Source organism: Xiphophorus maculatus, chromosome 11, assembly GCF_002775205.1.
Source record: "Xiphophorus maculatus strain JP 163 A chromosome 11, X_maculatus-5.0-male, whole genome shotgun sequence".
In the NCBI taxonomy this organism is placed as follows: Eukaryota; Metazoa; Chordata; class Actinopteri; order Cyprinodontiformes; family Poeciliidae; genus Xiphophorus; species Xiphophorus maculatus.
This window is the reverse complement of record NC_036453.1, coordinates 19,405,714-19,530,226: the sequence shown is the minus strand read 5'-3', so window position 1 is coordinate 19,530,226 and position 124,513 is coordinate 19,405,714. Positions and strand designations below refer to the sequence as shown.

At 38.7% G+C, this 124,513-nt stretch overlaps 4 protein-coding genes and 1 long non-coding RNA gene across 6 annotated transcripts; 3 read left to right on the top strand and 2 right to left on the bottom strand.

The window, feature by feature from the left end:
• The first annotated feature begins 12,458 nt into the window (after window positions 1–12,458).
• Window positions 12,459–42,336, top strand: dcx (doublecortin). Its single transcript, XM_005802909.2, has 7 exons — window positions 12,459–12,656; window positions 18,334–18,745; window positions 22,761–23,101; window positions 33,230–33,332; window positions 36,604–36,693; window positions 38,831–38,928; window positions 39,169–42,336. Exons 2-7 carry the CDS (start codon window positions 18,382–18,384, stop codon window positions 39,223–39,225), a joined length of 1,053 nt encoding a protein of 350 aa, XP_005802966.1. The 5' UTR covers window positions 12,459–12,656; window positions 18,334–18,381; the 3' UTR covers window positions 39,226–42,336.
• Window positions 42,337–45,447: 3,111 nt separating this feature from the next.
• Window positions 45,448–47,987, bottom strand: LOC111610124. The gene is made up of 3 exons (XR_002753500.1): window positions 47,932–47,987; window positions 47,245–47,831; window positions 45,448–46,942 (listed from the first exon to the last, which is right to left on the bottom strand). It is a non-coding gene; the product is annotated as an uncharacterized LOC111610124 (long non-coding RNA).
• Window positions 47,988–48,093: 106 nt separating this feature from the next.
• On the top strand, window positions 48,094–58,082 carry LOC102219396 (calpain-5-like). Its single transcript, XM_023342013.1, has 13 exons — window positions 48,094–48,181; window positions 50,009–50,185; window positions 50,640–50,771; window positions 51,076–51,272; window positions 52,133–52,325; window positions 52,424–52,614; window positions 53,582–53,659; window positions 53,741–53,936; window positions 54,047–54,169; window positions 55,824–56,026; window positions 56,440–56,561; window positions 56,635–56,771; window positions 57,345–58,082. The coding sequence occupies exons 2-13, from the start codon at window positions 50,033–50,035 to the stop codon at window positions 57,525–57,527; spliced, it is 1,908 nt and encodes a 635-aa protein (XP_023197781.1). The 5' UTR covers window positions 48,094–48,181; window positions 50,009–50,032; the 3' UTR covers window positions 57,528–58,082.
• Window positions 58,083–67,204: 9,122 nt separating this feature from the next.
• On the top strand, window positions 67,205–76,050 carry LOC102219648 (calpain-5-like). The gene is made up of 13 exons (XM_023342012.1): window positions 67,205–67,368; window positions 68,056–68,238; window positions 69,616–69,747; window positions 70,298–70,494; window positions 71,391–71,583; window positions 71,680–71,870; window positions 72,384–72,461; window positions 72,543–72,738; window positions 72,835–72,957; window positions 73,583–73,785; window positions 74,110–74,231; window positions 74,305–74,441; window positions 75,044–76,050. Exons 2-13 carry the CDS (start codon window positions 68,080–68,082, stop codon window positions 75,224–75,226), a joined length of 1,914 nt encoding a protein of 637 aa, XP_023197780.1. The 5' UTR covers window positions 67,205–67,368; window positions 68,056–68,079; the 3' UTR covers window positions 75,227–76,050.
• A 184-nt stretch (window positions 76,051–76,234) lies between these two features.
• On the bottom strand, window positions 76,235–113,531 carry LOC102230909 (serine/threonine-protein kinase PAK 3). 2 transcript variants are annotated; one of them, XM_014470193.2, is made up of 16 exons: window positions 113,345–113,531; window positions 95,162–95,355; window positions 94,942–95,042; window positions 92,660–92,813; window positions 92,524–92,561; window positions 90,355–90,417; window positions 87,741–87,893; window positions 87,490–87,664; window positions 85,489–85,552; window positions 83,612–83,660; window positions 83,420–83,532; window positions 82,682–82,799; window positions 82,463–82,562; window positions 82,158–82,354; window positions 81,287–81,424; window positions 76,235–80,434 (listed from the first exon to the last, which is right to left on the bottom strand). In XM_014470193.2, exons 2-16 carry the CDS (start codon window positions 95,331–95,333, stop codon window positions 80,345–80,347), a joined length of 1,725 nt encoding a protein of 574 aa, XP_014325679.1. In that variant the 5' UTR covers window positions 95,334–95,355; window positions 113,345–113,531; the 3' UTR covers window positions 76,235–80,344. The 2 variants fall into 2 exon arrangements, with proteins under 2 accessions (XP_014325679.1, XP_023197779.1); XM_023342011.1 differs by lacking the exon at window positions 90,355–90,417.
• Between the last annotated feature and the right edge of the window lie 10,982 nt (window positions 113,532–124,513).

The window sequence follows — 124,513 nt, the reverse complement described above, 5'->3', positions numbered from 1 at the left end:
TGAAGAAGGCGTGTCGGAAAGAGAAAACGTTTCATTATAGGCACAATTTCAAGGCATCAAATTAAGAAGTTAAATTTATTTAATTTTTCTATGTGGTATATAAATATATTTCAACTCTATATGTAAAAGTGCATCACTTTTAACAAATGAAAGTAACAAATAGTTACTTAACTGTGCTGTAAAACTGGACTATATGCCTGGAAAATGCATAACACCCATTTAAGGAACTTCCAAGCAGTTTATCACTCAATAATTTCATTTTTATACAACTCACTAAATCAGAAACACATAGCCAAATTAACCTCTACCATTTATTGCTAAAGGACAAAAACACGAGCACCGTCTGTCTGTGGACAAATTAAAATTAAAAGACTATTGGCTTTTTAAAATAAATAATAATAATAAAAACATCCAGTATGAATCCATCGTCCTTGTTTGACTGAACTCCCTGTCAATGCAGCTGCTCTGCACCGCTGACAGCATCCAGCAGAGGGCAGACCTGTAACATTCTTCCACCCCTTTTCTTTTAGCAAATAGTCGGATATTTAAGTTTAATTTACTAAAGACCTGTTCTCATAGTCAGTGGTTGCTGAAAAATGTCAAGAAATTTCAGCAGGACATATACACTACTGCAAAAACAGAAAATAAGTCTTTAAATTTAATGATTAAAAAAAAAAAGATTTATGGTGGAAATCGACCCATATTTAGGCAGAGGAGAGAGGGAGCCTAAATTTGACATTTTATTTGAAAAACCTATAGAGAAAGAAGATCATGATGTTGAGTCAGAATTTTTATGAAATTAATGTTTTTTATATATATTTGCTGCACCGTAGTAGATTTGGATGCAGACTGGACCATAAAAATGCATAAAAACTTTCTTCCTTTAACTGTCTTGGTGTTTTTGGTAAATATGCACAGAAGCAAGTGTAAAACAGTATGAAGGTCTCTGATGATCAAAAGAGTGTGCATGGTTTTTACCTGATAGAAGCTCTGAAATGTACTCAGGATTTTAAAACTAAAGCATTTCTCTTGATAGTTCAGTAATTGTTGATAATTATGGAGTTGAACAAAAACAAAAGTCTAAAATGTGACCTAATATACTAGTACTAGAGTTTATATGACACCATATTTGTACGATTGTCGTTCTAAATCCTGTTTTGGGGATTCAAGTCCTTTTCATAACTGAAAAAGAAACGTGGACACAGATGAAAAACTGCAGAAGTACAAAGAGATGCAGAGACCAGGACAGCTGTGATGCTTTCTTGAGTTTTACTTCTGTTCTTGTTCTTGTTGTGCCCTCATGATATCCCCAGTGTAAAAGCTTCTCATTCTGTTTTCTATTCTTAGTCAAGGCAAGTCAATACCTCCCAGTATATCCACTCTGCTTGTTTCCTCAGTGTACTGGTAGGACCTCTGTTTGCTTGTCTTGCTACCTTTTGTACTCATTATTCTTGATTCAGTTGCTTTCACCTCGACAATAAAACACAGCAGGATACATTACACTCGACATGTAGGAGTTTTGTTGACCTGAAAGATTTAAACAACTGTCTACATTTCAAGCATCAGTTGAGCAACGCTCACATAAAATACCTGTAACATAAAGGTACTGTCTGCTGAGATTTCTATGAGATTTTTTTTTCTGTACTAAGCAACTAAACTTTTAGGGACTAATATTTACTTTCAGTCTTACTTGAATCACGAACACTCGTCTTCTTTTCATTTTTGTTTGCAGGTTTCAACAAATCTCTCCTGCTGTTTCCTGTTTTTCTGCTGCTACATAAAGAGGCCAGAAGCTCCAGACTTTGTGCCCCACACTGTACAAACAAAGAGACTCTGAGTCCTGCAGCCTTGTTGCCGAGTTTTTCTTTCTTTCTTTTTTTAATTCCTCCCCTATCATTTGGAGCCTGGATTACAGGTTTTCAGCGTATCTGACATAATGAGAGTTTCAGACTAATACCACCCTTCTCCATCCTAATACTGCTGCCAAGCTGCCAGCAGGGCATCTGAGTAGGGGGGGGATCTGGCATTAAGTGTATCCATGAACAGCGCGTCGCCGGTTTATTTTGAAAGCCCCTCCTCCCTGACAGAACGGACAGAGTGCCCTGTCATCCTCCTCCAAAAGCCCCTCATTAGAAAATCTGCAGAGCAGACAAAGCTGCTTGAGACAGCAAAATGGTAGCTGCCCACATGGAGATTTAAACGAGCCATACAGAGAACGCAGGTCTTGCATTATATTTTTGGATTGTCTTCTGGGCCACCCTCGTACAAAACCCCTGCCAGTCTGAGCCACACTTGAAACATGAAGATAAATTTGTCCAGACTCCCACATGCTGCCACATGTATCACTAACATAACTGTATAAATAAACAAATGTATAAAAGACAAAGAAGAGTAAAGGATAGGAAGGAAGAGGAGAACTGGAATGTGAGATTCAACATGTTTTATGGTGACATTGTGTCTCTGATAAGGACCAGGCTTCATTATGAACGACTCATCACCTGATGTCATCCCTTGTTACTCATCATGGATTTGGTGAAGTGGCTGATTAAATGACAATAAGCCTCTCAAGCCTTTTTTTTTCTGCCTGTGAATGAGCTTCCATGGTAACCGGTAAGGCCTTGTTTAATGATGGCGGCACATTTTAACACATCGCCGTCCTACTCGTCTCTTAACAGTGAATCATGAGGATCCATGCTGCTGTCCGGCTTCACAAAAGCACGTCCTTAAAAAAACAAAAAAGGTATTTCAAACTGCCTGTAACTCAGGATGATTTGCTGCCCTGATTTATTACTTGTCTTGCAATTAACCATCATTTTTATAAATGTTAGACATAATTATAACCACTTACAGGAAAAAGTGCATACATTTTCCTCTACTGTAAATTTTCTGTCTGGTACTTCATTTATTTTTGGCATAAATGCAAACTAAACTAAATTAACTTTGCTCGGAAGATTTTACTGTTTATCAACAATATCTCTACAAAAAATCCACTGCCTCTTGGTTTAGGCGGAGATCATATCACAATTCTTACCGTATCATAAATCAGACATTATTTTTTAAGCAGTTTACTGTTTTTATATCAAATTGGTGTTAATGAACTCTGCATACATCTAAAATAGTTGTTTGTCTTGTGCTAATACAATCTAAACATAAGTTTGTTTTTGTTGTGCTTGTTTTTGCTAATTGTTTTAGTTATTAAAAATTGAAGTCTACACTCACTTCAAAAACTTGATTTTTTTAATTTGTTGTTGCTAAACAAAATGAAATGGTTTCATTTTACCTTTTATTTAATCAATTACTACTAATCATCATTTATCAAGAATCTTTGAATTTCTACATTTTTATTCATTGATCTTACGGTTGGTTGGGTGTGTCTCTCTAATGGACTGGCGTCCTGTCCTGGATGTCCTACAAGGACAAGAATGTGTTTCAATTAATACGTCTATTTAGATAAATAAAAATATGCTTTAACAGACATGCAATATTTCATAGCCTCTCACCAGGATATGCCACCCTGGGCAGTGAGCCATATCTCCCAAGTCAAGAACCATAAGTTCATTGTAGTCCACTTTCAATGTTTTATTTATTTTTATTTTCAGAGCTGTAATGAAGAGATCTTCATTACCGGGACTATTTTTACTTAAATCACTGTATAGCACTTTAAAAAGTATTTTTGGGGACGACGGAGTCCCTGCTCGAAATTTCATGAAAGAGGTGTATGGAGCCTTGTGCCAGAAGCCCATTAAAATGCTACATCTACATCGTTTTAAACTGTGTGATTGTGAGTGGGAATAAAAATAGCAGCAGGTGTTTTGTTCCATATAACACAGTAGGAGTGTAACAGGTAAACCTTCTATGGATTCAAACTCGACTAAAAACCCACCTGGTTAGGATTGTATTTGAAACGTAATCAGTTACAAATTTATTGATGAAACTTGATTTAATGTCGTGTTTTGATTGTTGATTCTATGTTGCATTGTGTTTCTGTGTTTGATATGATATAAAGCACTTTGAAATGCCTTGCTGCTGAAATGTGCTATACAAATAAAATTTGATTTGATTTTGCACTTTACCAACAGTGCAAAAATACTGCACTGTTAAGCATAGATTTGCACATCAATAACAATTTGCACACAAGAAGTTTTAATTGTATTTATTGAGCATTTTTAGAGATTAGCATGTAGCCTTTTGTTCTGGGCTCTGCACAGCTGCTCCTCATTGAGAGGTGAGGCGGTTGCCTGTGAAGGGAGGATAATTGTTACTCTGAGCAATGAGCTACTGGTGGGTAAAACTGAGCAAATGTTTGTGCATAATCTGTTAGGTGTGGAGTGCTAATGTAGAGTGACTCACCTGTCTTTTCTGTGTCCACTCCAGGGTGTTTGGACTAATACTTCCCTAGGGGTCCAGACACCATATATAGTTTCCGGGAGAGGCCCATTGAAAAGTGTGGGGGGGGGGGATTGTTTAGGGGTTTTGTGGCGTTTCATTATGGTGTAAGGGTAAAACATAAAATATTTATAAAAAGTAAATGGAAATGTTTGTATTTAGTAAAAGGTATTTTAATTAGATAGGTGGAGATTGATGAATTGAGATTCCCCTGTGAATTAAAGGTGGTTTGGTCCGTCACAGCTGGGACTATTTAAGACTGCAGTTTCACCTGTGAAGTGTTGTTGATTTTGCTGCTGTTTTCCACCTGATTCTGCCTCAAAGCTTCATCCTCACTGTAAAATCCAACCCCAAAAGGCTGCCTTGTTACAAGAGCACAACAATTTATATATCTTATACTCTAAATTTATTATTTGTTTCCATCACATATGGATAGTGAGTTTTTTCCCCCCCATTTATCCATAACATCTCACAGCAGCTGGGTTTGAAGTGCCTTGCTCAGGGTCATGTTGACATTTTTTGCAGACGGACGGCGACTTTGTGTCTCCTTGTCTTCCAGGACTCAGAAATAGCAGCTTAAAGGGGATTAAATTTGGTCTTGTGAAAGTTTTAAATCCTAACTTGTGACTTTGCTCAAGACGCTGAAGTTATGTCCCAAGAGCAACGGTGTAACTTTAATCAGAGCTGCTGGGATGAAGGAGTTTCTCATAGCATCCTGTCTGAGAAGAGAGAGTCATGTTGAGATTTTGACTGGCAATTTATTTGAAGTGAGAGTAAATGTCGCCATGATAAGAAATAGATTTATGTTCAGATTAAACTGCACGTATGTGGACTCGATTTATTGATTTTGAAGGAAAATAAGAGGCACTGGATTTCAGAGTCAATGCGAGAAAAATATTAAAACTTGCTGCATTTTTCAGATTTGTGTCTGCTTCCACTTCACATATGGACTATTTTGTGTTTGTCTATCCCAGTAAAATACTGAGGTCTGTGGTTCATAAAGTGTAAAAAAATATCAAGTGGTAATAAAACCTTTATTTTTCTTTCTTCACTACAAAAAACATGACTATACTTACTTAAAATGCTCCTTTACAGTGAACAAAAGTATCTGCATTGGCGGTGAGGATGGGGTTCTAATTTCATCTACGCCAAAACAAAAATTTAAATCTTGTTTATGTTATGTGCTCCAAATGAAACAGCAACAGATTTGTTCATGAGAAACTCGACTGTTGCTGTTGTAGACGGGCATCCATGTTGGCTTCGCCGTCGCTCTGCAGTCCCACTGTGTTTCTGGACGTCCACCTGTCTCTCAGTGGCAAGGCCACTTTGGGCCTGTCTGCCAGCTTGTGGACATCTGTTTACTTCCTCCTCCATCAGTCGCCATGGCTGCAACTCCCCCCCACCCCTCAGTTCATCCACCACAGCCCCTCCCCGTGCCGTCCGGCCCTCCCCACCCTTCTCTCGTGTTTCCCCAGACACCAGCTGTGAACCACTTATGCTTATCCCGCCTGCAGCCCACCTTATGCAGCTTGGCCCCAAAGAGGCGAGCATGGACACGGACCACAAACGTTTTATTCAAATATGCACTCTGAGATCTGCTTCCTGTAGAAGTAAAAGATAACTCAGGTTTAAATTACTGTTTCAGTTGGTCATTCTGCTGCTACGATAGAACGACCTTTAGTTTTGACCTTTTGCTTATCACCAACAGGATTATATTCTCTATCGAAATGCTTCTGTCAAGCAGCCCTTCCATAGCGTTACATGGATGTCTGCTGCAATACTTTTAATTCCTGTGTTCATTAAATGATATCGGTAGGGTCAAACTCTCTGAGTAAAAATGTCGGCTGTATGCTGTCTTAGTGTCAGACAACTGGGTTCACGGTTGACCTGGATTGCTAATTTTAACGGATTAAATGTTATTATTGTTCATTGTTTCTATTCTTCCTCAGTGGACAAAAGCAATTGATGCGATTTAAAAAAAAATCCTTTTCCCCCATTGATTCAGGAAACATTTGTTTGAGCATCTGTTTTACTTATTTATTGATTCATTGATTGGTTTCGAGTGGCTTTCCTTTGTTTACAGCCTCACCTTCATTTGTTGTGGGTTTAGGTATTAAAAACTGTTTTGTTTCAGTTGTGAATGAAATAAAGCTGAAGCAGCGGTGACTTCTGTACCTTTTAAGATTTTCTTAGTTACATAAAGAACTTGCACCTTAGCGTTTCTGTGTCTTCTTCTTGTTTTTTGAGTCTTTTATTTGCAGCAGGCAATCACCGCTCACACCAGGCTCGGTTCTACTGGAAGTTTCCTCCTGTTAAAAGGGATTCCTCTCTACATGCCTGCTCAAATTGAGGGCTTTATGCAACCAAATGTGTTTTCTTTGATAACTTCTTACCAACTACATATAAACTGAACTTGCTTAATTTGTAAAGATCTTGAGATAAATGGATTCATATAATTAAAGTACAAATATTGTCCATTATCAGCATCAACTTTATAAGTGATTCCTCGTTGTCATTTTACCGTGGGGAAAGCGTGAAGGCATGCATGGAAAAAATGAGCGGGCTAAGTATTAATCCTTGGGGCATCCCATAAAAGATGAGAGAATCAGTTGATACATGATATGTTCAACAAGATAAACCTGTGGAAAACTTTTTTGGGGGGAGTTGGTCTGAGTCAGCAGCTCAATGTTACTCAGCGGTGATGATTCTGCTGTGAAGCCAGAAGGACTTACTCACCAGGCTCTTCATTTACATAAAAATGATGGTCTGTTTCCTCCTAGCAAATTTTGATGAGCAACAAGGAAACATGGGATCAGATTCTGGAAATTTCTGGAGGTTTTTCCCTTCCAGGAGTCTCCAGGAAACGCAGCACCCAGCTGAGAGCCAAAATAACAAAATCTGCTTTCTTCCCGCTTGATGCCTCCAACCCCATAAGCTTCACCCAACTTGTGTCGGGGTTCAGCTCGCAGAGGGAGGCGTGTAGCAGCCCGTGATCAGAGTGAATTAGAGCTATGTGTGACATGCAAAGGAGAGGCTCCAGAATGTGACAACAGCTGAGTTATAAAGTGAAGCTTTCCCGCCTGAGGGGAGAGCAGACGATGACAAAGAGGCCCCAGCCTGCTGTGAACAGAGTCAGCTTCTTTTGTGGACTCTTTAAAACTCAGACCTGCATGTGGGCTGTAAGTTAAAGCCATGGGACTCAGGCATGTTAAAGCAGAAAGGTTAATTAATGACGAATGAGGATTGCCATCCTACAAATCAGATTGGCTCTCAACAAAACGACAAAAATCCTCACCTCTCCAGTGGAGGAAATCTCAGAGGTAATGTGTAAAACATTCAATTAGCAACCGCTATCAATTTTCATGAAAAAATTTGGATTTTGATTTTAGAGTGGGGGAGTCGAAAGACCCACTTACAGTACAGTTGTTTTTGTTTTGTTTTTTTTTTGTTTTAGGTCCACCCGTCAAGATGACATGAAATGATTTCAGAAAAAGCAACATTTGACCAATTTTAGCAAATAAGCATAGCTTGTTATTGAAAATTGAGAAATTTTGTGTCACAAACAATAGTGAAAACTCAGAAAACACCACATACCTTATGTACGTTAATTTGAGTTTCAAAAAATTTTACTTTACTTTTCGTTCACTCAAATATCTTTGTCAGAATAAAATCACTTTTTTAATTTCAGGATCTTCAAGTTTTCACATTGTGCTGTTTCGGCCCCACAAATCATTTTTAGGCAATAACTTTCCTGACACAAGAGTTCATTTGTTTTGCTTTGTTTGGCTCACTGTTACTCACTTCTTGCCACATTTCAGCCCATATTAGGTAAGAGCTGTAAAGCGAACATCTCACCTTTCTTCCCCTGTGTGACTGCCTGTGGAGCACAAACACAGAGCTGAGGTGAAACAGCTCTCATATTTCTTTCTTTCTTTCTCTCTTCCTTTCTGTCTCTGTTTTTACACAACTAAGAGGGATTCCAGCATAATATCTTGCGGTACTCCTGAAGGGGCAAAACACGCAAAACAAATCAAACTTTCATAAAGATATCAAAGAAACCTAGATTCAGAATTTACAGGACAAAACAGAAAACACTTAAATTTTAGAAAACAAGACAATAAATGACGTTTTGTCAATATTATTTATCTTGACTCAATTTGTTTTGCTTTTGTTTAAGTCTTTTCATAAACTATAGTTGGGTATGTTTTTATTTAACATGCTTCTAGATCAGGGGTGGGCACTCCTGGTCCTCGAGGGCCGGTGTCCTGCAACTCTTAGATGTCTCCCTGGTCCAACACACCTGAATCCAACAGCTGAATCTCCTCCTAAGTGCAGTCAAGTTCTCCAGAGTCCTGTTAACGACCTCATTATTTGACTCAGGTGTGTTGAAGTAGAGATGCATCTAAAAGTTGCAGGACACCGGCCCTCGAGGACCAGGAGTGCCCACCCCTGTTCTAGATAAAGTTCTGTTTTCCACTGACTCAGTTTTGGTTTTTATTTATTTCTCTCACATGTATTTTCATGTCTACAATCCGTACAATTTTGTTGTTTTACCTGACATGTTATTTCTGGCCAATGTCAGAGTCTGTTAACCCAACAAGTTGTTTCCTCATGGTGTTGCAGGCAACCCTTGGTAAAAGGTGAACAAACCTAAAAATAAATTTTACTTACATGATCTCACATTGAACATAAAGTACATTTATTCACAGGTGATAAATCTCTTTTCCTGTCAACCTTTGGTACGCTGGCTTTTTGCTGTTTTTGCACAGCACTTTGTCTTGTCTTATCACATTTCACATGTTTGGAGCTCACAGACAGATTGGACTTTTTACACATTTTGTTCTGGACTCTTGCTTATTCTCTCTTCCCATCGGCTCACTCCACCAGTTTTTAAGTAACATTTAGATCTGGTGACTGAAATGGCTTTTAAAGAATGCTGATTATGAATCTAGCCTTCATACACAATTCTTGATTCTCATCTCCCTTCTGTGCTTTGTCTGGAATTTATCCCATTGAGCTCGATTTCTCAGGATGGATTTCCATCTTGACCAATCAACGATCAGCGTTTCTGCGTCGCTTTTGAATAGACAAAGTGGATGACGGCATTCAGTCCGTGTTTTCCACTATTCCAGATATTGAGCGATTAAAGTCAGAGCAGGATTCTTCATGTAGATATGATTTAGCTAAGAAGAGTTTGCCTGACTTATAAACATCAACACAACTATACCTTAGTAGAATAACATATTCTTTTGTCTTTCCAGGAAATTATTTCTTAATAACCTGAAATTAAAGGTTGACTTTTAATTTCAGTGTCTGATTATGTTATAGCTTCATACACATCTTTATCAGAGATGCCAATAATTGCTGAGGGTTATGCATAATACTCTTTATGTGGTTACCTTTGTGGGGATATTTTATAACCTCATCTATACATGATATCACTTTGATGAGTCTTTTGTATTAACTCTTTCATATAGCCATGCAAAAACATTCAATCAGCCCTTCGATTGGGGAACTGGTTGTCTTTTCCCATCATTCAAATTTCATTATACCTGTTGTTTCTGCAAGCAAACATAAACTCACCAAAGGCAGAACACAATAAGGTCCAGCTGAAGCCATGGGAAACATTATCAGACTACAGAGCCCATGTTTTTGTGAAAAGCAACAAAAAGAAAGTGGGCAGACTGTGTACCAGGAACAACTTTGAGGTCCTTCACAAGCTTTTACCGGTAGAGGACACAAGTCATACGGACCAGTGAGAATGAAACGGCTCTTTAGTGCAACAAGAAAAGGGATGGGCACAAGTGATGAGGTAATCCGGCTTTCATGTGCTCCCAACAAAGAGCTCCGACAATGCTGTATCTATGTGTGGTTTTATTTAAAGGGACGCACAGCTTCTCATCAGTCTGGTGAGATAGTTTGAAATCAGTATCTGAAATCCAAGAGGAAGTGATGATTTAAGTAACTGGTCTCTGCAGTGGACAGCTACGTAAAGGCTATTTATGTGTGTGTGGGTGTTGATAGGTGCATAAAAATAGGTCTGTCACACTAACAAATTTTTGCTGGATGACAAATTGTCCCAGAAGATATTGCAATTAACAGTAATTTTTACATTTTGTTTTAGACTGTTTCCAAGTAATATAATGGTAATGGTCTAATAATGCAAGAGCACATTCTCAAAGATCAATAAATTTGATCACGTTTAACATTAGAATTTAAATGTCCAAATTTTAAATATCCAAAATAAATAAACAAAACCACCAATAAAATGAATCATGAAGTCTCTGTAAACAAAATTGGCCTTCAAAATAAGAGCTGGTCGAGCCCAAAACACTTTTGTTGAGTCTTTTGTCATCCAGTCTTTGAGAGAGACAATAGAAAAATGGTAAACTACGCAAATGAGAATTAAGCTTGTTTTAATTTATCATGTAATTGATTGATTAATTGATTTATTGCTTATTGTGATAGGCCTACATATTAGTCACTTGATTTGACTTTAGTGTGTCACTTGATCCATGTGATCATTAAAGTGGACATCATGCATCACTGATTACATTTTAACTTTTCTTAAATAACAAAACTGCATACCATGAATCTGCATTATGATTCTTGAAAGTATTTCAAAAGTAACTTTTTCAGGTGTAGCAAATGTATTTTTGCTTAGGATATGACTCTCAGTTTTCGAGTAGTTCAGTTGAGTGAGTTGCAGAATATTTTAATGTTTTTTAAGGCTGGTTGATGGAGCTTTTATTTAACAAAAGATGTTTTAAGATATTCTGTATAGAAATATCTTTTTCTCACTGTCTGACTTAAAATAAGACAGAATCTGTCCTTATTAGGTCAGATGCGATTACCAAGATTATTTCTATTTGTTCAATGTTGGAATGCGAGACAAATGTTTCGATGTAAAATGTGCATATTCACTTCAAAACAAGAGCAAGAGCCCTTAAAGATCCGGCTGATTGAGGCTGGTGAAAATGTGCCACAACCCAAAGTGAAACCAGTTCTGTACCAACATGAACAATGAAGAAGCTTTACTCCAAGACCAAAATTAAAAACCACATTAGGGATTGAAAATGCACTCAGAAACGCCTTCGTTTTTGGTGGACATGTTCTGGGAGTTGGAGAAACTAAATACAAGTTTTTGGCCCTAATGATCATTTTTATGTTTGGAGATAAAAGGGAACTCCTGCAAATCTTCCTAACTAGGAAATATGGAAGTGGCAGGATCATGTAGAAAGAACATGTTTAAGTGTATGAGCCTTATTTTTCATTTTTCTAGTTGTACTGACAGCTCTTTATTTATCTATTGAGAAAAACAACGTTTTTGTTGATTCTGTAGAAATGTTGTTAAAGATCAGAGAGACTTTTTTTTATTACTCTGAACATTAGAAAATGGTAAAACATGTGAACCACAATTATCATTTTATAACTTTGTACACTTATGGTCCAAATTATTCATACTCCTAGCAGGGATGTGTTTAAAGTAATCAGACACATAATTTTCTGAGTGGGAGAAGGACATGAATAATTAATGAGCTGGCATTTTAGAATAAAATTTAGATTTGAAAAAAGCGCTAAAACCTGCTCCCATTTACACTCCTTTAGTTTATTTTGAAAGCTAATATCTCATTTACTATGAGAAACAAACTTATTGGTCTAAATAACAATAAAAAACATAATGTCAAATCTAAATCTGCCAGTTGCAGGAATAATTTGGGGCTGCAAATATTTTTTTTTTATCCACCATGTGAGTGGGAAACAATTTGAAAATTATTTTTTACAAACTAATAATTATTTTTCCTGCAACTACAAATTAAAAAAAACCAAGAAAGAAAAAAAATCCTGCGAAAAGTTACTCAAGCTTAACACAGATTGTGCATAAAAGCCACTTTTATCTCCCAACCAGAACTGTACAAAACCTCTAATCCATGCAGGTCTTTCCTGGTCAGACTGGCTACACCTTGAGTGACCCCTAATCTCAGCTCCACCCACTCCAGCCCACGCTCAGTCGCACCTTTATTTCCACGGTGGGCGGCTCCGCAGCTCTTTAGGACCCAGTGGCTGCTCCGTAGAGGCGGGCAGCGGGGCTCGGCTCTCAGACTGAAGCAGACAAAGGCAAGCGGAGAGACGGCGTGCCGCTATCCTGCGCATCGACTCGCAACACCCTCACATCCAGCTCCCCTCCCTCTCACATACACTCACGCACACACACTCACGCACCCTTCCTTCTTTCCTTCCTTCCTTCCTTCACTCCAGCTGCGACGCAGGTGAGTCCGCCACCGGCTGCTGGGGATTATGATGCTCTGATTTACTGAATGAGAAAATGTTAAATGGGGATGTTTTTTTTTTTTACTTTGACTGGGACAAGTTGAGGTGTCATTGCAGTGGAGTGTGTTTGGAGTAGGTGACTTTCGGCTTCGCCTCGGAGCAGGTGGATTTGAGTAGGTGTGCGCACACCCAGCCCCCTCTTCATCCAGCCGGGGAAAAACTCTCATTTTCAAAACTGCGGTTCTCTGCCATGTGGCCGGGCTCATTCATCATACATGAGACCAGAAACTTTTCTCTTTATTCCCGCTTTGCGTTTAAAAATAATCTCAGTGGTAGATTAGTTTTGGAAATGAGCTTCTTTGGAGAAAAGCCAGTGGATTATTTGGGTAAACGCGCGCGCGTGTGTGTGTGTGTGCGTGTGTGTGTGTGTGTGTGTGTGTGTGTGGTCATTGGGTGTTGTGTGGGTGGTTCAGCCAGGAACACAGAACCAGCCAAAAATATCAATGACACCCTGCAGTGTTACTGCAGTGCTGCTGCTGATGATGATGATGGCGAGTCTGGCTTTCATTTTGGTAAAAGGGGGAAAAAAAACCCCACAGAGATTTATTTTACTTTAAACTGTGTAATTGAATAATTTGTCTTTTAATGGTGATGTAGTTTAAGATGAAGAAAATCAGATTTTTCTTTCCTCTGAGAGAGGAGGATGCACTGAGTGAACCTGAGCCGGCTGCAGCAGCAGTGATGGTGATGTCACTCTGAAGCCAGGCTCCCTCCTTCAGACAATGGCCTGTCCTGGTTGAGTCTCCACTGGGGAAGGGTCACTGTTGGCCCTGCCTATTAGTGCAGCAGATGGCCCCGAAACCTGGCCTTTGTCAGCTGAGGAGCATCCCCTTCCCCAGAGGTCCCACCCCTGTCACCGCGGTCCTGTCATAAAAGACGCTAGTCAGCAAGTCAGCCATGTGGTTAGCATGACTGGTGCGGCCCTGCCACATGGTGACTGCATTTGTTCATCTGAAAGTCCGAGTAGTGCTGAGGTGTTAAACGGAGATGGATTACAGTCAGAGCCGGCAAAAGATTATTTAGGACCCTGAGCAGAATTTGACATGGAGCCCCTGTTGCACCTCATGTGGTTTTTGGGAATAGCTTTTCTAACATCTAACATTTGGGTTGGTATTGTTCAGAATTTAAACCAAAAAATTATTTCTATATTTTTTTGTGGCGCAGTTGGTAGAGCTGTTGCGTTGCAGCAAGAAGGTCCTGGATTCGATTCCCGGCCCGGGGTCTTTCTGCATGGAGTTTGCATGTTCTCCCTGTGCATGCGTGGGTTCTCTCCGGGTTCTCCGGCTTCCTCCCACAGTCCAAAAACATGACTGTTAGGTTAATTGGTCTCTCTAAATTAGGTGTGAGTGTGTGTGTGCATGGTTGTGTGTCCTATCTGTCTCTGTGTTTCCATGCGACAGACTGGCGACCTGTCCAGGGTGACCCCGCCTCTCGCCCGGAATGATAGATGGAGATAGACACCAGCACCTCCAGACCCCTCTAAGGGACAAGGGTGTAAGAAAATGGATGGATCGATGGAGATATATATATATAATTTTTTTTTTTCCAAATTTTGTTATTCATTTAGTGGCAAATGTTTTAGTCTTTTATATCTTTAGTCATGTCAATCATCTCTTTTATTTAGTGCTTTCTAGTACGGTGCACTTTTATAAGTTACACTGTTCAAGTTGAACTTTACAAAGTGTGAAATCAATGACAATAGCTACAATATTTTTAAAGTAGACAGATTGAAAAATTAAAAAATTTAAAATTCTGTTTTTTTTTTGTTGTTTTCAAAAATAAATCTTCCATCAGTCTTAAAATTGTTCTTTGTAAAATGATCTTTCTGAGGTAGAGATGATCAGCAAATGACTGTAACAAATTTGAAAATGTTTCAAAATTATAAGCATGATAAAAGCCCATTTAAAAGGATTATACGTGTCTAGCATTGGGTTTTGTCTTGAAAAATATGATTACAAAATTGAAGTTTTACAGTTTATGTATTCTGTGGATGAAGTCATAGGCTCACAGGGCCCCCTGCTGGCCTGGAGGCCCCAAGCAGCAGCAGCAGCAGCATTTCTTGAACTTTTTGTCTGCTTTGGTTATGGCTAATGCATCTCTTTGCTTTAGCATTTGTCAACAAAAAATTAAGATTTAGAAAAGAACAAATTAGTAAATTTTTAATTTTTTTTTAAAAAGTGTGATCATTTTTAGAATAGCAAAGACACGTCTGCGTTTAATTTTATGTGAAAAACTGCAGAAGGAACATGGACTAAAGCTCTACAATGTTTCATGTTTAGTTTTGACTTGCTCATCTGGTAAAACTCAGCTCTGAAACAAACAGGTACCTAATAAGGGAAAAAAAACACATTTTAAATCTTTCATCTTTATTCAAAATACTGATCCACTCGCATGCAAAACTGAGTGTTTGGTGTTTTGGATCAGCGAAGACAACATATTAAAGTTAATGAAAGCCAGTTTTTTTTTTTTTACTTCATATTGCTTCCTGTCAGGTTCTATTGGGCCATAATGACCTGTAAGAGATACATGAGAGATTACGTTTCTAAAGTTAATCCCGGCTTAAAGGTTTTAAAAAGAAAGTTAACAGATGCAGATGAAATCGGTGAAGCGCTTCGTTCATCTTTGCACAGCTAACTTCCTCCTTTATGTGGTGGTAAGAGGGGGGCTGTGGGTGTTTAATGGGTGTGTACCATTGTTTGATCATTTAAGCATGTGAATTCGAATAAGAAGTTACTGTTTTTGTTTGGATTTTCCTCCAGTAATCAGGTAGGAGTTTCACATTGAGAGACTTCATTTTAGAAAGGCTTCCCCTGGCTGCTGCGGACCGCACAGGGGGATTATGGTTTTACTGCTTTAACAGGTGTTACAGGTTCTTAAGAGAGTTAGCTCTGGCTTTTTATGACTCAGCTCATGTAGCATAGTGGTGCAAAGAAAAATCTCTTAATGCCACAGTTTGTTCTCTTAAATATTTAATACTGCTTGAAGATTCCAGGTGTGTGTGTGTGTGGGGGGGTGCGCGCGTGTGTGTGTGCGTGTGCTGAGCCGTAACTGATATGCAACATCCATCTAAGTGGGTATCTTAAAAGGAGGCAAACACTGAATTGGTGCTCATATTTTGTTAAAATCACATTTTAGCAGTTTAGAACCCCTCAAAAGAAGTACTTTCTGGATTTTGTTCCCCTAAACATTCCTTTTTTGTTTTTATTTATTATAAGTCTGATGGTTGTAATTTCTGTTGAAATTTTTAGCAGATTTGAGCAGTGAGAGGCGGATTGGGATGTCCTGGTCATTGACGATCGGTTTCAGGTGATTCCCTGCGTGTCCACGCTTGATTTAAAGGGTTCTGCAGAAATGTGTGCCCACAGTGGAGCCAATCTAAGCATCAGACAGGACGGGCTCTCAACACTTCAACTGACGCTTGTTCTACCAGTCAGAACGAAGCATGATCACTCTGATCAATGACTGATGTGTACAGGGTTTGTTTAGCAGTAGGATTGGATGCCCAGATTTATAGGATCATAGTTTCAAATAAAAATAATGTTGTAAATAATGAAGGTCTGTGACTCTGCAGAGTATACTTTGCATCTTGCTGTTTATATTTTGATGTTTCTCATTGTCAGTTTTTGGCATGATGAACTTGAATTGCTGTCATTGAAGGAGAGAAAATATTTCAGTTATTTACTGCATATCAGGAAGATGCATCTAAAACATACAAAACAAAAACCCTTAAGATATGTAATACTATCATCTGGGGGTGAAAAATGACACAGCCTACCATAACATTGCCATCCTCACAGAATCTATCCAATACTGAATATTTTCTGGTCTTTGTGGAAAAAACTGACATGGCAAACCTAAAAGTAAGATGCAATTTTAAGCTACATGTCTAAAATTTGCTTTATGCTCATTTTGCTTGGTTCAACCACAAAATCCTTCATTTTAATGCTTGTATGCCCAGTTAGAAAAGTTATATAAAACACAGGTGTAGTTGGCAAAAAATGCCAAAAGCTCCACAGACAGGAGGCTTCGATAAAACAGACAACCTGTTATGATCTGTAAATGTTTTCATTAATTATAGTTTTTTTTTTATCATCTTTATCATAGGATCTTTCCTTGAGTGAGACATTTATTTGGATAAAGATGTTTGTCATTCAATATGAAACATAATATGAAATTATGTTTCATATTTATTGTTCTGGCATCAAACACTTTAATATAAATCAGTGGAACTCAGCCTGTGTTAAATTTAAATAAATGTACTCGGAGTGTGATGCATCACATTTTACTGTCTTCTGTAAAAATGTCAGCTCATTTGAAAATTAATGACAGCAATGAATCTGCAGGGGGAGCTGAAGGTCATAAAAGGTTCTTTAACATTAAGTGTCAGGGGGGAAAAAAAACAACTACTGGTTGTTTTTACATTTTATGATTTGGCAAATGTTTTCAGTTGATGAAAAGAATATGCTGGCCTGTTTTAACACAAAGAGTTTTTCACCACAAAGTTAATTTTGCAGATAAGACTTTGTTGAAATGTGTGAGGCCTAAAGGTGATCCAAAAGCTCACAAAGCTGAAAATGCACCAGTCAGGATTTTGGGGCCCAATTCAGGACCAGAGTGTTTGTATTTTTTTAATGCATTTGTTTTTGTCTTCAGTTTAAGAGGTACAAGAAGATGTGAGCGAGACACAAGTGTGTTTTTCTATCCTTGCTGTTTATAGTTATCAATGATGTTGTGTTGGGGGGTCTATTTTTTCAAAAACAATTGCAAAAGGTTTAGAATTGACATTTAAAATGGTGTTTTTTAGCATTTTACTTTGGCAGCTAGGTCAGCTCAGCTAATGGCTGAATAGTTGGTGTCGGTGTGTTTTCCCTACTATGAAACATTTCTAAATCCACGATGTTTCATGGCAGAGTTTGGAAATCAAAAGGTTAAAATAAATCAACTTTGCTGTTCTCTGTTCAGCCTTCCTGTTATCAGATGGAATATGTCTCTCTTAATGGACTGCAGACATGAATTGATGTAAGAGAAAATGGTTTCCTTTAAATGATTTGTCTTTTTGTTTAATTTTAAACACTGAAATATCAAATAGTCTTCATCTCTCAGTATGAATGTTGACAGCATTGTTCCCATTTGTAATCTGATTTATTCCCTCAGATTAATCTTTTTATTTTGTTAGTTTGGTGTAAGTAAAAAAACGTACTCTTCCACTGTGCCACAGTTTTTCTTAAGATGACATTCTTGTCTTTCTTGAAGACTTTGTCATAGAAGAATCTTTATACTAGGAGTCATTTCAGAAATTCATGTCCATCCTCGTAGCTTTTTATTGACTTTTTGCTGCCATCAAATGTAAGACGAAGCCACAAGAACCATTTAAAGTTAATCATGCGAACAGGAAACAATCCAACCACATGATCTTTTTGAAGTGGTTTGGTTGAGTTACTGGCAGGACTTTCGTTCTCTGCTTTTTGTACATGAAACCTATTTGCTCCTGGTTCAAGATTAATGATCTAGACCAGCCCTTTATAAATGCCCGCAGTGATTAAGAAACCAACAATATTCTATTGCAACAGGGTGAATGGATCTCATTGAGATAATTTGTTGTCTTCGGGTCTCCAGGACTGATTTTCCCTCAACATCACATCATCCACGACCACCGCCGCCATCATGGAGCTGGACTTCGGGCATTTTGACGAGAGGGACAAGACGTCCCGCAACCCGCGGAGTGGAAGGATGAACGGACTGCCCAGCCCCACGCACAGCGCCCACTGCAGCTTCTACCGCACACGCACCCTGCAGGCTCTCACCAACGAGAAGAAGGCCAAGAAAGTGCGCTTCTACCGCAACGGGGACAGATACTTCAAGGGCATTGTGTACGCCGTGGCCAACGACCGGTTTCGCACCTTCGATTCTCTTCTGGCCGACCTTACACGCTCCCTCTCTGACCACATCAATTTGCCGCAGGGGGTTCGTTTCATCTTCACCATTGACGGATCACGCAAGATCGCGTCTCTGGATGAGCTGGAGGAAGGTACGTTTATTCTTCTCTTAATCATGCAATAAGAAATTTATATCACTTTGTCTGTTTTGGTTGTAGCTTGGTACCCAGCAGCATGTTGTGTTGTACCAGCAAATTAAAATCCAATTTCAGAGGGGAGATTTTATGATTTTTAGCTGATTTAATTGCGTAATGCACTGTAGTGTATGGTCTCCTTTTACTTTTTTTGAATTTCACAAAGAAGGGTATGACCATAGAAAAAGGATGTGGGACAGGAAAGCTGGTGAGAGTTGACTGGAGCAAGGATGGAGCTACATACAGGGCAGAACTGAAAGAAAACCTGTCAAGAGCATGAAAGACATGAGAGAGGGCCCACAACAGCTTTGTGTGTTAGAATGGACTAGTCAAAGCAAAGTCCAGAAGAAAATCAAATTGGTGTGACCTGCTGTTCAGATATTATTTGAGTTTGAGCTATTTTGGAAAGAAAAGGGGGAAAAAATCACCCAGATGTTTACTTTTTAAAAACTTAGAAAAAAATAATGCATCCATTTCTGCTTCACAAATATTAAGTTTGTTTTTTATATGACTTTCTAATACATCGAAACAACTTTAAATACATTTCCAGCCAAATGCTTCTGCAAGGTGAGATGCCAAGAAATGTGTAGTGACGAATATTAGACGTCTTTTCCGTCCGTTCTGGACTTTAAATCTAAAGGCTTGCATTCTTGTGGTCTCTGACATCAGTTCGAATGTAGCCGTGTTGGTGACTCGCAGATTCTTTAACAATGAAACTGCTGACTGGAGTCTGACTGCTTTGCAGATGAGCATAAACAAATATAACTCCAGCAGCATCGGCTGCCAGACACAGATTTGTCTCTGCTCCTTTTAACATTTCTCTGCCTGGTCATGCAGAGCATTTGGTCTTGCCTGGTGGCATGCGATGGTGGTCAACACTGTTACCACTTTTTCATCGGTTGATTTTATTTCTAATATGTTTTATATTTTACATTGTGTGACTTTTCTAAAAGTAGGAGCGTAGGACTGAATTTGATGTGCGCGTTTAATTTATTCAAATCGAGATGGTTGTGTTGTGAGCAGCTTATAGTTTGCTGCATGCGTGGCTCGTCTGCAGCGTGTCGGCTGGAGGGGCCATTTCATTGTGCTTCCTCTTTGTAGGATATAATTAATTACTCAGCCTCCTCTGCACAGAGTAATCTAGTTTTCTGCCCTTTGTCTTAGCTTGAGTTTCCCCACATATAAGCTAATTGCTTCCTTATGGTTTCTCTTTTTTTCCTGTGTCATTGTCCTACTGATTTTTTTTTTTTTTTGCGTAAAGATACCAGACAGGACAGTAAGAAAAAAAAAAAAAGTTCCATCTGATCATTAAGTGCTGCTTGCTTGAAATTTGTGTGATTAAACCAAGTGATTTGTGTGCACTGCTGGATTTCTGTGGTGATGTTGTGATAAGGAATTTGTGGGTGTGTGTTTTTTTACTTTGACCAGTTAATCTTGGCTTTTCGTCTTTAGAGCTTTAATAAAACATAAGAACAGCATTCAAATATTTTTTATTATTTACATTAGCAGCACAGTTATTGCCACACAGTGTGAGAGATTATTTGGAGAGGCAACATTATCATGGAGGGGACATTTTAGACTTACTTTACTAGTTTATACTGGCATTGTATGCACTGGTAGCATTACTAAAACTGCATCCTGAGTTCACTGATCCTCAGTTTAACTCTGAGAATTCAGTCAGGCTGCTAATAAATCCAAATCCAAGATATTACAAGACAAATTGAGAGCTCATAAAGGTAAAATAGAGCAACTTCGCTGCAATGCCTTTAGCCTTTCTGTTTTCTGCTGAAAGTCTTGCTCTCTTTAGAGAACCACTGACATAATTTGACATGAAAAATAGTTTCCTTTCTGAATGGTTTTTAATATGTTCCCACTGATTATGAAGTGGCAAAGCATTCATTCAGTGATGGCATTTTTAGTGAGCCTGAATATTTTTGTGTTGCACTTTCACTGTTGGGTTGAGCGGTGAATCTGCTGAGTGTTTGCATGAGACGACCTTTATAACTCTGCTTGTTTTCTACGATGTATTTTTGCAATACTGACTTGCTTTGTTTTTTCTAGTGACGGATGAATGATCAAAAAGCATGTCTATAACAGTCAGCAGCTGGTAGTTTAGGTTATTTGATATAATCAAGACTCCAAAAAGTTCTCATTTATGCCAGATCTCACATTTTCAACCTCACTGCACTGAACAGGATCAAATTCAACAATGAGATAATTCCAGTTTTGAAAGTGTGAATGCAGAAAGCAGATTTTTATTTACATCCCGACCAGTTACTAGCTGTATAATCTGACCTGTAGTCTATATTTGGCTCCAAAAGTATTTCACATGCACAGCGAGGGCCGATGGCTCCAAAAAGGAGATTTTGCCAACTAAAACAAGTTTTTAGTAGTTGCTGTGAATTGCAGGTGCAATTGAAGTCTCAAACAAATCCTTTCTTAAGTTGTTAAAAACATCAAAACTTGAAACCTAAGAAGTTATTTCAGAAATGATGAATATCGACTTCCAAAGTTTCTGTAAATGAAGTCCAAGCAGGAAGCAGGAAATCGTTTGTCGTGTTGCTACAAATCTGAATTTAGGTGAGCCAAATATGCATATGGAAAATTTATTATATTTCAAGCTGCTGAGGTATCAGGTACTGCACATTTGTTTAGATTTGGGTGGAGTCTCTTCCTATGAGGAGAGATGAAATAAAAGTGGTACAGAGCAGAGTGTTCAAAGCGTAACAAAAATGGAAACCAGTAGTACAGTAAAGCTGTGGGAGAGTTTCACATTTGTTCACCTACAAAGAGGAATGCATATAAAGAAAGCTAGTGTAGGAAACTGAAGCCTTCATCTGATAAAAAAAATGCCAATATATCAGAATAATCAAATTGTATTAAATATAAACCTTTCCTTTAAAAAAACATTTACGGAAATCAGGAATTAAATTGTTTTGAGTATAAAACTTCCTGCTTTAAAATATAATTCATGAACACACAGTCTCTGTGGTATTTATTTGTAAATCCCTTAAAATAAATCCACACTTGGCAGCAACAACTGAGAATATTAGAAATATATTTAATCTTTTAACTCGACTACAGCTATCCAGTGGTGGAATAAAAATCTAAAAGATTTGTTTTAATGAAGTAGTCAGGGAATGTTTAATGCTTCTCCAGTAAGTATTCAAAAATACTTACTGAAGTAAGTAAATGCATATTGGTGTAAGTAAATACTTACTGGAGTACGTACCCATAAGTACATCCCCTGTAGTTAGGGCGATGTACTTTTTACCTTTCTCCATTAGAGTGTCTACAGTAATGGCCATCTGTCTCATCATGTCACATTGATGCACTAAATAGGATTAATATTGAAAAGTTCCTAGAAAAAGAAAGTATAAATTTAAAAAAGTGACTAAAGTTAAGAGTAAAGATCTTGTTTTTAAAACGTGTGCTTGGAGCTTACAGATTAAATTTATGAAGGACAACGATTTTGTATTTTCTTTTTTTTTCTGTGCAAGATTATGCTACTGGAAAAGATTTTTTAAAGGCTTTTTACTGATTTTTCATTTGGGTGTTCATATACAACATTCTTACTGTGCAAAACTGCCTTTTGTTTTTATCTCAAGGATTTGGCTTTGAGGACGACTAAGAAATTAGGACTATTGCCTTAAAAGTTGATGTGCCAGACCTCACAACTTTTAAGGCATGATTAGTTTTGTGATGACTAATCATGAAACTCCTATTGGTGCCTCGTCATTACTATGGAATCAGAATAGAAATCAACACAGTTAAGGACTGAAAAAGGAAACCCTCATCTACAACAAAAAAATGGTTTCTTTAAAATGAAGTAGACGCAGATTTATTAAATGATGTAATTCCTCCTGCTGGTCTGGGTCTCTCCTGGATGGCGTATTGGCTCTCTGCGATTCTCGGGTGTCAAATAGCTGAGCAAGCCTCAATACACTAACCCAATTCTCCTTTCCGTCCCCAGGGGAAAGCTATGTTTGTGCATCCGAGAACTTCTACAAGAAAGTCGATTACACAAAGAACGTCAATCCCAACTGGTCTGTGAACGTCAAGGCCTCAGCCAGCCAGAAGAACATGCAGTCCCTGGCCGCCAAGGCCGCCGGAGATCCCAGAGAGGGCAAAGACTTTGTCCGGCCGAAGCTGGTCACGGTGATGCGCAGCGGCGTGAAGCCCCGCAAAGCCGTCCGCGTCCTCCTCAACAAGAAGACCGCGCACTCCTTCGAGCAGGTGCTGACCGACATCACGGAGGCCATCAAGCTCGAAAGCGGAGTGGTCAAGAGGATCTACACGCTCGATGGCAAGCAGGTGCGTCACACCTGCAGCAGGGGCGGCTTGCTTATTCAGAAAAATAGTTTGCGTCGTGCCCTTTTCCCTGAAAATCTTAGCTGACTGGAAAGTGAAATTAAAGTGGGGGGCAAAACTGCCGCCTCCTAAAATTCAAATGTGAGAATCTGCAGAGGCGTTCGTCAGAATGCATTTGTTTAGATTTCCTACGGAACGATGAGGAACAGAGCTGCTGTGGTGCGGTATGTAAACAAAGGGCAATGTGTGGTCAGAACTGGGGACAGTTTACCTTTCATTCACCTGCATTCAGCCATGCGCAGACAGGTGTAGAGATTAAAGGGCTTCATAGGACGGGCAGACTGTTTGCTCATAACCTCGGTCAATATTGACGCGGTGACTACGTGAGAATGCAGAGTGGCGATGAGAGCAACCTTTGTGTGCTTTACATCCCATTGTCTGCAGCCTTTGTTCTGACTTTTGGTTTCTAGCAGGTTCCTCTCCTGTCTTGTGGTTCAGGACATCAACAGGTCTTTTGTTATAGTTGCATTTTAGGCCATCTGTCATTGAAAGTCCTGGGGTGTTCTGTCATCTTCCCACAGCAGCAGCATACAAAAGATCAAGCCTTTCATTGTTGTTTTAGCATATTGTCCCCACTGTCCCTTTCTATATATACATATGTGTGCATGGAAATGTAAATGCTTACTGAAAGGAAGTAAGGAGAGAGGGTCCGGGCTAACCTTTTGTAGTTAAAGGGTCTTGCATAAAGTGCTCCTGTACTGTGAACTTTTTAACATTTTGTCACATTACAGCCACAAGCTTCACTGTTTTAATGGGAGTTTAAGTAATAGCTCAGCATTTACTTAAGTATTTCATACCTCTGTTTGTGTTCAAAAGCCGCTCAACTGGAAACAATATTTCACTGGTGTGTAGTTTAATAAAACCAACCTTGGAGAACAAGCGGCATCATGAGGACTGAGGAACACAGCGAAAAGGTCGGGGGCAGATCTGAGAAGCTTTGAATATCCCACAGCTTAATGAATGATCACTAAATTGACAAAGCTGGTGAGAGTTGATGGGGAAAGCAACTAAAATGAAACGCAGGACAACACTGAGGCTGCAGAAAACTTCAGGCATTCAAAGATGGAAAATGATGGTTTATATTTTCAGGTTAAGCTAAAAGTTCAAATGTGTCGTTTGATAAATCAGAAGCATCAGAATAATGGTTACATTAATCAAAAAAAAACTAATGCTGTTCTGGTTTTTACTAAAATATGAAAAATATTGGCAAGTGCACAGTTTCTGAATGTATTTATGTGTTTTGTTGTGATTGCGAGACTGAGATGGCAACTACACCCTTATTGAATAATAATGCTGCAGTTTCTTGTGTGGTGTTTAATCTGCTGAATGTTTATGTGCTTGAAGTTGCCAGAAACAAAATGCGGATCAGATTTTCCCAACAGTTTTAACCAGATCCGGCAGAAGGTTGTGGAAAGTCCTTCGAGATGTTGCACTCATCAAGTAAAGTGGATGTGAGGGAAATTGTAAGGTTAGGTAATTTTATTTATGTTGCCCATTTTCAGCAACAAGGCAATTTAAAGTGCTTTAGAAGGAAATAAAACAAAATAACAAACCAAAGGAAGGAGCAAAAGAAGAAAACAATAATAATAACAAAAGTATTACCCCATGTTTAAGAATAAGTAGTCTGTAATTTATAAACCAGTAGGGGTTTCTCTGGATTCTTGTTCTGATAATGTTGCTCTAAAGTCATGAGCAGTTTTTCTAGATAAGCTAATAGGAGTCTCTTTGGATTCTAAATTTGTCTAATTCCTGAATATAAAAACTAGATGCTCCTGTTATAAGTATAATTACTCCGTAATTTAGAAGCCAGAAATAGTCAAAAAGTTGGTCTTACTGTTTCTATGTGAACTAGGGAACAGTAGCAGAATGTCTAATAAATGTATTTATTTCCCAGTTTTACATTAAATCTTTGTTGTAGGATTAACTAGATGAATCACATGTTCTCCAGACTGCTGTGAATTTCTACAAATGAGCTGAGACAGAGATGAGGTGGATGTGAACATCTGCTGCTCTGTTGCAGCTACACGATCTTCTGCAGCTTTACTTTAGGTTAGGTTACGATTTGGTTGTTGCGCTGCTGTCCTTTTTCCTCCTTCCTTTTGAACTAAAGCCAGAAACACGTGTTCGGGAGGAGGGCAGGCGTTGGGAAATGATAGATGGGAGGGATTTGATTTTAATGCTTTCTCCCAGGGGTGCAGTCTGGCTGCATGAGGCCTTGCAGTGGCTTTCTAGGAGATTCTAATTACTTCCTGTCATTTGATGGTAATTCTTGGTCATGCATTTTTGATAATGTGATGCCACATTGAATTAAGCGTATTGATTATGATGTCACGTTATCGACTCCCAGTTGATGTTTCGCTTGACTTCAGGATTCGTCTTCGGCAGGTACAGAAATGAAGGAATGTTTTGCGTCTTTTGTCTGCAGAGCCACACTGCAGCTGCTGTGTGGTGAAGGTGATATGGTGGAGAGCTCACCCCTCCCTAACTCTGCGCCGATCCTCCTCTTTTTTTTTTTTTTTTTTCCTCCCCTTCGTTTGGTTGCTAGGAGACCACATCCCAGGCACAAAGAGAGCCCAGCTGGTGTGGACCGGTCTGTCGGATCCCACATCCTGCAGCGGGTGGGAGAGCTTCGCCATCAATGCGAGTCTTTGGTGTTTTAAAGGAAGAAGAAGGAAAAACGCGCATCATGTTTACCTGCATACATTCCATCGGTTGAGGCTTGAATTTGCGATATGAGCATTGATGAAGATTTTTTTATTTATTTTTGAAGTGTCCAAGAATGCACTTACTTGCATTCCTACGATGGCTACCCATCATGAATGGCGTTCCTCTTTTTCCTCAGTGTTGTGTGGACTCCGCTGACTGCCAGCCCTCCTTTCTCTGCCAGAGTTGAGGACAAAATCATTGCCATTTTCCTCTCAAATGTCGGCACTTCTTTGCTCAATCAACACAATAGATGGAAGGGTGGGGCTCCTAGATTCAGGGAGCAATTTGGGATCATTTTATTTTCACTGATGGGGCATAATTACTCAGGCTCTTTCAAAAAAAAGAAAAGAAAAGTGCAAAAATCTGTTCTTCCTGCTGCTAAAGGCCACCTATTAAATTGCTGGGAGCCATTTTGTATTCATTCCTCGTCAATGAATGTGTCTGGAGTGATACGAATATGTGAACAATGTGAAAGAAAGCAGGAAACAAAATGCTCCAATAGATGTAAACTCTAATAATTTTAAAACCAGGTTTAGAAGTTGAGCTTTTTCCTAAGAAAAACAGAATTTGAGAAGCGTCATTGAAGCACAAACTCTGTCAGACAATAAAGGATTTACAAAATTTCAATGTTTATTAGATTGGTGCAAATTTTTGTAGTAGCTGCAGATTCTGTCAAGGCTTTTAGTGTTTTAAATGCATCCATTAACAGACGAGGAAAGTCAGCTTTGCCCTGTTATCAGGACTTGCAGTCTGCCTGCTTCTCACTGTGCTGTGGAAGCAGTTGTCATGGCAATAAGCTTCCCCGTGATGGATTCAGCTTGTGACAATGGCTGTGATACGCTGAGTGGGCTCTTTATATAGTCTTACCTGCCCTGCCCCCCTTAATCTGTCAGAAGCCTGCCACCTCCACATCTCACTCACTCGCCCACCTATGAACGAACACAGGCGACGTGGAACGAGTGGGATGTGGTTCCCCCCCCACTGGAGTCGTGAAGCTTCCCCACTCAGGCCCGTCCAGCAGCTCTTATTTCCTCCATGAACATCAACAAGTGAGCATGACCTGGAGTGAGGAGGAGGAGGAGGAAGAAGCTCGATTTAATAAAGCTGAGGCCACATCAGTCAGACAAATGGCTGCTTCCATGGAGCCGGGGTGGGGTGGCCTGTAACCAGCACCGGGCACCAGCTGTGCACCATGACTGTGCAGATACCCCCCCTCCCACCATCGCCACCACCCACCTCCCTGTAAGTGGCTCATCTGTGCTCCAAATGCATCTGGAACGAACCTACTGAAATACTGTGCCGCTGCTCAGGGGTCGAGCAGAGGTCAGAGATCAGGTCCAGATGAATTTTTTCAGTGGTTTCCATCAAAAGATGCTAATCAGAATGGGTTCAGATGTCCCCTACTTTGACTTTCATAAACTGGATTGACAAAAGAGCCGGTACAGTCTGTAAAGTCTTGAAAATGACAAGATGTTTGGAGGAATATTCAACTCTGCGTGTTTTGTTGTTTTTTGCCCTGGCCCAGGGATTACAAATGAGGTCTGTCTCCTTAACGCTTCTTTTGTCGCCTCTTCAAACATAGGTTAGTCATGCCAAGACAGCATGACTAACTTACTTCTCACAATTATTTGTGAGAAATAATTATTTCTCACTTTTCTGCTTCACCTTGGATTTTCATTAAATTATCAGACTAATGATCCAAAAGAAGCATCTGTATAAAATGCTACCTGAGCATCATAATTAGTCATTCGCTGCTTGATCTGGGTTTTATGGAGGCATGACAGGAAGGAAGCAACTCTTCAAAGTCCCCAGGAGGAAGTTGCTCTTGTTGAGACCAAAATGGAGTATAGTACACTAAACCCTGAACCGTATGGTGAAACATGGTGATGCGAATGCCTTTTCTTCTAACAAAGATACTGGGGTTTGAAGGTACTTGGTCCAGCCTGGCAGCAACCCGACACATCCAGTCAGAACTACAGTGGAACGGTGCAGACCAGGGTTACTCAAATCCGATGTCTTCTAGGTGTGCCACTGGTCCAAAACACCTGGATCAAATGGCTGAATTACTTCCTCACTTTAGGCAGGTTCTCCAGATTCCTGATAATTGTCTGATTATTGGAGTCGAGCATGTTGAAGCAGAGGTGCATCTAAAAGTTGCAGGACACCGGCCTTCGACTGTTGGAGTTGCTTTGGTATAGATCAGAGCATTGTTGTGTTGGAACGGCCCAGTCAAAGTTCAAGCCTAAATCTAACCAACTTGTCATAAGGCTTGAAAATGTTTTTTTTGATACTCCATTTAACCTGACAGAATATACACAAAATATTATTTTCTAGGCATGCAAAACTGTTAGAAACTTGCCCCCAAAAGGCTGCAATTAAAGTAAAATGTTGTTTCATGGGGAATTAAAGCCTCCATTTTGTTTAGTTTTTTTAAGTAAAAAAAAAAAAAACAAACATTTTTTTCCCCAATTAAAAATTATGATCTACTTTGTCAGTGAATCAAATGTGACGTGACATTTGAAGAACTCTAAGGAGCAGAGTCTTTGTAATTTATTTGATTTGTAGTCAATCCTGTGTGGTTTGAAACCAGACCAGTGTAAAATCAATTAGATAAACTCAGCTGGTTAACAATTGGCTGACTCATCGGGACATTAGAGGGAAGTCCATCACTCAGATGCTAAATGGCTGCACTTCTGCACAGAGATCAATTGCTAGAGATGAGATGTAATCATCTCAGTATTTTGTTTTTGGTGTGCGTCCTAATAGGATGACCTGAAGTATTAATCAGCTCTTAGAAACAAAAGTGCCATTAAAGTTACTAGTTTCCACATTAGATGTCTTATTGATGCCATTTATTCAAGTTTAACAAAGAAAAATGCATTTATTCTTCCATTTCATGTCGTTTCGAAATGGCAACAAATCAGTCTTTAATTTGCTCAGGATGAGTTTCATCATCTTTACAACCTTTAGTTGAATAAAGTTGAATAATTCAGTAATGGTAGGCGGATCGCTGCGCGTCTGATGGAGGGGCTGCTGGTTTTCGTTGGGTCATGTGGTTCTGACAGCTGGTGAGGCTCAGATTAAGGATGGGCTCGGTGAGACGGAGGGTGGAGGGCACCCAGAGTCTGGAGAGAGCCAGAAAAAAAAATTAAATCCCAAACCCCCTGCCTTAGATAAACACACTGGTGGCGTTAACGGGTATGTCAACAGTAATGTGTGCATTGTCTGTGTAATCTATTGGTGGATATGGTTGACGATATTCAGTTTAAGAGAGGATGCTTCTTAAATTAGACAAACATTTTCCAACTAGTATTTCCTTTCATGTGTCGGGTTATAGCAATTTCTCCCAATCATGTTCAAAACAGGTTTGCTCAATGCGTCATTTAAATATATTTGTAAATTATAGTTAAAAAAACTGCATTTTTTCAATGTTTTATGGACTAGAGCAGGGGTCTCAAACTCCAGTCCTCGAGGGCCGCAGTCCTGCAACTTTTAGATGCGACTCTGCTGCACCACACCTGAATAGAATAATTAGGTCATTAAGGCTCTGGAGAACTGATCTACACAAAGAGGAGGTAATTAAGCCCTTTCATTCCAGTGTTTTGTACCTGTGGTACATCTAAAAACTGTAGGTCTGCGGCCCTCGAGGCCTGGAGTTTGAGACCCCTGGACTAGAGTAATGTCTTCTGCTAATGTGATTTACGGCAACACTTTATTTGAAGGGGTGTGCACAAGACTGACATGACTGTCATAAACATGACACAACGCCTGTCATGAACATGAAGGAGTCTTTATGACTGTCATGAAGTGTCATTTAGTAAATAGTGACGCTAGTAATGCAAAGTTGCATTAAAAGTCAATTAAAAGTGTCACCTTTTCATTAAAAATATAATTTACAGAATGACGCTTCATGAAAACAGTCAGAAACATTCATAAAGACTCCTTCATGTTCATGACGGTCTCATGTCAGTCTTATGCAACCCTTCAAATAAAGTGTTGTCTAATTTACTCGCAATTAACTTAAAAAAAATTATTTTTCTGCTATGATTTAATGTGGGGCAGTTTACTGAAGTGATGCACCTTGTTGTAAAATGTCTTAATCGTATTACAAGAAGACAAAACTTATATAAAACAAACTCTAAAGGTTGGAAACTGCAGCAGCCAACACAGTCTCTCTTTGCCGTGAAATTTATTGGAATAGTGAAGGGGGAAAATGTTTCTTTGGAAAATTCATAACTAAAGCCAAAAATCAAACCTCTTTAACATACGAGTTCATCTATGGTCTGACCTACAGTCACGATATTTTAACCTCAACTGGAAGTACGAGACCATCTGAAACTATAGATTTGATATTTGATTAGCAGAAAACGATCACTGGTTGAATGACTACATGGTTTCTTGTTACCTTTAAATTATGTATTTGGCTAAAACGTTGCGATATGAAAGGCTCTGCGAATGTAATCTGTTTAGTTTTTGGCCATGTTGGAGCGGTGTTTGTTTCAGGACAAAGCAGGTAATGTGTAAACCTGTTGATATCAGAGGTTCCTTTCTGCAATGTTTCAAACATTGAACTCAAACTCATTTTGAAGCCGCAATTCCAGTTTGGAAAGTTGGTTTCTGAGAAACCCTGATTTAAAAAAATAAAGTGCTGGTGTTGCAATGAAAATTATTTGTACAATTGGTTTCTACAAACTTTATTTCTTTCAAATTTCCTGCTAAAGCATCTGAATGTCAGTTCCTGGGTTTTGGTTCCAAAGTATGAACCAAATTCAAGGCGGGATGTTTATGCTGAAGATTAAACGTATTGGTGAACAACTTAAACTCTTTATGTTGGTCTGTTCCAGAATCCTGAGTTTGAGTGGAGATTAAGTTAATGAAGACAGTGCATGTTTGGATTAGATCTTGATCCTTTTAATCAGCTCTATTGTTAAAGCTATTAAAACGAACTGCTGTCTGCCCTCCGGCCTGTTTTCTTCTCCTGAAGAAGAGAGGGGGGGAGCTCTTCTTCATGCCTCCATTTTAGGACGACCAGGTGTTTCTGTTGCCACATGATGCTAACCCCATTGCTGGTAGCCTGTATCTAATCTCCTTACACTGAAATTACTGGATAACACTGTTGCCTGTGATTTGGGATTGGCAGAAAACCCAATTAGCGTTTGATCCCTAGAGTCAAAGCAGCGTCTCGGTCTCCCAGCGTGGATCTGTATCCGGGGAGTTTTGTGAGGGTGTGGAGTTTTTGTACAGCTGTTAAATGCCACGCCAACAAGTCACCACCGCCACCACACACTTTTAGCTCGTCTAGCAGGACTGAGATTCAAGATGGCAGCTGGTGGGGTGGAGTGCTCTCAAATTATCTGTAGCTCATAGTTTAGATCCGCGTCACAAAGGGAAACCGCGACGCATCTCAATTGGGCCTGGCATCCACTCAAACATGTAGCCGTTTCTCTCCAAGTGTCCAGCAGAGTGATTCAGTTACATTATCGCTGCTCTATATGTCTTTATCTCATAAGTCAGTATTTCAACAGGTATTGAATATCGACAGAGATGCTCCACTAAGAATAAAGCAGCTTCCTGATCGAACGGCTCTAACATGCATGTCAGGCTGCATAATGGAGAGTGGAGGAGAAGGTGTGGCCCACAGACATCTGTCCACTAAGGAGGCCATATTGTTTCAGCAGCTGCTGATTGAATAGACGCAGGGGAAGGAAGCAGAGGCATTTAAACATTATAGAAAAGGTGTAGCCTTATCAGCTTTGTTTGCTTTTTTTGTGTGTGTGTGTTTTGTGTGTGTTCATGTTTTGTTACATGTACCGAGTGTGGCTAACGGCATGTTATCTAGCTGAGTGAAATACAACGCAGACTTGCTGAGAACTGAAGCTTTTGCTCGCAGGTTTTTTACTTGAATATTTTCACATGGATGGACACTTTTTGTGTTTTTACAATTTAAATTTATTGCAACATAATTGAACCCCACAATAGTAAAATATATATTTTTCATAAAAACAAGATTTGTGATTAAATGTTCTGAGATAAATGTAAACAACTGTTTGGGATCAATTGTTTCAAATTTTATGACTGCTAATTTATTGTACATGCTAATGATGGACATATACTGCTGTTAAGGTTCTACTGATCAGGTTTTCAGCATCATCCAAGGAATAAGACAAGTTCTCAATCTCTGTTATCATCAGCAATCATCTCAAAATGTCAATTCCAATTCATTTTAACGGAGGAATGGCTCAAATTGCATGTTTTGACCAAACATAATTTGGCTTTATGAAGTTAATTGTTTTCTGTCAAAATCTTTTCCAAACTTTATTTCCAGAAAGGAATTTTTCCAAGTGTTTTATAACGCCCCTTCCCCCCCCCCTCATGGTAAAGTTTCACAGTTCACATTTATGAACCTCGAGTTTAGCAAAATATCCTGTTTGAAAATGCTTGCAAATTTAAGTATGATCCTGTATATTTAACTTTTAACAGTGAACACACACTGTCAACAGTTGCTGAAGGAATGTCTTTAACTCTATTAAACAATTATACAGTAAATATGAATATTTGATTTGACTCGAAGCAGTTCTCAGCGTCTGGAGCTCATTTAGTCAGATGGATACAGTCATCTGCTGTACTTTGTGATTATTACTAATTGTGTCAAAAGGCAGTATGGATGTTGACTTAAAATATATCCAATAAAAAGTCAGATTTTTGGGATTATTATTATGGTATTGTGAGAAATTAATATGTATTGTGGTGTACCTTTAGGTTTGTCATTGTGTTAATTTTTGTTTTTTTTGACAGTTTCCAAGATGCCCATCTAATGTCTTTTCATCTTGTTCCTAAAATCAAGCAGCTTGAGCTATCCAAAGCCTTTACAAGCCACGTTTCTATCAGCAATTTTTTTTACGTGAATTTTGTAGTGTTGCAAAAAAAAAAAAAAAAGTGAAAGGTTGACGGAAATGGCAAAATTCGAAATAACCTACAAAAAAGGCAAAAAAAGAGAAGGTTTTTAACACTCAGTACGTTTTGGCTTTTCTGAAGGAGTTAATGCAGTAAAGGGGAGATGGAAACACATTTGTAGGGAACGCTTTCATCCATTGACGGTTCTGTTCTAGAGGCCCAAAACTTGGACAAATTTATAAGTCTAAACCTTTCAACCCAGAGGGGATGACTCTCCATTTTTCTGAGATGTGTGATCTGTACTAGTTGCAACCTTTACATCTTGTTTATCAAAGCCATTTGTAGCATTAACATCTTATGAAATCACTCCATCTCCATCTACTTGTTTCTCACCAGTAGATGGAAATGCACCTAATTTGCATTTATTTTCTTAATTTCTTGTTTCTCAACTGTCATTTCCTCCCTTCAAAGGTTACCTGCCTTCAAGACTTCTTTGGTGATGATGATGTCTTCATTGCATGTGGACCAGAGAAATTTCGCTACGCACAGGACGACTTCTCACTGGATGAGAACGGTGAGCCTTAGTCCACCAGGGATGTATTTTATGATATAAAGTTCTTTATTGCCAAAGTTATTCGCTTGTCTGCCATCATTCATCACCTAATCCATAAAGTTTAATATGAACTCGCTCTTTGAGGCTGAAAAAATCTCCAACTCTTCTAGAAATGTTTCTCGCAAGGTTTGAGTATGCTAACGAAAATCTTTTATTATTCTTGATAACATGCCCCATAAATTATATTGTTGTTTTAAGATTTCTTAAGTAATAATAATGGTAACGGCATAATAAAGCAAGAACATATTCTCAAACATCAATAAAATTTGAATTCAAATGAACATTTAACCCTGGACCTGAAAGACATTTTAAATATCCCAAATAAATAAAGAAAACAGCAGAAATACCAAAATGAATTATGAGGTCTCTGTGAACAAAATTATCCTGCAAAAAAACGGGCTAGTTGAGACCAAAGCACCAGACTTTTGTGGTCCAGTTTTTGGTAGATAGAGAAAACAATAAATCATGCAAATGGAAATGGAGTTTTTAAATTTTTGATGCAAATAATTGATCGCTTATTGTAACAGGCCTAAACGTATCACATCACCAGGCATGAATTTGATGAACTCCTATTAACAAACCATTTTCTGCCCGTCTACGGCTTGGATGTATTATCTGAAAATCTGAATTCAATCATTTCGGTGATTGATTGAATACTTTTGGCAGTATAGTCCAGGCTCAGAGAGTTGCATGAATCTTTTTCTCTCCCAGTGGAAATAAATTTGGCGTTGGTATGAACTAAACGACAATCGTTGCAGTAAATTGAGTTGGGGAAGATGTCAAACGTGCTCAGAAGTATATTGGTCAGCTCAGTGGGGTTTATAAGCTGATGCTAATATTCAAAGCTAAATGAGCGAAAAATGAGGGATACTGACAAAGAGGCAGTGAAAGATGGAGCTGAAGCAGAGCTTTATCAGCAGCAAGCAGCTCGGAGGGAAGCGGGCAGAAGTCAGAGAGCCATTAATCTGTCCAGTGACGGGTTTAGGCCAGCTGATCTGTTGGTGCTGATACTGCTGTGAAGTCGAGGAGAGGAAAAGGTAAAGCCAATCGTCTTGCTGAGTGTGTGTCCTCCCTGCAGACCTGAAAGACCTATTTTTAAAGTCCCTGTTCTACATAAACTCCTCTCCTGGAAACGGTGCGGTCTCTTCATCCGAACACAGCAGTGCTGCAGAGCCGACTTCTCATTACGTTTTCCTCCATTCCTTCTCTTTGCCATGGAGAATCCAGTAATGATCTGTGTCCTTAATGTTCTACAAACTCCCCCGTGGACCCGAGCTAAATTGTTTCGTTTAGTCTCTAACCTTAGGCCAATGCTGCAGAAAATGAATGAGGGTCTGGAGCGTGCCGACATCACCGAGTCGGCCTCAGAGGAGCCGAGCGGGCGGGGGGGGGGGTTTGCCTGCTGTGTATCATCTGGACATTAAGTCTGCAGACAACATAAATCTTCCACACGAAGACAAATGAAAATGCTTACATTCTCTGTATTAAAGGAGTCTGGGTTTTTGTCTGAGGAAAACCTGGAATGATAGAGGTTTGATTTTTTATTTATTTATTTATTTTTTGTTTTCTGACTTTGTAATGTCAAAAATAAACCCACACTTCACATTTAGTGGGGTAGAGCAGAAAGTATTTGCACCCCATTCACTTTTTCATTTTTGTACATCACAAACTAATTGAATGTAGATTCTTACAAAAAGAAAATCCATGCATTGCTGAAGCTCAAATGAAAACATGTTTGCATTTTTTTGTTGTTGATAAATCAAAAATGCAACAATAATTGGCAGATATATGTCCACTTTTTTGGTCAGAATTAAGATGATCATCCTTTAGCTGTTTTTATATCTTGATCAGAGTTTACCTGTGCAACATTCAGTTGATTGCATGTAATTTAGAATGAAACAAAATATTCTGTATTGGCGCAGAAACCAGTGAAATTAAGTGAATTGTCTCTAGTCTGCACAAATATTGAAGGATACAAAACAAATATGTCAGAATTAAATGTTCCAAAATGCACTGCAGTCTCCAATATTGGGGAAGGGAGGAAGTTTAACGTCCGGAAACCTGACAACAACCTGAGTAAAAGACCTTAAATGTTCTGAGCTCAAAAAACAAAAATTCTCTGCTTTGAAAAAGATCACGCAGTTTTCTTCACTATTTATACACAACACATTCCAAACATACAAACGTATTGTGTAAAAAAAACATTAAAATGCAAATATAATTTCAAATTTAATTTGCTTCAAATCTAACCTTCATGATCAGTGATCAGGTTATCTGCACCTTAGTCTTTGTTCAAAAGCTGCTTTTAACAGAAATGTTTAGAACCATCAGTTTTTGCACATTTCAGATTTCCATGGAGTTTTTCGGTGAGTTGTTGAGCAGAAACTGAATCCTACCTCCACTTGTTCAGTTCTGAGAGGTCAAGGTTCAAACTTAATCAACTCAAATATATTTTGGTACAAGACCGTTTATTGGACCAATATCAGAAAGTTAAATTCAAAATAGTTTTCAAACAAACCTTTCATAATGTAGTGAACAATAAAACCAAAATATAACTTTGTGACCTTAACACCATCACTACTGGTGAAGCACAGTGGTGGCAGTGCCATGCTGTGGGGATGTTTTTCTACGACGAGATTTTACATCTATTTGAGTAATTTTGTAACACCAAGTGTAAAAAGTGAGGCGGTGTGAATAATTTCTGGTGGAACTGTTTATGCAGCTGCAGCATTCACAGAACCAGGAATGTGATCCGACTCTGGGCTATTTTGGGAGACAGACTGCCAGACTGAAGTACTGTCAAAGGAGCGCTGGTGACACACTTGCCAGACAATAGCGCACCAGTTTCTACGTCTGTATCCAGCAGCGTGTGAAGGTGAAGAGAAAGAAGACGGATGTGGTGCGATCCCAGGAGATGGAGGGAGGGCAGAAAGTATAATTGGCATCAAAGGAGGGAAGGAGCGCAGAAGAGGGGGAGGGAAAGAGAAGAGAGAGACTGACAGTATAAACAGAATGGAAGATGCTCTGAGGGAGGAGCAGTGATGTCTGCAGCCTGTCTGCTCTGATTATTACACTGACCCAGAATACCAAAATGTAAAAAAAATAATAATCTTGGAATGTTTTCTGTTTTTACATATCTGAGGGATGACGCTACAATCCGACACCCGGATCAATCTTCAAGCATTCGGTTTGGATTAAACGGTTTTAATTTTCCTCTTCATCTGTCCCACAGAATGCCGGCTGATGAAGGGAGCCAAGGCCCAGCACGGTTCGGTAAAGAGTCCCGGTCCGATCAAGCGCTGCAAATCTCCTGCTGACTCCAGTGAGTAATCGCCACGCGACGACGACGGCGCCTTTTCTGACCGCGCCCCGTAATGAGCGCAATCGAAGATCGGCAGAAAAACAATAAGGCAGCCTGCGGTGTTGTAAATGAACTAACATAACAACATGCGACAGCAGAGGGATTTAACTGACCTTTGACCTTATTCCAAGAGTCTTGGTGAGCATATCAGATCAATAATGCATGAGGAAAAGGTGGCTTGCATCCAATGAGCAAATATCTGAGTTGACTGGGTTTTAATTCATTTGTTGTGCTTGAAGATAAGTCTTCCTTTATCTGCAGGAAGGGAATCAGGCTTGACTGATGGATTAAACTACAGGATAAAAAAAATTTGATTCTTTATCTTAGATCGCAGGACTGGATTTAAAAAAAGAAGCCCAGTTTAAATCTAGCCTTTGCTTATAAGTAACAATCTAGGATTTAGCATAATTGTGTTTAACATGCTCCTATTGAATAAGAGGGAAACAAGCATGAATAAATCAAGAAAAGTAAACAAAGACAACATGAACAGCTGTTTGTTAGACAGACAGGTTAATATTTTATAGTGTCCACTGAAACCCTGGGTGACTAGCTTATTAATTGTTTATAAGCATTTATTGTGGAAAAGGTTCTTGATAAAACAGGATTGTGCATCTGTCTGAAGACATCAACATCTCTGTTGGGTTAAGTAAATTAAAAGTATAGCAGTGGTCAGAATTGAACGTACGCTTCATATTTATGTTGGAACAGTGATTAAAAATGTACCTTATTTATATATACATTTTTTCCCAACTAACAATTTGGCACAGATTTTTTTTTTGGGGGGGGAATGCCTTTAAGAAAGTTGGAATATTTTTGCTAAATGATCAGAAACTATCTTGAAAACTGGAGGAGCTCATTTTAATTGTTTTTGTTCGTTTGTTTTTGGCTCAGACATGGATGGACTCCTTTAACCATTCTTAAACCAGTTTGATGTTTAGCTTTACAGTCCTGTTGGAAGACCAATCCCGGTCATAGAGCCAACAACATTTGGTTCAAAGTTACGGATTTGAAGGTTGTCGTCCTTTATCATCCCACCCGTTTTATGGAATATATTGACAGCAAAATCAAAACCTCAATGTTTGACCACTCCAAAGATTCTCCTCGTCCTTCTCTGTTTTTAATGACTGTAAAACCTTCACACATGTATAATTCGTGTAGGTTTGGACATCTTAAAATCTCAGCTGATTATGAAGGTGGATCAGCTTTAGCCTTAATGATTCCTTGGTTGTTCTTGAACCGCTTCCTGCCTTCTGAGGGTAAAAATTTAGATCAGAAACAACAGAAAAACGATCCCAAACACACATCAAACTGGTTTTGTAACGCATTGTAAGTCTAACATTAGTGATTTGTCATATAATTTCTGACCTCAGCGAATTAAAATGATTGCGCATTTAGAAATGTATGGCTGTGAAATCTCTCTACTTAAAAGTTCTGTGAGCCTTACAAATATTAAAATGTAAAGTCAAACTTTATTTGCCTTTTGTGGAGAAAACATTACTGTGTCTCCTCTGCAGGCGACTGTCTGGTCTCTCTCTCTCTCTCTCTGCTTTTTGTCTCGTCGCTGTGGGAGAGCTGCCCATCTCTCGCAAACTAATTTTTAGGTTTTACAAGGTAGTGGGGCTTTTGGAGCGAGTTTAACTTTTTACTTACTTACTCTCCATGTAGCCGAGCATTTAAATGAAGCCAACAGGGGCGAGAAAAGAGGAGCTTTATGCACTGCTTTTCAACTCCGTGGCTCAGACTCAAGCTGGCCATCTGCTTTGGTCTTTTCATCTCTTTATAGACAAAACTCTTTTAAGGCACTTACAACACACAGCTACATCACCTCACACCACTCTCGGATCTAAACAGAGGTTCCTAGCAACGATTCAGGACACAGACTGCGAGAATAAAATGTCTCCAAACTAAAGCGGAGGACTCATCAGGCTCCCGGCGGGCCTTTAGATGAGAGCCAGGGGAGCCTATCGTTCAGCGCTGACTTTCACGGAGAGCAAGAAAAGAAGCGGTTTGGGTTGGTCTTGCACGCTATCTAATCCACACTACTCTCTTCTTTCCCCTCCCTGTCTTTTCTTTCTGTCTGCTCCGTCGGATCCCTCAGCCAACGGGACCGGCTCCAGCAGCCAAATCTCCACCCCGATATCCAAGCATTCCCCCACCTCCACCCCCACCAGTCCGGGCCTGAACAACAAGCAGAAGGTAACAAAACCTTTCCAGTATTCACATTTTATTCAGGGTTCATATGAAGGACCAACACAAAGTAGTGCATTTATGTGAAGAGGTAGAGAAATTGCACATTTTTAATGATGAAATGACATTTAAGTTTGTGATTTCTGACAAGATGTGAGACTTTTTCCTTTTTAAAGAAGCTCCATCTTTTTATTTACCGACGTCTCGTCGCCGAGCTCACAGGTTTACCACGCTGCGCTCTGCTTCCAGGATCTCTACCTGCCCCTATCTATGGAAGATGAGGACTCTCTGGGCGAATCGATGTAACTTCCTTCCTGCAGCCAGCCTTCGTTTTGGCCTGAAACACAGAAGTTTTATACGTCTGCTGCTTTCCACCTTCACTCACAGTGCCACCAGTCGAAGAGAACCGCTCTTTGTCTCTCTCTTTCTCTCTCTTTAGGGCCTTTGACACCATTTGCTGCTTGAGAATAACAAACGGTTGTTAAACTCAGTCTCGTCAGCTCACTAATGTTCAGACACGATAACCACTCGTTCGCCGTTTATGGATTTTCATCAAAATAAGTTATTTTAAACATGTCGCCCAGGGGGTATAATTTCCACTCAAGCAGCAAATGGGGGAATTCTCAGCCACACGTTGAACAACTTTTTTATTTTTAATCCACTTTACATTTTTGTGACTGTCCTCCTGTCCAACCGTTGAAGGTGTGAATGTTACTGGTTCCTTGTCTGAGGAGACGGGTCTGTTAATGAGGGTCTTTCTAAACCTGCTGTAAATACCGTGTACAGCCATCTGTCCACCATAACCTCTCTGCTCAGTGTCTGTTGCTGTGCTTCCATTTTGTCACCACGACGTTCAACCTTCACTCCACATGTCACGGGGTCAAAGTAGGCGAAAGAAATCAAGTGGTGATGGTTTGGGTTGTTGGGATGCAGCCGCTAGTTTAAAGGGATTAAACCAGCGGCTACCAGTTTAATTGTGTAATGTTGAGTCTGAATATTTGATTTTCAGAAATGCTTTAAAGTAAATAAAGTATAATTTCAGAAAACCGTAAGCACTGAGGCTTCATACAGTGTGCACTACAAATTATTGGCATTAATTTTACCCAGTCAGACCGAACGGGAAGATGTAAAGGCATCGTCTCCTACATCTCTTAATGTTCATGTTTCATCTACTTTGACCTTTAGACAGTAGGCTAGAAGAGGTTCGTACCCTCCGTGTTTTTTCACAAGATGCAGTGCATGATATTGTATGAAACTTTTAAGTTACAAAGCTGATTTCTTTGTATTTTTGAAGGACCTAATGGTACATAAAAACAACCAAAGCAAAATCAAGTAGGCCCACAATACAGCTTTTATACCCTGAGCTGATTAATTCCCCTTTAATCCACTTTATCACCTTGTTTTTGCTTCGACTGCAACTTGTGGTGATCGTTAACAATAAATGGTGTCCGGCAAAAATATCAACAACACTTAGACTTTTCCACTTTTTGTCATGTTGCAGCCACAAACTTGAATAATACGTCTTTTGGAACCAATGACAGGTTTTAGGCACTCCATTAAGTCTGTCCATCCCCACACCCTGACGCTGCCACTACCATGTTTGATGGTGGTAACAGATTAAATTACTCACGGTTTACTAATTGGATCACTCTTGGGAGCAACCGGTTGAACTGTTTTAGTAGCATCACTGTTTTATGTTATTTTAATTTGTAAAAAATGTTAAATGTCAGTTTGAAACTTGCGGTTTATAGTTTCTTAACAGTTTTTTGCTTCACAAATATGCGCTGCCACTTTGTCTTGGCCCAACAGAAACAAAGGTTCAGTTTTGTGGTTGCTGCGTGTCAGAATGCGGGAAGGTTTAAGCATCAGAACCGCTTTTGACCGGCACCAAAACCGGTGGGGTGGAGGGGAAAATCTCAAAGCCAAAGTGTTGTTTTGACCAAGAATAAACAAAACGGGAGGAAGTGTGAAGTTTTGATAGCAGTGAAATACTCTGGAGCGAGCACACATGGAGCTGATGCATGTCGCATTGAAATAACAAAATCATCTTCATCCAAGGCAGGTAGTTGCATTACGGCGCTAAAGCAGTAGTGGGATTTCTCTTTTTGCATGGCTCAGCATAGTTCAGGGATCATGGGGAGGGTGATGAAAATATGTTTGTCTAAATTTCATGTGTGGGTTTAAAAGTTTTATAAAGCTTATTAATTTATATTAAAGGTACCTGTGTAGGATTCATCGTTTCCTTAGTTTAAACTTGCTCTGAACAAGTTTTCCCCCATGCTTCTGTGTGCAATTTTATATTTCCATTTCTGTCGTTGCGACTTCTTACGGCGCGCCCACTAAAAGGTGGAGATGTGAGTTTTACTTGGCAGGGAATCGAGCCTGAGACGTCACTGAATCCAATGACTGAAGCACAAAAGCAGGGAGCAACTAATTCATTTACGACGACAGATTTTTACCGGCCAGCCTCTCAAAACGCTTAACCACCGATTCTCAATAGTCATAAAATGCTGCACATGTAGCATCTTTTCGATTAAGTACTATGCATTTGGATTCAACAGTTGCTGACGTTATTCTCTTTGGTAGAAATTGCCTTTTTATTAAAATAAGAAGTGTGATTAGAAAGGAGCCTAAAGTGAGCTTTTTTTTATTTTTAATTTTTATTTTTTTCCCCATTGTGATGAATCGTCTGTCTGGAAGTCCTGTCTTTAGATGTGACGCTGCGTCCGCCTGCTTGATGATCTTTGGTCAATGTTTTTCTCGTCAGCCTCAACAAGCCATTACAATCTGGTGCTGTGAACTCCACCTTTCTCCAGCAGGGAGCGCTGTTACGCCAGCACAACAACTAAAATCAGCAGCAGGGAACGCGTCCCTTTGACTCCTATTTTATACCAATAAAAGGAAGAAAAAAAAAAGAATAAAAATAATTTACTGTTGCTTCTGTTAAACCTCACACGCTACTGTTCTAGTTTCCTTACAACTTTTTACATCTCAACATATTTAAGCGGAAAATGTTTGTCTTGAATGAAGCGGCTGCCACCATTGAAGATGACTGGTGTGATTTATCACCATCAGTGGTGCCTTTTTTTTTCTAGATGTCTTTTGATAACAACAATAAATGGAACGTAAAAAGGCTTGTTCTTTAGCAGATATTTGTAATATTTCTTTTTTTAAATGTCTTAAACGAAGAGGCCTCCTATCACACTTTGTTTTGTAGAGATTCAGGACACTTTGCCATGGTGTAAATACACTTCCTTCCTCTTCTTTCATAATGTATGCCTTTTGGATCAAATTACTTTCTTTCTCTAAAATTGACACTGTTTTTAGTGGTATTTTGCAATGTTACTGTGGCTTGTTTCAGTGCTTCATTCAATGTATTAACTGGTATCCTTTTGCAAATAAAACATTGGTATTTCAGTTCGTGTTTTCTGTTGTTTACCCTGTAAACATCTCTTAATTCCATTTTATTAATTAAAATGCTTCAAGGGAATCTGAAGTGGGCAATGAATGGATGATTACACTCAGTCTTGGTGTCTAATTGTGTAAGTGTTGAGTCTGAATATTTGATTTTAAAGTAAATGCTGGTAAGAAATGGGGCTCAAATGTTAAGTACTGCATCTAAAAGGAAAAAATATTTAAAGGTTTCCTTTTAAAATTGTTTAGTGGTTAAATGTGATGGGGAAAAATATTGGAATCTAAAATGCAAACATTTAAAAACAAAATAATATATGCTAGTGGTCAAATCATGGTGCAAAGGTTTTATATGGGTAACTAAAGTTTTTTTTTCCTCCTCACAAACTTTCAGTGTCTCTCTATTACATGTCTAGCTTTAAATATGAAGCTTCATCATTTTGTCAGATGTTGCAGCAGTGTGAGTCGCCCCCTGCTGGCTCTTTCATAAAAGTCCGGTTTAGGCGCAACAGCTTGAAAAGATTGAGCAGTCTGTCCTATGACAACATGATCTGAATGTTTTGTTGTGTTCAGTTTAAAGCACTGCGTTACAAAATTCGCTTCCAAAGCTTATCAATAAAAAATTAAAAGATACAAATTTGCAGAAGACCTGGGGAGGCCAATTGAAAGCAAAGCGTTGGCTTGGTCGCTCTGTATTTAGCTCCATTGTGTTAATGAAGATGACAAACAGCACCAAATACATTTTTTTCTTCACCGTGTGACTTTATTTAATGTTTTTTCATTCATGTAATCTGAGTTTAACCTGTCCGTCCTGGCAGAATTCAGCCATTTATGCTCCATTAGCCCCCTCTTGTGGCCAACTGCTGAAGTGGCATCTATTCAGGAGAGGGTGGAGCTCACCTTCACTTGGAAAAACATATCGCGGTTGCATTGTGGACTAGTAAATTACAAATCCAGTTGTTTCAGCACTTCCACGAACTTATTGTGGCGCTCCGTGATTTGGACAATACAATGTCGTTTGTTGCCAACAACGCCACCCGGGGTTTTCACCAGTGTTGTATAAAGTACTGAAATCTCAGAGTCAAGTAAAAGTACAAGTACCTCTCCAAAATATGACTTTGGTAAAAGTCGAAGTCACTGACTGAAATGTTACTTGAGTAAAAGTCTTAAAGTATCTGAAACTTCTTGTACTTAAGTATGGAAAGTACTGTAAAAATGGATGTACTCAAGTAATGTAATGAAAAGTACAAGTAAAAAGTAAAACAAAGCAAATGCAGGTTGAATGACATTTTTTATATTTTGGTAAACTTGTCAAATACACTTAAAATAATGTACCCAACCATGTGCAGGCAAAATTAAACCTGCTAATAGATATACCTGCAGGCATCATTTAGTTAAGAAAATTAGGTGCTTTACCTATAGCACAAGGTTAACTTAACCTGCTTTACAACTGAACCAGCTTCTTAGTAAACCCTCCAGGACAGAAAATACAAAGTTTTTGTAAGCCTTAAGTTTTCCCTTCAAGTAAGGTCAGTCTGAAAATGAGAAAAATAAATAGTACAGAAAATGGGGCCAACATGAAGAGAAAGAGCTGTTACGATTACTTTACTTCACAAATCAGTGAATCAGTCAATAGGTGGTGCACACAACTGGTCATTATGCAAAAAAAAAAAAAAACCCAGAAAACTTTGGAGCGGTGGGGGGGGGGGAGATGCTGCCCACTGACGCGGCTCAGGGATTACGTGACACGCAGCGCCGTGCGCAGTGCCCTACAATGCACTGTAAGCTATGTAATGTGTTTTGAGGCAACTGACCAAAATCCCGGACAATTTTTAAATTCCCCCCGGACATCTTTTTAGGTCTGAAAAGTAGGACATGTCCGGGGAAAAGAGGACGTCTGGTCACCCTATCACCAGCTGGTGGTTCCCCTGGAGCCGTGTCCGACGTAGTGGCAGTCGTTGTGGTCTCCGTCTCCTCCTCCATGTGGCTGTTGCTGATTGCGAGACTTGCTTTGTGTTTAATGGGAGAAGCGAAACAGGTGTATGCTATTGGTGGTGATGAACAAGCCCAGGCTAGCAGGCTACCGACTTTGTTCGGTAGCCTGCTTGCTACTTGCTAATCAGTAGGTGGGATCAAAACACTTGCGTTTCTCTCTCTCGCTTTTTTGTAACGAGTAACTAAACCACACATTGAAAATGTATCGGAGTAAAAGTACGCAATTAAGTTCGGAAATATAGTGAAGTAAAAGTCATCAAAAATTTTCATACTCCAGGAAAGTATGAAGTACTCCAAAATATACTTAAGTAAAGTAGTGAAGTATTTTTACTTCGTTACTATACAACACTGGTTTTCACCCAGGAATTATTAAAGGGACACAGGTCCGGTTTTGCAAAAAAGCGAGACAGGCCTCAAGACAATAATAATTTATTATGACAGAGTAAAAAAATACCTGTATCTGAACAAAAGGAAAATTCACAAAACAAATCCGAATAGGCTTACCGGTGGATACAGCCAGGTCCTGGATGGTAGGCTCCAAAGCAAAGAAATCAAAACAAACACCCGTGAAGTCACTCACTCCTTGTAATTCCCTCCACCTATTGGTATTGATCACTACAGTCACACCAAAAAGGGACGCCGCATCCAGGGCCCGAGCGCACCACCGGTAGTCTAGAAAATAAAAATAAGAAAAGACAATTTGTTGAAACTACAGGCAAGAAAAGAAATAAAAATGTCAAGATAAACCCATAAAATCCCTATGCTCGACGGCACAGCAAAATGAGCAACCCAGTCCAATCCAATCCGAAATGAATGCGATCAGCCGCTCCTTGTTTCGATTTCGGAAGAGGGGGTGGGGGGCGTGTCCCAGGCAGCGGGTCTCCCTCTCGCAACCGCTAAGTAAGCAGTGACTTGGTGCAGGCAAAGCAGCAGCGTTGTGTGACAGTCGAGATTCCAATTAGTAAGCTCTCCACACTTGCACCCAAATGGGAACGCTCAAATGTTGGCACTGTTTTTGCAGGAACCACCTCACCCACAATCAATGTGGAGGTAAATACGCCCGTCCGTTCCTGTACTCAGCGCACAGACAGCTCAACACAGAAGCGTGGTGTGTCAACAGCAAACAACGTCAGACTGGAGCTCACCTCTTATACTGAGCGCCCTCTGGCGCTATTGGCCCGCTTGCAATCACCCTGCCAGCAGGTGCAGCCTCCACCTCTTCCTGCCACATTATTAAATATATAAAATGATAATTATTTTTGGGAGCAGCACCAATGAAAAGTGGGAGTCAGATCTAGTGACACAAAATCTGCCAATTTTGACAAAAATGTGGAAGAAGGGCTGAGGAGTTTGGCAAGATGGTGTCTATTTGCTTATCAGTTTCTGAACCATTTATAACATTGACGAAGTCAGACTAGTTCGTAAAAGAAATTAACAGGATTTAATTTTATGATAAATTAATTTTTGCAGAGTCCAGCAGTATTTGATTTGTGATATCAAAAAATACAAAAGAGAGAAAGGAGCATAAACTGCAACATCGAAACGCTATAAAAATATAAGTTAACCTCTTCAAGAAATATGTGGTTAACAAAAGTCAGATAGATGTAAAAATACATTTGTAATTTAAAAAGCTAATATTTTCTTGTGAAGTCTACCAAACGAAAAGATCATTGTTTTCGACAGATATTTATTATTATAAATTTCAAAATCCCTCTAAGGTCATAGAACCAAGCGTGGCTCCAACTACTGTTGTTAGCACTTTGGGTTAAACATCAACAAATGGGAACTTTTAATCATAACAAACATCTCAAGCTCAGTCAAGTAAAATGGAGATAATTTGCAGGCACCAATTTCAAAGTCTTGCCACAGATGTTTAGTGGTGGACTTTGACTAGACCATGCTATTTGCTTTGACGCTAACTGTTCCATTGAATGTTTGCCCCAATCTTAGATTTTTTGTGCATCTGACAGCTTTTCCTCCAAGGCGGTTCTATATTTACCTCCATATATCTTGCCACATGCAAAATCTTTGGAATTTAGGTCAGAAGTTCAGTCTTGTTCTCATCTGATCAGATTTAAAGCTTATTAACTTTTTTTTAAAATTTCTTTCTTCTGTCCTATTGAATGAGTCTCAAACCTGAGCTGTGAACCCATGCAGCTCCTCCAGTTATTCTTTTCTTTCTACTCCGAAGCAGAAAACACCAGTAAACTACGTGGTAGCTTTTGATTTCAGGGGTATGGATACTTCCTGCTCCACTGTAAGACATGTGGACCAGAGTGGGATTTCTCTGGTTGCTTCATTGTTGCTGAGTGTGGCTAGCAGCCTGTTGAGCTGGAAAACGGTTTCCTTCTTGAGAACCACCTCATTTTCCCTGAAATGCACCCTCAGAGTACACTGCCGCCTTTGTTCAGGTCATCTGGTAAATTGTTTTCTCCTGAGGGGAAATCAGCGCTTCCAGCATTCTATCACAGGAAATACAGTCGTCACATCATGCATCGCGAATGCTTTCTTCCTGTCTCAACACACGATGTCCTCTCTAAATTCTGCTCGTGGCAAAACTCTCCACTCGTATCTTCAACAGTTTATCTCCTGAATAATCCCCTCATCATCGTTGGCCCTTTAAAAAAGAAAAAGAAGAGCAGATGTGATGAGGGTGAGGGCGTCACAGAGCCTCTGTGTTCCCTAACAGAGAAGCACAGATCACTGGGCGCCTGCCAGTTTGTTTCATTCCCACAGCTCACAGCTTATTAGCTCTGTTTATTCAACGGTGCAGACCACTGGTGCAAAGAAAAATCAGAAAAACTGATTTAACAATGACAGGCCAGCACATAAAACCCCTTGGTGAGGCTGATGTTATTACCAGAGGTTTGAGTTTTGTGTGTTTTTAGACATGCTGAACAGGTTTCTGCTGGTTTTTACCTTCAAGGGACGTGGGGGTGCTTAGTTTCGGTCGCCCCTTCCTTAAATACTTTCAGAGATCCAATCAGCCGTTTTCCAAAAGTCACACACTCTCCTATGCAGCGATATAGCCGTCAGGCCAGTTTTCTGACCCTGCTTTTGGGAACTCCTCACAGCAGCAGAGTAGGAAATCTCATTTCATTCAGAGGAAGATGTGGTAGACAGCTGTTTTGTGTTGTGGCTCCTGAAGCTGAAGCGTGGACTGACTTGTAAACACCTGACCTGGAGTTTGAGGGAAGAGTGAAAGAATCTAAGTTTATCTTCACAAGAATAAGACTTTCCGGTTGGTAAGTGTTGCTTTTAAAATGTTTCTGTTCTTCATTTGTAACTTTTAAGAACATGTTACATAACTTTGGCTTAAAAAACTGATTAAAGAGCAGCGTTTGCTGTTTACTGAATCTCAGTTTGATCTTTACTTTAAGTACGTTTTACTTTCTGTTTCTCTGGTTGAAATAAACATGAACATGTCTTTAAACAAATAGTTATCCCTGATCTTCATGTTGGTTCACGTACGTCCCGGAAACACTGGGAAGTGTAGGTGGCGTCACCTGCAACAACCAGACGAAAAACAAACGTCATTTCCTGAAACTTATTTTCAATATTTTCTGCATTAATATTCCAATAAAGAGAAGAAAATTAAAATCTTACCATTAAAAAAAGTGAGAAGAAACTCTCAGTCAATACTGACTAATCACTCATTAAGCCGTCTCACCGTTCAGGTCAGAGGTAAGTGCATAAAAGTTGAACATACAATAGAAAACAGAAATGGGGTGGGGCACTGAGAAATGTGGAAACAGGTCAGTGGTGTGTGAGAGGGTGAGTCAGAGACAGGTAAGTACTCGACAGGGAAACTTCCTTATTCTGGAGAATGAAAGTCTGAGCTGCGGATTTCACAAAGGTACTGTCACTGGATATCCTCTCGTTTATACCCTTGTATTTATTTACAGAAATGTTCAACCTTATAGTTTGTTTCGTAATTCCTAATGGTCTTTTTCAAACGTTCTTTATCCATTTTGTACTTCACCGGCTTTTCTACATATTTGGTGTTTATTACTTCCTGTTGAAATTGTGCTGTTGTGAGACTCTTGGACCATGACTGAAATATCAAGATTCTTATCTAAATAATTGCCCCGGCCAGTACTGTGTAAACGGAGCACCGAGGGGTCAGTGTAGAGGGAAAACAAGCTTAAGAGTTCCTCCCTAAAGAATCAAGCGACGTCTCTCATCACGACTCCCGTCATAACTTCAGTTTTTCTCTTCAACAAGATTTGAAAAGGTGCTTTTCTGCTAGAGCCTCAACCAAACCACTGATCCATGACCTGTGAGAAGTTTACATAACTCTCATGTTCATTTTAAAGATGCATTTTAAATGTCATCACCAGGCTGGATTGATGATGCAACATAGGACATAAAAACCTTGAATTCATCGCATCTCCACTCCCTCCTCAAATACTGTAACTATTATGCAAACAGGCTCAAATGTAAACATGCAGGCCACAAATATTTGATTCACGTGAAGCTCTTGCTTTTTATGAGCCACCAAGAAGCTTCTGGAATCATTTTCATTGGATATTCAATCACTCATATTATCATAAATACTGGAATACATTTAAAATTGTTTGGGTTCCTTCCAGGCATCTTGATCACAGAAGCTAATTTTAAATAACTTGAGATCAGGCTTCATTAAATCTTAATATTAGTTAATTTCTGACAGGCATTTAGAACCATTATCCTGCTGCTTCATCCATCCAGCTATTAATTTCGAGGCACTGCTTTTGCTTTCTTATTCTCTCCACGTTGTGCATCCATTAGCAACAAGGTTAGCGCCACCATCTTTGTTGTGTTCTTAGATCTAAAAGCCTTTCTTTTACTGCTCCAGTAGTAAGTTTTTGAAACAGAGGTAAAATGACTCACATGAACACTGAAATGTTTTTAACATGAAGTAAAACCCACTGAGTCTAATTTGATCCTTTTAAAGTGCATTTCTAATTTTTCAGATTCCAGAAATTGTAAAATGCTACTTAGTTGAAAAAGATCTTTGATGTAGTCCTCTGTCCTGACATGTGGCAACAAACTACCCAAAATGTAGACTTTTAAATCCCAGTGAGTATAAAGGTTCCTATTTTGGTTTAGCAACTTTAATCTCTCAAACAACAGTGAGAGCTCATGTCACATGGGACAGTCTGGGTTTCAAGAGTTTGCAAATTCATGCCAAAACATTTTCTTACTAGATTATGGTTACATTTTAAGTCTTAAAATATTTGTACTTCAAACATAAGCTGAATAAATTTTGCTTTGAGTAAATATAAATAGCCCTGAAGTATCAAAACACGTAGATTTAGTTTTGTTTCTGTATTATCTATGTCACTCTGACTTAGCTATGCTAGATGCTGTTTTTTTTTTTTTTTTGGTGCAACTTTCATTTTTTGATCATATTTCTTCTATGCAACATATTTGGTTTCTTCCATTGCACTTGGAAAGTCCCAATTCAAAAACATCTATCGGAAGATATTTATATTCTAGATCCAGCAAAGGAGAAGGTGTCAAATCTTTTCCAATATAATAAACAACATTTTTCATCTGTCCAGACAAACTCAATGAGTCCACTGAGACTCACTCAGGGTCATGGGTCAGTCTGAAGCAGCACAACAGTCCCACCAAGACTAAATAATTTTTGTTTCCAGCCATATAAAGACCAGAATCCTTTGCTGTCTCTCATCTGCAGCTGTGAGGCCTCAGCATCTCCACCATGCCTGTCGCTTATAGGAATCAGCACTATGCTGAGCTGAAGAAGCAGCACAACAAAGAGAATCTGTTTGAAGATCCAGAGTTCCCAGCCACCAATTCATCGCTTTATTACAAAAAACCCCCTCCTGGAGTTGTGCAGTGGAAACGACCCGGGGTGAGTTTATTCCACACCAGGAATGTTAAAAGTGTGTGCATGTGTTTGCTCGAGGCCTCATTATCAAAACCATCTACAACCACTTCTAAATGTAACACCAAGAGATTAAAGAAGATCCAGTGGTATGAATACTTCTTCTAAACCCTGTAAATAGATTGTTTTTTGTTGGATTTTTATTATTTGGTGATTTGTAAAGTCTTGGAAAGTTGTGGTCATCCATGTATTTTTTTCATTAATTCCACTATCTTTTAAAAAAAAAAAGTTTCATTGGTCTTTATTTGAAAGTAGTTTGACAGGAAAGAGGATAATGAGAGAGGGGGGAAGACATGCGGCAAATGTTACCAGGCCGGGAATTGAACCTGTGACCACCGCCACGAGGTCTAAGGCCTCAATATGTGGGTTGTGCTTTGTCCTGGCACCACCACTTAAATCCACAATCTTTTTCATATTTTAGGAAATATGTGAAAACCCACATCTCTTTGTAGAGGGCATCAGCTCTCATGACTTGAACCAGGGGATTGTGGGAAACTGCTGGTTTGTTGCTGCCTGTGCCTGCCTGGCTTTAAAATCAAACCTCTGGGAGAAAGTAAGTTTATTTAAAATATATATATTTTTATAATCTGTTTTAGAACTTCAAAATATTTATATGAAAATATTGTTAGAATTAATAAAACGACAGTCTTGACAAGAAAATAACTTGCTAAAAGAACTTGAAAGTTATGCAAATGATCTGTTCCAATAACAATGCAGCTGACTCAGGTTCATTCCTTCAAAATGTTTCAACACAACCTCTGTTACTGTAACGCAGGTTACCTATAATGCTGTACTTAGAAATCTAAATATATACAAATGAGATGTTTGGTACATTTATTGTGCTCGCATGTTTCCAGGTAATTCCTGACTGGAAGGAGCAGGAGTGGGATTCAAACTATGCCGGGATTTTTCACTTCCGGTTCTGGATCTTCGGTGAGTGGATAGACGTGGTGATAGACGACCGGCTGCCGACAATCAACGGACAACTCATCTACTGTCAGTCAAAGCAAAACAATGAGTTCTGGAGCGCCCTGCTGGAGAAAGCCTACGCCAAGTCAGTAAACCAAATCTGTTCCTCAAGACAACAGCCTGTACTTTCACTGTCAGCCTTGATGATGATGCATAAAAAGCCTTAAAAAAATTCATGCTCCCAACATTGGCGGAATATTTTGAAGATGATCTCTTCTTGTTTTAACTTGTTTGCACAAAACTGCAAAAAGCAAGGTCTATAAAGACATACATGAGTGAATCTGGTGTAGAGGAGCTTGACTGGCCGGCACTGAGTCCTCAATCTGATGGAACATAATTCAGATGGAAATCAGGCTTTATTGCCCAACAACAGTGTCTGACCTCACAAATACACTTCAGAAGCATGGTAAAAAAAAAATCCCACAAACAAACTCCTAATTGTTGTTGAAAGAGTTCACAGATGAAAAAGTCACAGAGCAAAATGTGGGCAAACATCATGTATAAACTTTATGTATTTAAAATAGGATGTCACTAAAGGTTGCACATGTGAAGGGAGATGAGTAAATACGTCCGGAAATATAGTGGAAATGTTTATCTTCCCACTGATATAAGGGGATATATTTGTTTCCAAAGCTCACAGTTAGAGAACAAAGACTTTTACACAAAGCTTTTGTTTCATCTGCGAGGATGTGGTTTTTAGTCCCTGTATGGTGTAACAAAATGTTTGTGTTATCTTAAAGTGTCTTCTTTGAAATAGAAAACAGCTACAGGACCTGAATATAACTGCGGTCATCTCTTTATCTGCTAAAACCTGGGTTGAAATTAGGGTTTATACAACTGCAGCTAATTTTGAGTATTGTCTAACATCACATGAATATTTTAAGTTGCCAAACTATCTTAACTGACTATCAACTCTTCAAATGTCCCTCCTCCCACTGTGCCCAGGCTCTTTGGCTGCTATGAGTCCCTGGCTGGAGGCAACACTGGAGATGCTGTGGTGGATTTCAGTGGAGCCGTGGTAGAGGCCATCGACCTGCAGAAAGAGAAATACTACGCAGATCAAAACAAACAAGATAAATTTTTTGAGGACCTTCTCAAGGCGTGGAATCGCGGAGGAATCATCAGCTCCTCCATCAAGGTAAGAGACTATCTGTTTCTGCAAGTTTTTTTCTGTTTACGCCTCTCCGGAGTCTTTGACCAGGTCAAAATTAAAACATTTTCTTTGAAATTTCACAGCCGCAGGGATTTAGACTTGAGTCAAGGACGGATAACGGGCTGGTGCGAGGCCATGCGTACTCGGTAACTGACGTGAAACGAGTGCGTTTGGGTCACGGGCTGCGGGCCTACTTCAAGAATGAAACCATTCCACTCATCCGCCTGAGAAATCCCTGGGGTAAAACTGAGTGGACAGGAGCGTGGAGTGACAGGTCAGCAGGGGTCATGTGGGAATCATTTTGATATCACCGAGTAGGAAAAAATGTGCTTTGTAGAGACATTACAACTGGCACGGCCCCAAAAAGGTCTTTATAAATCAATTTATTAACTGAAAAAAATACCACACAGAGAAAGTAAGACAATCCATTTCATTGTTCCAGTTTGCTAAAATATAACTTGGGTTTAAGTCTGAAAAATCTACTATATATCTGAGGTCAAGGATGGCATAAAAAGGTCTCACATATCCAGCTCCAAATCTGAACAAGATTAACTAAATTTTTTCAGGCTTAAATATTAATCTGAACAAACCACTTTGGTATTAACAATTAGTTCACACAATACTACTGAAAATAAAATGAAAGTCTGATGTGTGGTTTAAATGATTTGAAAAAAGGAAAGCTCTCAAAAGGCATCATTATTATCTGTAGATTTTTATGGTACAATCAGAATCTACAGCATGTTTTATTGGGATCTAGTTTTATATGAAGCCTAAAAGTGTTTGCCTTTGTATTCGGCCTCCTTTAATCTGAAACCTCTACATACAGCCCAGTTCAGTCAAGTGGCTTCAGAATAATCTAATTAGTAAATATAGTTCACTTTTAATCTCAGTGATCTTTACAGCTGTTCTGTGAAGGCCTCAGAGGTTGGTTAAAGAACAACATTTGTTCCTCTCTTTTAAAGTTAAATAACAAAAATTTAGGCTCTTAAATATTAATTATTTTACTGTTGTTAACATGAAACATATTGAACTAAACATGCATTTAGCTTAACTTTCTTTAGGTACATTTCTTTCACCTTTGTTCAACAAACATCTAAACATAAATGAAAACTATGCATTATTTCCTTTCCATTTGACAGGACAATGTATGTGAAACAGATGTTGTCTAAAGTAGAATATTCTCTGCATCTTTTGAATGCCTCCTGGTAAATAACCACCTTTTTGGCTTTGCTGATTGTCAGTTCTGAAGAATGGTCAAAGATCGGTGAAACAGAAAGAGGCAATCTTGGCATCACAGTGGCAGATGATGGAGAGTTTTGGTGGGTCTCTGATTACACTGCAGCTATTTAATTTGATTCCTAACTGTTCATTATTGATGCGCTCTCTGATTGGATCAACAGGATGTCATTCACAGACTGGTGCAAGAACTTCAGTGATGCAGACGTTTGCCGTCTAATAAACACCTCACTGATCAGCATCCAGAAGAACTGGGATGAGGCAGTGAACTTTGGGAAATGGACTCGAAACAGCGACCCCCTGCTGAACCGCTGCGGCGGTTGTGTTAACCACAGGCAGACATTTCTGCAGAACCCACAGGTGCTGACGGCTCTGGAGACTCTGTCCCTCCATCACTGACAGTCTGTCTATATGCAATAAAAACAAATAACTAACGACTAAAAACTAATGCATTTTCCCTTCTCTTCCAGTACTTGTTTGATGTCACCAAAGAATCTGACGAGGTCCTGATCTCACTGCAGCAGAAGGACAGAAAGATCTACAGGAAAGAAGGTCAAGGAGACAATCTAAGCATGGGCTTCAACATCTTAAAGGTAACACAAATCATCCACACAAATCTTTTCTGTAAAAAAAAGACAAGGACTCCATTAGTGACTCAAACACAAGTTCACAGTGGTCGTTGAAGTAGCAAGCTCTTTTTTTTCATGTGTGTGGTATTGACTATATATTTGCATGTAAGGGAATTCAAGTGTGCTACTCAATATACTGCCATCAAGTAGTGAGGTTATAATAATAATAATAATATTTTCATTAAGATGGACATCGCCTGAAATTTTGACCATGACTGTCACTACTAATTTCTTCAAAATACTTGAGCAGGAAGAAATACTTTTTGGGGGCAAAAATTATCGGTGTTTGTCTCAATGGAGATTAATTACAAAACAGAGAATAGTAGTAATTGTAAAGTTTGTATAAAAAGTTGTGAAAAAATCATTACAATATAAAAACAGTTTATATTTGGGCAAAACATATTAATTTCACATTTCTTATTGTAAAAGAATTTGGTTTGGCCTGCAGTTCTTTTCTACTTCACTAAGCAGTCAGCAGTTTAATTTAGCTCTTATCTGAACCCAAGCAGACCTTTTAGCCAGAGGCTGAACACATCAGATTCAAACTGAAAGGCAAACTGCAGCCAAAAACTTTGATGATGATTTTATTTTTTCTCTGCAGAAGTTGCAGACAGGTCTGGTTCCTTGGTTCAAGCCTGGCGTGTTGCACACGGGATATTTATATCTCTGGTGAAAGTTTACTTTCTGATAAAGTATTAACTTTCCTCACTTGTACATAATATGCAGCATTATATTTAACCAAAAATCCCACAGACATGACAGAACTATAACAAAAATATCATGTAGAGAGTTATTGAATAAAGACAAGAGGCTGCAAGCACAGTTCTCAGTAAAAAAAACAACTTTCCTCATCGTGTTGAATTGTCTCATTTAAATGAGGCCATGTGTCCACACATTTCTAAACTGATGGCATGTTTCCTCACAGGGGTCTTTAATGCCAGAGACCTGGAAACTTTCAAACACACCACAGATTCTGTTATCACTCTGTTAAAGGTGCTGCTGAAATGTGACATGCGATAAAAACAGAAGAGCTGTGTGGAAAATGATCTGTTAAAATACCAACAGCACACTAAATTAAAACTTTGATTTGTGATGATTTTATCAGTGATTTGTCGTCTTTCATCTGACAGAGTCAAGATGGTGTTTTGCTTTTGTCTATTATATTTAAAGAACATTTCCTGTTTTGAATTTTTTCAGTATAACCCTCTGCACTTACAGTACAACCACTTTCTGAGCTTCATGCAACTGCAATACACGCTCCCACCACTAAGAGGCAGTCATGCCTCAAAGTCTTGTAAAATGTGGAGGTTTCTTTGCAAATCAAATATCTTTAAACTTGAAAACCTATAAGGCATAGTGTCCTTTTCAAACAACTTTATTCTGATGTTATGTGATAGATCAACACAAAGTAGTGCATAAACAGCCAGTATGTGGCTTTCTTCCAGCATTTGTTTTTACAGAAAAAACTTTATTTTCTTTTTAAGCCATTTTACGTTCAGTACAAACATATTTTCAGACTGATTTCAGTCTTGTAAAAAATATAGTTTTCCACAGTACATCAACTAAATATATAGAAATACGCTAAATCTGCAGTGACGAACCGGGAATTACATTGCAGGTGGAGGTGAACAGGAAGTATCGTCTACACGACTTGGTGACGCAACAACTTCTGCATACCTCCACCTACATCGATGCTCGGACAGTGTTCATGAGATGTGAGCTGCCAAAGGGCCGATATGTCGTCATCCCGACCACCTTCGATGCTTTCATAGAAGGAGAGTTCATGCTCCGGCTTTACACGGACGTGGACTCCGGCTGCCGGTATGAAACTGATGGCACAGTAAATTCAAATTCAAATGATTTAAACTAACCATTGGTTGAACCTGTGGAAATCTAATATTCTGTCTTTGGTGGACCAACATGTATTTCAAAGCCTTGAGGTAAAACAAACTATTTTAAAATGCTGACGTGGACCCTGAATGATGGATTGTATTTTATGGAAGCAATCAGATTTGTGTTTTGGGGAATAGCTGAGTTTTTTCTGGCTTAAGATTATGTTTTGATTAACTTTATTTATATTTCTCCATTTCTCCATTCTTGGTTTTGGCAGCTCAAACAAGGGAGCTTTGGGTTTTGCTTGCTCTAAAACATGAAATATGTTTAAGTCAGACTGGCTGCCTTTTGATTGAGGTCAGAATATTAAGAAATATGATTCTATCCATGTCTTCCCTCAGGGAGCTAGTGAAGGACAAACCACAGACTAAATGTTGGACTCCGCTTTTTGGATATCCTCAAGTCGTTACCCACATATATGTGGACAGAGCTGAGATCGGTCAGCAAGGAGACCAGGCAGAGGGTAAGAGAACATTTTTTCAAACTAGTCCTGCTCATTTATAATTCACAGAAATAAAACTAAATGCATCTTTTAGGCATAAACCCATATTTGATCATTTCCTGCGAGAGCCAATCAGTGAAGTCCATCGCCAAGAAGAACTCTTTGACGCCGGAGTTTCAATTTAGCGCCATTTTCTTCAGGAAGAAGGTCACAGAGCCCCTAACAGTGCAGGTAAGTTGAAAAATCAGTCAAGTGACAGTGATTAGTCTCACATAGATTGGTGGGGCTGGTATTTACTGCCCAGGCTTACAGTTGTGCTTTTAGTCATTTACTATTGTTAGAGCTGAAAAAACACCAAAAGGCAGGAAAAAAGACTTTAAATGAAAACAAAGGAGAGTCAGGATTTCTCTAAACAACATAAATGGTAAATTGAAAGGCTTTCCCTATACATATTTAAATAAACTAAATGATAGTGACACTTTAAAGCACATGTACACAAGTTTTAGCAAGCCTAGCAAAGATTTTTTAAAACTCCACAAATAGGTATTCAATTTACGTAGCAATAATGCTTCCACACCACCGTGGTAAAATAATATATATTTATTATATATTCAAAAAAACTGTAGACCAGGGAAGAAAGGGCTGAACATGCAACACTTCCACTACAGCACAGTATGTCATTTTTACACATTATGTAATTAAATTAGTTTGTCTATTAATTGCAGCCTGGGCAAAAGTTTCTGTTCTAACACAACAAATCACCTCCTGTGTTATTTGCTACTGAACCTGTCTGGTCTTTTCCAGTTGTGGAGCGATGACCTTGGATCGGACAAATTCTTAGGGCAGGTCACGCTGTCCGGGAGGCCTGATGACGTCTCTCACCCTCAGCAGCTCCAGCTGAAGAATAAAGGCAGTAAGGAGGCGGACAATATGCCCGGAAAAATCGCCCTGAGGATCCTCACTTCAGACGAGCTGACGGCCTTATAATGAGACATTTGAAACATACAGTATCTGACTTAAGAGTCATCAATGAACTGAAACAGCTTGAAAACCGTCCATTATTATTTTTAGAAAGTTAGGAGGAAAGCAAGATGATTCTGACCAGATTGTGGGTTCATTTTGACTTCTTTTTAGAAACATGCTTTTGTTGACTACTATTTTTATATTTGTGTGTTTGGGAAAGTATTTTTTCATGAAACAATGAGAAAAACTGAAGTAACACTACGGAGCCTGTCAGTGAACTTGACAGGATTATTCTAGCTTGGCTATTGCCTTCCTGCGCCATTTTACTCGATTCAAATCTCACCTACGGCTCAGTCTGGACTTTCTGCCATTTACTTGGATTCCTCTGCAAGAATTTCTACTGGGCTATTGTGTTGTGAACAACGACGTCAATTTGTAGTCTGCCTGTAGTTTTAGTAATGACAGCAGAGGACGTGAATGAAATGCTTCAGTTTGTGTTGACCACGCTTCCAAATATTTCATTAACAATCTGCCTCTATTGGATCAATACCAATAAAAGAATAAAAAGTTTTAAAAGAATTGTCTGCCTTTCTAATGGTTGCTTCTGATAAATCAAGTTTCTCCTCAACTTTTTACATCTCAACATATAAAGCCAAAAATGTTTGTCTTGAATGAAGCAGCTGCCACCATTGAAGATGACTGGTGTGATTTATAACCATCAGCGTTGCCTTTTTTCTAGATAGTCTTTTGATATACACAATAAATTGAATGTAAAAGCAGCTATATGTAATATGTTTTTTAAATGTCTTAAAAGAAGAGGCCTCCTGTCACTTATAGGACACTTTATCATGATGTAAAAACATGTCCTTCTTCTTCTTTCATGCCTTTCAGATTAAACAAGTTTTTCTTTCTTTCTTTCTTTCTTTCTAAAACTTACACTGTTATTTTAGTGGTATTTTGCATTATTACCGTGGTTTGTTTGAGTTATTCTTTCAATGTATCAACTGGTATCAACTTTTGCAAATTGGTATTTCCTATTTCTGACTCTGGCTCCGCCCCCATGCTTACGTAGAGCAATCCTTCCCCAATTATTCCCCAGCCTTTGTCAGCAACTGACCAATCAGCGGTCACAATCTATCGGTATTATGTGATTGAACTGACAAATGACCTTATTGCCAGTATTTATCATAGCAAACACACGGCGGTCAGAGAGATTTTGAGGAAGATAACAATAAATCGTGAATATGCAATCCCGACAGCCATTACCCAGAGCGTGTAGAGCAGGGGTGTCAAACTCAATTTCACCAAGGGCCACTTCAGCATATTGGCCACCCTCAAAGGGCCACATTGACGGTATAAATCAGGAATGCCCAAGTGCAGTCCTCCAGACTGCAACTTTTAGATGTGTCCCTGCTAAAACGTACCCCAGACAAAAGGTTGACTTCCCTCATTAGCAGCAACTCAGTTCTGTAGAGGCCTATGATTGAGTCAATGATCCAGGTGTGTTAGAGAAAGAACGCATCTAAAGTTGCAGAGTGAAAGGTCTGGAAAACTAGACTTGGGCAACCCTAGCATAAATGTATTAAAATACAATGTTAAAAATAAATTAAACAACACCTCATATTGTTAAATGACTGATTTTATGTATTCAAGTTTTAAATATTACATTTGCATGGATCCAAAATTACTGCTCAGTTTAAAAATATGCTCAGTGTTTTTAAACTGCTCAGCTAAACTTCGCTCTTTAGCTTGTTAGCTTGTCGATGTTTCAGTTTTATTCCCTGGGAAAATTAATCTTTGTCTGCTTTAAAGATAAGCAGACAAAGAATAAAAACAAGTTTTAATATTAACTCTCAACTTCATTCACAAAACTTGTTCGTTATTTATTACACAACGAACATGTATTTCACATAAGAACAAAACAATCAGGTGATGTTTCCTGTCCTTGAACACAAAGCTGATCCTCTTCACCCTGTCACCAACTCACACACATCCTCATTGTGTTGTGTAAATAAACACAAAACACAAGCAAATTCAATAAACTATATACATATTCCAGTATACTGAGTTTTGGTTTTACATTCATTCTATTTAAATTTAGTTTGTTCGTGCTTACCAATGTTTTCCGCTGGTCAGTTCGTCCATGTCTGGTTTTAGTTCTTGTGCTGAGGAAATCCGCAAAACAGCGTGTAGGTTTCCGTCAGTAATGCGCGATCTATGCTTGGTCTTGTTTAAATTCATTATTGAAAACATCTGTTCGCACAGAGAGGTGCTTCCAAACATGGACAAAACACGAGCTGCATGGAGTCGAAGCTGTGGCATCAAATCAGGGGGCAGGAGACGGTAAAAGTCCTCGATTGAAACGTCACGGAACTTCGCTCTTTAGCTTGTCGATGTTTCAGTTTTATTCGCTGGGAAAATTAATAATGAGCTTGAGGTGACTCTGCTGCACTCTAGTGGCGAGAAGCCGTAATGTTGGCTGGTAAGAATCTGAAGGCATTATGGGAGATGTAGTTTGTAGTCAATTCGTGCTCAAAACCTATTTTAAGTCAATCAATAGACCCTTTTCACATGACGTCACACAACTTCCGTTTTGGCTCGAAGCTGTGTATCCTTAGTTCCGGTGTACATAGTAAGTAATGATAAAGTTGTCTATTTCATATATATATATATATATATATATATATATATATATATATATATATATATAGAGAGAGAGAGAGAGAGAGAGAGAGAGAGATGTATAAATCTGACAGCATATGTTGATCAGACAGATCACCGGAGCATGGAGTTTACACAGTCTCTAAAACATTTGCCTAAAATAAGATTTGAAGATATATCACGATTTGCAAACCAGTTCTCTCTGACAAAAAAATCTAAATTAGACAAAGGCTACAAATTCTTCACCGAACAATACCTGTTTGACTATGAAGGTAGGTATTTTTGTTTTGCGTAACCGTTAGCTTAGCATTAGTGAATTTTGTTAGCTAGCTAACTACGTGACATAACTGTTCCTTAACCAGACCTTTTTACTGTTTTTGAACTATAACGTTTTAGGCTCTAATCTTGATCAGATTATTAAATTATAGACTGGAGTTGCCACTCATCCCATAAAATAGGGATTTGTTTGTTATAAGCAGAGATGTCCGGTGCCGCCGCTGCTTTGTAATGTCTTTAATCGGACCACTTTTTCGGTAACGAATAATCTAACGAGTTCGTATTTCAAATCCAGTAATCAGATTAAAGTTATTTATCCAAATCATTGCACATTAATATTTTCTTGTGTATTTATTTTTATTCCTTCTTTGCGTCTTTGGGAGAGACTCTGTGACAGTTAGCAGTGACAGAAACATGAACAGTGCATGGAGATGCGCATTTTGTTGCTGGAAAAACAGAAATATCGTCAAGCCCAACTGTTATTTGTGGCTTTTGTCTTGTTTTTATTTTCCATTAATACAGAAAACGAACCTCTAAACGTTACATCACTGACAGGCGGCGGTGTATATGTTTCCTAACTGTGGCTAAAGCTGCTGCTAGCTGGTTTACTCATGATCGGAAGCTGGTTCCTTTGAATACAGTTGGAGAATGGTAAATTGACAATGACTGATAACGGTTATCTAACACGTAAACACCGTTTTATAAAACACAGAAAGTGAACCTCTAAACGTTACAGCGCTGACAGAGAGTATATTTTTCCTAAATGTGGCTAAAGCTGCTGCTAGGTGGTTTACTCTCCGATCGGAGGCTGTTTATTTTATACACAGATAGAGAATGGTGAATTTACAATGATTAGTAACAGCTATCTAACACTTAAATGCTGTTATTATTAAACTTACCTTTTATTATATCCTTAAGATTATGAGAATGCGGGAAGTTTTCAGCTTGGTTCCCAAGGCAAAATCACACCGGAAGTAAAGATACCCAGTTTTGAGTTATGGCGGCCATTGTCTGACGTCACTGTGAAAAGGGTCTATTGGGCTGTAAAACGGTGGTGGGGGGGAGAGGGCCACATAAAATGACGTAGCGGGCCACATGTGGCCCGCGGGCCTTGAGTTTGACACATGTGGTGTAGAGGGTGGAATATAATTTACTATATTACCAAAACCAAAAAGGAGTCTGGAAAAACGCAAGAAGTGAATCAGGAATGCAGTCCACCTCATGTCCAGGTGAATGAAACTGATCGATGGCAACTACCAAGTTAGTTAGCACAACGGTAACGGTAGTAAACATCCAAAAAACATTTTTTTGACATAATGACACTTCTTGATAGTCAAATTAAGTGTGGTTAATTATGAAAATAAATAAACAAACAAATACAAGTGAATAAAGGTAGGTATTCCTTTGTCACAGATGCTGTTTTAAGCGAAACAGTGTAGTATATTATCTGGAAATAGGCTCGGTGCTAACGGCTCCAAGCTAACATCTCAAGGCTAAACGTCAAATAAACACAACTCAGTCTGATTAAAATAACAATGCTAAACATTTAATAATTTCCAGATCAATAAGGGAAAGTAGTTATGCTTAATTTTATGTGTGTAAATTCCAATGGTAGCTCGATGGCAGCATGGAAACATAGACTGCAGTAACTGCTGTATTTACATTTTAACACCATTTTATTCTATTTTATGTTTATTTTTAAGCATTTTCTTGAAGGAAGACTTTCACAAGCCGGTATTGTTTAAATCAGGGGTTTTCAAAGTATGAAAGGGTGAGCCCCCCTCCAAGGAGCACAACGCCCCCCCAATAATCAACCCACACACAAACAAATGCCACTACACCTTCTAATTGCTTTTATTTTAGAACCATCTCATCTTTTAAAATGACACTTTTTACCTGAATGAAATTTAACACATGAACATTTTAAAACATTTCCTCCCATTTTAATTATTTTATCAGGGCCTTTGTATGGCAAATACGCCCTTTTTTCATTTTTCTAATGATAAGAACAACCCCAAACTCATTTTTCAACCGTTTTCTCAAACAATCGTTACATCTGAGATTCTGAGTTTAATGTTTGAGATACCAACAGTGTTTTCACATCTTAACAAAAACATTTTGATCAGATCTTTGGAACACATCTGTAAATGTTGCACATTTCCTTGAAATTAAAAAATAAATCAAAAACCTAAACAGTTGCAAAATCGTGGAGCTCTTTTTGTGGCTCATCTAAACAATTTATCTCGAGCTAAAAGAGCGCGCTGTATGAAAGAGCGGAGGCATACGAAGGAAAAAACAATTACGCACGCTATGCGCACCCTTTCTTTTTCTATCATGGTCCTGAATCATGTGTAACTCATTTTATTCATGATTTTAACTAAATTGGCAACATGGCAACACATTGGCAACATTACTGTTCAGCTCACCTTAGTTTTAGTGGGAACAATGTGCTTGTGCTTTTGATGCGCGAATCCGGTTAATGCGGGGTTGGAGTCCAGGAAAATCCAAACTTTAAGTAGTCGTTGTCATACTTCCTCTTTTTTCTACTTACGCCAGAACTTGTCTCCCCTGCCTTTTTCTTTACTAAAAATGTGTCCATTCTTTCTCTCACATCAGTAGACAGCAAGCAGATAGCTTCTTTTCCGGTTTATTTTTTCCCTCGCACCGCGCCTCCCCTAAAGTGCTCTGGCGCCCCCTAGGGGAGGCGCGCCTCACACTTTGAAAACCGCCGGTTTAAATCATTACTCACCCGTTTTGTTTGTTTTGTACGTGACAAACACTGTTTATTTGTCGGGGTTTGCGCTGCTTCCGCATGAGGGCTGAGCCAAGTTTTTTTTTTCCCCTTCGCGCAAGTTCTTCTACTTCTACAAAAAAAATATATTTTGTAGCACAATGCGTCGCCCCCTACTGGCTATTTCACAAAATGCCAGTTTAGGCAAATACGCCTCCCGTCTTTCAAAAGGAAAATTAAGAAAAATTAAGCTTCTGTCCTAGGAAAACTCTACCGGAATATATTTATCCGTGAAAAAGAAGAGAAATTCATCTTCTGATTCTCCTTAGTTATAGCAATCATAACAACACTCTTCTTAGGATTAAACACGATCCTAAAAAGAGGATCATGTCCAGTAGCTGTGGTGTCAAACTGGACACCACATCATAACTCAGACCCTGCGTAACTGCTACAAGCCAACACTGTAGGGATAAATAAGAATGACCATGAAATTGCAAAGAAGCAACAAGTACAATCATTCTTTCAGTGTAACTTTATTTAAATTTTTTCCTGCCTCTCACAATCGCTTTGGTGAATTTCTCACAACAGAATTGAAATTCACAAAACTACTTGCATTCATGGTGTCACTGGCGCACATCAAAACAGCATGTTCTTATATCTTTCAACAAGTTTTCCTTTTTCTGCATTTTAATTGCTTTTGTCACGTTGATCAAACGGTATCGTGGGGTTAGGGTAGGGTCTCTCGACCGGCACAACATTTAAGGATAATTTCTTATAAAAATGCAAATTGCTTGAACAAGTTGTCATAATATATCAATCATTTTAATTTTCATAAGACTTTTTTTTCTAAATCTGTCCTTAACAGCAGTGCCTGTACAGTTTTCATTTAGGAGATTGTCTGATGTATGTCCCTATTGCTGCTTTAGTTTTCTTTCTGTTTCCATAGTTTACATCAAAATATCCCTCTAGAGCACACTGCTATTTTGGCAACATGACTAATCAATTTGATTCTTATCTGAACTCAATGAGAGAAGAACTTGTCATTCTGAGGCACTGACATGTCCGTCCGTCTGTCCGTCCGTCCGTCCTTTTCCGCTTTATCCGGGGTCGGGTCTCGGGGGTAGCACCTTCAGAAGGGAGGCCAACTGGCTCCTCTTGATGTGAAGGAGCAGCGGCTCTACTCTGATTCCCTCCTGGATGACTGAGCTTCTCACACTATCTCTAAGGGAGAGCCCAGCCACCCTATGGAGAAAACCCATTTCGGCCGCTAGTATACGCAATCCCGTTCTTTCGGTCATGACCCAAAGCTCATGACCATAGATGAGGGTGGGAACGTAGATCGACCGGTAAATCGAGAGCTTCACTTTTTGGCTCAGCTCTCTCTTCACCACGACAGACCGGTACGGTGCTCGCTTCACGGCAGACGCTGCGCCAATCCGTCTGTCGATCTCCCGCTCCCTTCTTCCCTCATTCGTGAACAAGATCCCGAGATACTTGAACTCCTCCACTTGGGGCAGGACGCCCCTCCCCTCCCCCGACCTGGAGAAGACCATGGCCTCGGATTTGGAGGCATTGAGCCTCATCCCAGCCGCTTCACACTCGGCTGCAAACCGCTCCAGCGAGAACTGCAGATAATGACCGGATGAAGCCAGTAGGACCACATCGTCTGCAAAAAGCAGAGACGAGATCCTAAGGCCACCAAATCGGATCCCCTCAACACCTTGGCTGCGCCTAGAAATTCTGTCCATGAAAGTAATGAACAGAATCAGTGACAAAGGGCAGCCCTGGTGGAGTCCAACTCTCACCGGGATCGAGCCAGACTTACTTCCGGAAATGCAGACCAGACTCCGACACCGGTCATACAGGGACCTGACAGCCCGTATCAAAAGGCTCAGTACCCCATACTCCCGGAGAACCCCCTCACAGGGGTCCCCGAGGGACAAGGTCGAACGCCTTCTCCAAGTCTACAAAACACATGTAGACTGGTTGGGTGAACTCCCATACACCCTCCAGGACCCTGCTGAGGGTGTAGAGCTGGTCCAGTGTTCCACGACCAGGACGAAAACCACACTGCTCTTCCTGAATCTGAGGTGCGACTATCCGATGGACCCTCCTCTCCAGGACCCCTGAATAGAAGTTGCCAGGGAGGCGTAAGAATATGACACCCTCCAGTCCCCCTTTTTGAACAGGGGGACCACCACCCCAGTCTGCCAATCCAGGGGAACTGCCCCCAATGTCCATGCAATATTGCAGAGTTGCATCAGCCAACATAACCCTACAACATCCAGAGCCTTAAGGAACACCAGGCGAATCTCAACCAGGGCCCTGCTACCTATGAGCTTTTTAACCACCTTGGCGACCTCATCCCCAGAGATTAGAGAGCCCAACCCAGAGTCCCCAGGCTCAGCTTCCTCAATGGAAGGCATGTTGGTGGGATTGAGGAGGTCTTCGAAGTATTCTGCCCATCAGCCTACAATGTCCCAAGTTGAGGTCAGCAGCACACCATCCCCACAATAGACAGTGTTGGCGCTGTACTGCTTCCCCCTCCTGAGATGCCGGATGGTGGACCAGAATCGCCTCGAAGCCGTGCGGAAGTCTTTCTCCATGGCCTCTCCAAACTTCTCCCACGCCCGAGTTTTTGCCTCAGTAACAACCCGAGCTGCATGCCGCTTCGCCTGCCGGTACCCATCAGCTGCTTCCGGAGTCCCACAGGCCAAAAAGGCCCGATAGGACTCCTTCTTCAGCCTGACGGCATCCCTCACTGAAGGTGTCCACCAATGGGTTCGAGGGTTGCCGCCGCGACAGGCACTGACAACCTTGCGGCCACAGCTCCGATCGGCGGCCTCGACAAGGGAGGCACGGAACATGGTCCACTCAGACTCAATGTCCCCCACCTCCCCCGGGACGTGTTCGAAGTTTTGCCAGAGATGGGAGTTAAAGCTCCATCTCACAGGGGATTCCGCCAGACATTCCCAGCAGACCCTCACAACACGTTTGGGCCTGCCAGGTCTGACCTGCTTCCTCCCCCACTACCGGAGCCAACTCACCACCAGATAGTGGTCAGTGGACAGCTCCGCACCTCTCTTCACCCGAGTGTCCAAGACATACGGCCACAGATCCGATGAAACGACGACAAAGTCGATCATCAAACTGCGGCCTAGGGTGTCCTGATGCCAAGTACGCATATGGACACCCTTATGCTTGAACATGGTGTTCGTTATGGACAATCTGTGACGAGCACAGAAGTCCAACAACAGAACACCACTTGAGTTCAGATCGGGGGCGCCGTTCCTCCCAACCAAGCCCCTCCAGGTTTAATTGTCATTGCCCACGTGAGCGTTGAAGTCCCCCAGCAGAACAAGGAAGTCCCCAGGAGGAGCACTCTCCAATACCCCCTCTAAGAACTCCAAAGAAGGGTGGGTAATCTGAACTGTCGTTCGGCCCGTAAGCACAAACAACAGTCAGGACCCGCTGCCCCACCCGTAGGCGGAGGGAGGCTACCCTCTCGTTCACCAGGGTAAACCCCAACGTACAGGTGCCGAGATGGGGAGCAACAAGTATTCTCACTCCTGCACGACGCCTCTCACCGTGACATGTTCCTTGATACACATATTTAATTTTGAGAGAAAAACTGATCCAAAGTGTTTAGCCTGACCAGATCTCTTCACAGTGAAGTTCAGATCGCTGGTGTCTGCCAGTTTGTTTCATTCCCACAGTTAGTTCAATTTATCAGTGGTGCAAAAAAGATTAAAAATTAAAAATTGATTTAACATAGACAAGCAATAATATTTGTGATGCTAATATTATTGCTAGAAGCTTAAGTTCTGTGTGTTTATAAACCCGATCCAGCAGGTTTCTACCGGTTTTACCTTCAAGGGATGTGGGGGTGTTTATTTTCTGTTTCCCCTTCCTTAAACGCTTTCAGAGATCCAATCAGCCGTTATACATGACACACACTCCCACGCACTGATATAGCCGTCAGTCCAGTTTTCTGACCCTGTTTTTGTTTCCTCACAGTAGCAGAGCAGGAAATCTCATTTCATCTCAAACATTCTGCGCAAGGTGTGATAGAGATCTGTTTTGTGTTGTGGCTCCTGAAGCTGAAGTGTGGACTGACTTGTAAACACCTGACCTGGAGTTTGAGGGAAGATCGAAAGATTCTGGGCTCACCTTCACAAGAATAAGACTTTCCGGCTTGTAAGTGTCGCTTTTGAAATGTTTCTGTTCTCCGTCTGTAACTTTTAAGAACATGTTACATAACTTTGGCTTAAAAACTGATTAAAGAGCAGCGTTTGCCGTTTACTGAATCTCAGTTTGATCTTTACTTTAAGTATGTTTTACTTTTTGTTTCTCTTGTTGAAATAAACATGAACATGTCTTTAAACAAATAGTTTTCCCTGATCCCTATGTTGGTTTTTACATACATCCTGGAAACACTAGGAAGTGAGGATGGCGTCACCTGTAACAGCAAGATGAAAAACAAACTTAATTTCCTGAGACTTATTTTCAATATTTTCTGCGTAAAGAGAAGAAAATTAAAGTCATGACATAAAAATGGTAAATACCAGGTAAGTCACAATAAACTGTCAATCAAGACTGAATAATTAGTTATCAAGCCACCTCACCGTTCAGGTATGCAGGTAAAATGTCAGCGGTAAGCACATCCAGCATAATGATACTTATGTTGTAGATCCAGCAAAGGAGAAGGTGTCAAATCTTTTCCAATATCATAAACAACATTTTTCATCTGTCCAGACAAACTCAATGAGTCCACTGAGACTCACTCAGGGTCATGGGTCAGTCTGAAGCAGTCCCACCAAGACTAAATAATTTTTGTTTCCAGCCATATAAAGACCAGAATCCTTTGCTGTCTCTCATCTGCAGCTGTGAGGCCTCAGCATCTCCACCATGCCTGTCGCTTATAGGAATCAGCACTATGCTGAGCTGAAGAAGCAGCACAACAAAGAGAATCTGTTTGAAGATCCAGAGTTCCCAGCGACTGATTCATCTATTTATTACAAGGACCCCCCTGAAGGAGTTGAAGTTGTGGAGTGGAAACGACCCGGGGTGAGTTTATTCCACACCAGAAATGTTTAAAATGTTTTGTCTCCATAGATAATTTTTTTCCCTTGTTCTAACAAAATAATGTTCTTGATCGTCCTGAAGAGAGAATCCTAATTTGAACAAATGAAGCAACTCACATGAATTTTACCACTTTTTCTGCTTTCCCGTTACTTTCAGGATTTATTTTAAAATCTGTGCTTTACCAGATGAAGCCAGACACATCATTTCAAAGTAAAAGGAAATGACAAATGTATTTAATCTTTTTTACAAATAAAATCTTATCTTAAAAGTGTGGGATACTTTCTACAAACACTTCTAACTGTAATGACAGCTTTAAGTCTTCGGGGTTTGTCTCCAGGGCCGGCCCAAGCATCCATGGGCCCCTAAACAAAATTTGGTTTTGGGGCCTCTATTTCTACCAACAATGTAGACTGGCTGCAATCAACAGTCAGACAATTAGATCATTCACACACCTGCTAAAAACGTATTGCATCTCTGACAGTGCTGTTTACATTATATCCTATATGTGTGTATCATATAGCTAGTCGATTTATCTGTCTCGATTTCCTTAACTTTGGGAGATCGGTGATCAGCCTGTATTTACATATGAAGCCAATCTTTTCTCCTGATCTAATCAGGCCTGATCTGCATGTCTGCATTTAAAAATATTCAACCCACTGTTGCCAACTCAGTGACTTTCTTCCTATCTTTAGCAACATCTCAGACAAAATAAATTGGTAATGGACAAAATAAAAATCAGCAGGTGAGGCTTTTAAAGATTGGTAATCGGCTCTAAAAATTGATTTATTTCTTTGATTAAATAAATTTCTGTAAGGCATAATTGCAATCGCTAAAAATTTAATTTATACCGGGTGACTCTTTCTTACCTGAGAATGTGGACCGGTACCGGGCCGATTCTGTGCCTTCAAACAATTTTAACAGAAGTTTCACGTAACTTAGAAGTTGATGTAAAAATAATGTTTTAGCCACATAAATGATCATGTTCAGCAGCAAACAACATATCTCCAACTGCAGCTTAGAGCAGCTCAGTGATATATTAATGTAGCAACCATGTAGCCTGATGTAAAAACATTTTGCTAGGCAATGTCAAACACTGAGAAGTTTTTATTGTTGTCATCAAACGTGGAATGTGATAATGTGTGAAAATATCCAAAAGTATGAACATTTCTTCAAAACCTTGCAAAGAGATTGTTTTTATTATTTTGATTTTGCAGAAAATAATAAGTATTTTTGTTATTTTGTGATTCATAAAGTGTTGGAAAGTTGTGGTCATCCATGACTAACATTTGTCAATGGGGTTACTGATGTATTTCTTTATTAAAGTCACTACCTTTAAAAGAAAACATATATATATTTTAGGAAATATGTGAAAACCCACACCTCTTTGTAGAGGGCATCAGCTCTCATGACTTGAACCAGGGAAGTGAGGGAAACTGCTGGATGGTTGCTGCCTGTGCCTGCCTGGCTTTAAAATCAGACCTCTGGAAGAAGGTGAGTTTATTTGAAATTGTTAAAATAGTCTGCTTTAGCACTTCAAAATATGTATATTACATACAAAATATTTGTATTTAAAAAAAAAATCTGCTTAGATTTCTTTGGAAAATATTCAATAGTTTGACTTTAAAACTTGCACATGAAAATAGACTGATGGTTTTGTGGGACTTTGGTAACAATTTGTCCCCAAAACTGTGGTATGTGGTCATCATTTTGAGAAGTTGACAGAAACTTAACACCAAAGAAGTCCAAGTAGCTACAAGAGAGAAAACTATGTGAATGATCTGTTCCAATAACAATGCAGCTGATTCAGTTTCATTCCTTCAAAATATTTCAACACAACCTCTGTTAATGTAAACCAGACACAGGTTACCCATAATGCCGTACTTTAAAGATTTAGAATTCTAAATATATATCCAGAAGACGACTGTCCATTCTCTAATCCAATGTTTAAATTCTTTACTACCATCACTTTGGAAGACGTAACGATGTCATCCTGCCAAACTGCGAGACGTTTGGTACATTTATTGTGCTTGATTGTTTCCAGGTAATTCCTGACTGGAAGGAGCAGGAGTGGGATTCAAACTATGCTGGGATTTTTCACTTCCGGTTCTGGATCTTCGGTGAGTGGATAGACGTGGTGATAGACGACCGGCTGCCGACAAGCAACGGAGAGCTCATCTACTGTCAGTCAAAACAAAACAATGAGTTCTGGAGCGCCCTGCTGGAGAAAGCCTACGCCAAGTCAGTAAACCAAATCTGTTCCTCAGAATCCTGTAAATTCACTGGCAGCCCTGACAAAGCTGCATAGTTTGTCTTAATTTAAATTAATATGTTATTGTGTTTGTATCGTGTCACTAAAAACTGTGAAAAATCCGTCCTTTAAGCTGAGTACATTAGTTTGATTTGAATAAGAAGTATGTTACTTTTTTAACTCATTCAGAGTAAAACAAAATTTTTAAGTATCAGTCTATAACTTCATGCAAAGACAAGAGAACATGTCATCTAAACAATGCTGTTGTGTCTTATCTTCATGGATTATTTTGCTGAAAGTATTCACTTACACATTCATTCATTAAATCCAGATACACTACTAGAAACATTTGTGAATGAATAGATCAGTACTAGGAGCTCGGAGTGGCATCATGACGCAATGTCACCAGTGCAAAACCTCGATCTAACTCTGCAATCAGCTCTTGGTTTGTTTCTAAGAAATTAGAAGCGACAGGAGCTCAGCCACCAAGTGGTAGGCCATGTAAAATCACCGAGCGGAGTCACTTGATCCAGAGGAACCTGCTGCACAGAGGTCACAGAGGTCACAGAGGTCACACTTCTCTGAGTCAACAGCTATAAATTTCCACTTCACGTGGTCATCAGATTAGCTGAAGGACAATGTGTAAAGAGATTCAAAGGATTTCCAATGCTTACCAAATGCATCCAACTGTGGCAACAGCAAACACATTGGATTACGCATGGTGCGAGGCCATACGTACTCGGTGCAGCATGCTGCCACTGGACTCTGGAGCTGTGGAGACATGTTGTCTGGAGTGATGAAACTTAGTTGGATCTCGTCCGTAACAGAGCCAGCTGTTGCCGGTGACTATCAACTATTCAAATGTCCCTCCTTCCACTGTGCTCAGGCTCTTTGGCTGCTATGAGTCCCTGGATGGAGGCAACACTAGAGATGCTGTGGTGGATTTCAGTGGAGCCGTGGCGGAAGCCATCGACCTGCAGGAAGAGAAATACTACACAGATAAAAAAACACAAGATAAGTTGTTTGATAATCTTCTCAAGGTGTGGGAACACAATGGAATCATCAGCTCCTCCATCAATGTGAGTGACTACAGGTTCCTGCAAGTTTTCTCTGTTTATGTTTCCTCAGAGTCTTTGACCAGGTCAAAATTAAACATTTTCTTTGAAATTTCACAGCCGCAAGGATTTGAACTTGAGTCAAGGACGGATAACGGGCTGGTGCGAGGCCATGCGTACTCGGTAACTGACGTGAAACGAGTGCAGTTGAGTCACGGGCTGCGGGCCTACTTCAAGAATGACACCATTCCACTCATCCGCCTGAGAAATCCCTGGGGTAAAATTGAGTGGACAGGAGCGTGGAGTGACAGGTCAGCAGGGGTCATGTGGGAATCATTTTCCTATCACTGAGTTAGGGTTAGCTAACTCCAATCTTTCAGAGCTTTATTCTTACAAAATAATTTGAAAACTAAGTATAGTACGTGTTATCTGGTAGACAAGAATGTCCTCAGTTTAATGCGGCATATTCATGTTAAAGGTTAAGCAATAGTATTTCCAGAATACCAAAGATGTTCAGTGGCTTAGATGACAAGTAGTTTTACAGTGTAATAAGTGTAGGCAAGGAAACAATCTGTTAACAGCAATGCAACCAATCCGGTTACATTTCTTAGGAATAATGCAACACAATCTCTGTCACTTATAAGGAGTCACAGATTATGTATGAATTTACTCTGTAAAGACACAAATGTGAAAACAATTTATTATTTTTTCCATGTTATAGGGTGACATGTGAAACAGATGTTGTCTAAAGTAGAATATTCTCTGCATCTTTTGAATGCCTCCTTTAAATAACCACCTTTTTGGCTTTGCTGATTGTTTGTCAGTTCTGAAGAATGGTCAAAGATCGGTGACGCAGAAAGAGGCAACCTTGGCATCACAGTGGCAGATGATGGAGAGTTTTGGTGGGTCTCTGATTACACTGCAGCTATTTAATTTGATTCCTATCTGTTCATTATTGATGAGCTCTCTGATTGGATCAACAGGATGTCATTCACAGACTGGTGCAAGAACTTCACTGATGCGGATATTTGCCATCTAATGAACACCTCACTGATCAGCACTGAGAAGAACTGGAATGAGGCAGTGAACTTTGGGAAATGGACTCGACACAGCGACCCCCTGCTGAACCGCTGCGGTGGTTGTATTAACAACAAGGAGACATTTCTACAGAACCCACAGGTGCTGACGGCTCAGGAGACTCTGTCTCTCCATCACTGACAGTCTGTCTACTAACTAACAACTAAAAACAAGTTAAAATTTTCTCTTCTCTTCCAGTACTTGTTTGATGTCACCAAAGAATCGGACGAGGTCCTGATCTCACTGCAGCAGAAAGACAGAAGGATCTACAGGAAAGAAGGTCAAGGAGACAATCTAGACATCGGCTTCAGGGTCGTAAAGGTAACACAAAAACAAGGACTCTGCTGTTAAACACAGGTGCATAAATGCAGTGGAAAGCTGTGTTGATTATTTATTTCTATGTACAGTTAAAACAATACACTATATAAAAAGACAAATGTGTTTTTTTGTCATTGTTTGATGTGACATAAGAATAAACTTTTCTTGTTTTAAAAAACAGGATCATTTTTCCCACATTTTTTCTATTTGTTAAATGCCAGAATAATGACAGAGATCCTTTTTAAGGCAATTTGTATTAAAGGTCTAAATACACTAAAATCACTATGCCTTTGGGACATTTTAATTATTGGTAACATCTGAGTTAATTGGACTCAGATGACTTATAAGACTGGAAATGTGTTCCTCAGTAAGTACTGGTTAGCTACACACTATTACACTAGTTATACCAGCTCCTAACTACTGTTGTTAATCTAATTTGGTGTTCCTTATCCTAAAGTGTTACCCTCTTAAAAAATAAAATTATTTGGAAACCAGTACATCAAGTTATCTGGTTTAAGTGACACAAAGAAAACAAAAGAAATTGAGGAAATATATTCTAATCATAGTTAAACTACATGCACAGAAATAAGCTGCAGTGGTGAATGTACAACCTGGAGTTCCTTTGCAGGTGGAGGTGAACAGGAAGTATCGTCTGCACAACATGGAGACGCTAAAAAGTATGCACAAGTCCACCTTCCTACCTGCTCGGATGATGTTCATGAGATGTGAGCTGCCAAAGGGCCGATATGTCGTCATCCCGACCACCTTCGATGCTTTCATGGAAGGAGAGTTCATGCTCCGGCTTTACACGGACGTGGACTCCGGCTGCCGGTATGAAACTGATGGCACAGAAAATTCAAATTCAAATGATTTAAACTAACCTTTGGTTGAACCTGTGGAAATCTAATATTTTGTCTTTGATAAAGCATCATGTATTTCAAAGCCTTGAGGGAAAACAAACTATTTTAAAATGCTGATGTGGACCCTGAATGATGGATTGTATTTTATAGAAGCAACCATATTGGTTTTTAGCAATTGGAGCAATATTTGGGTTTTGCTTGCTCTAAAACATGAAATATGTTTAAGTCAGACTGGCTGCCTTTTGATTGAGGTCATAATATTAAGAAATATGATTCTATCCATGTCTTCCCTCAGGGAGCTAGTGAAGGACAAACCACAGACTAAATGTTGGACTCCGCTTTTTGGATATCCTCAAGTCGTTACCCACATATATGTGGACAGAGCTGAGATCGGTCAGCAAGGAGACCAGGCAGAGGGTAAGAGAACATTTTTTCAAACTAGTCCTGCTCATTTATAATTCACAGAAATAAAACTAAATGCATCTTTTAGGCATAAACCCATATTTGATCATTTCCTGCGAGAGCCAATCAGTGAAGTCCATCGCCAAGAAGAACTCTTTGACGCCGGAGTTTCAATTTAGCGCCATTTTCTTCAGGAAGAAGGTCAGAGAGCCCCTAACAGTGCAGGTAAGTTGAAAAATCAGTCAAGTGACAGTGATTAGTCTCACATAGATTGGTGGGGCTGGTATTTACTGCCCAGGCTTACAGTTGTGCTTTTAGTCATTTACTATTGTTAGAGCTGAAAAAACACCAAAAGGCAGGAAAAAAGACTTTAAATGAAAACAAAGCAGAGTCAGGATTTCTCTAAACAACATAAATGGTAAATTGAAAGGCTTTCCCTATACATATTTAAATAAACTAAATGATAATGACACTTTTGTAAGAAAAACTAAAACAAATGTACACAAGTTTTGGCAAACCTGGTAAAGACGTGTGAAATCCCCACAAATAGATATTTAATTTATGTAACAATAATGCTTCCAGCACATCACTGTGGCAAAGTAATAAACTGATTTATTCAATATATACTATATATTCAAAAACACTTAAGACCTGGGAAGAAAGGGCTGAACATGTAACACTTCCACTACAGCACAGTATGTCATTTTTACACATTATGTAATTAAATTAGTTTGTCTATTAATTGCAGCCTGGGCAAAAGTTTCTGTTCTAACACAACAAATCACCTCCTGTGTTATTTGCTACTGAACCTGTCTGGTCTTTTCCAGTTGTGGAGCGATGACCTTGGATCGGACAAATTCTTAGGGCAGGTCACGCTGTCCGGGAGGCCTGATGACGTCTCTCACCTTCAGCAGCTCCAGCTGAAGAATAAAGGCAGTAAGGAGGCGGACAATATGCCCGGAAAAATCGCCCTGAGGATCCTCACTTCAGACGAGCTGACGGCCTTATAATGAGACGGCGCCTTCATCAACATTTAAAACATACAGTATCTTTGTGTGTTGTCAATGAACCAAAACAGCTCAAGCACTGTCCACGTTGAGTTAATTTTTTAGAAAGGTAGGAGGAAACAAGATCTGACCAGATTTTGGGTTCATTTTTTGATTTCTTATTATTCTTATTAAACATGAGTAACCTTACTTTTAATATCGGAGCAAGATGTAGAGAAACTCCACTATTAGTTTATAAATCTAGTACAAACTTAGGAAGTACCACCAACTTTATGGAATCAGACATGGAGAGTCAACATTTAGCTTTATATTGTGCAAATCTAGAACTCAACCCAGAACAACTGGAACCAACATTTAGTTTTGGACCTCACTAATCTTAAGAAACATGGAGAACCAACATCTAATTTTATCAGAACAAGAATCCAGAGAAATCCCTACCAGTTTATATGGACGACTTATTCTTACTCTTATTAAACATGGAGCCAATATGTAATTTTATACTTTTAAATTTTTGTCTTTCTTTTGGTTTGTTTGCATTTCCTTCTAATTCATGTAACGCACTTTGAACTGCCTTGATGCTGAAAATGTGATATAAAAAATACTTTACCTTCTTTTTATAAACATGTTCTAGTTTGACTACTATGTATTTTTGGGAATAATTTCTTCATGAAACTATACTGTGAATAAAACTGAAGTCAGTGACATTAAAACTTGATGCAAATACGCCATTACCCATTAAAAAATATGCATGCACCATCGTTTGCATCGCTTTTACCAACAAAGCAAATTATGCAAGTATGACAACTTAAAAATAAATGTATTCTCCAGACTCTTGTTTTTTCTCCTCTTTTTATTTTCAGTCCAGTTCCCAAACTGCAATATTTTGTATTTTTACACTCAAGACACAGCCATGCACGATTCAAAGTTCAAAAAGTCTATTGCTTCAACCACAGTTAAAAATAGTTTATCCAAAACCTCATTTCTCTCCCCCCCCCCGATTCTTACTTGTCCTTTTTTTTTTTTTTCAAAGACAGGGAAAGGTCTGCCGAGGTACGCCGGATAGATCAGCAGTTTACAAAGCTAGACAGTAATAAGAGTAATAATAATAATAATAAAGATAATAATTTAAAAAGTAACATTTTTTGTCTTTGTTCCATTCTCTTGATACACATTAATAGAGGAATTTTTCACACCACGTGTACAGGTTTAGACATTCAGAAGATAGGAATGTACAGGAGCAACCACAGAAAAGTGGGAAGGGAAGGATGGGGTGTGGGTGGGCACATCAGTGGTGTCTCCTGTCCCGAAGTTCACCTTTGTGCTCATAGTTCAGACCTGTACAAGGGTTAGAAAGGCCAAAACGTCCCAGGGCCAGGGAGGCTTTCCGACAGGCCACACGCAGCGACACAGAGGAGGAGGAAGAGGAGGGCAGCCGCGCTCGGCCTGGACTGACTGTGTGGGCCTGCACACAGAGAGCTGGGATCAGAGGCTCGCTCCACAGATGAAGAATTGTCTGCTATAGAGCCCCCCCACCCCAAAAAAAAAAAAACAGAGAGAGGCGGATCTGGGAGTATGCAGAGACGGCGTGTAGGTTGGACTTTCTCTGTTTTTTGGTTGTTGTTGTTTTTTTTTTCCCCAATTCCCAGAGTGCAGAACATTTATTGGTACCATACGAGTCACCTGAATTATTATCAGCTTAAGTTACACAGTTCTGAAAAACAGACAGGGAGGGCAGGGGGAGAGGACCTGCCATATTTACATACATACATACCCTAACAATCCCAGCCTATGTGTTTCAGGAGATAACAGTGCACAGTTTGTTTTCACATGCATGGAATCTGCTGCGTCCTCAGGTCTGTCGCCTCTCCTGCATCTTCTGTACAGAGGAGGTACGATGTTTCTGAGCAGCAACCCTGCACCTCACAGGTAAGGTGGAAAACAGGAGTGAGGCATCTTTTAGTGCAGATTGAGGCAGCCCCCCATCATCATCATCATCATCATCATCATCATCATCATTATCACATAAACAGACCCACACACACACACACACACACACACAGTGGAGCTACAATGCCGGTAAGAAATGTGCATCCACTCATCATTGGTAGGAACGTCGTTCGTTTTGGTCGTTTATTCACTACATTCTTTCTGTAGCCACTAACAAGGTTCTGACAGAACTCATGTCCTGTCATAGATCTGGTTTTTAAAATATGGCCTAGGGTTTGACGATATGATTAAAAATCGTATTACAATAAGACATTTTCATATCAGTTGATATCAATAATTATTTGTTTGTTTTTTGTTTTAAATAGCTGAAATAATGCCAAACTGTTGATGTGACCTTTCCTGTTTCATCCAGTTTCCTCTTGAGTTGATTCAGGCTAAACCTGAAACTGCTGCTGCGTATCTTACTCAACAGGTTGTTGCTAGGTAACCAGAGATTGAATGAGTTGCTAGGTAACCAGAGAGCAGTGAGTTAGCTCATGCCACAAATTTTGTTCAGCTGGCCCTGAGAGGATGAGAGGCTAAAGCCTTTCATTTGCCCACATCTCCCAGAATGCTGTGCGGTTCTGGAACAGAGTTCAGTGAAATTATCAACATTTCATCTGATGTATTGATCAAGTGTCTATCACCATATATATTGTTATTGATTTATTGCTCAGCCTGAGCAAATTTCTATAAGGTCCCTGTCAGAAACATTCCAGGAAGTTAATGTTAGCCTATTTTATTTATTTCAAAACCGGTTTTATGTGTATATGGGACCTTTGTGCTGTTCGAACAAGGCTCAAGTAAATCAGCTGGTGTCACTGAACTCTCTATGCTAGTTTTACATAAACACAGACTGAAAGGATGCCATTTGAACACCAAAATGGGTTTGGAACAAATAAAACTGATCAACATTAAGCTTAAGGAAACACAACCCCAAAGTCCCTGGTTTTAAAAGCATGCTCACAATTAGAAAATAACAGACTTGTGTCTGAGGCTGTGTTTTAAATGAAGTGTTCCAGTTCTGCTTAGAAAAGCGATCAATTATTCAGCCAGAATTATGGTAGCAGCTTGTTGGTGGCTATAAAAAGTGTGAAGCAAGAACAGTCGACTTGTTTCAAAGCCTGATATTAACACAACATTCACGTCGAGAATGAGTTCATGCGAGTTTCTCACGGCATTGTACGTGGGGGAATGCCGGAGGAAGCTAGTGAATGCAACCACGGACGAATAAACTTTGTACTGTAATGAGTTTAAACTCTAAACCAGGTATGAGAGGAATGGGTACAATCATAAGAACGGCGCTCCTTATTTAGCTCTGCGGATAACGCTCACCTCTCTCAAATCTGTCGCATATTTGAAAACCAACAACAAAATGTAATGACCTTATGAGAAATAAGTCAAAATACAAGACACATTCAATAAAAACTAAAGCTCGGACGAGGAGCAACTTAAATTTTATGTCAGAAGGACGTGAAGTTTTCCACTTAACCAGGCTTCCTCTTACATCAACATTCAGAAGGAAAATTAAAATTACAATGAACAGACGTTTCATTTTGTTGTTTTGTAAATGAGACATGTTTCTACTGGATTTCATCCTCTGCTCACGGTTTAAGGACAGATGAGAAGCATGGACTTTAGATTGAATTCAGGATTATTATCTTCTTAATTTATCACTTTTCCTCTAATTTATCCAAACCATATCAGAATCTTACTGAATCTGTTTTCATATTTTCTCATTTTATAACCACAAACGTCATGTTACAAATACAAGATTGTAGAGCATGGTTGTGGAAATAGAAGGAGGAAAATGCACAGCTTACAATTAAAAATATATATATTAAAGGTGTAATGTGCCTTTGTAATCGAGTTTATGTTCCTACATAAAATCAAGGAGTCCAACTACTAAGATATGATAATCCAGCTGGACTAAAAAGGAAATCGATAAGAAGCCATTTTAGAGACATGGAGCTAAAAACAGGACAATGCAGGAAGTAAATCTGCTAGATGGCACCTTGTACCTGCAAACCACTGATCATTTTCCTTCAACTTCACAATTATGCATCATAAATAAAGTCCAAATTCAATACACAAAGCTGATGTTTGCAACATGACAAAATGTGGAAAGGCTTTTTGCATCGCACTGTATGAAAACAAACAAACAAAAAAAACATCAATGCTAAAAAATTAGGAGTAATAATGTTTCAAATGATAGTTTGTTTCAGAATGTTTCAAAAATTATATTATAAATAATGAAGACTTCACATATTCAAAAAGTAATTTAAAATAAACCAAATATAAAAATGAAATTGAATTTATGTCCAGTGATTAAAACCAAAAAAAACAAATGAATTGGAAAAAAGAGGTTGAGCACAAATCATATATAAGAACTGCAGAAATTGATTTCGGAAAAGGTATTTAAAGCTTTCATGAGTCACGAAGAAATCATTCTTGAATTTGTGTTCCTCTTCAGGTAGTTGCATTCCTACGTTCATTCACACACAAAACACAGCAGAGCAGGCGATCTGCAGAGGGTTAGCGGTGCTTCTTCACAGAACCACGGTCATGCAGGCTGACGTCGGGTCCAAACCGAGAGGGAAGGAAGCCAATCCTAACCCGGGACGGGGAAGAAATCTTTGTTTCCCCGTTTCACTGCTGCAGTAGTTTTTTATTTTTACTCTTGAGAATAAGCACCTTTCCTTCTCACTTTTATCGAAACTATTTTTCCTTTGCTGTTTAGGGAGGGATTTGTCCCAAAACAAGACATGATGTGAACAGAAGTGCACGGTTTGTTTACACACACACGCATACGCACGCACACACACACACACACACCTACACACACACACGCATGTCTGACATACTTGTGATAGACTGCTCTACATGTACAGTGCTGGAGAAGTAAACAAGGAGGCAAGGTCTGTTTTTTCAGCAGCGTGGCCCAGAGGCTGCAAAGCCAGATGTCCGTCCCACAGACGAGGCCTGGAGGACGAGCGGTGGCGGCTGGGGGAGGGTCTTATGCCCTTGTGCTGTCACTGTCAGTCACACAAACCCACCCCATTCACCCAAACCCCTGCTGTCATGAAAGCAACGCATCAGCGCTCCGGCCTTTGGCTTGGACAGGGAGCCCCACCCTCAGCGACTGCTGTTCTTTATGGCTTCCTTAGCAGCTACAATCAGAGGCGTCAGGCTGGAAAGGGGCTTCGCCAGCTTGAGGAAGGAATGCTGCAGGCACAAAGGAGGAGATGAAAGCATGGACAGGAGAGATTCTGTCAACTTGCGGTTAAAATTGTGAGAATCAGGTGACGCGTGTGCACAGATGGAGAATACATCTAAAATACAGCTCTGGAAAAACTTAAGAGACCATTTAAAATGACCCCTTTTACTCTTTATAGGTTTAGGTTTGAGTAATATGAACAATGTCCTTTTATTCTATGAACGACTGACAACATGTCTCTGAAATTCTAAGCAAAAATTTAGTTTTTATTTGCAGAAAATGAGAAATTGCAACCATAACTAAATACATACAGTGTTTACAGACCTCAAATAATGCAAAGAAAACAAGTTCAAATTCATTTAGAAACAAGAAATCAATATTTGGTGAAATAACCATGAGGTTTTCCATGGGGTTCAGTGCAATGGACTGAGCTGAATAATTCAATCTTATTGAACTTTTTAGCAAATCCGCTAATTTGCTTCCTTTAAAAGTGGCAGAATAAATCTTACCTTTGCACCAGCAAAACAGAACTTCTTACCAATTAGTTTTGGTTTTAGCACAAATTTCTTAAAACACTTAAAATAAAGAAAACTTACATACAAGTCACTTTTCAGCAAGAAATAGGAGCTTATGTTCAGGCAATAATTCCTAATATTGATGAAAATGTATAAACGAAATAACCTCCCATATTATAACTTAGGATAATTTTTCTTGCAAAAAGAAAATACCCAGAATTTGCTTAATCTTCCAAAATGTTTGTGGCGGAATATTTTGTGGTCTGTTAAAACCAAATAGACCCAAATATTTGGGACAAAAACTGCCATGAAGTTTTAATTATTATATATTTTTTTGATATTCACCTGCAGCAGCTCCTTGGCAGAGCCTCTGCGGTCCACATCCATCTCCAGACAGCGGTTGAGGAAGTCTCTAAACACCGATGAGAGCCTTTCTGGGTTCTGCAGCTCTGGAGTACCATTGGTTGCTATCAGGTAAAGTGCCTGCAGTTAAAAACATAATGATACTTTTAAAATTTAAATCCAAATATCTTGAAAATATTAAATCAGCAAGATTTCGAGAGAAAGTCTAAACATTGCCTTGAAGTATATCCAGCAAAATACATTTATCTCCATTTTTTTTCCTGTGTAAATGTTTCTTCTGATCCATCATTACATCTCTCTGTACTTCCATTAATAAAAATCCAATAATCTGTATCAAAAAAAAGCTGGTGATCTTGATCATAAAGTGTTATGTTACAGTAAGAAGCGAAAGGGATTTTTTTTAACATTTGAGTTAACATCTCTATGTTAGATATGCAAGCTAACCAATACTCATACTAACATCAACATTTATCGTGAGTTATAAGTCACACCTATTATAATATCTGATGTTTGGTTGACTGATGTTTATATGGTGAAGTGACTGCAGCCCAAAAACAAATTTCCCCTGTGAGACAGTAAAATATAACTTACACTCTGCTTTCAGTTGAACTTTGCCACTTTAAACACCAAACTTCCCTCTTATCAGAACTTTATGTGATAGGTCAATTTTCTTTACAATTATCCAAACATCTACTGGATGTTAGAAGAAAAAAAACAACAAAATACAGCAGAGTTCATAGTTGCAATGCGACAGAATGTGTGTGTGAGGCGTTGTACTGATGCAGTTGATGCAGAGTCAGTTTGCACCTAACAATGGAAAAACAACAACAACCGTTTCCTGGACTGCATTTACCCTGAGTGGATTCTCGTTCAGATAAGGTGGCTCTCCCTCCACCATTTCTATCGCCATGATTCCCAGAGACCAGATGTCCACTTTTGGTCCGTAAGCCTTTCGGGTCACCACCTCCGGTGCCATCCAGTATGGTGTTCCCACCATCGTGCTGCGCTTGTTCTGCTCTGGAGTGATCTGGGCGCAGAAACCAAAGTCGGCTGCAGAGGAAGGCAGAGGAAAGTCATTTAGTTATTTACTTTACTCAGGTTGGTTTTTCTTCTCTAAAAATTTGTACTTTTTGGTACCAGTCTTTAAACGTGACTTACTGAGCTTCACGGATCCATCCATCCCCAAGAGGATGTTGTCACTTTTTATGTCTCTGTGGATAACCTGGTTGGAGTGTAGAAAGTCCAAAGCTTGGAGACACTATGAGGACAAAAGTAGAGGCACATACATTCAGCATCCATGTTCCTAGAAGCACATTTGAGCGGTCTCTTTTCTTCTGACTTCCATTTCACTGTGGATGTCCAAACCTGGTTTCTTACCTCTCTGCAGACGGCGGCGATCTGGCCCTCGTCCATACAGGTCTCAGTCACAACATCCGTCAGCGAGCCTCCAGCCAAATACTCCATCACCACCCACAGCTCGTCTCCTACCAGGTAGCTGTGGGATGAAGAGAACAGGAAAGGGATGAATCTTTCCTTCAACAGTAAGCCTCATCAGTTTGACAAACCACTGCCTGTGGGATGGAGGCTGAAGCATTACTAATAAAAACACATTATAGGTCTACATGGTTGTTGCTGAGCAAAGATGTGACCACAACAGAAAGGTTAGTGAGAAAATGAACAGTTTCAACTGTGGCAGCGTTCCTGCTGCTTTGAAACACTAGGTGGCAGTGTTTCACCTCAATATAAGCTCAGACTACTCATAAAATCGAGAGAAGAAAATCTGTAGAAGCAGGAAAAAATCGTATAAAAAGGAGGTTCAGACAATTCCTCAGTGTCACTACAGTAAAAGCTGAATTGTGTTAACTTAGTTCATAGAGGCTAAGGTAAATGTTTAGGTTTCATAAATGTCAATGTTTTATTAATTGAATATCCTAAAATAAGCCTCACAGATTTTTGTTTTTGTTTTTAGAAACTGAAAATCTTTGAATTTGGATTGCCTGTTTGACAAAATAGCCTTAAAATTTTGTCGTATGGGGAATGCACATTTACAGTTTCCTTGACAACAGCAAAACATTTACATTTTAGAAGTAAGGTTCTGGTTTTCAAACAACTAACCTGTCCAGGTAGTTCACTATGTTGGAGTTTTTGTTTTCCCTCATCACCAAGATCTCGTTGATGATCAGCTCCTTCTTGGGTTGTTGCTGCAGGTTCATCTGCTTGATGGCCACCTGAGACCACAGATATTTATGGCTTCACGTAGGTAAAGATTAGCAGGAGAAATTAGCAGAGAAGAACATGACATTTTACCTCTTGACCAGTTGCTATGTCGATGGCAGTGTAGACGGTGCCAGACGCTCTGAAAAAACAAAACAGTAGAATTAAAAGCGAAACATACAACATTAAAACAAACAAAAAATACTTTTTAAACCTAAAAATTACTTTTATTTGGAGAAAGATCTATTTATTACATTTGAATATTTCTGTTTTTTAGAAGCTGGCACATACAACTAGCTAGAAATTAAAGTAAGAACAAAAAAAAGTTAATCTGACTGCAATAAAATTAGATTTTGCAGCATGAATCAAAATATCTTCAGCTAAAACTACGTTGGTACAAAAAACGACTATGGATTACACCAGTCACTCAAATAATTAATATTTCTAAACTCTTCATCAACACACTACTTTTTCACCACAAACTTTTAGATTTACTTTGTGATGTTTTACATTGTTTTTTACAGATGAAACTGTTTAGAGTGCATTTGCGTAGAATTGTCTTTCGCTGATGTCAACTGCTAGTTATTTGAGGTATGTCCCAGTCAACAGTGCTTATCTACAAACTTGCATTTCTTCCATTTCTTTCTTTCAAAACAGCTCGATATCAGTCAGATTCAAGTCTTGCCACAGATTCTCAGTTGAATTAAGGTCTGGACTTTTGACATGGCCATTCTGATACGTGACTAACTATTTTGATCTTTGTGTTCTGCTGAAAGCCGAACCTCTGCCCTGATCCTCTGTAGGCTCTAGCCGCTTTTCTTCTGGGATCGCTTTTTATTTTACCTCGGTACTGATTTAAAACAGTTTTTACACATTTCAAGCTTTCATTTAAAGCTCTGTAGACTATCAACAAAACAAAGTTCTACCCTTTATGAAAAGGGAGCCAGCACACGGATTTAAGGAGTGGTGGGATCGAGCTTACTGTTGTCTTTTAAGAATTTTGGATGATTGCCTATTTATCTTCACTGATCTGTGCTCTTCTTCAAAAGGTTAATGTACTGGAAACTAAAGTGTGTACCAGATCCTGTTTCCTGTTTAGTCAGAAAAGCCTTCATTTTGACAATCTGGCTGTGGACTGATTTACTGCTGAACCTTATTTGGTATTTACAGTTCAGATCTGAGTACATGATGACACCTTGACTTTCAGGAGCAAAAACAACAACAAAAAAGACTTCTGTCTTTTCTGCACTAAGTTGGATGATATCCAGAGCTTACTAAGAGACTGAAAGCAATTTGTTTACTTAATTTTATTGCTTGGTATCAAAGTTAAAAGGACGTAATACAGATGCATCTTAGAAATTAAACCACATATTCTTTCCTCACATTTCTCAATTATGAACGACTTTGTTTAAAAATAAAATTTTAATAGAATACATTGAAGTTTGCGTTTGTAAAATATAAAATTTCAAGGGGTATGAGTGAAGTTAAGTCTGTATTTAACTCTCAGTTAAAAGCCTTCTTCTGAATTCCTGCTGCTGTTTCTTCCTCTTTCTCCTCTGTCACAGGCCATGAATTATAAAGTAGAGTTTCTGGTGGTAATAAATTCAAGATAAGAGAATGGAGAGAAAACAGACAACTACCCAGTCTTCAGCTATCCACTTGATCAAATATGGAAATGTTGAGCATGGTGTGAAGATTACAACCAGTGCACGTTTTTTCTTAACCCGTACAGAGGAGTCGTGAATTAAAAAAAAAAAAAAAGCATTTAAAGATGCAGAGAAAAGTAGAGAGAGGCAGCTAGCTGGTGGAGCTAATCTGTGTTTCCATATTTTTGGGATTCAGTTTTCATTTCCTGTCCACTCACTTTTCTCACGGCTATCCAACCCTAAGCCTCTCTTAGTTCCCTTGCAGAGACTGACGCTTTAAAAAAAAAAAGACTCATTTTGTTTGTTCGCCATGAAGAGACTTACCCTTGTCCTATTTTCTCAAAGCGTGTGTACTTCTTTTTGGGATCCCCCACGCTGACAATGCTCCCTGAGTCGGAGAGAACAGATAATATAATATAATATAATCAGCATCCCGGCTGCATATTCCTGTTTTGATGGATTCCTGGTGATTCAAGCTGATGTTATGTCACAGGCAGGCAGCAGACTAATTAAGTACATTAATACACTGAAATTATTTCCCTTTTCTCATAACGCAAACCACTTAAAATAGCTTTTTATTATAGCCACATTCATCCAGTCAAACTTAAGAACGCATAAACATTTCTACAACAGTTCTTTCATTGTTAGGGAAATCGGGGGAAGCTGGAATCGAACAAACAACCTTCGAATTACAAGACAACTACTGTACCTCCAGTAGAGTAACTGGCATTTTGTACATATTGACTAAAGAAGATCACAAATAAAACACAAACGGACACGGATACTATCAGGGGGAAAAAAAAGTCTAAATGTGATGCACAATTTTATCTAAACAAGAATAAATCTAACAATGGGGCGTGCCGTGGTGGCGTAGCGGTTGGCGCGACCCATATTTGGAGGCCTTCAGTCCTCGACGCAGCCGTCGCGGGTTTGACTCCCGGACCCGACGACATTTGCTGCATGTCTTCCCCCCTCTCCTTCCCCGTTTCCTGTCAGCCTACTGTCATATAAGGGACACTAGAGCCCACAAAAAAACCCCTGGAGGGGTAAAAAAAAGAAGAATAAATCTAAAAAAATGACTCATTATATTTGAATAAAAGTCTCTTAGTCACTAACAAGTTTGTGGCAGGATATTTGACTGCTCTTCTTGGCAGTGGGTACATTCCTAGAGCTCATTTAAATTGAATGGTTTTCTGGTAAGGACCCAGCTTTTAAGAACAGTTCACAAATATTTAATAGAGTTGAGTTGAGGGCCATTCCCAAAAGCTTCATGTTAACCTGCTAATCCATTCCAAAACCAGGTTTTATGTGTTTTTGGATCATTTAGAAACACTTAATTGTGTTCATGTTTCAACCATCTGACACAAGCTGTTCATCTGTGATGAAAGGAAATTAGTCAGAATATTTACAAAGAATCCAGGAACCACTAAGGCTCAAGGCTAATGTATACTGGAACCAGCAGGAAAACCAGTGAACCAAGTTGACACAAACAAACAAAGATACCAAACTTTGGCCTCTGCTTTGAGCTATGAGTCATTTTTGCAACAAGTGGTACTGGTGAATTGCACAAATAGAGCTTCACCTTACATCAACAGCTGAACGGTTGAAACTTGTACACTGCTGTGCCAAATGCAAACCTATTAAAAATGTATAAACTGTGATTAAAAAAAGCCAGTCCAGACAAACCTAAATGAGCTCCATCAATCCTGGTGAGAACAAATGTCAAACATCCAGCAAGAAACATAAACTGAAAGCTTTTTGATAGCAAATGGAAATTTATCCAAATATTGGTAAGAGTGCATGTGTATAAATGAAGCAGTATGTATAATTTTGAAGATTTTAATTCTTTAACAGTTTCAAAACTACTATTGGATATTTTTTGCTTATTTTAATTGTACGCATTGCTTTAAATGTCTTGTGAGTAAATATATATTTGCCAATTTATCCATAACAACTGGAACTTTCAATATCTAGCAAGTTATTTTCGCAATTTACAGTCTATTAAAAGAGCGCCCCTCAGATTAAATTCACTCCCTTCTACGGCGGGTGTGAAATTACCGTAATAACCCGATATTGGCTGAAAAGCGAATCGTCTCCCCTTTCAGAAACCGCTGGAATTTTTCAGAAAGCGCAAACAAATTTACTACAAATTTGGCTGGAGCGTCGCTGATCCGTTCGGTCTGGAAGGGTTAATCCCATATCACACTCCAGAATTATAATTGCCAAAGTTTTATATGAAGTAAAAAAAAATATATATTTATTTCTCTCAGATTTGTCTATGTAAGGAATAATATTCCATTATGTTGAAGATCTTTAAAGACATACTGAGTCTTTCCAGGATCTCCTCATCTGTCATCTTGGACTTCTTCCTCTGCCGGTCGGTGTGGCGGTACATCGTGTTGGAGGTGTTGTCAGGCTGAACCTGCGACTCTGGTGGAGTTGACTCCTCTTTGACCGGGGCGGGGGGCTTTGGTGGGTCCATGACGGAGCGCGTGTAGATCTGCACCAGAAGAGTCAGAATGTACAGTAATAACAGCAGCTGAGTGATTTGACGAACCGGCGGCTCCTGGACTTACAGATTTGGTGTGCTCAGGTCGAGGGGCGATGACCGGGGGCAGCTCGTCATCGTCGTCCTCGTCTTCATCTTCTTCCTCCTCTTCCTCCTCCTCGTCCTCCTCTTCTGAAACGGGCGGAGCAATCGGGGGTTCTGTTGTTGACGTTTTGGCACCCTGGATGGGAAGAGATTTAAGTTGGAAGAGGTGAATGTAGCATTTAATTAATGCGATTTGTGTAGATCCTCACATGCTCCCCAAACGCAACGCTGTTTTGATTTGTTACCACCAGGAATAAACGGCCCGCGTTCTCCAACCACATTAAATAATTTAATGATTTAAATTAACAAATTATTATTAGAGATGCACCGAGATATTGATTGGTGACCAGAAACCAATTTTCAAACTCAAAATTCAAATCTTTTTCCTAACAGTGAGCGCACACTATTAAACACTAACAGTTAGCTATATATGTTATAAGTCTGGGGTTTAAAATGAAGACATGTCTTATAATTGGGTATTATAAGACATGTCTAAAACTCATGTTGAAAGAGAGATGATCGTTTTTTCCCTGTACCATCGCCGCAGTAGTGGTTCACTGTTTGTAACAAACACCTTGACTAATGCCAAGCTTTCCATGCATCAACATTAAGAAACTAGCTGTCATTGATTGGTACTGAATCACTGGATTAAGACTGTTCTTTAAATATGTGTTCTATTTTAACTCAAAAGTTAAAATTTCCAAATTCATGTTGGAAAAATAGACGTAAAGTTGAATTTGAAATGCTATAATTAGAAAGCGTCTCGTCAATCACAACCTCGTCATCCAATATGGTTTTCTATCATATAAAACTTCATGATGCCCAAAATAAAAAAGAAAACTCTTTATCAGCATTTTCATTTTGGCGATTTAGACCACACCAAATCAATAGGTGGTTCTGCACAACCTCATTTAGTTTAATTGTAGCTGTAGAGTTTCAAGGTTTATGATATTTTATTACTAGTTTTTAATGCTAATGTAGCCGCTAATAGCAGTTAGCCTGGTCAGTGCACAAATCAGTTAGTAAATTACAACTGGAAAATTACTAAATTAAGTAAATTACAACTTAAAATGGGTTTGTCATCATTCCAATATTGAACATCTGCTAAATGAGGCAATGCACACGTCGTCACGCTTGTTTTTGATTCACTGTTCAGTAGTGGGAATTATTTTGTTCTGAGAACCAGTGCCGCCAGTAGGTTGCACTGGTAACGCAGTTTGAAAATGATTCCTCTGAAAGACGCATTTAGAGATCGCTGTTTTTGTAATGCTACCCATAAAAACCTCACTAATCACTAATACTGAATCAAAACCTGGTTTAAAATTTAAACCGGGTTTAAAAAACTAGGGTTTTGTCTTTATAACCGCTCTCTCCTATAAATGTTATGATCTTGTTTATTTTTCACAGATAAATATTGAAAGGCTGCTAAAGATAGGGCAGCAAGAGAAAATCTTTTAAATGTTGTTGTTTTATGTTTTAAATGGACGTCAGAAATCGGCCACGAATTTCAGATCGGTGCATCTCTAATGATCATTCAACGAAAGTATTCAAAAACAAAATAAAAATTAAAAAAAAGTGATCATCGAGATCAAAACGTGTCAGAGGTGAAGTCAGGGAAAAGTCATGTTTATGGCACAAAAAGCATTTATGATTCAAGAACTAAGAGGGAAAGTGAGGTTGCATTCAGTGCATTTCTCTGTGGGCTCTAGTACAAGGTGTGCCATGAACCAGTGATGGGGATGAATTTTTAAGTAGTGAGGTGTTAAATCTGTAACAGCGCTGTGAGTTCTGACATACTTCAACCCGGTGGTGGGCAGCATCTAGATGAGCCACAGACACCCTGTTGATCCCTTTTAATTAGTCTGATTAATCAGGCATATTTAATACGTCGAATGCGCTGCCATTTTCTTCTTCTTCTTCTTCTTCCCCTTCCATCCAAGAACATTATTTGCCTTGGATCATCTTCCTCTTATGGAATGGAAACACTTCATCCGCTCTCGTCATGCATTAATGAAAGCAGTGCAGCTTAGTTCTGGTGATTAAAAGCAAAGTCCCAGTCCTTCATTGAGACAGACTGGGCCTCTGACTCGCTTCGAGGAAGACTGGGCCAAGACTGCAGTGCAGAGAGGAGTGCTCGGTGCATGTGCGTGTGTGTGTGTGTGTGTGTGTGTGTGTGCTCTTTTTTTATTGGGAGCCATGCAGTAATGTCTAAAATGGTGATGAGGTTACAGGCAGATTATTGGCAATGTGGATTAAACTGTTAAAATATGAGCTCATACATGCAGATTGACAGCCATTATAGTCCTCTGTGGAATATGCTACTGTTCTGCCATTTCAGAGACGGCAAGTCAAAGAAAACCACAAAAAATGATTCCCTGTGTGATGTTTCAGAAGAAAATGAATCTGTTCAAGACATCAAAAGCTAATAGTGCCAATCAAACCCCCACGAAATATCAATACAAGTGCCTCTGAAATTGAATATTTGTACTGCAAAAATAGCCGGACGGCTCCGTCAATATTAGGCCATCAAATAGTTGAATTTAGCTTCACAGCCAATGTAGAGGTACATCATGTGGAAAGTAATATGGAGGAGTTACCTTGTCAAATAATGCGCTGCAGGTTCTAAGGCTGACAGGAGGCCCAGAAGACAGCAGTCGGTTCTGAATGTGAAGGTTGAAAATGGGAGGATTTACTTAAAACAAACCCATACAGTAAGTGAGACTAGGTGTATAGTATGTATAGTATAGAGGAGGAGGCAGGGTGGGGAGTAGAGAGGACTTCATGTCCACATCATTATCCCCCAACTCACAACATGAGGGGAGGACGTGGCGGGAATTAAATATGCTTCCTGTTCAAAACAACATTTCTCTCTCCACTTCAAGATGCGTCAGCAGATGCAGGTGTAATAATGTTATGCCATCATTTGTTTTGGAAACTGCCAATAAAAATCACTTGAAGGTATGCAGAAGTAAATTACATCTCAATTACTGTATCTAGATTGTCATAACACTTATCCTGCTGTCTGTATTTTACTGCTCAATGAAGACGTTTCATTTAGCATCTGATTCCTCAGATCACGTTGCTCGTCCTCACTGGATTTGATTTCTACCATTCTCATAGTTAACTATACCTTCTTGACAGAATGATTCATATGAATTAACTTTGAAAAAGAAGTCCTGTTGTTTGATATTGTGAAGGTGTCAGAGATTTTTTATTTCTGTGTTTAGCAGTTCAAAACAGGTACAGTGGATGTTTTCCCATTTGCCTTCTTGTATTTAAAACGTAGCTAAAGTGTGTTTTAACAGAATTTCTTTCTACGGAGGGTGGTATTTTTAAACATTTTTACAGAGTACATAATCATATACATAATCAATCACGTACTTCAAGATATCTGTACACTGCTTTGCAAAAGTATTCAGGTTCCCACTTTTCAGAATTTTGTGGGTTATACACACTGCTTTGTAGAACCGCCTCACACTGGAATTACAGCATATTCAAACTTTTGGACTCTCTACTACATATGGGTCAAATAAAGACCATGTGAGAATATAAGAAAGCTAGAGTTTTTCATAGATTGTCTCTAAAATGAGACATTAAAACTGGCGACACCTCCATTTCTCTAATTTTTTAGCTTTTTCATTAAAAGTAATGAGAATCATACTTGAGTGAAGCTAATATCTGACAGAAACTGACTGAGAGAGCATGAGTGTACACCAAAAACAAAGCTCAAAGTTGTAAATATGCTAAAATGAAATAAAAGCTTTGGTGTAACCAAATCTTGGATTTCCCTTTAACGCAAAGTAGATCTAATGTTGCATTCATTTCATTCTGAAATCTCATATATGACAATTTCATAGTAACTTGTTCTGCAGTCTCTGAAGAGTTCATACACAGCAAAACGCTGTATTAGTTGGTAAGTTAATGCAAAATGCACATCAGTTTGTAACATTCACCTGCAGTTGATTATCAGCAGTGTGATAAGGGCCTGCTGTCTGTCTTTGGTGATCATTTTCTTTACATTAGCTCAAGATTTCAGTGACAATGAAGCCAATAGCTGAGTCACCTCTCGATGCTGCCGAACACTGAAATGCATTTGAAAGCTTTCCTCCCTGACTGACCGCCACACCCTTTTACCCTTCACTGGTCTTGCATGAAGAGATCCCAGTGGATTTTCCCCTGGGCAGTATATTCTTCTTCTTCCTCCTCTTCTTCCTCACCCAGTGAATTCAGGCTGGGCTATTCAAAGCATAGATAACTGAGGTCAACACAGCGGGAATCTCTCTACATGCAGCTGAGCCTCCAGTGACGCTTTTGTCTATGTTCGTTTTGAATTTGGGAGTGGATCGGGGAGAGAAAAAAAAGCAATAGGCAGCACACCTCTCTCTGCAGTCACTTATTTTTCTGCCGTAGTTGCAAAACTGTTTGGTATGAGTGCAAAATGAAGAGAATTGTGCCATATATTCAAGGAAGAAACCCTCTAGAGGGGAACACACAGAAATCTGTGTGAAAGGGATTCATCTTAAGGTGTTTTGCAGAAATTCCCCAGCAAATGTCAGTGAAAGAAAAGTGAGAAATGACATATAAAATCATTTGTTGGAACTTACCTGTTAAAGTTTTATTTACAATGAGATATTTTATCATTTACATCATGGGATTTTTTTAAAATTATTATTCTGCATTCACCAATTTGAAATCATACATATTATTGAGTCTGGGTAAGAAAACCCAACACCAACCAAAGCAGAGTTGGGTACACAAAAACTCACCAGAGTGTTTGCTGCAATGTATCCATGCGCTGTCTTGTCTAAAATAAAAAATAAAAATCACAAAAATATTTTTGCATTCCGTGTCATTTTAATCCAAAATACTTTTCTGCAATGCTGGTTGTTGGTGTTTTATTACCTCCCGAGGTGAAGCTCATGTATTTCTGGTTGTTGACGGTCTCTTTGGAGTCGTAGAACTTCAGCACGTCGATCACAGCTTGTGGATTCTTCTTCTGCTCCAGCTTGGTGATGTTCGAGGTCTGTAGGAGCCGTGCCCACTGCTCCGGGATTCCCTGAAGAGGTCACGCATTGACAGAGGACTACAAGTCAAGGTGTTGCAGTACGTGCGACCTTTCTCCCGCTTTTCTTCAGGTCCCTTAAAAATATTATTCCTAGACCTTTTAGGTCCATCCAAAAATCTCACCGTAACCCAAAGTTGTCTATTAAAGCTTATTTCTGCTTTCTTTACCCAAGAAAATAAGTTTCACCAATTTCTAACATTCTCAGGCATCACTGCCCGTTTTTTAAATTTCCATGGTTGCCACTGAAGAGCAGTTCTGAGTTTCTGGATTCAGAGGAAAATAGTAAACATGGAAACTTTAAAGAAAATCTTAATCATGTACATTCCTGAAAAACGTGCAGACAGAAGCACCTCTTTAAATACAGTGTAACAAAGAGAAGTTCAGCCATTTTGATCATCTATGTTCCTTTCACTGATCACACATGAACTACACTGAGCTACACTGCCCCCATGAGTATTGGAGGTACTGCTTAATTTGCTCCCGATATCTGTGCATTATCCTGTAGGTTTTTTAACAAGGAAGCTGTTGTGCCTCAAATGATTTTAATAAACCTTAGTCTGTGTAAAATTCTTAATTAAAAAATATTTCTTACTATCTTGGCATTTAGCACATGCAAACTGTAAATGTTAAGTGTTGAAGCGTTGAACGAAGCTCAACATTTACCGCTCCGGGTCACTTTGAATTTTTATGGCCTATTTACAGTAGACATGTAGAAGAGTTTTATATATTTTTGGAATTGTGTCTTCTTATGTGTTTTAATCCATTTGGATGGACAGTCTTTTAGTGCGGGTTAATGTCATTTACCGGTGTCTCATCACACTCTCTGCACATTTTTACACTTAAAGCTTAATCTCTGCTGAAAATAGCCACTGCTATATAACTGGTGTCAGAAGGGGCTCAGGAAAAATGATACTCGGATAGCGATCCAGGGACGAATCAACAGTATTTCACTCTGTTCTGACAAAGCATGCAACGAGCTTAAGTGAGTGTTCAGTTTAAAACAGCTAAAATGGAACTCTGTTTGCCACCAGCACATAGTTTTCCATATGAACAAGGAACTAGTTGTCACTGATGTCACTGATGGCATTACCCAAGCATTTGAAAGTCAAATAGAGCAGAAAATGTTATCCTGAGTGCAAAGGTTGTTTTTAAAGGGGCTGAAAATTAGATTTCAACTTCAAACACACGCCATTGACATTTAAAGCTAAATAAATCAAGCTAAAAGAAGATAAAAATGTAAAACCTTAACTATGTAAGACTGCTAATGTCTCATTTTTTGTGCATTTTGTTGAATTATTTAACTCAAAATGTTAATTTCACTCTTCATTTGCATTATGCATATGCAGATGCAGAAAAACAACTTTATGAAGTCTGGTTCCCTATTAAAAATGTACACAGTAACAAAAAATTCTGTTAAAAAAACTGAAAATGTTCAGGTAATTTTCAGCCAGTACATTTTCAGGGTTTTTTTTTTACAGAATTTCCATCAAAAATGTTTTTTGCATTTTAACATTTTTTCATGTTAAATTTTTACCATAAATAACTGTTAAATTATGGGGAAAAAAATGTTAAATTGTAGAAAAGATTTTGACGGAAATTCCGTAAAAAACAGAAAATGTACTGGCAGAAAATTACCAGGACATTTTCCGTGTTTTTACTGAATTTGCATAAGAATATTTTCTGTAATTTAACAGTTTTTCATCTTACATTTACCAACACTCCTGTTAACTAAAAGCAGAATTTTCCATCTTTTTACAGTACAAGTCCTGATATGTTCACAAACACTTATTTTTCAAAGCTTGCACATTTCCAAATATGTTTGTCTTCCAAACTGTGCAACATGCAAATATAAAGGAGATTCTGTCTGCAATGTCCACTTTGTCTTTCAAAATGTAACTTTTATCACAGACAACTCCAGAACAGAAACGTATACATGAAAAGGTTTTTCTTTAAATTTTTTAACTAAATCACTGTGTTTTATACGTAATATTGTTAGGGCATTACCTATAATAAGGCTTACAGAGGTAAGCTTTTCAAATAAGTTAAGCTTATTTTTTTTTTCAGAAACACTCATACTTATTTAATGACCTATTTTTATAGTGAAATGTAAATTACTTACCGTAAATTCTCCTGTAACAGCATCAAAGCCGACATGGATTGTGTGTTCAAAGTCTGAGGGTAAGGATATCTCTGGACGTTCCTTTTCCTTCTTTTTGTTCGCTGCAAAAACATAAATAATAGCACATTTCTAATGTTGTTTTTTTTTTAATTACACAGGCTAGTGAAACTACACAAATGAGCAATAACATGGAGTGTAAAAGGTACAGAACGATGCTCACTTTTGTCTCCTCCGGGGAAGATGGAGCGCAGGCGAGCTTTCTTGTTTTTTTCCTCAGGAGCCATTGGAAGTGGTTTAGATGCGTGATTCACTGATGAAGAGTCTCGGGAACTACTGTTCATTCTCAAGGGGGGGGCTGGTGGCTTCTCTTCAATATCGACACTATCAGACATCTTTAGTAGCACTCACAAGATCCTGAAAGGAAAAACAGAGAGAAACAAGATCTGAGTGAGGACAAAGACTTTAAATAACCAGGATACAAAGGTTCACTCATGAGAAAACATAAGAGAAAACCTGCTTTACTTTGGGATTTAGAGTTGAAAATCGGAATAGTATTTTATTATTTTAGAGCAACAGTGTGTTTTAATAGCTTACAGTTGTTTTTTTCATTTTGGAAGTGAAACACGGTTAGGCTTCAGACCATTTCCCGTCTGAAGTTTTAAGCATGTGAGGTTAATGGAAACCAGTAAGGAACCTGCAATTTTTCCAATTGTAATTTTGACTTCAGATGCTAAGCCAGGTGATTATTAGGACTTGGAACTGTGAAATTCCTACCTTTGAGTAGACATGGTGCAAAACTCGAGTTGTGATTTCCAAGCAGGAACAAGTGACTTATCTTGTTTCAGATCGTTGGTGGAAAGATTGCTGGCTGTTTGGGTATTGCTGTGCACCAACAATATGCTAACACCATGTTTCAAGTTAGGAATGGTTCGTTCAGGGGAATGTGTGATGTTATTTTGTTTCACACGTTTGTGTAAATAGGTCAAAAAGTTCACTTCTTACACATCTAATCATCCCCTATTTGGATAACAGAAGAAATCTGAACACCATAGTTGTTTTTATTATTTAAATTTCACTCTTTAAATAATTTAGGAATCCTAAATAGAGACGGTGGGTAAAAAAAAGCCAAAAAATTGCATAAATCGGCAACATTGTGCTACTATGCTCTGTAAATGCTGAGCATTTCTCGAGCTGTGGTGGCGTGCACTGTTCAGTGAATCTTTTCAGCTGTGAAACCAGGATTTGACTCTCAGATAATCTGGCACGGGGAAACTCTTCTATCATTCTCATCTTCCATCTACCCATCCCTCCGCCATGTTACACTCCTTCACTCCTTCACCCTGAGGCCAAGCCTATCATGTGATATGCAGCACAGCCGTCACAGAAAGCGGGACATCCAGGCGGCCCCCTTAGTGGAGACCTACATTAGCAAACAAAGACACAGTCCCCTGGTCTACAACAGTATGCACCGGCTCTGAAAAATTACACATTTGGTTTCACAGTGGCCTGTGGGATTTTATGCAACCATCGCTCAAGATAACAAAAATCTGACAGGGCACAAAAGACTCAGTTTATTTCCAAATATGGCAGGTTTGGAACAGAGGAATTGGATAGGTAGGAAGGTGGAGCATAACAAAAAGCTACAAATGAATCAGATTTGTCTCCAAAAACAGCAAAATTATGCAAGAAGCCACTGCATGGAGTGAAACGGCTGCATCAAGCAGTAAAAACATAGTGAAATATAAACAAATTATGGGTCATTTCATCACAAAAAACTTTCCTTTCAATTTCACAAGAATGCTTATGTAATTTGATATCTGTCACTACTGTTGTGCAGTATATAGAAAACAACCAAACAAAACAAAATTTAAATAACAACCCAATTGCACATTGTCTTTCTCCTTGACTAACTGTTTTTCTCTTCAGAAGGTAAAATGAACAGATTATTGAGAAAACAGCATCAGGATACTTTCATTTTGGAGAACTGTTATTAAAGGACAGCTGTAAATTATTTGTGGAGGCCGGCCAGTGAACTGCTGAGCTGCAAAACGGAGCAATAAATGTTGGACACACGTTATTAGCGGTGTAATGGTACACGTAAATCATTGTTTGGCATGCAGCTTGGTTTCTGGGTCACAGTTCAGTACAGGCACTGTGCAACAATAAAAGGAAACAAACACAAGTCCTAAATGTGAGGCTTGTTTTCACTTCTTTTAAGCAAAAATCTTTACAGACCCAGAGACATAAAAACAAAGCACCTTTTTTAGGCAGCGGGTTACAACTTGGAGGCAGGAGCTTTAAATTCACTTTAAAGTTAAAACTTTAAAATAAAAGCGGCAAGCAAAGCAAATGGCAACCAGGTTTCAATATATCGAGTAAAAAGACACATAATTATTTTTTCCATTTAATGACTGATGTTAAAACTAAACTTTAACAATGCAAAACACATTGTGAAAATGTTGGCTAAAAGTATTACAATCCACAAACAACCAGGTCCTTTACTAACAGGGTCTGAAGGGGAACTTAGTGAGGAAAAGTTCACTACTACACAAATAAATTCAAGGACAAATACCTTAAATTTTGCAAAACTGCTTAGTGGTCTGGCGTACCTACAACTCAAGCAGGGATTCACCTACCGTATTATAAACCACCAGGCTTTACTTGTGCCCCCACCAGGCTAAGCATTGCTTATTTATTTAAGTCTTTTTGAAATGTTCCCTATGGGTCGCTGGATGACTGACTGCCCTAGCACCCAACCACTGGACTTTGTAAAACACTATACAAGTACAGGTTATTTACCATTTACCAGAGAACATCATTCCAACATCATGTTATTTGCCGTTTTAATAAAAGAGTGATTGGCGTACTTCACCAAAATAAAATGCCATCATTAGGGGGGAAAAGAAATGTGGAAACCTTAATGCAACATCTCCAGAAATCCTTCAGGACATCAAAACTTCGACACCATTTCTTCCTCCATTTGGTGAATTCCAGTTGAGCCTATTACTGATTAAACTTTAAAAATTATGTAGCTTTATGTTATTACAGCTAAAGTTTAATCAGTAATACTTTTATAACAAATTTATGTCAGATCATGATTTCTTGGTTAATGTCAAGTTGTCATAACAAAGACATTTTGAATAATGTCAACTTTGTATTAAAAGTGTCATGATTTACCAAATGACACTTTGTGACAACAGTCATAAATATTCATGAAGACTTACTCATGTTTATGAGTTCAGGTGTTATGTCATGTTTATGACGGTGTCAAGACAGTCTTATTCACAACCCGTCAAATAAAGTGTTACCTTATAATTATTCATAAATAATATTTTTGCTTATTGTAACAATACAAAAACCTTGTTTTAAAACACATAAAGCAGATGTAAAATTAATCTAAATGAATTTTTTAATCAACTAATATTAACAGTACTGGTTATTAAATGAGAAGTGACATCTATACAGTCGAGAGTCATCATTGAAATAAAGTAAGATTTTTAAAAACTAAATGTAGATGCATTTCAATGGGTATAATTAGAGACAAAATGTTTAAACGATGGTAATATCTCACACCTTTTGCATCATCAGTAATAAAACATATGATACTCACAAATTCCTCCCACTCTCAGAATAAAAATGACCAAAATCTCAGCCGTTTATTTTCTTTAGGTTATGTTTGCTTTACTTCTAAAAGTTTTAAAGTTGACACATATTTTCCAAAGATTTATGCTTCCATAGAAGCACATTAAAAACAGATACAAACTGTTTTGTGCGCCTAGTTTCAGTTTTGGAATCCCTAATGTTAGCTACCGTGCTAATATTAGCTAGCATGTTGGTAGCAGCTAACATGCTCAACCATCTCTACAGAAAGGCAATGATATATTGCTCAATGATATAGTTCTCAATGATATATTGAGAACTATAGTGCAGACATTCTTCAGCAATATTATTATTGCGTTTGGTGATTTTGGGATGCCTGTTGAAACACTTTGCACAGCTCAACAGCAAATAAAGAAGTAAATCAAATCTGCAGCCCTGAAAGCCATGTGTCCGTTTTCCTAATAACATGCCTGACAGCTGGCTCATGAAGCTGTTGGCTGGTGTGCGGGCCTGACAGCTAAAAAAGGCAGATTCATGAAGACTCAGACATTAGTGATTCTTCACTCATATAAAACACTGACCTATTTACTGTGCAGACTGACATGCAGGGAATGCAGTCAGTGAGAACGCTGTCCCTGAAACGAGCACCGTCTCTTTCTAAATCACACATAAGCTCGTCTCTGAGCATTGTGCACTGTAGCATATATGTGCCTTTTCCTTGAAACTGAAGGAAAGTTAATAACATTGCACTGTAATCCACAGAATGCTAATTTATCAAAAATTAGCCTCCATCTGAAACACTTGCAGGTTTTAGTAGCTACAACAAAATATGAAAAGTACAAATCCACCACAAAACAAACCAGCTCAGTTCAGATTTTACTGTGAACATTTTCACATTTCCATCCCATAAAATATTAAATTATCCATGAGGCAGAGAAATTTTCTGCACCCCTTAAACATTAATGCTTATTTGAATGGCAAACATATGAGGAAGCTCCAATATTGAACCCCCGACAGTCCAGTAATGGTCCCGTAGTGGGGGCAGGGCTCCATAAGCCCGGCTCTCCATGTGCCTGATTAGGACGCGCTCTCTGTTTGCCTTGGCTTTGGCCGGGCGTCTTTGAAGGATGCTGATTACTTGGATGGGATGGACAGTTCGAGGACTACCGAAGGATAAAGAGAAATGAAGGGAAACTCCACTGCAACAGCTTTGACTATTGTTATCTTTTTCTATCTTAAAGATCTCTGGGCAGCTCATTATGACCACTTTTGTGCAACTCCTCAGACAGCAATCGCTAGCTTTCAACAAACACACTCAGAAACACCAAATAGTAAAATAGGCACAACAAAACCACTGAATCAAACAGTGTGGGGCGATGACACACAGACCTCAACGTGCTGCTCACATGATTGGTTTCTCAAGGTCAGGATGAAGCCCCAGAGTCGCAGCACAGATGACACAGATTTAAAAATACAAGCAACACTCGCTTTTTAGAGGGGAAATCGATCAAACAAGCCACAAAAGATTCTAGAAAATTTCAGAACTTTGTTTCAACTTTATGTTCATTTGATTTAGACTGAGAATAAACAAAGTGTGCCATCTTAACAGCAATAAAATCTATGAAGTGAAGCACAATTACTGTGTTGTGCTTAAATGTATCCACCAGTTAATTAAGAAGCTATTTTTATTAATGTCTGTTCATACTTATAAAACAAACATAGGGCGTGCCGTGGTGGCGTAGTGGTTAGCGCGACCCATGTTTGGAGGCCTTGAGTCGCCGTCGCGGGTTCGACTCCCGGACCCGATGATATTTGCAGCATGTCTTCCCCCCCTTCCTGTCAACCTATTTTCATATAAGGGACACTAGAGCCCAAAAAAGACCCCCTGGAGGGGTAAAAAATAAAAAAACAACATAGATGAAAACTGTAGGAAATAACAGAAAAGTGCAAAATATAGTGGCTTTCTCTCTTAAATCTTTTTCTTTTAGGCTGTTAAAATTTCCATCAGGAACAAACCTACAAATACTAAAATCTTTTTTTACATCTCTTAATCGAACCGCGCAGAATGTCTCACCAGAACCTTAAGGTGATCACATAATAAATCACCAGAACCCTTAAACAGGTTCTAGGTTACGTTCACATTTTTACGGCTCCTAAATTATGGCATTTGAGAATGACTCAAAAATATACGGTTTCAAAATCTAAACTCATCAAACACTTACTGCATTTAAAATACTCTTGATTTAAAATGACTAGTTCAGATGAATCTGCTCCTTTACACATTTCTTGTTTTTTTTGATGATTTCATATATTTGGGGAAGTAAAGAAGCTTTATTGAGATTTTACTTTATGTTGTTCGACAGGTTCTGTTTCTTGATTCTAACGTTCAGTCAGAGAACAGGTTTTGATGGTGAAACATTTGGTTTTAATCACATTTAGTGTGTGATTTGACATGGGGACTGCAAGGGTGTTACTTTTTCACATAGGGTCAGGTTGGTTTAGTTTTGTTTTTACTTTGGTTATCATGGCCATCTTAAGCGTAGCTAGATTTTTTTATTTTGATTAAATAAGTGTCCCTTCTTTTGTAAGGTGTGGAGGGGAAACAGATGTCTGAGTTTGCAGTTGTCTGTTTCCCAAAACAGACAAATCACAGATCCAAATCCATTTATGTGCATTTGGATAGAAAACATGGTGGAATCCATTCCTCTCTCAGACGATTCACTGATTCTCAGAATGAAATGATCACCTCTGAATCAGCTAAAAGTATTTTCACGGTCCTGGAAAGGAAAAGGAAATTTTCAAGGGAGACTTGGTGTAAATAATATGTTAATAATTTTCTTATAAATGTCCCAAATTCAACATAACATGTGTAACATTATTTAAAGGATCTTTCAGATGTTAGGAAACTCATAACTTGTCTCCTGTTGCTTTCTTGCAAGGTTCGTATCATCTTACAACGTCTTAGAAAAGACACACTTAGTCACACTGCAAACAGAAATTTCAATGTATTCTGATTGTTTGTGAAAAATGATAAATTGTTTTAAACTTTTTTTCCACAAATACAACTTTGGCATGCATTTGTATTCAGCCCTCCTGCCAGGTGGAAACAATTTCTGCAGCAATAGCTGTGGCAAGTCTTTTAGGGTATGAGGCATCTATTTTATTTTTACCTATTCGTCTTTCTCAAACTCAGTAAAACTGGAAGGAGAGCATCTAGAAAAGACATTATTCACCAAAGATTCTCATTTGAATGAATATTCCTCATAGAAGGAATTTGTCATATTATTCTATTCTATTGTATTCTAGGATGGTATATTTTGGTGTGTTCCATGGTCTTCATGATGCTATTTGCTTTTTGTATTTTTATTGGTGAACAAACAAAACAAAAAACCTCATTATGTTATTTCCACTTCACCACTGTGTCCTGCTATCGGTATATCACATAAAAACCAATAAAACTCAGTAGAGTTACACTTATTCAACTATCTAAGAGGTACAAATACTTTTTTCAAGGCACTCTCAACTATAAGAAACCATAGGTAGCCTTGAACTACTGCAATCAAATACAAGTACAACAGTTGATAAATAACAGTTTCAGTGTTTGTTTTTAGTTCAGACAGTAGCGCTCCGGGCCGCTCTGCCTTATTTGGGTGAGAATGAGACAGAGGAGAGTGAAGATAGATGAATACCCGTATTTTTCTGGGCTCAGACTCAATAAACTCTGGTCCCGCTCAAAACTGCCCCTATGTCTACGTTTTCTTTTTCTTTTCTTATAGCTTAGCCACAGCAAGCCAGTTTCTAACGTAACAAAATTTGTATACCTGAATTCAGCCTCTCAGGTTATCTAGCAATGCTGTAAGTGGTACATATCCTCCATTTATTCTGCAGGTTTAGAAAAAACCTCGAGGTATATGTTGGTTGATCAAAGTAATATTACAAACCCAGTACACAGACGGTCTGAAAGACTGCTGCATGGTGGTTGGACTGGTTGAGCAACACCCTGTATGCAGGCATTACGCCCTTTTTACAACCGGCTATAGTTTGTGTCCTGGCTTCCGGCCATCCGCTGGATGTCCTCCCTTTTTTCCTGGAATCTTCTTTTTCTGACACAACTACAACTTCAGCCTGTTGCTCACACTAGAATGAAACAGCTGCTAGCGATTAAGTAAAAAAGATTTAATTGTAATATGAGGCCTGTGAGAAGCAGAAGGCTTTGTTTACCCTCATTTCAGTTTGCGCTATAGGCTCATATTTAATAAATATGGGGAGAAACATTGACTTTGGAAGGATATTGTGATATTAAAACACTCCAGAAAAACATTTGGCTCACAAAAAAGCAAAGTTTGAAAATCAACTTATTGATGCGAAAATCCAACGATACAAAATGATCAATTACTTCATTGTTAACGTCTTGGCTTCCTTGCATGGTAATATTTAATAATAAGTACGCCATTGTATTCCAACCAACAAAGCAAGCTAAATTTGAAAGCGCTGTTTTCTTCCCCAACCAGTATTTTTAGGAGATGTGCGTACCTCAGGGGATAACCAGAGACATCTTTTAATCATGGTGGCATAAAAGCATTAAATCCAATAATAACATGCCAACTAGAGCATGATTACACAATATCAAAGGCGGAGCTAAACGAAAGCAATAGCTGCTCCTGCACTCTAAATGTCCATTCGCAGAGAGACACTGGATCCTTCAGAAGTTCAATAGATCGCAGACTCACACTCAGCTTAAATTCTAAGATTATTTCACTGATGAAGAAGTTGAAAGAGTAATTTTTTTCCCCTAAATATTTTATCATTCTACTCTCACAGAGCACCTGTGCATAAAAATCTCCAATCCAGTTTTAGTCACCATCTATATCTTTTGATAAATTCATCGTTTGATAGGTTATGCTAACTTTAATGCCAGATTTATCATTAGTGTGTGATTTATATAAATCTATGATTAATTTGAGCCCAATTTTTCCTAAAAATGAGGTTCTAAAAATCACATAATTAAAACAGGTTTACTAGAATTAATCAGGATTATCCACAGGTTTTGTTTTATTTCACCCTAATTATATAAACACGTTGCACTTTTGATTGAATGTTAAGCTTCAACACATTGATTTTGTCCATTACTAATTAATTAGCATCAGTCTAATGAGCCTAGCATAGCATGTTAATATTAACCTGCATTAATGTCATACCAGCAGCTAATTTGTTTCTCATATCAAACACATTCAGTAACGCTTGACTCACAAATTCCCCCCTGGTTGACACAGATTTCATTAGATAAACCAACGTTCACAGGTGGCGGTGTAAAGTTCCCCATATTCAAAACAAGGCAGAAAAAAACAGGTTAGTTCGCATTGAGGGCCTTCTTAATCCCCACAGCTTCTCATTTTACTAGGCATCATCCGTTCCTAAACTTTCCTGCTGGGAAGCGTGATAGCTCGCTCTGACATTTAATATTTAGTTCAGCTGAACTTGCTCCTATGCTGCTCTCTATTCCGCATTTATGCTCTCAAACACGCAGACACACACACTTTCTCATTTCACATACAGTATATGTATGTTTGAAGGAACTCTGTAAATGGATGCCACAAATAGCATTCACAGTGGCTAAAATTAATAAAAATGTATGAGCTACACCTATTAGGTATTGATAAATCTGGGGAAAACTTTGTCTTCTGACACTTTGAGCTATCGGGAAAGAAACTGAAGCTGGTTATTGTCTGGGGTTCAAAATTTTACTATTTCACTAACAAAAGTATTAATGTACAAGAACATATATGCTTCATCTTTTTCTTATTATTTTCATGCATTCATAAAGGCTCCACACTGTCTATTAATAATTTACTAAATTGATTCTGTGGATCTACTAAATGATTTCACTGAAATTTCCAGGTCATGGATATTTATTAAAATTTGTGTGATTTAAGATAAAATACATGGAAAGAAACTATAAAACAACCTATAATTTCTATAACACAACCCTCCCCAGATTTATTCTTTGCTCCCAAGTAAAATAAATTAAGGTTTTTGTCACTGTAGCATGATGTCTGATGACTTTGTCAAATTTGGAAAAAATTCACATTTATCTGATGTTATTTTTTTACTACTATTTGACACCCCTACTGGTAATACATGAACAATTTCTGTCATGATTTAGTCAAATCTTCTGGATAATCATTCTGATGAAGGCTAATGGTGAGCCATTTTGATTTTTTTGACAGTAAACTTTAAAAAAATCTTAGGTTTAGCAAACTTGAATCACTGATGTTTATGATGGTTGGACAGAAAAAGCTTTTAATTTGGCGTGCCTTCCACATTAGACAGCTTCTTTTGTTACTATGGAGTAACAAACTAATAAATCTCTCTTCACTGCAAATGGCAAAATAAACACAAACAAAGGGGATCGTATGTCAGATCATAAAACCCTAAGAAACAAGAGGTCAGGTACCACTAATTAAATATTACTAGATACGCTCATCACTTTAAAACTGCAGTAAATAACTTTTATAAAAATATATAATGACAGTGTAATATGAGACAGATCATCTGTGAAAACAATCCTCCCTGTGGTCCTACAGCCACCTACAGAAATACACCACGAAGTCAGAAACAGCTAATCACAATCAAGAGGAGGGTCTTGGCACTGTCAATCATGCTCATGTATGTGCGTGCTCTTTGCTGCGCTATAGCTCCTTCCCCACATGTGCAGACTAGTAAACAGCTTATCTGTAGCATAAGGTTATTTTTCTGCCTTTAGTACAGCTGTAGCGAACCAGCAAAACCCCCTGGAGGGGAGAAAAAAAAATAATTAAAACTTGGCTCGGTGTGAGAATATGCTTCTGCAATAGAAGCTAAACATATTTTAAAAGTTTTTACACATCTGACTAAAGCTTTACTGACTCTTTAAAAGAGTAAGTAAGTCCCTCCATCACCACAAAGTATTCATTCTAATTTTATAAAAAATGATTTTTATAAAACTAGTTCTTTGAATTCAGGGAATTGTTTTAGACCAGGGGTGTCCTCAATGGAAAACTCAGAAAGCTGTCCATCAGTCTGACCAGTGTTGTTTAATTCGCAGCAACATCATCCACAAGCTTACTCCTCAGAGCAAAAATAGAGACCGAATAAACAAAAGATAAAAGCAAAGTCATTTAACTTTTCATCATTGCTAGAATCTAATTAAGGTTCTGCCTCTGTTAGCTGCATTTTAATGTGCTTAGTCAATGAAAGAAGGAAAGTTTGAATGAACTCAATGACAAATGAATCAGAGCCTTCTATCTCTCTGTGGACTGATCTGAACAACAGCCGGGTCCATCTGCGGTCCCGGTGCGGCACACACTGTTAAATTAGAACTGGTTTGTCGTAGCCTCTTTTTTGAGATAAAATGGATTTCTATTGTTATAATTAGTGCATTTTTGTATTTGTGAAAGGCATTTTAAGTATTTGTTATTTTATTTCATTCTTTAGCCTTGACTAAACAAGATATTAACTTGGCTCCCTTATACGACTGCCACTAATGGTGTTAATTTTCTCCATTCTTTTTTGACATAATCTTTTACACAATCTTTTTGCGCCTTAAAAGTAAAAAAAAAATTTGATTTTCTTCCTTTTAAAACATAAAAACAGATTATTTATAATTTAATCATCTGAATAAACATCCTATAGTAGATCCTTTTCAGGCTGTAAAATTCATTTAGCTGAACAAAGCGCAAATAGGCTGCTTTGGTTATAAACATTACAGGAAAAAGGACAAAGTCTCCGTGTCAAATCATATCCACACTTCAGTCATGGAATTCTAAATAAATATATTAATCAACTTTTAAAAAGTACAGCAGTAACAAACTGCTTATTATTATTGTAGCAGCAGTGCTAAGAAAAACAAAAAAACCTCTAATTGTATTTGGGATTTATTCCAAAGTGAGAAAATGCACTCAAGGTTGATAATTTTAACTTTTAATATTGCTCTGCTGTAGTACAAAAACTTAATTTTAACCATTTCATGCATGAATTATGATCCTTTGTGTCAGGATTGTTTTTCCAATTTTTTCAAATTTTCTTAAATTTTGTAAAAGAAAAAGTTGTTGTTTTTTTAGGTGATCAATTGTAATTTTCTCCATAAATAAAGCTGTTATTTGAAAAATACATCAGTAGTATTGTTCTTTAGGGGCTATCTGATGTCACAATATTTTTTTACCTCCAAGAGTCGTCTACAGTAGAAGGAGGGACCGGGTCGGTTGGCATGCTTTTTTGTCTGTCGGCCATATTGGATTTGACAAAAATTATTTCTTGCATTTGCAGCTGATGGCCAGTAGTTGATAGTGTATTTTATGATGCATTAGTGTCCACTTCAGTGGTCTGTGTGCATTTGTAACATAAAAATCCACAAGAAGCACAAGAAAATGGCTTTTAGGCAGCTGTCCACTGTAGTGACCACTATTTGTTAATGACTTCCATGCATTACTCAAATACTCAGCAGGTAAAAAAAACAAGTATTTCCTGAACTTTAACAAAAAAATGACGTTTTTCCTGTTTTGCACCAGAAATATTTTGCCATATTAGCCTACATTATCTACAAATGCAGGATTTTCTTTAACAGTGTGGTGTTGGTGGGCCTGTTAGAGAGCCAGCTGGAGACGGTTAGGGGAGTGGATTCCCTCCTGCCACGCCAGCTGGTCCACCTGCTTATAGTCGAGTTGAAAGGTTTAAAACAGGCATTGTAATGGATCAGAGGACGGGCGTGAAAAGCCTGCAGATCTTGTAGAGTCATTTTTGTGTCAACAAGTGAATAAACAAAGATCTGCAGTGAATGCAGAGAGAAGGCAAAACTGAAATAGTGAAGTAGGGTCGATGATATTCAGCTCAATTGTGTGGCTAATGGATTCTTTCTACCTAAACTAATTAAATTACATGGACATAAGTATGACTGATCTATTTGTTTGTCTAAAACCTGGGATTTTAAACACCTTTGATGTATAAGCCTCTTATGGTTTTTGTCAAATCTTAAATAGTAACCGGGATTTCAGACTCCAAATGTATTTATGACAGAATAAGAAGACGAGAAAAAGTATGAGCAAAAAAAAAACCCAGATTCATTCAAAAGCCCCATCTTTCAGTCATCATTTTTAAAACGTCTCCAAAAGAATTACTTTTAACATTTAGCTGTGTTTTGTCTTTTATTACTGTTTCTTCACACCGCTTTCTGCAGTCCTCTGAGCCTCAGTTAACATATCATCTGTTCCTTTAAAAGTCAAAAATGTCTCCTGATGGTTGGATCAGGTTTTACTTTCTACTGAAATCCTCCCATAGGGTTCCTACACATTTTTCAGGTAAAAATGAAAGGAAGGAAGAAATGAGAGAAAAGAAATGCACAAGGACGAAAGGGACAAAGAGTGAGAAAACACACATGGGAGGAAATGAACAAAAAAAATGAAAGAAAGGTGGACAAGGAATGATGCATGAAAAGAAAGAGAAAGAGAAAGGGAACAGAAGATGTAAGGGAAGAAAGGAAGGAGATGAAGGACAGAAGGAAGCTTGTGAAGAAGTGAAGAAACAAGGAAGAAAAGAATATAATTTTATTAATAATAATAATAATTTTACAGAAATTAAGACAATGAGGTAGAAGATAATAAAATTGTTTTTCCATACTGAAATCAAACTCCATAACTTTCCATCCTACATAGGAACCCTGCCCCCAACACATTTCTTGTCCTATTCCTGTGTTGAATGTCTAGGTGAGGCGACATGGATATCTATGGAGTTGGCGACACATAAAGTCACACATGCAACTAAACCTGCTGTAAGTAGCAACAGACATCAAGAAGGGAGATTACAGAGGGAGCTGTGTCAATGTGTCAGAGTGTGACACACTGTCTCTCTTCATCCATCTCCCTCACTTACTCCCCCTCCTCTATCTAAGACAAAATGGCCAGATGGCTTCCAATCCTACATGCTAATCCATGACACACAGACCGGAGCTCTGAAACACCTACTGCAAGAACTGGTGTGACCTTACAAACACACACAGAAGCAACCCACACACGGGGCCACAACAAGAGCCCGAAACGATAACCCGGCTCAACGGCGGCAGTGCAGCCCTCAACAGATGGAGGTCTCCTTGTATGCATTTTCTGTGTCCCGATATCATGTTTCAGGCCGGCCCAGTTAGCAGGCTGCAGGCCAAGATGAGGTACTGTGTCTGCTGCTTTTGTTAGCTGGGCTGAGGTAAAAGAAGCTGCTTGTGTTGGGTTACGGTGACAAGTGGAAAACATAGGACAGCCCAGAACAGCACGCTAATACTCCTGGAGACAATGAGGCTAGCACGGAAAAAGAAACGCACATTGTTTCAGCGCACAAATAAAGTCTTGCTTCTGCCATGTGCTGTCAGGGATACCTTTAGGAATAAAGAGAGCACAGCTGGAAGCTACTTCTACTATGCACTCACTAATCAGAAATAGGCCTGGTCCGGGCGGCGCGTACATTAGCGGTAAAACGAGTGCCCCATGTACAAGGCTGCTAGTCCCCACAGCAGCTGGAGTTTAAGTCCTGACCCTTGAACCTTTGACGCAAGTCTTTCCCCCGTCTCTCTACCCATTCCTTGTGCAATTTACAGCAAGTAAAAGCAGCTAGTGTTACAAAAACTTTAAAAAACAAAGAAGAAACACCTACGTCTGGCAAACTTATGGCAAGGCTTTTACAGAATACCATTCCTAGAGTTCAAGGTGACCTTGCTGACAATAGAGATTTTTTTTGCCTGCTCTACAGACAAAAAATAAGTGGCTGCACACTGCTGGTCAGCTGGTTGAAAGAAGGCTACCACTCTTATCCCCACTTGGAAAAGCAAATCTAGCTCTTTGGAAAAAATTTTAGTTTGCAAAAATCACAGATAATCTGCAGGAAACTACGGGACAACCAACCACCACTTTTATCAACCCTTTAATGTGTGATTCAAGAAACAGATTTTAGAATTTTTTTTATTATTTTAAACTTTTTACTAGATGCACTTAACAAAAATAGAAAAAACTTCTATAAACATCACTTTGGTTTTAATTTATGTTTTTGTATTGTATTTATACCAACAAAGATAAATGCAGGCATAATAAAACACCTGATGCAATGGAACAACATTTTGTATTTTTATAGAGAATTTGTTAAATTTATTGAAAGAAATGCTTAATTGTGATAAAAAGCGTCTTGCTGCTAATAAGACAATAAGTATCAAATAACTATTTTACTTAAAAACAGTTAGATTGTGTGACACATCGTGTTGTACATGTAAAGGTCAATAAGTTATTTGTTAGCTCATTAGCTTAACTGTTTTAAAAACTTCAGGCCAGATGACATGAGCTGAATAACAGATTAAAACAAAAGATTTTAAAATGTTCCAGCCAAGCAGTAAGGAAAACAATACATTTATGATAAACTATAGAAACAGTTTTATGTACTTAAACTTGTTTGAACCATAAAAGTGATTTTGAACATTAGCGTGAAAAGCTAAACCACAATAAACCACTCTATATTCACCACAAGCACTACGCTGGGGGTCGCTACTGTACCTGTATTTTAGTTCCAGCATATAAATACACACAACTAGTGTGAGATGAGTCTCTTTCATTTTGTTTCAGAGCACATAAGAGAGGTGCATTTAACATGCAGAATGATTCAGAACAACCTTTTACCTGTATGATAACAGAAAAAAGTCTATTTGCTCGTGACGGACTCCTATAGAGGAAGGTGTGAGGAGAATATGATGAAAGTGACGTATGGAGTATCGCGGGACAAGTGTGAAGCTTAGCAGGGGAGCAATCGAGACTGATTATCCAGCAACAGTCTCACAGATCGCTAAATAGCAGGACGCATAAGCAAAGGATAATTCTGCTCTAATGGTATACCATAACTTTGACTGATTGTCGACCTGTCTTCTGATTAAGACCCTTCAGTAGATTGACAAAACTGAAGCGGCTGTCAGTCTGTCAGTCTAAGAGCAGGATAAAGAGCTGCACTTGAACAAAGTATTTAGGTATAAGACATAAAAAGACACAAAGCCTTGTTTTTTCTTACTGTCTGATAACACTTTAGAATGAACCTTTGTTGTTGGAGGTCAGTTGTTATGACTAATTCATTATTTATATTTGGTAAATTTAATTTAAATGAGATAATTATTTTAACTGTACACATATTGCCTTTATATTTGTTAAAAATGCCTTAAATGTTATAACTTGGGTCAATTGTTTTTGGTTCCTTTCCACAAACTAGTTGTGGCTGATGGTGCATTTTTAGCACCACAATGGGGTTTTTCTCATGATGTCATCTATATGGTGCACACAAACTATTAGACACAAGCCAGGACCTGATCAACCCTGACTGGGTTGCCTGGGAGAGGGAGTATGACGTGATGAGACCCAAACCACCCAGTGATCCTATGATGCAGAATTGAAGATGTCCGGGTTGGATAATGAGTGTATGTTAAGAAAAATGCACAGCAAAACATCCATGCTAGGCTATGGGCTACGAAGCCCAAAGCCTAGCATGCTTCTCCTCTTTTTCCTACAAATAATGGAAGAACACTTCAATTTTAGTTTCAGGCCAAAATACTCTAATAAGTAAGGTTTTTATCCCAAAGTATATTGACAAACTCTAATCTGGTCATTTTTGAGGCAATGGCTTCTTCCTAGCTGAGTGCTTTTTCAGTCCATGATGGTGCTTGACTAATTTCACTGCGGATAATGACATTCTTGTACTATTTTCAGTTCACAAGAGCTTTTGCTTTGGGGCTTATTAGGCATGTCACAGTAATCAATAAATCAACTAATCGCATGATAAATTAAAGCAAACTCAATAATTTTCATTTGCATGATTTATAGTTGTTCTCTTTTTCTACCACAATTTGGATGATAAAAGTCTTCAGTCTGGTGCTTTGGTTTCAACTAGCCCTTATTTTGAAGGACAGTTTTGTTAACAGAGACTTCATGATTCATTTTATTTTTTGTTTCAGTTTTGTTTATTTATAGTGGATATTTAAAATGTCTTCCAGTTCCAGTGTAAAATGTTCATCAGAATTTAAAGTTTATTGATCTGTAAGAATGTGTACTTGCATTATTATTACTTGAAAATAGTCTCAACACAACAATATTATCGTTTTTCGCAATGACTTCGGGGACAGTTTATCGTCCAGGAAAGTTTGTTATTGTGACAGGCCTGGGGATAAAACACACATTTCAAACCAAAACAGTTTTATTTCTAAGAAACAGAACAGTCTGATGGTTGAACAGATCACCGTGTCCAACATGCGGAGGGTCAAAACTCTCTTCCTCATAACTTGCTTTATTTTCTCTGATTTTTCCATGATGTCAGACAAGTAAGCAGCGTTTGAGGTGTTGCCTTCAAATACATCCACAGATTTGCATCCATTTAACTCAAACATTTACAAAGCTATGAAATCCTCACATGGCCACTCTCTAATTGCTTAAAGTTTCTCAATAATCTGGGATTTAGTAAATATTAACAATTTTGGTAATCCCCACTGAAGGAAAATAAGTAAAGTTCAATCTGATATAAGTGAGAAAAATGTGGATAAATGTATTTTTGTGCAGAGTATGCAAATAGGTTGCTTCTACTTTGCATAATGAGGAGTATTAGCAGGAGAAATGATGCTTAGAGGGCAAAGTCTCTGGGAGAACTGTAACGGAGATCAATGTTCAAAGAGAGCAGCACCTTCACTAACCCATCCCCCAATTCCCCTCTATAATCATCTGGCGCTCCCTCAGTCGCTGACATGACTCCCTAATATTTCTCCTCACGCCAGACAACAGGTCTCCCATCAGGCCCTGCTCCTGCTCAGGATGACTGCGCTTCCTTGGGAGAGGAATCTCCCACTCCCTGTACGCCGGCGGCCAGGACACAACCACTGCAACACACACAGAGAGAGGCTGCAGGGGAGACAGATTCGGCTTGCTCTGCAGTCATCTCCTCCATCCTCCTCTGCTGATGACGGCCGGGGAGGAATCCGAGCTAGATCAGCTCGGTTTTCCACAGAACCCACCCCCACTCCGATCCCCAGTAAAGTCAGGTGACCAGATGTTGTACATCTCCCTGTCACTACAGCCGCCATGAAGCTGCTGCACACAACCATGTTTGAAGCCAGGACACGGAGACGCGTCTCCGATCCGAGTGTGTGTGCATCCCTTCCCAGAGACCATAAGTGAGGCGGTGCAGAGGAGAGCTCGTATATATATATAAAAAAAAAGAGCATCCATCAGCACATAAACCATCCATCACCAGCCCTTCCACATCAGCATGTACAGCTCTGATCCATCCAGCAGCTCCCAAAAATAGCATTGCTTCTTTCTTGCTTCTGTGTAGCTGCTGCAGCTGCTGCATTTCACACACACACACACACACACACACACACACACACACACACACACACACACACACACACACACACACTTTCACTGACACAAGGATTGCTCAAATGCCACCGTTGAGTCCAAGTAATAAGGATGCTATATTTGTGAGGTGTAAAGGAGTGTACACAGAGGTGATGCGGTGCAGGGTAGAGTGTGAGATGATATAAAACGCATCCAGCTCATCCAGTGGGGCCATCTATTCCCATCGCAGCCCAAGAGATGAGAAGGACTGCTGAGGAAACAGCTGCCTGATTAGCAGGCCAGAATGCAGAGTGCAGGAAGAAAAAGGAAGGCTACAAAGCAACCCTACATACACAGCCTCTCCCCTCCTCCTCCAGCTCTCTGCTCCCCTCTTCCACATCCCTTATTATATTACACACAGAGGGAATTACCTGAAATATGTCTTCACATTCTCCTGCTCAGTGTCTCGCCTTTGGGCCTGGAGTCCCGCTGGATTCATCGTCAGCCTACAGTCCTAGTGACGGTTTAAAGGCAGGACTGCCATTCTCTTGTCAGACCAGTTCCTGACCCTAAAAGCAAAGCTTGTTCGGCAGGCTGGATGCTTCACTGGCTGTTCGCTGTTCCCTAGCCCATGATGTCATCCACCCAGCGCGGCTGATTGGCTGAAGGGCTGAATATTAATGCGGGCAGCAGGTCCAGGGGAGGAGACAGCCCACGGGCAGACGCGATTGGTTTTCTGTTGAACAGACCAGACCTGCAAATGAGAAACAGGAGAGTTGGGTTTAGATTTCGAGTTTTGAATGTAACCAAAACATTCAATTATTACACATTTATCACCTTAAAATGTTTGAGATTAATATATATACACACACACGCTGCTGTCAGAGAACCTTTCATTAGACTCAGTTTAAGGCCATTTTCACAAGATATAGAAATTTGAATGAGTGTTGCACTAATGTGTATGTAAATTGAGGCTAACGCATATGAGTGTGTGTGTGGGTTTGGATGTATGTATGCATATATGTAAACCCAGGTAAAATGGAAAATTAATTAATCCATGTTATTTTTTATTTGATTTAATAATGAGGGTCCATCTGAAAATATGATATGAGTTTATGGGGTTGGAGTTCAAAAGTTTCTTAATTCTTCCTACAACTTTTCAAGCATGTTAAGATTATTGTGGCACAAAAATATGTATTTTGCATTCCTTGTTCATGTGGGTGATTTTATACTTCTATCATGTTCAAATTAATAAATAATAATAATAATAATAATAATAATAATAGTAGTAGTAGTAGTAGTAGTAGGAGCCATATATACATTTTTGGAACTTAATACAAAATGTTATTTTGTGTTTAATTTTTTACTCTGCTATTTGAAAAAGATGAGCATCTGTAATTGTGTTGTGCTTAAGCTTATTACCTGGTGCCTCTTGATTGGTTATTGACTAATTAATTTATGAAAGATGAAAGTATTTGCTAATTGTAGAAGTCTGGCACCTTGAGAGTAACACAGTCTTTTGACCGTCACTTTCTATTTGTTTTGAATTTGTTTATTATTTTTATTTTCTTTTAAGTTCAGTAAAGTCTTAAAGATGACCGTCGGATTCAAGACCTCTTTTTTTAGAAGAAATGTGTTGCGTACGAAAGAGCTTTAAGGGGCTAGACTAGTGAGAGCTTGCAGCACTTACAATAATAATAATAATAATAATAAATAAGTATTACATTTCTGAGTATAAGACAGTGTGGAAGAAAACAAATTACTATGATTATTACATAAAGACACACTGATCACATCATATACTATAAAACTCATGTATTTTGATCTGTCTTTCTAAGAGTATAATTTCTCCAAAGTAATTTATCCCTGGCTTTATGTTGTGCAAAATGTCATGTTTTTGTGTTTTTGCACTGTAGTTGTGACTCTTGCAAATCAAAAATAAAGCCCTTCTTTGATCTTGTCAAAGAACATCAATGTGTATCTAAAAGACAAACTAAAGAAAGTAATGTCTGATCACATAGATATTACTGATGGAGGTTACAAAAAGTTTAAATTGATTCAAAATGCTTGTTCTATATTGGCCTTGCTTCCAAACCTTTGGTTTGTTGAGTACTTCTGGCTAAGTTGTACAACTGACGTAGATCTATTGTAAAACAGTAATGCATTTTAAAAATAACTTCAATAACTTTCAGAAAAAGTAAAAGTTATTCCTAAGGTTTTAAGAGACATTTCAAAACACATGAAATAGCAACAACTGGATAAGTCAAAATTGTATGGAAGACTAATTATTTGTGGATGGTACAAAACTTAAACATCAAATCCTAGCACTGTCAGGTCACATCATAGGGGTGTGTGGATGTTAGTGTGTGATGAAAACTCAAAATCAATTATTATTTTAGGGGTTTAAAATACAGTCAGAGATGGCACAAAATAGGAAGCTGAAGGAAAACTGCATTTGGAAATCTGAGAAGTAAGGTAGGGTCTTTTTAAAATGTAGAGAGGGTGATGTTTATAGTTGTTAAAGCTAATCATGATAATTGGCCTAAATGCTAATATTTGACATTAAGGTTTTTAAGAAGCGTGGAGACCCACTTGGTTGTGTTTGCCTTAAATTAGTTGTACCCTTTTTGACAGCTGCTACACACGTATATATGTCAGAAAGTCACATCTTCTCCTAATATTGATAATATGTTTAAACTTATTGACTCCTTACAGCAGGAGGGTTAAAAAGAAATATTTTTGAATGGTTCATCTGTAGCTTTACAAAAGCAACAGATCTGAAATTGGCCAAAAATCTGTGAACATGAAATCTCTATTCTAAACCTTTTGGCTCGGACTTCAGGCTCATTAATACATTCAAAATATTTATTAAAGTTCTTTGCTCTAAAATTTTCACATGTGATGTGGATTTTCTTTTAGAGTGTGAAAGGTGAAAAGCAGAAATATTCAACATGAGTTCATGGTGGTTGCGTTTGTAAGCAGGCGGACACGGCAACCACTATAGTTTCCACATTTGTCCTCATTTGCCTATGATGTCATCTTTTTCCTGTGTCTCACCTGTGATTGGCTGACAGTAACCAGCATCTGCTCAGGCTCATGGCTAAGGCTTCAAGCCCAAGGTGGAGGCCTATCTGAGGTTCCCTGAATCATGGCTGGTTGTCCTGACAACCCCTGTAATGTCGATTCGCAGCCGAAGAGTAATATGGCTGTTCTGCAACAGCACTGAATCAATTGGAGAACACAATGAATACCTAAATGCAGCATCCACATGGTGGATTGTGTGACCTTTAATATATATATATATATATATATATATATATATATATATATATATATATATATATATATATATATATATATATATATATATATATATATATATATATATATATATATATATATATATATATATATATAGGCATTTTGAATGCAGAAGAAATTCTTGTGAAAAATGCTTTTTAGCTAAAAAAAAAAAAAAAAATGAAGAAATATATATATATTCCATGTGTACACAATTTTGTCCAGATTTACAGGAATGGATATTTAAATAAATTCTCACTGCAAACCCAAGAAGTATGGAGATGATGGGGGGGAGGGCAGAACATAAAAGAAAAATGTAATACAGACACCTGATAACTGTGCACTTAAACTGACTGAGGCAAAGCGTCACGGCTTATTTTCATTGGCAAAGGAAGAAAAAAAAAGGCATGACTTGACCGAAAATATCTGCTATTTATCTTTGCCATCATGACTGCAAGCCTTAGCTAATAAATTAATTTCCACACAAGTGACATTTATTGTCAATAATTACAAGACTGAGCAAATCTGTTTTTTGTTAATGGTCTACAAATACCCTAGAGAATAAAAACACCCTTCAAGTCTTCTAGGATTTATGAAACCCTCTCCCCAAAACAAATAATGGTCATATCATTTCCTACACAGTTATAAAGTTTTCTTGAAACATTTACGAGGGGCTGCCCTGAATCTAGACCTTCTGTTAACAAGGTAATAACCCACATGCATGTTGAAACACATTATCCCCAAAGAGACAATCCCTTACCTCTTTTCAAGTGAAGCAAATAAATTAAAGTTGACAGTTTTGATGCAAAAATATGGCCATTTGTCCCCAGTGAGTCATGGAAATTTCTTTTAAATATGGAAAACTGACTAATATTCAATAGAGCTCTCTTTAAAGCTTGGCCATGTGAGCTCAGATCAGGCGCTGACAGAAGAAGCTGGATTTCCAAGCAAGACATCCATGGACTGCTGTCAGTGATCAGATTTATATAATGAATCCTAAAAAATATCCTTGGAGGCAGAACAAATTGCTGCAGTGACATTTTGTAAGAAGCTGAGTCTGGAATTTACCACTTTGGTGGGCAAAGTTAAGGAAAGAAGGCTCTCAATGACATTTCTACAAAACCGGCATCCATGGTGATGAATCCCGGTTAAAGGTATGTTTAGTCTTTTTATTCTAACCAGCTCCTAAAACAACTGCTTAGCAATAAATATTACAGTAATTTGCAGTTCAGATGCACAGATTGCAATTTTTTGGCCAATCGCGCATCGCATCCAGCTCAGATTTGATGGCCAATGATTTGACTTTATCTATCTTCTGTTCCAAGTCTAGTCTACCGTAACGAAATGTGACCATGTTACTAAAATGAATAATATCTAACAGTGATGAGCACATTATAGTTATTTTGGTTTGATCAGGGATCACAATCTGTCATATTTTATTACTCACTATATTATTGTGGAAAAATAAATACTACCTTCTGTAAAATCACAAATTAACTGTGATTTAGCACTTTTTTTTTCTTTTTTGGAAAGCTAAGACCAGCTGTGAGTCTGCTGTGCTCATCATGCAAACACCTTCTCAGTACAACACTCCTAAGTAAGGTTGTAAGTGACATAATTGAAATGTGCTGTGTTAATGGCGGGCTCAATGCAAAATGCTGGAAAGAGCAGGAGCTTCTTAAAGAGACAGAGGCCAATTTTAAGGCATCAAATTGCAAAGACAAATTTTTTGAGCTACAGCATTTTCATAACAACTGAATTGTTGCTTGATTGTGCTATAAAACAAATAGTATCACCCATTTTCACATGCATAAACACCGTCCCAAATAGATTCTGTAATAGAAAAAGTTTTCTAGTATATTCCCATTCATCTCATTTGATAGCACTGGGGTTTAAAAGACACTTTCACTTGGAAGACTAACTACTAACCAGTGTTGGAAAATTTGGGTGAGCCCTCAAATTTCTGCCTTACTTAAAAGTTTTCTTTTTGTCATTTTATGGCATAGAAGGGTTGCAGTCCAATTCCATGTTTGCATTTGGTGGTGAATATCTGTTTACCAACCGGGAAGGTCCAGTCAAGACTTAGGTCAACACAAACACTGTTTAGTTAGCAAAATGAATGTTTGCCGTACATTGATGCTTCTGTGCTGCATTGTCCTTAACACCCTGAACAAGACGATCAGTCCAAGAAGAAAACTGTGGTTCTGTAAAAAGAATGTAGGAAACAGGAGATGATGGGTTCTTTGGCATAGAATCAAATAATCACAGCACTGGTCAATCACCAGTGTATAAAACATATCGAATTATGGTCCAGATGATCACATTATGGCAGAGCTCTCTGCGCCTTGGGAGTAGAGGTAAAAGGGAATAGTCAAGCCACATAGGAAATGACGATATATGAGAAGAGGTAAAGTATGTGGAGGTAAATCCCTCAAAACTTTGCTTTTTGCTTCTGGCTTTAATAAAATTTCTCATCATGTACGTAATCTTGTTAAAACAAGTTTGTGTTTTTAGCTAAAGAAAGGAAACTATAGACATAGCATGGCATAATGCTTATTTTTATAAATGAAAGCATGAAAAAGTAGTTAGATAAGGATGTAGATGCAGGTGGAGATTTTTAAACAAAGTTATTCAATAAATGATTTGGTGGTAATAATGTTTACTTGATTGTATTTTGTGTTTTTGAGCAACGTGGTGGTTTCAGATTGGTACTATTTTGTAAAAACACACAATTTGTAATAATATTATTAATCATAATGCTGAATATAACAATTATGATTTCATTTGTGATCATTTTTTTCCCTCATCAATATTTTCTCCAATATTTCATTTTAGCACCTGGGTCAATATTGCCAGGCAATTTTGTATTGTGATGCAAAATTGTATCACAATACACTTTTGAATGTTTTTAAAGGAATATGTCAGGCTTTTCAAAATTAAGAAGAAGTTTCAAACAATTATAATCTCACTTGAAGCTATAAACCCCATTACCTGCAAGCTAAAGCTAACAGCTAGTTAGAGAGGAAACCCACCATTTTAAAAGAACTCTAATCTACAAAAAAATCATCTTTTTTTTTAATACAATATTACAAAATGTTATACTAGAGTAGATAAGGTTCACTTGTAGTTTAAGTGGAGATAAGAAATGGTGCACCAAGAATTATCTTCCATCATGAAACATGTACAAGATCTAAAGGGTTTTCTGGTCACAGTTACTCAGAGTTGTTTGTTGGGTCACCGTCTAAATTCACAATCTTAAATACCTTTGTTGTAAAATAGCCACCAAATGCAAATGTGGTGGCTATTTGAATTTGGTTTAAATACTCATACTATAATAGCATAGCCAGCTATAATATGTTTTGATTAGAATTATTAAAGATTAAAAAAGTCTATGGGATGATTAGCCCTTAGCTTCAGCCTCTGGGACCAACTAATCTGGGTTTATATTAAATGAATACACAAGGAGAGTTATCTAATGCAGGCAAGATTTGTCATCTTTGGAAATAAAACTGATGTCAAAAAACTTTTCTTTGAAGCTGTGCAAGCAATACCAATAGATATGAGCAGAGATTTCTTTCCTGTTTGCCCTCCACAGGTTGAATTATGTAAGCTAGATATGAAACAATTTATGGGTCACACATTTATCCAAACGGCTTAATGGGCTTAGATGATTTGTGTGATAAATTGCAAACTAACAATAAGTGAACTGTTGTTTTATTGTAGAAAAATGGCCTCAAACTGAACATCTGAAGATCTTATTTGTACGATTTAATCCAAAAAGTGCATTTGTTGAAATCTAAACATTATAATTTTGAACTTGGTCAAAACCTATACTGTGAAAAGATGTCTACTACTTTCTATGACAGGATTCAGCATGGCATGTATTCCAGTCTGTAATATAATATTTGCAATGTGCTCTTAAAATGGTTGGTAGAAATTTTTATTTGGCATTTGTGTAACAATAAAATCTACATCATCCAAATCCATCTCATACTGAAATCTTGGACTTAAAACAAAACTGGGTTTGTGCTGATAATGTGGTGTGAAAAGTTGCTGCGTGATAACTGCACGATGCAAAACAATTTCCTTTGTCAGTAGGTGATAACGCTGAGTCTTTACTTCTTCAACATTAGTTTAGAGCAATTCACGTTTCTCATTAGCGCAGCAGTGCGGGCTGGCACATTAGTTATTTAAAACCCTCAGCAAGGACATAAGCTCAGATACTGCCAGGAAGATGCTCAGAGACACATCTCTGAATGTAAAACAGGTGTGGGGAGGCAAAGCAGAGGCCTCTGGGGATTAGAGAGAGGGGGTTTTGTGTGGCTGTGCATTTAGAAAGACAATGTAAGAGTTGGGTGTAACATGGTGTTACAGACAAAGTATCTACGTGAAAGACCAGTCACTGAGCATAAAGGTGTAAGTGTAACCAAACATGTTTAATAATTCCACCTATGCCATCTGTGGGACATCTGGTTCATTATTATGAAATACAATAGTTTAACTGAAATCTCTGCTCATATGTATTCACAAACCACAGAAGATCCATATTCCCTTCACCTTTCCTGGCCTTTTTGTGTTGCGTAAAGCCCCCCGTGCCTCCGTTTCCGCTACACGCTCGCTAGATATCAAACGAGCCTTGAGTCAATATTAATCAGCGCACGGCAGACCCGAATAGGAGCCCCTATTAGCGCTCAAAGGGCAACTAAAAAAAAATGAATAAATGAACACTACCCATGACAACACTGGTTTAGACAAGCCCCACCCACTGACAGCTGGCTCATTGTGTTGTGTGGCTCTGAGGCGGCCTTGTTTCCCTTTGCTTGGACTGTTCAATAACTAATCTCAATGCTGCCAGCAGCATGTAGCTTTGAAAATGAGGAGGGTGGACCCGGTAGAAAGTCATAATCGGCTCATCAGTGGTGTGGCGGTTAACTGGTGGATCAACTTGCCAATCCTTTCATGGCTTTTAAAGAGAGTAAACACGTCCATTGAAAAGAACGTGGGAACAAATTATTTTTTCTAAAATCTAAATGATATTTCCTTATAATGTTAGGAAGGCAAATGCTAACTTTTGTTTGTCTACTAGTGTTTAATTTTTTACTAGTGAACAATGAATATAGGAAGAGAATTTGAACTCCTTTTTGCACTCATGCTTTCTGCAGAACCATTTGGTGTATATAAAATTCTATTTCTTTCAAAGAACAATATTCTGGTATCCTTTTCATTATACATCCACTTGGCACACTTAATTTTGACTCATTTTGAAACATAACTAGCTTTGGTTTAAATGTTATAGAATAAATTCCTATCAAAATGACTTGCAAAAGTTTATCATAACACTACAAGCCTCCATGTATTTTGTTGGTATTTTCTTTGATAAATCAACACAAAGCAGAACATAGTTGTGAAGTCATGGGAAAAGTATGGTTTTCAGGAAATGTTTGAAAGGTCTATCTTTGTACATCTACAGAGTGACAATTTTTCCCAGTCAAGCGTCAGTCAGATTGGACTTGCCACTGATTCTCATTCGGATTCAGTCTGGTAGTTGACCGGGCAATTTTAACACATGGACATGCTTTGCTCCAAACATTGTGTAGATCAGGCTGTGTTTTTAAGTTTCACTGTCTTGCTGGAATCTTTAGCTATAGTTTCAAGTGATGTACATGTTAATAATTTTACCATCAGAATTATTCAGCATTAATCTCCATCCGTCTTCCCATCAACTCTGAATATTCCCCACAGAAGGTACACGAGTATCCGGCACCATAACGTCACCACTATCACTTTGACCCTGGTTTTTACCCTGCATTTTGTGTGCAGGGTGAAAGGTTTGGCCTCATCTAATCAGAGCTCCTTCTTCCACATTTTGTTAAGTCTTTTGTGTGGGTTGTGGCAAACTGCTAACAAAATGTGAAGACAAAGTTCAATACTTTTCTCAGGCAGTATACAACACTATAATTCTTCTTTTGATTGTTCATGTGCTTGTACAGCTTGATACCCATGTGCCCATGCTCCACTTGCATGTTTACGTTGTGCAGATAATGGCATTGAGAAGGTAGAATCATTTTTCTCCTCGTTTGTTTCTCCATCTGTTCACTGCACAGTATGATTGGATACTGACAAAACTGGAACAAATTCTGCTTTAAGTTCAGCTTAAAAGGGGTCAGCCAAAAGGACATCGCTCACAATCACAATATCCCAGTTAAAGCCCAATTATTTAAAGGAGATTTTCAATAACATGTTGACCTGTCTAGTTGTCCCTCAGCCAACGGTCGCTCACGACGACATCCCACATAAAACGTGAACATCCACCACAAGAATGGATTGGCCTGAAGTTGCTACGTACAGGGCACGCGAGCTGCCCCCTCCCTGCGTCACATGCAGGCTAATGAACAGTAGGCTCGTGTTCTTGATGGAAGAGCCTATTCGGCCACACGAACCATGTGTACTCACCACTTTCTGCTTGGACACACACAAACAATCGGACACGTCTGGAGAGCTTGGGGCCCAAAACCCTAAAGAAGGGCAGATGGTGCCCAGGACTGAGGACCGCACCCACATTAACATGAGAAAAGAGCAAGACAGGCGGGGGGAACAGGTACCCTCACTCCTATTTTTTTTTTTTGTTTGCCTTTATAGAGATTAAAGGGGAAAGGGTGGGGGGACTCATTTATCCAGCAGAGTCTGTGGCACTGATCTGGAACCCAATTAGGAGCATGATGTCAACCCAGTAGCGGAGAATAATGGATTTGGAGGTATTGTTTTTGAAGGACACCTCCCAAAAGGTTTTTTTCCCTACACATTCAAGCTTGTTTTGCATTTCTCACGTTGGTCTGTTAAACCAACATGAGACAAATGTGTCTGTCTTTTTAATTTCAGCACAAGGTTTGTGCAGAAAATATCTGTCCTGTAGAAAGTGTTACCTTGAACAATATACAGTGCTGTGAAAAAGTGTTTGTCTCCTTATAGAGTTCTTGTGTTTTTGCTTGTTCGTCACACTTGAATTTCAGGTCATCAAACTAATTTTAATATTTGATAAAGATAATCTGAGGAAATGCAATCAAAGAGGTTCTATTAACATTATTTTGCTTGTGAAACTCAGCTTTTTTTTCTTTTTCTTTTTTTTTTGAAATGTGGGTTAATCCCAGTTAATTCATGATTTAACAAAGGGGCATGTACTTAAACCAGAGCCAGGTTGGTTTGGATAACCTTTGTATTTGCTCAAGTTTCTTCATCAAAGTGTGTTTGATAATCTGAAACAGAAAAAGTAGAAGAAATATGTAAGTGGGTAAGCTCAGCAATATCAATTAACAATTTTAGATTTAAATTTTTTTGTTGTTGTTGACTGATAAAAATAGATTCTTCTTTTAAAAAAACAAATATCACTATTGAGGGTAAATGTTTGTGAAGTACTAATTGTTGATTGAAATTAGGACAGCCTACAATAGTCTGTGTGTTTGGTTAAGCATGGTGTTAAATAAGGTTCTACTGTTGAAGAGAGACTGAAAAGCAGGATAGGAAAGAGCTGTTTGAGGTTTTGTTGCTCCTCAAGAGGAAGGAATTCAAGAAGGTTTCAAAACAAATCTAACTAAACTATAGCACCGTTTAACAAATAGTCTACAAGCAGCAGAGAATTTAAACAATATGTCTATAATGTTCTTAAACCAATAAGTCTAAAATATAATCCTTTGGACACCAGAAAATACAAAACCGAACCCTGCTACATGACAATGACCAAAAACATACCAATTAATCCACCAAGGACTAGTTAAGAATTAAGAAACGAAAAGTCCTGGACCAAGTCAAAACCTAGACCTTGGTTTCATTGAGATGCTGTGGGGTGAATTTGAACAAGCCGTCCATGAAAGAAACACTCAAATATCTGACAGCTGAAGATGAGGAGTTGAAAACTTTACTCCAACACAGAGACTGCAAGAAGAGTCTAACTGATGGTATGTCAATGAAAGGACACGATCTACTGGAAAGTACGGTGTTAAGACTTTTTCCTGAATTAGAATATAGATTGTTGTTAATATATTTTGATTAATGGGTTACATTTAAATAAATCACCTACTTTTACAAAATAATAAAAACATAGAATATACCATGCTTAGGGAGAGTTGCTTTAGACATAAAATATTTTATTTTCTAACTATAAGTTTAAAAGCAATTATCTGTTACGTAATAGTTGTGTTGATGTCTCTCAATTGGACATATTATCTGTAACATAAACTCTCCTGCTGCCACAGCTACAAAATATGGTGCTCACTTAGTGGAACGAGGCCGCTCTGTTGTTCAGC

Coding starts and splice junctions, on each gene's coding strand:
- dcx (XM_005802909.2), top strand. CDS start 18,382: ATGGAGCTGGACTTCGGGCATTTTGACGAGAGGGACAAGACGTCCCGC. Junction 18,746..22,760: donor TCTGGATGAGCTGGAGGAAG/GTACGTTTATTC, acceptor TTCCGTCCCCAG/GGGAAAGCTATGTTTGTGCA. Junction 33,333..36,603: donor CTTCTCACTGGATGAGAACG/GTGAGCCTTAGT, acceptor TCTGTCCCACAG/AATGCCGGCTGATGAAGGGA.
- LOC102219396 (XM_023342013.1), top strand. CDS start 50,033: ATGCCTGTCGCTTATAGGAATCAGCACTATGCTGAGCTGAAGAAGCAG. Junction 54,170..55,823: donor TGGGCTTCAACATCTTAAAG/GTAACACAAATC, acceptor ATTACATTGCAG/GTGGAGGTGAACAGGAAGTA. Junction 56,027..56,439: donor GACGTGGACTCCGGCTGCCG/GTATGAAACTGA, acceptor GTCTTCCCTCAG/GGAGCTAGTGAAGGACAAAC.
- LOC102219648 (XM_023342012.1), top strand. CDS start 68,080: ATGCCTGTCGCTTATAGGAATCAGCACTATGCTGAGCTGAAGAAGCAG. Junction 70,495..71,390: donor CTGGAGAAAGCCTACGCCAA/GTCAGTAAACCA, acceptor CACTGTGCTCAG/GCTCTTTGGCTGCTATGAGT. Junction 72,958..73,582: donor TCGGCTTCAGGGTCGTAAAG/GTAACACAAAAA, acceptor GTTCCTTTGCAG/GTGGAGGTGAACAGGAAGTA.
- LOC102230909 (XM_014470193.2), bottom strand. CDS start 95,333: ATGTCTGATAGTGTCGATATTGAAGAGAAGCCACCAGCCCCCCCCTTG. Junction 95,043..95,161: donor CTTCCCCGGAGGAGACAAAA/GTGAGCATCGTT, acceptor ATGTTTTTGCAG/CGAACAAAAAGAAGGAAAAG. Junction 80,435..81,286: donor CTGCCAAGGAGCTGCTGCAG/GTGAATATCAAA, acceptor TTGTGCCTGCAG/CATTCCTTCCTCAAGCTGGC.